At 48.6% G+C, this 121,896-nt stretch overlaps 11 protein-coding genes across 21 annotated transcripts in view; 5 read left to right on the top strand and 6 right to left on the bottom strand.

Annotated features, from left to right (window-relative positions):
• Nucleotides 1–727: 727 nt before the first annotated feature.
• HINFP (histone H4 transcription factor) lies at nt 728–10,067 on the bottom strand. The gene is made up of 11 exons (XM_052652647.1): nt 9,796–10,067; nt 8,698–8,741; nt 6,750–6,934; nt 4,497–4,726; nt 4,126–4,237; nt 3,774–3,926; nt 3,158–3,235; nt 2,952–3,072; nt 2,728–2,866; nt 2,511–2,635; nt 728–1,699 (listed from the first exon to the last, which is right to left on the bottom strand). The coding sequence occupies exons 1-11, from the start codon at nt 9,985–9,987 to the stop codon at nt 1,282–1,284; spliced, it is 1,797 nt and encodes a 598-aa protein (XP_052508607.1). The 5' UTR covers nt 9,988–10,067; the 3' UTR covers nt 728–1,281.
• Nucleotides 10,068–14,904: 4,837 nt separating this feature from the next.
• Nucleotides 14,905–24,845, bottom strand: C2CD2L (C2CD2 like). 2 transcript variants are annotated; one of them, XM_052652592.1, is made up of 14 exons: nt 24,133–24,845; nt 22,055–22,150; nt 21,367–21,486; nt 21,093–21,203; nt 20,889–21,005; nt 20,680–20,791; nt 20,429–20,537; nt 19,458–19,522; nt 19,237–19,364; nt 18,973–19,147; nt 17,950–18,051; nt 17,669–17,805; nt 17,276–17,561; nt 14,905–15,978 (listed from the first exon to the last, which is right to left on the bottom strand). In XM_052652592.1, exons 1-14 carry the CDS (start codon nt 24,484–24,486, stop codon nt 15,767–15,769), a joined length of 2,124 nt encoding a protein of 707 aa, XP_052508552.1. In that variant the 5' UTR covers nt 24,487–24,845; the 3' UTR covers nt 14,905–15,766. The 2 variants fall into 2 exon arrangements, with proteins under 2 accessions (XP_052508552.1, XP_052508553.1); XM_052652593.1 differs by having other exon boundaries at nt 17,669–17,802.
• Nucleotides 24,846–29,385: 4,540 nt separating this feature from the next.
• On the top strand, nt 29,386–34,502 carry DPAGT1 (dolichyl-phosphate N-acetylglucosaminephosphotransferase 1). Of its 2 annotated transcripts, XR_008200656.1 has the most exons (10): nt 29,386–29,690; nt 29,991–30,111; nt 30,277–30,490; nt 30,725–30,871; nt 32,000–32,084; nt 32,634–32,822; nt 33,137–33,224; nt 33,391–33,546; nt 33,630–34,062; nt 34,482–34,502. XR_008200656.1 is itself a non-coding variant. In XM_052652921.1 (9 exons), exons 1-9 carry the CDS (start codon nt 29,530–29,532, stop codon nt 33,693–33,695), a joined length of 1,227 nt encoding a protein of 408 aa, XP_052508881.1. In that variant the 5' UTR covers nt 29,386–29,529; the 3' UTR covers nt 33,696–34,114. The 2 variants fall into 2 exon arrangements, 1 of the variants encoding a protein (XP_052508881.1); XM_052652921.1 differs by lacking the exon at nt 34,482–34,502 and having other exon boundaries at nt 33,630–34,114.
• Nucleotides 34,503–34,952: 450 nt separating this feature from the next.
• On the top strand, nt 34,953–36,161 carry LOC128060434 (histone H2AX). Its single transcript, XM_052652837.1, has 2 exons — nt 34,953–35,632; nt 35,726–36,161. Exon 1 carries the CDS (start codon nt 34,979–34,981, stop codon nt 35,408–35,410), a length of 432 nt encoding a protein of 143 aa, XP_052508797.1. The 5' UTR covers nt 34,953–34,978; the 3' UTR covers nt 35,411–35,632; nt 35,726–36,161.
• A 358-nt stretch (nt 36,162–36,519) lies between these two features.
• On the bottom strand, nt 36,520–43,747 carry HMBS (hydroxymethylbilane synthase). The gene is made up of 14 exons (XM_052652740.1): nt 43,587–43,747; nt 41,169–41,222; nt 40,746–40,818; nt 40,330–40,379; nt 40,185–40,240; nt 39,725–39,802; nt 39,446–39,523; nt 39,256–39,331; nt 38,039–38,152; nt 37,763–37,801; nt 37,520–37,639; nt 37,239–37,292; nt 37,021–37,107; nt 36,520–36,935 (listed from the first exon to the last, which is right to left on the bottom strand). The coding sequence occupies exons 1-14, from the start codon at nt 43,617–43,619 to the stop codon at nt 36,762–36,764; spliced, it is 1,086 nt and encodes a 361-aa protein (XP_052508700.1). The 5' UTR covers nt 43,620–43,747; the 3' UTR covers nt 36,520–36,761.
• Nucleotides 43,748–46,209: 2,462 nt separating this feature from the next.
• On the bottom strand, nt 46,210–57,455 carry VPS11 (VPS11 core subunit of CORVET and HOPS complexes). The gene is made up of 16 exons (XM_052652394.1): nt 57,259–57,455; nt 56,087–56,235; nt 55,854–55,989; nt 55,370–55,533; nt 54,531–54,778; nt 53,589–53,790; nt 53,039–53,190; nt 51,704–51,890; nt 50,904–51,050; nt 50,423–50,611; nt 50,156–50,317; nt 49,600–49,739; nt 49,305–49,507; nt 49,006–49,177; nt 47,538–47,760; nt 46,210–47,416 (listed from the first exon to the last, which is right to left on the bottom strand). The coding sequence occupies exons 1-16, from the start codon at nt 57,443–57,445 to the stop codon at nt 47,252–47,254; spliced, it is 2,826 nt and encodes a 941-aa protein (XP_052508354.1). The 5' UTR covers nt 57,446–57,455; the 3' UTR covers nt 46,210–47,251.
• A 9,105-nt stretch (nt 57,456–66,560) lies between these two features.
• HYOU1 (hypoxia up-regulated 1) lies at nt 66,561–78,142 on the top strand. 7 transcript variants are annotated; one of them, XM_052652722.1, is made up of 26 exons: nt 66,561–66,589; nt 67,564–67,660; nt 67,900–67,993; nt 68,183–68,261; nt 68,413–68,567; nt 68,689–68,765; nt 69,203–69,384; nt 69,624–69,739; nt 70,819–71,011; nt 71,229–71,363; nt 71,518–71,600; nt 71,693–71,825; nt 71,975–72,162; nt 72,435–72,573; nt 73,098–73,158; nt 73,274–73,353; nt 73,865–74,050; nt 74,196–74,368; nt 74,451–74,538; nt 74,661–74,783; nt 74,915–75,048; nt 75,129–75,213; nt 75,843–76,083; nt 76,176–76,223; nt 76,497–76,550; nt 76,664–78,142. In XM_052652722.1, the coding sequence occupies exons 2-26, from the start codon at nt 67,570–67,572 to the stop codon at nt 76,732–76,734; spliced, it is 3,009 nt and encodes a 1,002-aa protein (XP_052508682.1). In that variant the 5' UTR covers nt 66,561–66,589; nt 67,564–67,569; the 3' UTR covers nt 76,735–78,142. The 7 variants fall into 7 exon arrangements, 6 of the variants coding, with proteins under 6 accessions (XP_052508682.1, XP_052508685.1, XP_052508683.1 ...); XR_008200653.1 differs by lacking the exon at nt 66,561–66,589 and adding an exon at nt 66,596–66,723 and having other exon boundaries at nt 75,843–75,950; nt 76,084–76,223; nt 76,500–76,550; nt 76,664–76,684; XM_052652725.1 differs by lacking the exon at nt 66,561–66,589 and adding an exon at nt 66,596–66,723 and having other exon boundaries at nt 76,500–76,550; nt 76,667–78,142.
• Nucleotides 78,143–108,557: 30,415 nt separating this feature from the next.
• Nucleotides 108,558–115,303, top strand: SLC37A4 (solute carrier family 37 member 4). Of its 2 annotated transcripts, none has more exons than XM_052652507.1 (10): nt 108,558–108,595; nt 109,789–110,129; nt 110,941–111,173; nt 111,484–111,727; nt 112,476–112,634; nt 112,879–112,964; nt 113,441–113,554; nt 113,740–113,805; nt 114,163–114,301; nt 114,409–115,303. In XM_052652507.1, the coding sequence occupies exons 2-10, from the start codon at nt 109,982–109,984 to the stop codon at nt 114,573–114,575; spliced, it is 1,356 nt and encodes a 451-aa protein (XP_052508467.1). In that variant the 5' UTR covers nt 108,558–108,595; nt 109,789–109,981; the 3' UTR covers nt 114,576–115,303. The 2 variants fall into 2 exon arrangements, with proteins under 2 accessions (XP_052508467.1, XP_052508468.1); XM_052652508.1 differs by lacking the exon at nt 108,558–108,595 and adding an exon at nt 109,643–109,702.
• Nucleotides 115,304–115,767: 464 nt separating this feature from the next.
• On the bottom strand, nt 115,768–119,300 carry TRAPPC4 (trafficking protein particle complex subunit 4). Its single transcript, XM_052652245.1, has 5 exons — nt 118,897–119,300; nt 118,538–118,712; nt 117,122–117,225; nt 116,380–116,506; nt 115,768–116,103 (listed from the first exon to the last, which is right to left on the bottom strand). Exons 1-5 carry the CDS (start codon nt 119,069–119,071, stop codon nt 116,025–116,027), a joined length of 660 nt encoding a protein of 219 aa, XP_052508205.1. The 5' UTR covers nt 119,072–119,300; the 3' UTR covers nt 115,768–116,024.
• Nucleotides 119,301–119,434: 134 nt separating this feature from the next.
• Nucleotides 119,435–121,404, top strand: RPS25 (ribosomal protein S25). 2 transcript variants are annotated; one of them, XM_052652247.1, is made up of 5 exons: nt 119,435–119,575; nt 119,813–119,908; nt 120,435–120,618; nt 121,183–121,281; nt 121,386–121,404. In XM_052652247.1, exons 1-4 carry the CDS (start codon nt 119,573–119,575, stop codon nt 121,275–121,277), a joined length of 378 nt encoding a protein of 125 aa, XP_052508207.1. In that variant the 5' UTR covers nt 119,435–119,572; the 3' UTR covers nt 121,278–121,281; nt 121,386–121,404. The 2 variants fall into 2 exon arrangements, with proteins under 2 accessions (XP_052508207.1, XP_052508206.1); XM_052652246.1 differs by lacking the exon at nt 121,386–121,404 and having other exon boundaries at nt 121,183–121,340.
• Nucleotides 121,405–121,408: 4 nt separating this feature from the next.
• CENATAC (centrosomal AT-AC splicing factor) overlaps nt 121,409–121,896 on the bottom strand; it is a 7,768-nt gene continuing 7,280 nt past the window's right edge. The window contains exons 10-11 of the mRNA XM_052652244.1: nt 121,694–121,826; nt 121,409–121,608 (exon numbers count right to left, since the gene is read on the bottom strand). Of these exons, the coding sequence (XP_052508204.1) occupies nt 121,533–121,608; nt 121,694–121,826 (209 nt within the window). The 3' untranslated portion in view covers nt 121,409–121,532. The remainder of the gene's footprint in view (nt 121,609–121,693; nt 121,827–121,896) is intronic.

Here is a 121,896-nt window from a genome sequence, read left to right as displayed (position 1 = left end):
TGGAGTGGGTTGCCATTTCCTTCTCTGATGCATGAAAGTGGAAAGTGAAAAGTGAATGTGAAGTCACTCGGTCATGTCCAACTCCTAGTGACCCCATGGACTGCAGCCTTCCAGGCTCCTCCATCCATGGGTTTTCCAGGCAAGAGTACTGAAGTGGGGTGCCACTGCCTTCTCCGAAGATGTGACTAGACAGGCCTAAAAAAATGGTTCATATTTTGAGTTTCCAACCCCTTTAAGAATCTACTGAAAAAACAAGACCCTTTTCTTCAGGAAAACACACTTTCAGACACATACCTTTCTAACTTGGTTCTGGGACTCCAAGTACCCATTCTTCCCTATGGCCATTCACACCCACCCCTCCCCAGCCGCCTCTGTAGAAGCCCTACCCTGGAAGCGCCGGGCTCTACCCAGCACCAGAGCCCCGAGAACGGTCACAGTCGGGTGCTCGTCTCCCTGGTGCGCTCCACTCGTCCATTCCAGCGCTCTACTGCCCACTGCTGGCCTATGCCTGGGACCTCCATCTCGGTGGATGTTCCGAGAGGAAGTGGAGAATTTCACCAAAGGTGGGGTGAGGGGGAGGGAGGCAGGGAACAAAAGGACAGTTAAAAACAAAACCAACCCCAGTCACTAAAAAGGGAAACAAGCCTAATTATTCTGCTCCACTTCTGGGCAGCCGCATCTCCTCATTGCCTAGTTAATCCACCAAACATAAGGAAGAAGAAATGAGTAACAGCCCACACGTTTCTTTTATTACCAAAAACAATTGTTATGCACAAACTCAGTGCCTCTAATCCCATCCCTGAGGATAACCATGAAAGTCCTTGGGGCTATAAGAGGAACCATTCAGAGGGAAATGCCTTGGCTGGTTTTGAGGAAAGGGCCCTTGGAGGGATCAGTTACTTGGCATCCCTGGGCCCAAGGACCCCTACAGATAGGAATGGATGTGAGCTGACTATGGATTTTCATCCCTGTTCTAGCATGTCTAGGGGATTAGGGTTTTAAGCCTGACATTAGTCCTCTCTACAGGAACACACACACAACCAGGGTGCCCCCCCCCTCAAAGAATCAAAACTCTTCAGGATCACCAAAGAATGTGGACTGGCTGAAAAAGGACGCCCCTTAGCCCGCTGAGTGACGCAAGCTGGCTCCAGAGTGGACCACGCTACTCTCAGCATCACTCCTAAAGGCATCCGTTGACAAGGACTGCCCACTAGAGGTGCTGCCACCAGCCTGGCTCAGACTCCAGGGCCTGGAGGTAGCAAGGGTCAAGGCCTGCAGCCTTCACACCATCTGGACTTCTGGCTCTTCAGCTGCTCCCTGAAGCTCTCCCATGACGCCCCCCGAGGGGGGCTCAGAGGTGGGTGGGGGCTCTCCTGGGGCTTCGAACAGCACGTAATAGACGACCTCCCGCTCGCCCTGGGCGTTGGTCTGGTTCACCACGTGGATGATAGGGCTGGACGTGTCCTGAGAGGCCGGGAGGGCTATGCCCTCACCGCCCCCACCTTCCTCTTCAGCTTCCTCCTGGGGTCCTGGCTCCCCGGGCACTGTTTCCAGAATGATGTCCTGCAGGCTGCTCTCATTCAGGGATGCTCCCAGGCCCGATCCCTCTTGTGGCTGCCGCAGCAGTTGCTGGGTCAGCTCTACACTCTCATAGCGAACCAGCTGCAGCCTCATGTAGCCATCCTCATGCTCCTTGTACCTGGTGAAGGAGGAGCACGGAGGGTACAGCAAGCAGGGGCAGGGGGAACGGCGGGGACGGGGGGCAGACACAGGCTGTAGACTGGCAAGGTAAGGGATAATAGGAGGGAAAAAGCCCTGGGATTCTAAGTGATGGGTGTTAAAGACAAAAAAAGAAGTCTTTATTGTATAATATTTAGAAGAAAAGGCAAGAAAGCTCATTACTCAGAAAGGAAAGGGAGGGACTTCCTTGGTGGTCCAGTGGTTAAGAACCTACCTTCCAATGCAGGGGATGGGGGTTCAATCCCTGGTGGGGGAACCAAGAACCCATATGCCACAGAGCAACTAAGCCTATGTGCCTCAACTAGAGAGCCCACACGTCGCAACTAGAGAGCAGCCTGCACTTCTCTCTAGAAGCCTTCACAGTAGGGCTGCAATGAAGATCATGTGTGCTGCAACCAAGACCTGATGCAGCCAATATTTTTTTAAAGAAAGAGGAAAGGGAGGGGAGGGAAGAGAGAGGAACTGTTTGTGTTGGACAGTAGAGCTGTCAAAGGATTTATAGAAGGTCATGAAGCTACTGATTAGGACCCTTGGCTCTGGGCTCTGGTTCTGGCTGCAGGGCTTTGGGGATCATTTATTGGGTTTGGTATTGTTTCCTGGATTCAAAAATTAGAAAAATACTCTTTGCCCCACCAATACTTTGGAGGTTCCTCGAGGCTAAGTGGAGATAGTGGACATCAGAGCACCATCAAATTCAAGGTTTTTAAATTGCTGAAAAGTATGAAGAAAAAAATGCAGAAATCCGGGTATGGGGGGAGATTGAGACATACCGAAAGCGGGGGTGCCCTGAGGGCCACTTGAACTGGTGCTTCTTGCGAAGGTGCACAGTGAGGTTGTTGCCCCTTGTGAAGCATTTGTCACACACGTGGCATCTGTACCTCGGCTCTGAGTCTCCCTGGTGGGGAGGGGAGAGTGAGGCCAGCTTCTCCCCACCCCAGGCACCCCCCACCCTTCTGTTGGCCCCTCCCTACCATCAGCCCCACTCACTTCATGCACTTTTCGGTAATGCGACTTGATAGAGTACAGCGACCGGGCAGTAAAGGTGCAGTTCTCGAAATCACAACTATAGGCTGGCTCCTTGCTATGGGTATCTAGGTGCTTCCGGAGGTCAATCAGATTCTTGCAGCTGCCAAGAAAGGTCAGGAGGGATCAGAAAGCATGGGGGATCCTGGAACCCAGGTTTTGTGATTTCCCACCCCGTTTCCTCTTACCTGTAGTCACAACAGTCACATTTAAAGGGACGGGCCTCGCTGTGGCGGAAGCGCATATGGTTTCGGAGGGAGGAGGGCAGCGGGCAAGTCATGTCACACAGAGGGCACTTGTAGTGGTTCACTGAGGGGCAGAGAGGAGGCTGTGGCCGCAAAGCTCGCGGAAGCCTGGAGGGCAGGCCCGGAGGATGGTGTAGCCGGCTACTCACCATGGTTGCGCATGTGGTCCCGCAGCAGCCGCTCTGTGGCAAATCTCTTGGAACAGTGAGAGCACTGGAAGTGCTGCTCTGCAGGGGGTCAGGCAGAAGACAGGTGGGGGGGGTGGCACAGAGGAGGAGAGCATGCTGGGAGAGAGGAACCCCCCCCCCCCCCCCCCCCCCCCCCCCGGGCAGAGGGAAACCACCCAAGAAGAGGGGAGCTTGAGGAACTATAGATGGACCTAGTATCATGGAACGAGCGTGGGACTTGGAGCGGAGAACCTGAATTAGAATTCTAGCTTGCCCACTTACTAGCAGTGTGATCTTAGGTAAGTGATTTAATCTGAGCCTCAGTTTTCTCATCTGCAAAAACGGGGGATAAGAAGCCTACCTCATAGGGCCGCTGTGAGGATTCGCTGAGATAAGAGCCGTGGCACAGAGTAAGCATGGAGTGACAACGTCTAATGAATCCCCATCAGCAGAGACTGTGCCAGGTGACTGAGCCCTCAAGATAGATGTAGCTAACCTGCAGACACCTTGAGGGGCCTCCTCTCCTGAGAACGTGCCCCCAGCCACCACCCCAAGTAGGACAGCCTGCACCTATGCCCCTTCTTCTTCAACTGCTTACGATCCAACGAGGACTGGCGACGGATATGATCTAAGAACTTGGTGTTGTTGGCGAACATGCCCCCACAGGTGGGACAGGCCACCACCTTCTCCTGGGTATGGCTGCGGAGGTGCTCTCGAAGCTTAAAGCGGTCCTTGAAGGTGCAGGTACAGCCTGGGAAGGAAGGCCCGGTTAGGTCCAGCCACAAACCCCCAGAGTAGGGTCTGGTACCCCCAAGTCTCTCCAGCCACCCCCAAGTCTCTCCAGCCAGCAGCCAACCCTGCCCTGCAGGACTGGTCCTGCCCCTAGCTGCCCTGGTCCCTTAGCAACCCCAAACTTTCTTTAGAAGCCAGAAATTAAGGAGTGGCCCTACCTTTCCAGCCACAGAGCACCACATTGTTGTCCTTGCCGACTACTTGGTATTCACAACACAGGCTGTGCGCTTCCACGTGCCGGTAAAACCACTCGGGATTGTCGAAGGAGTTCTGTGCCAGGAGCAACTTGGGGTAAGGACTGAGGATGGGTGGAGGGACTCCTACTCCCAGGTGTCCAGAGGGGGGCTTCTTGGTTCTCTCCCAAATTAATTGGTGGGGATAGGGAAGTTTGAGCAAGGGGCTACCCAGAAGTGAAGGAAAGCTACTAGCAGGAACTTTAGGAACATAGCGTATCCCAGAAAGGATTAAGGAGTCTTGAGTTAAGATCCCCAACCCCTCTCCATCCCTACTCCTGGCTCTGTCTGCTGACCTCACAGTGCTCCCACAGACACAAGAAGTGGTCGGGGATGTCAGGGATGAGGTTGCGGCTCTGGAAGTCCAGGATGCAGGGGCTGAGGTCAGCCTGGCTCTGCAGGGCCTGCAGTCCCCACTGTTTCAGCTTGGTGTGGTAGCAGTGGAAGTAGACGTGGCGGATGAGATCAGCAGAATTGTCCGGAGAACAGAAGCCACACTCCCGCCACAAGCAGGAGAATTCTTCCTCTGCAAAAAGGGGTTTAGAAGGAAGCGACTGATACCTTTCCAAAGCTCTCCTTCCACTTAGCAGCAAGGGACCAGGCTGGGATGACCTGGTACACCAGGATTTCATCTAGCAAATGCTAGCATTTAATGACTACTACTTGTATGCCAGGCACTGGGAATACAACAACAAGTACAAAAAGAGTCCCAGTCCTTACCCTTGCACAGCTTTCAGTCAGGAAGAAAAACACATCAAAATAATCATGTGCATAAATATAAAACTACAACCAGGTGGAGAGGAAGCATGGTCTAGGCAGGGAGACAGTGTGTCCACAGCCCAGTGCCAGTGACTCAGACACAGCAGGTGTGGCTGGCATTTGCTACTGTGGCTTGGAGTTTCTGCTGTTCCCTGAGGAACCTGGGATGCCTCCCACTCCTTCCTGTCAAACCATAGGTCTTTCTTTCCCCCATATTCTGCCCAAGATCAGCCTTCTCCAGGAAGGCCTATCAGCTATTCCTGTCTACTTCCTATCTCTCTAAGCACCAATTTTTCAGTGCTCTATAGAGGTTTACTTGTTTTGAAAAGTAGGTACTTTTAAAAATATAATAATCACCTAATTTCCCTTCTGTATAAATATCACTTGACTTTTGAAGCTATTAGTTATAGGCTACAGTCACTAGATTCAAATGGAATTTGAGGTGGGGAAAGGAGAGCTGTCTCTATACCTTCCGTAGAAGTTTTTTTCAAACTGTGTTATGACCCATTAGTGGGTAGTGAAATCAATTTAGAGGACTGCAAATCACAATTTCTTTTTAATTAGAGAATAAAATAGAACAATTCAGAGAAAATTTAATCAAGGCAAGGATTGTTTTCAGTATTTAACTTCTCTATACAGGGTTGTGACATAAAATGCATTCCTAACTGGTGGTCACTGTTAAATAAATACATAAAAACACTGCCAGAGAGTGAAAAAAGCAGACTACTGAGAGGGTAACAGGCAGGAAGGCCAGGGGTCTCCAAACGGAGGAAATAGCCTGCAAGTGTCATTTTTCTCTCTCTTAAGCGGCAAGAGGAAACAAACTGGCGATATTTTTTCCTTCTCTATACAAATTTAAAAGGAGGTTTCTCTCAAAATTCTGTGTTGCCATAATGACATCTGGTTTCACCTGAAGTTAACCAATGCCTTTTTCTTATGGAAATGTTTACCTTAAGCTATGCTAACGTACCATGCATTTACCCCAAACTCTGTTTTCAAGTCGGTTCCGCCGTTTGGGCTCAGAACCTACTTGGTAAACCAGTGTGTTATGCCCCGGTATCGCTCCTCTAACCTGTGTAAATGAGACTGTTTGTATGGTGCTCTGCTCTTCAAGATTCAAGTTAATCCTTTTGTGGCCCAAGATGAACCATTTGGTGCCAAGATTATCCCAAAATACATCTTATGGGTGAGGGGCCTGGTGCCATTCTGAGTTTTGAGACATTTCTTTCATTAACAGGCTGCTTGTGACTATATAGCATCCAGCTGAAGACTAGCAGGGGGGTACTCTTTCTGCCCCCTTTTGATGCCTATGTCAGAAGCTTTCTCTATCTCCTTTATACTTTAATAAAACTTTATTACACAAAAGCTCTGAGCGATCAAGCCTCGTCTCTGGCCCCGGATTGAATTCTTCTCCTCCGGGGGCCAAGAATCCTGGCGTCGTGATTCAACAACCTTTCACTACCAACAGCTTGTACCATATGATCCTTTAAAAAAAATAAAATCCTATCAAATTTATATATATACATGCAGAGAGAGGTCAAAAAGAATGTTCACTAAGGTACTGTCAGTTAATTGACTTTTAATGGCAAGAGGAAAGGTTCATTCCACATATCCTTGCTGAATGAGTTTTCCAGAATGAGTCTACAATGTTTTTATAAACAAATTAAAAAAGCACAATTAGGAAAATAAACCACCACTCTCACTGGTTGCCTTCTCCCTCTGTGGCAAAGAGAGTCAGATTTTCCACCATCCCTTGAACTCTTTCCCCTTCCTGTGTCCTGCTTCCTTACCAAGCAGGTCCTCCTCCTCCTCTTCTTCCTCCCCAGAGCCCTGCAGGTGCTGCTGCAGGTGCTGAGTGACATGTTCGCAGAACTCCTCCATGGCCGAGCACACAAAGGAACAGGACCCCCACTCACACTGCAGCCCCAGGTTCTCCTTTCGGGGAACTTTCCCAGGCGGCGGCATGGCCTTCACCCTAGAGAAGGAAGAAATCAGCACCTGTAAGGATTCCACCCAAGGGCTGCTGGGGGTTAACACGGGACAGCCAGCCAGCCTAGAGCCAAGAGCCAAGAGATGTTTTTCAGTGACCTGTGAGAAATGCTGTGCTTTTTCAGTAAGGACAGAGTAGCAGTTCTTCAAACCCCTGGAAGCTGTTTGGTGTTCTTGGGAATGGAGAATACAAACTGACATTATTGAGCATGTGCCAGGCTCTGAGCTAAGAACTTTAACAGACACTTTTTCAAGGAGCTCCAGAGCAACCCATCAAGAAGGAATTACTCCTACAAAAGGCAGAACAACGCTCAGGTTCAAAAAGATGGCTTTGAAGACCCAGAGCTCAGATTCAGACTCCTTTGTCCACCACCTACTTAGCTGTGTGACCCTGGCCAAGTGAGCTTAACCCTTCTATTCCTGAACACCCTTATTTTCAGAATGCGGATAACAAACCCTTCTGCTTTTAATCTGCTATACGCCAAGCACCTACTAAGCACATTGTGTCATCTAATTACCAACACCATCCTATGAGGGAAGTACTGGTTTTAATTTCATTTGTAGATAAGGGCATAAGGCCCAGAAAGGTTAACTGGTTTGCTCAAGATCACACACCAGAGGGTAGGGTTAGGTCAGGCTGACTCCAAAGTCCACATTTTTCCTGTGCACACAGATGAGCCTAGAAGCTCTTTATTTCTCATTGGATCACATCCTAAGTACTCCATCAGACTTATGAAGTGCCACACACACTCCTTTTGCCTATCTGGTGCTTTATTTCACCACTGCCCTAATATCCTCCGAACAAAAATGTCAATTCTATTTCACATAAGAGGCAGTGTCTGTCCAGTTTATACTGGGTATACACAGTGTTAGGCACACTTAGGTGGGTAATAAACATTCGTTGAAGAAAGCTGAATAAAAAACAAAAGGTTCTCAACCTTTAATATGCACACAAATGCAGAGGTTTCCAGCTCCTGCCCTAGTGATTCAGATTTGGGAAGGCTGGGGTTAGGCCTAGAAATCTGCCCTTTAACTCAGCAGCCCAGTTGTGATGGGGCCTCCAGAAGCAGAGTCTGAGGAACAATAAAAGGACAGTTTCCCTCATTAAAACAAAACACAGAATGACAGGTGACACTGCACACAAAAATCTCTGGGGGAAGAAAAGACACTAAGAGGCCCTGACTCTGTCCCCTGAGCATCACCTCCTTGAGGATTCTCACCAACTCTCACTGTGGTACCCAGGAAGGGAGTGCGGTATTGCTCCTTCTGGCCTTTCAGAGAGGCGGGAACTCTGAAAAAGAACTTTAGTATACAATGAAAGGGGAAAACCCTAGAAAATTCAAAATGCATAAAATCTTTCATACTTACAAGTACAAGAACCTACTATATCTAACTGGTTACCAAAGGAACCCCTCCCCTTTTTTTTGTCCACACCTCATGGCATGTGGGATCTTAGCTCTCTGACCAGGGACTAAAAAGGTAACCCCTGCCTTGGAAGCATGGAGTCTTAACCACTGGACAACCAGGGAAGTACCAAAAACCCCTTTCTAAGGACGCCTTGAGGAAATGGCAACCTATTCCAGTATTCTTGCCTGGACAATTCCACAGACAGAGGAGCCTGGTAGGCTGCAGTCCATGGGTTCTCAAAGAATTGGACATGACTGAGCAACTAAGCGCAGCACACAGCAGCACAGAGGGTATAAGAAACCTGGGCTTCCCTGGAGGCTCAGTGGTACAGAATCCACCTACCAATGCAGGAGATGCAGGTTTGATCTCCAGATTGGGAAGATCCCCTGGAAAAGGAAATGGCAACCCACTTCAGTATCCTTGCCTAGAAAATTCCATGGAGAGAGGAGACTGGAGAGCTACAGTCCATGGGGTGGCAAAGAGTCAGACACGACTAAGCATGCATGCAAGCATATGCCAAGCGCTGTTCTAAGTGTCTTATATTTATAAAAACTCATTAGTACAACAATCCTATTGAAGTAGGCAGCCTGATTATCCCACTTTACAGATGAGGCAATGGCCCAGATAGGTTAAGTAATTTACCCAAGATCACAAAGCTAGGAAGTGATGGCAACAGAATTCAAAGCCAGGGAGCATGGCTCTGTTCTCCTCCTCCATCTGCCTGTCTTACCTTTTTATGTTTGATTCCCTCCTCACCAAAGACATCATATCCATATACACAATACCCAAAGCATGCTTTACTGAGTAGCTATTTTGTAAGTTTCCTCCAATAAGCTGTGAGCTCCTAGAAAGCCTGGTCTGTGCTCTCTTCAGTTCTAACTGCAGAGCCAGCACACACCTACTAAGAGCTCTTTTAATGTTCAAGTAAATCTATAACATTATTTTACTTTTGGACAAATCACCTAGCTTCTCTGAACCTGTTTCCTTAAATGTAAAACAGGATATTAATATCACAGCAGTGGATAAGGGAATCGATTGTTATGATTAGAAAGCTCTAACATTTACTAGCCCTGTGATCTCAGGCAAGTCACTTAAGCCCGGGTTTCTCACGTATTATTAATACGAGAATAATCATGCCTGTTTCACTGAACTGATTTATGGATTAAAACACATAATGGATATTAAAATGCTTAGCCGAACTCAACAAGTGTTGGCTCTTCGTATCCTTGCTTCTAAGAATTAGATGATCCAAGAACAAATGCTACAAAAATGCTACAAAAGGAAAACCCGAAGGACCTAACCCTTCCTTTAATAGGGAATCATGGTAAGAAGCAACGAGCAAATACTTGAGTATAAATTGCAACGCAAGGCACCGAGAATGAACCCTGAATGGTATGCAAGAAAAGAGGGACCAAGGTCTGGAACCTTCTAAGGACTCACAGTTTGGCCGAAGAGATGAGATTCTGACGTGTTTAAACAACCACCAAAACAAAGCGCCCGTTGAGGGGAGCTGGACAGGGAGCTGGACAGGGAGCTGGACAGGCGGCAGGCTAAGCAGGAAATGTTGCCCTTAGCGGTGGGGACTGGGCCTCTGGAGCACAGGTAGAATTCGGAGAGAAGGAAGGAGACCATTCGGGCAGGGAAACCTCCCCCTTTCAGCCCCGCTGGCTTCCCCCTAAGGCGTGGCGGCGATCGTGCTTCAGCTGCAAGGAAGCCCCAGACTGGAAAGTCGGGGTTGGGGGCTGGGGGCGCTGCAGGCGCCAGGCAGACAGCGTGGCCGAGCAGCAAGGGAGCGCCTCGCCGAAGAGACCGGAAAAGTGCCTGGCTTCGGCAGCCGGCCCAAAAGACAGACCGATGCTACCCCGCCATCCCCGGCATGCCCTGCTTACCTCCCGTCAGTCAGCTCCCGGGTCTCTCCAGCTCCCCTCCCACCTCGCACCGTGTCCGGGAGGGGAGCTGGAGTGACGGCCAACGACAGCCAATCGTCGCTCTCAAATCCCTCTAACAGCCAATCGCCGCTGCTACTGACGGAACCCGTGCGCGACCAAAACACGGAAGGGGCGGGAGTGAGCGGCAGCGGGCCGCGCGGGAAGGTAGCGCTGTGGACGCCGCGGGTCTGCAGGCTAAGTGCAGGCAGGCTTCCCTTGGGCCCGAATTTCCCCGTCTGCGCAGGCTCGGCGCACGGCACCCACTGGGCATGCGCCGAGCTCGGGCTGTGAGCCGAGAGGGGTCTCCCTCCTCCTGTTGGTTACAGCTCCAGCTGGCCGTGTGGGCGTTGAGACAGAGGAAGAGGCGGAGGAAGAGGCGTCGGAGGCTCGGTGCCCAGAACAACGAACCCTGCTCGGCCCAAACTGGGGGTCCTTCACCTTCTTAATCTTGCTGTTTCTTAAATATCAGTATTCCTTATGCCATCTTCTCTTCCTCCCACAACTCTGCCTCCTTTGTTACCAGTCTCAGTGAACGACTCCTGAAACCTGGCAGTCATGTCTGATTCCTCCCTCACACGTCATATCCATTCCATTGCCAATTCCTATAAATTCTGCCCCCTTAACACAGGCTCTCTCAAGCTTCCCCCCCACCACCACCCTTTCTTGAGCTTCGCAGTCCCATCTCTTGACCATTAGCTACGTCCATCCCGGATGTCTACACTGACCCAACTGGTTCCCTGCGGTCACTCCTGCTTCCCTCCAAACCATTCTCGACGGAACTCTCAAAGTGACCTTTGCAGAGAGCAAATCTGATCAAACCACGACGCTGCTTTAAATGCTCAAACCCCCAAAGCCCCAAACCATACGAGGCTCTCTGGACCCTTCAGCATCTGGGTCCTGCATACTTCTCCCCATCGTATCTTGAGTACTTCTCGACCGCACTCTCTGCTCCCCAGCTCCGCATTTCTTTCAGCTTCCCCACCACACCTAGCCGCCTTTCCTCTGCTGCCTTGTACTTAATGTTTCCTCTGCCTGGAACAATCTTCTGAAACTGATGGGAACTAATTCCTACTCATTCTTCTGGTCTCAAAGAAGAAGCTTTTTTTTTTTTCCTGGAAATCTTCCTGGACATCCTTTTTCTGTTTCCCTATTACAGATCTATCACACTTCCCAGGTGGCGCTACTGGTAAAGAATCCTGCCAATGCAGGAGAGGCAAGAGAGGAGGGTTGGATCCCTGGATGGGGAAGATCCCCTGGAGGAGAAAGTGGTGACACACTCCAGTATTCTTGCCTGGAAAAATTTCCTGGACAGAGGAGCCTGGCAGGCTACAGTTCATGGGGCCACAAAGAGTCAGACATGACTGAGCACACATTGTATTGTATTCTCCTATTTAACTTGTCTGCATTCTGCACTGACTCACTCAGTTCAGTGAGGGAGGACAGGGAGTGTGTGTATGTGTGTGACTTTCTACAACCCCATTGCTTAGCCTAGTAACTGAAACTCAGTAAGCATCCAAGACATATTTGTTTAAAAATTATGTACCCTGCTGCTGCTAACTCTGTTTAGTCGTGTCTGACTCTGTGCGACCCCAGAGACGGCTGCACACCAGGCTCCCCTGTCCCTGGGATTCTCCAGGCAAGAACACTGGAGTGGTTTGCCATTTGTTCATTAGGACTGATATTATATTTTCTAGCCTAAATATAAGCCTATATAGTTTACAAAATCAGAAAACCCATTAAATGTTCAATATAAATAAAATGAACTTAAAGATGCCATAAAAAGTAGAAGTCACAAGAAAATCAGAAATTTGTGCATGAAATTTTTTTACCAACAGTGATTAACTTTTGTCCCTATTTTAAAATAAGAGTTTTAAAATATAATTCGAGTAACAAAAATGTTTTATCAACTTTATCCATTCAAAATCACATAGCTTTAGTAATACTTCACAAATTGCCAACCATGTTTTAATTCAGAATTAAACCACCATAGATGGCTCTTGGCTTTAATTTAATAATTCCTGAAGAAAAATTCATTCACAGAGCTGTGTAGACTCAATTTTTACAGAGAAAAAATTTCAGGATATCTCTGAAATGCACACGTTTCCAAAACTTGAGACAGTGCTTTGCTGTCTAGCATAGTTTACTTCCATCTCAATCTGCTTCTCTTGAAAACAGGCCACAACTTTGGCTGGATAATTCAAGACACATCCTGAGATTTGTTCTTTAAAAGCTGCCACAAAACCTTGAAGCATAATTCATACTCATCAAAAACTCTGGATCTCTCCTGAAAGTAGAAAATGGATAAGCTGAATTATGTTTTGTGTTTCCTCTGCGTTCATTTTTTAAATCTCTATTTTTGAAAAGTGATGAGACTCTTCTTCACTACAAAATAGGTGACTGCACCGGGCAGCTCAGCACTGGAAACTAAGTTTTCCAGTCATCAACAACTCAATCCACAGATCCAGGAGGAACCTGAATACCTGGCCTCTCATAAAAAAAAATTTCATCTGAAATTCTGAGTTCAGTGTGTTGGCTGTCTTGTCATGTTGATAAACAAACTGCTCCTCTGTGAACAAATAAGAGTTTCATTTCTTAGATCAGCTTGACAAATCTCTTTGAGTTTTGATGACTAGAATTTGGCATATTTCTCATACAAATTGGGCTTCCCTGGTAGCTCAGCTGGTAAAGAATCTGCCTGAAATGCAGGAAACCCTGGTTTGATTCCTGGGTCGGGAAGATCCACTGGAGAGGGATAGGCTACCCACTCCCGTATTCTGGGGCTTCCCTGGTGGTTCAGCTGGTAAAGACTCCACCTACAATAGGGGAAACTTGGATTTGATCCCTGGGTTGGAAAGATCCCCTGAAGATGGGAACAGCTACACAGTATTCTGGCCTGGAAAATTCCATAGACTGTATAGTCCAGTCAGTCAGTTCAGTCTCTCAGTCATATCCAACTCTTTGCAACCCCATGGACTGCACCATGCCAGGCTTCCCTGTCCATCACCAACTCCCGGAGCTTATTCAAACTCATGTCCATCGAATTGGTGATGCCATTCAACCATCTCATCCTCTGTCATCCTCTCTCCTGCTGCCTTCAATCTTTCCCAGCATCAGGGGCTTTTCCAATGAGTCAGTTCTTTTCCAATGAGTCAGTGGCCAAAGTATTGGAGTTTCAGTTTCAGCATCAGTCCTTCCAATGAATATTCAGGACTGATTTCCTTCAGGATTGACTGGTTGGATCTCCTTGCAGTCCAAGGGACTTTCAAGAGTCTTGTCCAACACCACAGTTCAAAAGCATCAGTTCTTCCATGCTCAGCTTTCTTTATAGTCCCAACTCTCACATCCATACATGACTCCTGGAAAATCCATAGCTTTGACTAGATGGACCTTTGTCGGCAAAGTAATGTCTCTGCTTTTTAATATGCTGTTTAGATTGGTCACAGCTTTTCTTCCAAGGAGCAAGTGTCTTTTGATTTCATGGTTGCAGGCACCACCTGCAGTTATGTTGAAGCCCAAGAAAATAAAGTATAGTATAGTCCACGGGGTCACAAAGAGTTGGACACGACTGAGCAACTTTCACTTTCACTCTGTACAAATGAACCAAATATCCATATTCTGCCACCCTTTCAAAATGTTCTGTATTCTCTGGCTAGTATGGACAGGAACATGGGGAAATATTAACAACTCCAAGCTGACTCACCAAAGGCAGGTACCCTTAAAGCCTCTGTGATATAGGTTAGTCAGAATGTCAAGGCTGGAGTGACCTGGAAGATTATCTCAGCCACTCTTCATTTTAGAGATGAGGAAGTTGAGGTCCAGAAAGGAGAAGTGGACTTCTCAAGGTCACTTGCAGGGTCTGTGGTAAACCCAGGTTTTCTGTCCCTGGTTCAGTGCTCTGTCTGACATCCTGCAGCAGCTTATTTGCTTCAAGTCCTGAGTAAGGTCTGGGAGAACAGGAACCAGGATCCTCGAATTTACTAGTGTCATAATCCCCTGAAACTTGCCCTCACTTGGGAGTGAAAGACTTTTTATTATGATGAAACCCTTACGAGACTTCCCCCTTCCAATCTGTCTCTTCTGAGGCAACAGCTCACCCTTATTGAGTGCTGACTATATGCCAGCGGAGTTCTAAGTGCTTTACTCACTTACTTCTCACCCACACCAAACAATAGCTACTATTAATCACAGTCCCCACTCTACAGATGGGAAAACTGAGGCACTCTTAGGTTACATAATTTCCCCAAGGTCACGCAGATAATTATGTGTGGACCTGGGACTCAGATCCAGGCTAGATCCAGAGCCTCTACTCCAGACTTTCCTATATTCTAGGAGGAGCAGCCTGTTCAAGGAAGGGGAATGAAGATGCTTGTACTAGCTGAAAGGCTTTTTTTCTTCCTGATTGAAATTATCACTACAACTTGACCTTCCAAAGACACTGTGCTCCCATTCTCTCTCCACATGTCCCTCCCTCTGTGCAAGAATTTCACAGACCCAATGTATGTGTCACCTCCCCCACCTGGGTCCCTGTCTCTGATCCTCCTACTCGATTGACACCACAGCCTCACTACCCATTTGCCTTTCAAAGGATGACCATTTATTCAGTTTATAAACTCCAGTTTGACTTTAATAAATTAAATTCCAAGCCATCACACAGCAATGGACATCATCATCTCCCACTATACAGAGGGGCAACCCTACTCTTGCTCCATCATCACCCAGTCTGTAAATAAGACTCCTAAAGCCATCTCTCTGGGGAAGGCTTCCCAGCAGGCTCCTGGCTCCCTCCTTCCAACAGAGCCACTGGTCACAGAGAAGGCATCAAGTACAAAAACGGTAATAAAGGGGGAGGGAGGGATGAGGAGCAGAAGGGGAGGCAGGGAATGGGGAGTACCTGCCCCCCATCCTGGGCACCAGCCCAGCATTCTATGAGCTGCCAATGTCCTCAGAGGCAGACACTGGTGCTGGTCGGGGTGGGGACCTGAGGGAGGTGTGGGAGCCCCATCCCAAAGGGAATTGCCAACCCTCCTCAGACAGGAGAGAAGGGTCACCTGGGAGAGATGCCCTCTATCCACTGTTCACTGAGGGGCCGGGACCACACGTATAAATAGAAAAGAGAATAAATAAGGGAGAAAGGATCATCTGAGGAGCTGAGCACCCTGGGACTCCTCTGAGGGGGTGGGTGTCAACAGCAGGCAAACGGGCCTGAGGAATGCCCACGGGTGTCAGGACAGAGCCTCCTCTTGCTCCCAGCCACCCACTCCCTCTTCTATGTCCTTGGCAACGGGTGTCCACTTCTCACACGCTTCCCGTTGCAAGTACCCTTCCAGCTGGCCCCACAGCCCAGGGTGGATAGGGCTTCCTGGAACTCGGGGGGCTTCCCTGGCCCAGGCTGTTGGGAATCCAGGGAGGGGAATGGAAGGGAATGTGGGGAAAGGGCTGAGAGGATTCCCGCTCTCTCCTGGCTCAGAGGGTGAACAGGGCCCTCAGAGCTGAGGGCTGGGGTTGCCATTGGCCTTGGGTTTAGATTTGAAGGAAAAGCGCTTGATAAGACGCCGAGAAAAGCTGCCAGCCTTCTTTCGGACGCTGGGTGTGGTCGCCGTGTTGGAGAGGTCATCGTGTGATTGGCTCAGACCAGCTTCCTTCTGACGTGGCCTCCGGCGGAAGATGAGCTTCGTGCCGCTGCGCAGAAAGCTCACTGTAGGGGGAGAGGGGAGGCTGAGGGGCGAGGTGGGGAGCAGAGCGTGGAAGAGTATGAAGGGGTCCAAGGCATGGAACAGAAAAAACATGCCCTTTCTGCGAAAAACATGGCGGCGCTCATGGGGTTCTATGTGCACTCCTGAGGAGGAATGTCCCAGGGCTGGCTACTCTGTGAGGACAGACCGACAGTTGGGCCTCTTTACTATAGAAAGAAAAAAGCTGAGCAGAGGTGTTCCTAAAAGCCTATAAAATCACAAAGGGACAAAGTGGGTTGACCTTGATTGTTGATTAGATTCCAGGATGTGAGCAAAGAGCAGTATGTCTGGAAAACTTTAAAGGGGTAAATTCAAGACCAATATAATGAGAAAGGTGCTTACACAGCAGGCTTTGGACTTAGGACCCTCATTATCCCAAGAAGTGATGCAGGCTTAAATCATAAATAGTTAAAGACATAAATCATAAATAGTTAAAATAGTTAAAGACGCACTGGCAGAGGGAGGAGGATATTTGGGGCAAGTCTTACAACCTTATAAAGTAGAACTACCACGGGTATGCACCAACTGTGTCACTGCTACAGTCACACTCCTAGGGTTGGCCTAGGGAAGGATTTCTTATAGCGGAGAGAGTACAGAATGAAAGGAAAGAGAGAAGAAAAGAATAAGGGAAGGAAGATATGCCCTTAGATCCGGGAAGACAGAAAAACAGAGGTTTTTTAAAAAAGGGAAATATTTTTGAGTCTCTTCTTATTACCCGTGCCTGTAAGATCCAAGCCAAGACCCAAGGCAGCAAGACCCCAGTCTTTACTCTGGCGTGGCTGAAACAGGCTGGGAACTCTGATGATCCCTTGGAGGAGGGAGGAGGAGACTGGCCCGAGGCTCCCATGTCCCTAAGTGTCCAGTAGGACCCAGGTGATGAAACTGGGCATCAAAGAGGGGTGGGGGTGGAACAATGGTAGCACAATAGTTAAGAATTCGCTTGCCAATGCAAGGGACATGAGTTCGATCCCTGGTTGAGGAAGATTCCACATGCCTTGGAGCAACTAAGCCTGTGTACCACAACCACTGAGCCGGAGCTCTAGCTCCTGGGAGCCACAGCTACTGAAGCCTGCATGCCTAGAGCCTGTGCTGCACAACAAGAGAAGCCAGCACAATGAGAAGGCCACACACTGCAACAAGGAGTAGCCTCCACTCTCTGAAAATAGAGAAAGCCTGCACGCAGGAACCAAGACCCAGCATAACCCCACAATAAATAAGTACATTTTTTTTAAAAAGGAAGGGCTGCCAATATCACCCCACCTTTGTGATCCTTGAGACTGCGGGTTTCCAGGGCACCAGTAGACCCTGTTTCTGACTCAACATCATCCACGGAGGGCCTCTCAGAAATGTCCGAACGTGTTGTCTCATCTGCTTCCTGGACACTCGTGGGACTGGAGAGGGCATCTACGGGTCCTGGGGACATGGCTGGGGGGTCTGAGGGAGGTGAGGAGGGACCTCCGCTGGGCCCTGCATCATCCTGTATTGAGGCGTCCAAGGATGCCGCATAGCCCAGGGACAGTGCCAACTCATCCTGAGCGATGGGCACCTGGCAGGAAGGACAAGTTTTAACGGGCAACAGTGACCCATGAGGGCTTTCTCCCGAGCCCCCCTCCTTTCCCCCGAGCCCCCCTCCTTTCCCCGGAGCCCTGTTACCTTGGAAACACCCGAGATGATAAGTGTGCTACGCTTGGTGGGTGTCTTCTTGGCTGCCCGCCCACTGGGTTCAGTCAGCTGGCGAATGGCTGTCTCTGCTACAGGGTCCAGGCCGTTGGAAAGGTGGCTCTCCCCTGCTGGATGACGGATACAGAAGACGGGCAACCTGACTCCTCTCCAGCTCCTTCTTGGACTTGAACTCCTGTGCCCCATCCAAAGTGGTTTTGGACTCCGGGACTCCGGTGTCAACCACCACTCACACTTCCCAATTCCCTACTCACGGCTGCTGCTGTGGGACGTGCTGCTGGGGCCACCACTCTCACTCAGCACCGTCGTCGTCTTCTCGGTCACCTCAACCTTGGACGGGGAGCGGGAGGGGGAGTCTGGTGGGTGGGGGAGGGTCAGTGAGCTGGGAGGTGCTTTAGAGTGGCCCCCACCCCCTACTGTCTTTATTGAGAGGCAGACTTTGTCTGACTCATGATTAAGGCATGAATAATCACAGGGGTGACTAAGAAGATGCCATGGGGACAAAAAGATACCACAGGAACCAATAGGAGTGTGGGAAAGAGCCAGGGGGCCCACCAAGGGCATGAAAATACTGAGAGTGTGCAGAGATGGCATAGGGGTCCAGTGGAAGGAGGGGTAATGCCATGGGACCCGTAGAGCTGGGAGAAATGTCATGGAGAGGCCCTGGAGTAGAATTGCCACTGAGGTCACTGGGTTTGTTGGAGGGTCCCAAGGGCTGCTAGAGGTTGAGGGGTGAGAGAGGGGCAATTAGGCAGCTGGGGCTGGGAAAAGGGAAGATAGACGTGTGAAAAGACAGAGGGGAACTTGGGGAGGTGGAAGTATGAGTACTGTTGTGGGGGCTGGTAGGTCCGGGCTTAAAGGGGAGAGGGCTAGTTAGGGAAATGGACAGATGTACAGGAAAGTTTAGGGCTTCCCTGGGGGCTCAGATGGTAAAGCATCTGCCTGCAATGTGGGAGACCTGGGTTCTATCCCTGGGGCAGGAAGATCCCCTGGAGAAGGAAATGGCAACCCACTCCAGTATTCTTGCCTGGAAAATTCCATGGACTGAGGAGCCTGTAGGCTACAGTCCATGGGGTGGCAAAGAGTCAGACACGACTGAGCGACGCGACTTTCACTTTCAAGGGAAAGTTTGAGAGAGGCATAGGCAATATGGAAGATGTGGTCAGAAAACAGGAGGAGTTGGAATTAGGGCTTTCTTTGCCCCCTCCCTGTCCTGCCACAGATCTGTAGTCCAGGGCCCCTGGCTAGAGCTGGACTCCCAGGCTCCTCCTCTTTACCTAATTTGCCATCTACCCGGGGCCGGGACTGGACAGTGGTGACTGTGGTGACAATGGTGCCATCCGGCATGATGGTCCGGTCCAGCTCAATCTTCTTGGTAGGTGTGATGCTGGGGCGTGGAGTCGAGGGGGTGGAAGTGCCCAGGTTCCGGGGGGAACCCTCCTCATACTGAAGCTGCCAAGGCAGAAAAAGGAAAGAGCCAGGGCCTCAGGACTGGCCTTCCCCTGGGTCTTCCCGTTTCCCCACCGTGGGCAACTTCTCACCTCTATTGCCATGGTGGCTGCCTGCCCCAGGGCTTTCCCTGGCCCAGGGGTGAGTGGGCACACCTGTCTTCGGGACAGTGGTCTGGAAGGGGAGGCCACAGACAGTGTGGCCTGGCCCAAGAGTTCAGCTGGGGAAAGGGGTGGCACTGTGAGTTGGGTCCATGACCAGGCAGCCCCACTCAGCACCCACCCAGAGGTGCTCCTTCCTGCCCCATACTCACTGTCTCCACAGCCGCTACTCCTCAGCACTTTGAGGATCAGCTCCCGGCTCTGGGGGCCCAGATCCCTGTGGCCAACAAGAGGTGGGGCAGGGAGGGGGAAGATTAGCAAACTGAATCCACCCTTGAATTGATCACAGGCCAGAGGCAGAGAGTGCGTGCATGTATGCTCAGTTGTGTTTGACTCTTTGTGACCCCATGGAGTAAAGCCCACCAGGCTCCTCTGTCCACGGGATTTCCCAGGCAAGAAAACCAGTGAGTTGCCATTCCCTCCTCCAGGGGAGCTTCGAAACCTAGGGATCAAACCTGCATCTCCTGCATTGGCAGGCAGATTCTTTACCACTGAGCCACCTGGGAAGCCCAGAGGCAGAGAGAGATGGATGTAAATAAGATGGAACAAGTGCTCCAATATGCTTCTAAATACAGACTCTTCCTTAGAAAATGGGACGGGCTGGGCAGGGACCATACTCCTCAGCTGGGCATTCAGAAATTCCAGGTTCCTGCCTTTCCAGTCTCTATGTTGAATCACCTTCTTTTTCTTTTACTCAAGTTGTTCCCTCTGCCGTGAACCCTTGGTCTCTCACACTCTGTTGAAATCCTACTTTTGTTCAAAGGTGTGGTTTAAATGCCACTTCTTCCATGAAGCCTACTCTGATCTTTATTTTTGTGGAATTAAGCTCCCTCACCTAAGCACGCCCGTGGCACTTTTTATAAACCTGGACTGGAGCACTTATACCATCTTCTTGACGCACATCTGTCTCTGCTTTGAGCTGGTGATCAACTCAGGGTTGAGGTAGGTGCATCTTGATCATGTCTGTAGCCCTTGGGACTAGGCCAGGGCCTGGCATACAATAGAGGCTCACAGCAAAAATTAAGAGCTGAAAACAGCTGATTCATGTCAGGGCTCCGCTGGAAGGACTTGATCTCAGTCCACGCATGGGAGCAGGGGTGGGGGCTGGGGAGTCACTCCTTACAATGTCAAGTCCTCGCTCCACTCCACCTCAGGCCCAGCCCTCGTGGGCTTGGTCCACTTCTGTTGCATGGGGTTGTCAAGCTCAGCTACACAGCACACTTCCCCAGTGCCTGTGAGGAACCACAAACGTAAAAATGCTCATATCCAAGCTGAGAGGCCATTGAGTAGTAGAAAGGTCATACCCTGGGCAGAGGGGCCAGGAATGCCTGCAGCCACAGCCTTGGTAGCCCACCAGAAGCTTCTGGCTCTCACCTTCCAGCTCACCTCCCAGGTGAGATGCTCGAAGCTGCCTTAGGAATAACCGGATAGGTCTGGGGATGGATGGCTGGGCCTGGGGCGCCATGGGTGGCTTCTCACTGGGAACCTAAGAGCAGGAGGAGGTAAAAAGAGCTGCAAGAATCCCAACACAGTACACTGGAGACAACATGCACGCAAACTATTTGCTTTGAGTGCCTACTCACCAGGCCCCCAGGGGCAGAGCAAGCCCTGAGGTTGACCATCATAGCTGGCTGGGTGCTGACTATGGCATCCTCAATCAGCTCCTCAATAGTAGAGAGCTCTACTTGCTCCTCACCTCTCTGCAGGGAGGGGAACAAGGAGGTGAGGCCCTCAGCTCTGCCTCCCCCTCCCTGTTCTGTCTCTTCTCTCCAGCCCTTCCCCCTTACCTCCCTGGCTTGCAGCTTGGGAAGCACCGTCAGGCTGAGATCTGGGCGATCAGTGAAGGCCCAGGATACAAGCAGGCCTTCGCCAAGGATTTCCTCCAGGTTGACTTCCAACTGGGGACAAGGGATAAAGGGACTGGGTTGACTTGCCCGACTCCTCCAACCCCTTAGGACCCTCTCTTCCCAAATTCCATCTTAGAGAGGAACCAAACCAAAAAGGCAGAGGTAACTGAACCTCCCGCCCCCTGCCCAAATCCATTTCCCACACCCCCTCCACCTGTGTTGGTGGCAGTGTCAGAGTGACGTGGTAGGTCTCCATGGAGACGGCAGCGGGGGACTGCTGGGTCACAGAGACTGGGAACATCACCTCCTCAGCAGAGAGCTGGCAGTGCAGCACCTGAGACAGCCAAGGCACGGAGGCAAGGTCAGGCATGGAGGAAGATGCTCAGCTCGGTCCTGCCCTGTCCTGCTTGGGAGTGGGTCAGCAGACCCCTCTCCAGTTTCCCTTGGGAATCACCTTTTGGGGGGTCCAGCTCTTTTGCAACTCCTTTGTGACCCCAAGGACTGTAACTCGCCAGGCCCCTCTGTCCATAGCACTTCCCAGGCAAGAACACTAGAGTGGGTTGCCATTTCCTTCTCTGAGGGGATCTTCCCGACCCAGGGATGAAACCTGAGTCTCCTGCGTTACAGGCGTATTCTTTACCACTGAGCCACCAGAGAAGCCCTTGGAATGGTCATAAATTCATAAAAGAATGATAAAATTCAGACTTCTCCAGAAAAATGCAGATATGCACACAAGTACTACATTTTGCCTCTAACTTCAATGGGATTCTCCGACCTCCTGAAGCCAATTCTGGGATTCCTAAGGCATTCACAGACTTCAGGTTAGAACCCTCAGAGTAAAGAGAACTCAGGATCAGCCCCCACCCCAGTCCTAAAGACGGCAGTACCCATCAGACCCTTACCATGGTGCGCTCTGATTGGTCTATGCAGGTCACATGACTGATGCTGGCTTTGGGTGGGAGTTGGGGCACCTCCTCAAAGGCGATTTGGATGGAGCTCTGGGGGAGTAATGTGGGCATAGGGTCAGGTCTCTGGAGCTGCCCCTGCAGGGCTGACCTACTCAGTTGCTGGCTAGGCCCTGGCACTGCAGATGCCTCAGCTGCAGGCTGGCTTCTGGCCCCTCCTTGGCACAGGGCTTTAGGACAGGAAGTGTTTCTTTTGAATCACACCTCTTCAGGGGTCTGCAGGTGTGAGGCAGACCTGGGGAGCTAGACCACCTCAGAGACCAAATCACCTTGAGCTGAAGACCCTAGATTCCTCCTTGAATGCCAGGAGCCTTCCTCCTCCCCCCACCTTCTTCCCTACCCCTGAAGAAAGGTGTGCATAGAAAAAATAATAATAAAGGTGTTGGTGCCACCTATATATCCTAGCTGGGCAGGGAGAGACACGGCTGAGCCAAGGGTGAAAGCAGTAGAGCCACTTATTCAAGACAAGAACTAAGCCTTCTTCCAGCTAAATGGGGTGTGGAGGCACAAGAGTATGACTCTACCCATATTCTTCGAGAGGAAAGCTAGCTCAGCATGGGGAACTTTACCAGAGGAACTGGGAAGAAAAGCAAGCTCCGAGGGCTCAGCAGCCAGGGACCTGGCTAATTCCTCAAGGCAGAGAGCAAGGTGGCATTAGGGAGCAGAAAGCTGCTTAGCTTAGGTGTTGTAAGAGCTCCCTAATTCTTCCACGGTAGTGGAAGCAAGCTGCTGCAGCCCCATCCAGGGAGCAGGATGGGAAGAACTGAGGAGGGGGCACAGACAGAAACAAATCCACAGGGCTCATTTGCCTGGCAAACTGGGGAAAGCCAACTTCTCTGTTACTGTAGCAGTCTTGTCCGAAGGTCAGGCCAAGGGAGATGGGTGGTTAGAACCCCAATCTTCCCACCCCCTCCAAGGGAGGCTAATGTCCAGCTGAGTCAGCTGTCTTGGGGAGTCAGCTGTCTTGGGGAGTCGGTTGTCTTGGGGAGTCAGTCCTGACAGAGGAACAAGGTACAGGGAGAGCTGGGTGAAGACTGAGTTCATGGTGCAGACTGACAGATGCCGTCTGGCTTTCTGGTCAGCTGGGTGAAGAAGGAAGAGCACTTTCTTGTGTGTCTACTTCTGTTTCCAGGCATCTGGGCAGCTAGTTGAGTGAAGCCCTCCAACTAGTGGTGGCTGGAAATGGAGAACCTTCTGAGCGAGGCGGTTCACAGGCTGTGAAGGCCAAGAAGAGTGGGGACCCCAAGACAAGGAGGTCTCACTTCCCACTCCCACCTCAGTCTTATGACCATGCTTCCTGCCCCACTTCCTAGGAGGCCAGCTGCTGGTGGCGCAATGGGAGGAAGTAGGCTGGGCTGGTTTGTGACTGACCCTCAAGGGACTGCTCTAGGCTCATATGCTGGGATGGCCATGGATTGTCAGTCTCCTTTCCACCTGAACACCTTTCCTTCCACACAGACATGGCAGGGAGCATGAAGAAGGATGTGTTAGACTGGAGCAGTGAAATTACTGAGGGATGGGGTGAAGGGTGGGATTCAGGCTTTTCAGGGACCTGCCTGGTCACACCAGGGATCTAGGGCATGAAGTGCTGACTGGGTGTGGTGGCAAGAGGACCAGGCAGATTCTTTCACAGGTGCACCTGTCTCTTTTCTATGCCTGCCAGCCCTGCTCTCCCCCCACTGCGCCCCCCCCCCCCCCACACAACCAGCACCTAGGCTAGGCGGAAGTGCCCTGGGGCACAAGGATTAGTGTTGCTATGAGAACAGCAAGTTGTGCACCGGTTTAGAGCCAGAGTACCTAGACCACAGGAATAGAAAATTTGGGATATAGCTGGATTTCCACAACGCCCAGTCACACCTGCACCCTTCTCTCTGATCCCAGAGGGGAAGAGATGCCATGGGGTACCTCAGTTGATCCCCACCCCCATACGATCCTCCTGGCCTGAGCAGTCCTTCCTCTAAAAAAAAAAAAAAAAGGCAGAGTGGGGGGGACCATCTAGGTCCTGTCCAACTCACCCCATCCCTGCAGGCCTGCTCGTTCAGCGCTCGCACCCAAGCCCGCTGCCAGTTCTCCCGGAAAGACTTGAAGGCGAAGAGAGATGCCAGAAGGCCCCGGACGCCTGGCTCCTCGGGTGCGCCGGCCCGAGTCGCCCTTAGCCTCAGCAGCGAGCGCCACACGCCCAGCTCCCGCAGGGAGACGGCGGGCTCGGCAGCGAAGGCGGGTCCCTGGCCCCGGCCACCGCGGGCCCGCGCCAGCCACAAGCCCCGGGCATACTGCAGCAGCCAGCCCAACACCGTGAGCAGTGAGGCGGCGAAGAGGATCAGCAGGGCTGCCCAGCCCACGTCCCGCTGCCCCCAACCCGGATCCATGCTCCGCGTGGGTTCCGGTCCCGGTTCCAGCTCAGGCTCAGCCGCTGCCCCGGGGGAGCATGGCCCGGGCGGGCCGCGGGGCGGGGGCGGGCTCCCCCGGGGCTGGGCGCGCGGGATTGGGGGCTCTCCGGGGCTGGGTGCCCGGGACTAGGGGGTGCCACAGATCGAGAAGAGGAGGTTCCTGGGGGGTCGCGAAGCCGGGGTCCCTCTCTCCGTAGTCCGGGGCCCTCCTCGGTTGATCCGCCAGTGCGACCCGGGTTAGTCGCCGGCCAGCGCCCGACTCCTCCCACGGCGGGCGCCCCGCCGGACCCGGGCGGAGACTCGTCTGCAGAGACGCTGTGGCTCACGGGCCGGCACCGGCTCCCGGAGGGCTGCGTGCGCAGAGCTGACACTGACAACACGGCCGGCCCCCCGCCCCCACCCTGCCTTAAAGGAGCCGCACCCGCGGGGGCGGGGCTTAGGGAGCCGGGAACTCCAGCTCTGGACGACTGTGGCAGGAGGAGCGGAACGGGGAGGAGGTTCCTGGGTGGGAAATAGGCGGGATCTTTAACTACCCCGCCCCATCCTGGAATCGGGGGTACTCCTGCTCCCCTGAGCTCAAGGTAAGAGTAAGCAAGAGTAACTGCGCTCAAAGAGATGCTTTCCCCTACGCTCCTCAGCTTTCCATAGTTTGGACGCCTGTGGGGTTAAAAAGGAGGTACCCCCTGTGGATAGCATCAACCCCTTATCCCAACACTCCCAGGTTCCGTAGCTTCTTGGTTCGTAGCCGAAGCTAGGCTCTGGGTGTGTAGCTGCAGAGCATCTGTCCTAAACAGAAGTGCCTGGCAGAGGTCCAGCTGATACCCACCTGAGAGAGGTTGAGAACATGGAATATTGACACCCCTCATCCTAAGAGACAGCCTATTAACCTCCTTGCTCGTGTGGGTTTGTTCTGGAGATACTTCCCAAGCCTGGGGCTGCTTCTGTTTTTAAAAATAATGTATTTCCATAGTAACAGCTTCTGCCTAAGGAGCACGTGTAGAGGGGTTGGTAATGAGAAGGGAGCTGGCACTGCAGCACTGGACTATCAATAGATTCAGCCAGAGGACTGAAATATATGATATCTCAGCACGCATCCAAAAATGTTATAGGTACACTCTGGCCTCAGAATCCATCCCTTTTCCTAGATGTAAGGGGATGGATTCCATTCCTATAGGACAGAGGCTTGTCATTGCTTTCTGGAGGCAGGGGAAGGAAAATTCTACAAAAAGATTCAGAAGAATCTCCATTCCCCAAGAGGCCCTTTTTCTCTACATATATATGGCAGGCCTTCCTTAGAGAGGTACACAGGAAGGTGTTAAGTATCTCTCTCCCAAATCCAGTCATTAGTCTGAGCAATGAGCACATGGAAGTAAACAATGTCCTCTTAAAGTGTGGGGCTGCAGAGCTAAGCAGAACCTGCCAGGTTAGCGACAGGGTGCCTGAGCCATGGGAGGTGTAGGAAAGCCTGGGGCATCCCCAGATTTCACTCTAAGGAATGGGGTGTGGGTGACCTTGCTGTGGCCCTGCCCATGCATCATCATTGGATCCCTCAAACTATAGGTTTTCCTTGTAGCTCAGTAAAGAACGTGCCTGCAATGCAGGAGACCAGGGTTCGATTCCTGGGTCGGGAAGATCCCCTGGAGAAGGAAATGGAAACCCATTCCAATATTCTTGCTTGGAGAATCCCATGGACAGAGGAACCTGGTGGGCTACAGTCAGTCGATCGGATCGCAAGAGTCAGATGTGACTTAGCAACAAAACCACAAACTACAGAAGTCCTAGAGTGTGGATTTTAGAGGGCAAAAAAAGTGGGGACCCTGTATTAACTCATCTCTCTTCCCGCATATTCAGTCAGGATACTTTAATATAATGAAGTCAACTCCTTCAGGAAAACAATCATGTTTATTTCAGTTTGTGTCCCTACAGTACTTAAAAGTTTCCCAAGCACAAATTCTTGGTAATTTTAAGAAGTCTAACAGAGGGACTTCCCTGGTGGTCCAGTGGCTGGGACTCTCTGTGCTCCCAATGCAGGACCCCCGATTTTGGTATCTGGTCAGAGAATTGGATCCCACGTGCCACAACTAGGAGTTTGCATGTCACAACAAAGATCGAAGGTCCTGCATGACGTGGCTGGGACCCAGCACAGCCAAATAAATATAAAGAAGCCTAACAGAAAATATTCCAATATACATGTAAACACTGAGATATTCTATACTGTTTCCATCTTTTGAAAATCTATTTGTATCATCCAAGGGGAATGGGAGATCTTGGGGCTTGCTGATAAAGGAGAGGCAGGAAGAAGTGGAAAAAAGTAACTCAGCTGCCTGGAAAAAGCCACAGATATGGTCCTGTAAGTGTCATAGATCCAAACCCTCCAAAGCTGTCTCATAATGACTTGTTCAGCACTGTAAAACATTTCTAGGACAGTCTTTTCAGGCAATCGGACTTAATAATGCATTGGCTTTGCTTACTGGAAGGCACTCAGGGCTCCCTAGCAGGAGATGTGCATCTCAGACCTTGCCTGCTCAGCCCAAGAAACCAGCTGAAACCATTGACAACCCACCTGATCCATGGATCCTAGGATGAGCATCAGCATATAGGCAGATGCTTTGAACTTGTATCAGGACAGGCACAAAATTTCAAGTGTGCCCAATCATGTGTTTGTTTCTTCTTGTGAGTCTGATAATCAATTGGGCATTTACCATCATGGGAACAAAAATATTCCAATTATATAACAAGTATCCAAGTAACCATGTTCTGATAGTAACAGGTATGCATGTTACTATCCATGAATCCCCAGTGTCTTGTTTTTGAACAAGTCCCCTACCCTCTTCCAGTGGAGGTTGTGGGGGAGGGCTAACTATCTCTGGAGAAGAAAGAGACAAAGGTTCCCAATGCCAAGATGGGAAGCTTTATTAGGATTGGCCTCCTAATAAAACAGGAAATAGATACAGACTATTCCTCAGACCTCTAGGGAGTCTCAGCCTGCTCCTGATCAACCAGATATCTGAATGCTGCCTCCTCTGGGGCTCTCACAAGCTCCTCCTTTCCACCTGCTCCTGGTGTCTCACTTTCCCTGTTTGAAAGGCCCTTCCACTCTTGTCACATACTGAAATCTTTGGAGATATTACTCTTCCTCAAGGTCCTCTCACTTCCCCTGGTCACAACTAACTGTTCTCTCCTATTGCCCTCTGTACCTGTTTCAGATGGAGACTCATTATATGTGTTGATGCCTTCTATACAGATATCTGTGTGCTTAGCCCCAGGGGGACACCCTGTGGAACAGAAAACACTTTGCCTCTAGGGAATTACAGATGCACACTCATGTACCCATGTGCAGCTAGCTGCACACTCACACACAGAAAAACAATACCAGTGGGATAATAAGTACTGAAAAACTGGTGGAATACAACTATCAATAATTACTGGCTTGATATATATATATATATATAAGCCGTATATATGGCTTTATGTTGTTAATCAGAGCCACCTTCAGATGGCTCAGAGGTTAAAGCGTCTGCCTGCAATGCGGGAGACCTGGGTTCGATCCCTGGGTAGGGAAGATCCCCTGGAGAAGGAAATGGCAACCCACTCCAGTACTCTTGCCTGGAGAATCCCATGGACGGAGGAGCCTGGTGGGCTACAGTCCACGGGGTCGCAAAGAGTCGGACACGACTGAGCGACTTCACTTTCAAGTAGAAAGGACATTTGAGAGACAAGAGGGACTACCTTTGGCCTAAAAAGAGTCAACCTGACTCCGACTTTTATTTCAAAGAATGAAGAAACTATCAGCATACTTGAGTTCTCTCCTCAACTTCCTCGTGATGATTTCTTCCCTGAGGACTGGAAATCATTTGCCACCTAAGAACCTGTGAATGCGTGAACAAGGGAAACAGGTGCCAAGCAAAAGGCACCTGACCTGGAGGGAGAAACCTGCCTGGGAACTCCTCAGGTTTACAAGAAGCCAGCCACTTTGGGGTCTGGTTCTCCTACTTAGTTCTTTCAAAAGCCTCGGCCTCACCTCCTCGGATTGGAAGGCTGCCACAGTCTAATGATCCCCCACGAAGGAAAGTCAAGTACTGGGTTAAATCCAAGACCTGAGAGCACTCCCAGCCCCATCAGTTCTGAAGTGCGCCGCTATGTTGCCCGGCAACTAACTGCTACTGCGGGGGTAGAAGGTGGGTGGGATGATGAAGGAAAAGTACCTGAATCAAGGACACCGGAAAACATGAAGTGGGAGGGGCTTTTCAAGTGTCGGCGCTTAAAATTTACATCATCTTCCAAACTGTAGCTGAGTTTCGGGGAACTGAGTTGTGTTTAGCTTGGCTTCCTTCTCAACGTTGACTACCTTGGCGACAGGTTTTCTACAAGGAGCAGGTGCTGCTCCACATCCTTATCCCGCCTGCCCTCCCCCTGCCCCTCCTGCTTCCTGTAGCCGTCTTCCCGGTTCCAGAGGCGTCCCAGAGTAAACGCCAGGCATTGGCTCTTTTAGCGTGACCAGCAGAGGCCGACGGAGCTAAACCTGACGTGGAACCAAAAATAAGCCGCGTCAGACACGTGGTACAAGGAGGCGTTCATCTTGGAACCGGGCAAGGAGTTTTTCCGCTTTGGGCTGTACATCTCTAATATGATGTTGCGAAAGAATCTGCTTTTGTTTGTCCTTCTTTAATTGCTTTTCCAGATCCCTGGTGATGATTCATCTCTCGAATCAGGGGTTTGGTTTAAAATCACACTTCTGTCCCCACTATTATGCCCGTATTAAAAATGGCCGCCTCCTTCCAGTGATAGTTGCTCTGCGAACTAGATCCGGGCGGAAACAGTGGGTAAGCAGAGGCAGAGCGGCAGAGCCAAGGTTGCTTCATAGAGGCTCGCGGGAGTCCCGAAGGCGGCTCAGGTCAGAGTTGTTGGGTTTTGCTCAGGCTGCTGTAGGAAGAACCAGCCTGTGGGGAGCGGCTACATCTTACTGCTGGAGCTTGCCCATTAGCTAAGAAGGCGGCCGAGTGGGCCCCCTGGCAGGTCACCATGTGGGCCTTCCCGGAGTTGCCTATGCCGCTGTTGGTGAATTTGATCGGCTCGCTGATGGGATTTGTGGCCACACTCACCCTTATCCCTGCTTTCCGAAGCCACTTCATCGCCGCGCGCCTCTGTGGCCAGGACCTCAACAAATCCAGCCGGCAGCAAATGTGAGGGGCCGGGCAGCGTGGGGGAAGGGGTGGGCAGAGGCGGGGACTGGAATGCTTGACTGCGCGCTAGACAAAGCGCTAACCTAGCAGCCAGCCCGGGATTCTGGGAGGTGGAGGGCAGATCTGGTTAGTATTGGGGAAGGGATGGAGGCGGAAAGGTGGGACCCTTGGGTGTATCTGGGATTCCAGTGGTGGTGCCCTTCCCCGCCAAATTAGGTGACGGTACTGCTTGTATTAGTGAGTGACCACGCCCCCTTCCCTCTTTTTCCCCCCTTCACCTGACTTGCTGCTGGGCCACAGCCCAGAGTCCCAGGGAGTGATCAGCGGTGCTGTTTTCCTTATCATACTCTTCTGCTTCATCCCTTTTCCTTTCCTGAACTGCTTTGTGGAGCAGCAGTGTAAAGCCTTCCCCCACCATGAAGTAAGTGGGTTAGTGCGGGCGGCCGCCTGGGGCTAGGGCTAGGAGTTAGTGAAGTTATTTGGGTTTGCGGGGAGGAGCTGAGAACGGACGAAAAGACGGGTCTTCTTGAAAGGAATGGTGAAGTGGGAGTAGGCTGGAGCCATGACATGCCCGAGCCTCCCCCAGTTTGTGGCCCTGATAGGTGCGCTCCTTGCCATCTGCTGCATGATTTTCCTGGGCTTCGCGGATGATGTGCTGAATTTGCGCTGGCGCCATAAGCTGCTGCTGCCCACAGCTGCCTCACTACCTCTCCTCATGGTCTATTTCACCAACTTTGGCAACACGACCATTGTGGTACCCAAGCCCTTACGCCCGATCCTTGGCCTGCATCTGGACTTGGGTGAGTAGCACTGCCACTTCTGCCCCTATGACCCCTACTTCAGGGCACCCTTGCCTTCCGTGAGATATCCTTCCGAGCATCCCCCTCCACCCCCACCCCCGCCCCCCGTGTCTTCTTAGATCCTTTTGTTGACCTTTCATCCCACACTTGGTCCTCACCACTTTTGTCAGAAGAATATCCTTAAATCCTCATTCCACAGGCGGCATTACTTTTCTTACTGTCTTCTTCCCGCAGGGATCCTGTACTATGTCTACATGGGGCTGCTGGCAGTGTTCTGTACCAATGCCATTAATATTCTAGCAGGAATTAATGGCCTTGAGGCTGGCCAGTCACTCGTCATTTCTGCTTCCATCATTGTCTTCAACTTGGTGGAGCTGGATGGTAGGTGGGATTGGAATAGGGAGAGAAGTCTGAGTGTTAAGGAAGCGGCCTGATCTCTGGCTTTGGGGAATTCAGAAAAAATGTGATATGTGAGTAATTACGGAAAATAAGGGGAGCTATTTACTTATTAATAGTAAGTTACAAATAGTAACTAAGATTTGTTAAATGTGAGAAAGAAAGCCTAGCATTTATAAAGGGTTTGTCACTAATAGGTAGGCCATAGCCTTCTCCTGTTGAACATAAACAATTTTATAAAACCCCAAATCAGATAGGGTAACTCTATCTGTGACCAAAACCAGACCCTCTCTATAGCTGTGTCTGAGAATAGACAAAACCACAGGAACACAGTACATCTCACAATGACCAAGATCCCCTGCTGGCTAAAGTGAATGGTTGCTGCTTCCTTCTGATAACAGTTCAGTTCTTCTCACTTCTTGGATAAAAATTATTAAGCTTCTCAATCATGGCACTAACCCTGCCGACAGCACCCAGTCCAGGGCAAAACTCTGTTTCCTTGCATCCTCTGCAGAATTACTTAAAACAAATCCTATAATAAGTCCTCCTAACACCTCCTTGCTGAGGCATCCTAAGGTTCCCCACAGTGTGTGGGTTCCAAAGTGTCCCTTGTTACACCTCAGTAAACCTAGCTTTGCCTCCAGGCATGTTTCTAGTGGTCTTTGGCTGAAGGACCTCCATAAGGGCTTATTAAAGTTAAGCACTTTAAAAATGTAATCTCACTTTAAATTCTGTAGCAGCTCTATGTGGCAGGTATTTTTTATCAACTTTTTTCACAGATGAGAAACTGAGACTCGGAGAAGTTAAACGTGTCATGATAGGTTAAATGTGTCATGATCAAGCTCACTCAGGAAGTAAAGCTGATATTCAAACCAGGGTGTGCATGGTCTGAACCAAATGTAAGACAGTAACTAGTTTAGGAGGGGTTCATAAAAGAGGTGAAGTATTGGAAATTGCCTGGGCGATATACAAGGGGTAGTGAGTCCTTGAGACTTTAGAGAGGTGGACTGTATAGCTTGGGAAAGAACTTAGAGACAGAGGAAGATAGGACCATGATGTGCAGGGGAAGTGGACATCAACTTTTCCTTCTTTCTTTTCCCCCTTCTTCCAAAGGTGATTATCGAGATGATCACATCTTTTCCCTCTACTTCATGATACCCTTTTTTTTCACCACCTTGGGACTGCTCTACCATAACTGGTAAGTAGGCCTGTGGACGGGGGGGCAGCTCTTTAGAGATGTGGCAGGTATTGTCGTGATTGTGACCCATCTCCTGATACAGAGGCTAAACCTGCACATCTTTATATTTTCTCTGGGTCTTTAGTTGGTTATATTCTTAAGTCCTGGGCTTCCCCAGTGGCTCAGTGCTAAAGAATCCACCTTCAACATAGGAGACCTGGTTCAATCCCTGGGACAGGAAGATTCCCTGGAGCAGGACATGGCAACCCACCCCAGTATTCTTCCCTGGGAAATTCCATGGCAGGCTACAGTTCATGGGGTCACAAAGAGTCAGACATGACTGAGGGACTTAGCATGCACACATTTGTAAATCAGTCACTGGGGCAGATGCTGTGGAGCCCCCAGGAATAGAAGGAATCAGGGCCTTGGTTCCTGGAGAGTTGCTGGGAGAGCGGGTACCCTCTCTGAGCCAGATCTAGCCAGGGCTAGCCCAGTGCCCAGGATGTGTAATGTGAGATAAAGGATTGCTAACACCTCTTGCTGCTGGCTCAGATCCTCTCCCCCACGCAGGTACCCATCACGGGTGTTTGTGGGAGATACCTTCTGTTACTTTGCTGGCATGACCTTTGCCGTGGTGGGCATCTTGGGACACTTCAGCAAGACCATGCTCCTCTTCTTCATGCCCCAGGTGTTCAACTTCCTCTACTCACTGCCTCAGCTCCTGCATATCATCCCCTGTCCTCGCCACCGTATGCCCAGGTAGCTTTGGGGCTTGAAAGGGACATCATAGCTTTGTCACTTGGGATGCCTTAGACATTTGCTGTGCAAAGGGAGTGGGCCCAAAGAAGGGCTTTCTCCACACAGTTAGCCCTTTATACATTACAAAGCACATTTAGTTACATGATCTCATTTAATGTTCACAGCAGCACTGATCACACAGAAGTATGCAGCAGAACCAGAAATAGATCTCAGGGTGTTTGACTCTATATTCAGTGCTCTTTCTATGAGTTAACCACAGTGCGGAGAGTTCTTTGTGTAGTGGCCCAGTCACATGAAGCTCTCTTCCCCTGCAGACTCAATACCAAGACAGGCAAACTGGAGATGAGCTATTCCAAGTTCAAGACCAAGAGCCTCTCTTTCTTGGGCACCTTTATTCTAAAGGTAACAGGGTAACAAGGAGGTAAGGCTCTAGGCTGCCATTCTGAATTCAGGGAATGGGAAAACCTAGGCCTACATCAGACCCAAGGGGAGTTTGCAAGCATTCAGCAGATCCCATTCCTGAAGCATAAGTATTAGCAAAAGTTCTCTCCACCTTTGGCCTCTCCAGGTAGCAGAGAACCTTGGGCTACTGACGGTGCGCCACAGTGAGAATGAGGATGGTGCCTTCACTGAATGTAACAACATGACCCTCATCAACTTGCTACTTAAAGTCTTTGGGCCCATGCATGAGAGAAACCTCACCCTCTTCCTGCTGCTGCTACAGGTGCAATGCTATTGGGGGCATGGTTTACACTTCCTTGTCTCCCTCTCTCCGGGGTTCTTACTATAGTTCGTTTCTCCTTGCAGGTCGTCGGTAGTGCTGTCACCTTCTCCATTCGGTACCAGCTTGTCCGACTCTTCTATGATGTCTGAGCCCCCGATCCATTGCCCTTTGCTTCACAGCCTCCGGGGTTCCTGACTCAGGCCAACATCTCCTGGACCAAGACTGCCAACTAGCCCAGGCCTCTCCCACCCTTTATTTTCCTCCAGATTTTGTTCTCAGCATTTCCTTTCCCCTGTGATTATTGACACATGGGCCTGTCTTGCTCTCTAATGACTGGTGATTGGACTTCGCCTATGGCTTTCTTCAGCTTGCCACTCTCCCTCTCCATCCCATCTTTGCTGCCTCCTAAGTTGGGGTACTGTAGCTTTTATGCAGTTGCCCACAACTCTGACACTCAAGGAAAATGCTGGACTTGGGGACAGAACCCTGGCTGGGGATAGAGACACAGGATCAAAGGTGACTTGACATTTGACTATAAATTAAGTATTCTGATGATTAAGAGCAGACCGGGGGCCAGGTGCTCCCAGTGGTGACAATAAAGTATTGTCTTTTTCTTGTTGTTCCTATAGGTATATTTCCTATGTGGGCATTGTAGTGTGGATGGGGAAGGTTGAAGGAGGTATTTCCTCAGAGAGGATGTCTATCTCTGTCCCATCCTTTTTTCTTTCTTTTTTTTTTAAGCACATCAGGCGCCTCCTAGCAAGAAGTGATCAGACAGAACATGTTGAATAAATGTGAAATCCTGCTGCTTGGGTGGCATAAAGGGCCATAAGATTGGGGTTATCTGTTCTCTGGGGTAGGGTTGGACTTTAAGCGGGGGGAGGGGGGGGGGGGGTCTCATTCCTTCCCTTTTTCACTCTTCTTTTGCCAGGTAGGAGGAGGGAGTGACCAGACCTAGGACGGGAGGCAGAGGTAGTTGTGTTGACTCTTTTCCTTTAAAAATCTTAGGCCTGCCTTGCGCAGACTTCCCAGACGCTCTTGAGGTGGCTTCCGATTCTACCCTTCTTGTCTTCCGGTTCTGGTCTCGGGCTGTAGCGTTTAAATCTGGCGCGCTTCACTTGGATTGGCTACAGCCGAGACTGGCTGGCTGTCGGGTAGTCTCTGCGCCTCCTCCCGTGTTCCCCGGGCAAAGGGTTTTCAAATTCGACCAATCGGCGGACGCGTTCCCTCAACTGAGGCGCGTCACCGAAGAGTTAACCTCAGCCAACCAGAGGCGGGTATTCGAGAAAAGAGCCAATCAGAAGGGCGCGGGGGTGTGCCCTGAGGGGCTTATAAGGGCAGCCCTTGGTCGCGCGCGGAAGCGTTAGACTGCGGCGGGTGGCTGTTCCTGTGTTTTGTTAGCCGTCCTCACCGCTCCTCTACCTCATACAGCATGTCTGGCCGCGGCAAGACCGGCGGCAAGGCCCGCGCCAAGGCCAAGTCGCGCTCTTCGCGAGCAGGCCTCCAGTTTCCCGTGGGCCGCGTGCACCGGCTGCTGCGGAAGGGCCACTACGCCGAGAGGGTGGGCGCCGGCGCGCCGGTCTACCTGGCGGCGGTACTCGAGTATCTCACCGCTGAGATCCTGGAGCTGGCGGGCAACGCGGCTCGCGACAACAAGAAGACGCGGATAATCCCCCGCCACCTGCAGCTGGCCATCCGCAACGACGAGGAGCTCAACAAGCTGCTGGGCGGCGTGACGATCGCCCAGGGAGGCGTCCTGCCCAACATCCAGGCCGTGCTGCTGCCTAAGAAGACCAGCGCCACCGTGGGGCCGAAGGCGCCAGCGGGCGGCAAGAAGGCCACCCAGGCCTCTCAGGAGTACTGAGGGCGCCCGTGCCGCCACCGCCCAGCCCTCCCCTCTACACCACAAAGGCCCTTTTAAGGGCCATCACAGCACTCACAGAAAGAGCTGGGCCACTTCGGGCTCCCGGCCGGGCGGCCGCGCTCTCGCCCCTTCCCGGCCCGCCCCTCCCCCCCGCGGCTGGCTCCCGCCGAAGCCCGGCGGAGGGCGCGCGTTCGAACGCCGCTCGGCCCCGGGAGCGAGCTCGTGACTCGGCCGGCTTGGCCCCAGAATGCCGATGGGCTGCGGGGAGGCCGCGGCACCTTCCGGAAAGCAGGGCCGGGGAGTGCGGGGAGGAAGGTGAGTCGGTGCGGACGGTCGCCGGCGAGGCCGTGCGCTCTGCTTCAGCTCGGTGCTTAGGACAGGACTCGATTGTCGCCGCCGGCGGAGTCAATCGGTTGCTTCATTTCGTCCCGGGACCCCTTTTGTTGCCGGATCTCGGGCCTCGCACGGCCGCGTTCCCTCCATCTTCATTCGCAGGCCTGTGCGCGTCCTGGAAGAAACCCTTCGCGGCGTGACCGTCTCCAACACTAGCGGGTCCTGGCGGCGTGGGGTCTGCGGGAGCCCTGCCCCCGGGCCCGCCCCTCCTCCCCGCTCCCTTCCCGTCGGGTCCATTCCGCCTGCCAAGCACCTAGATACCAGCACAAGTCCGTTAATCCCCGTCTGGACTGAGCCGCCTTTGGCTTCGGAACTGGAATTTTGCAGCTAACCCATCCAAAACTAGTACTTTAGGTATTGGGGGGAGTTTCAGATGGACTAATTTTATTAAAGGGTTGTTTTTTCCTAAAGAAAAGTGAGGTGTCTTCATTTTGCGAAAGGGTTGTAGAGTCGACTCTGTAGATACCTAAAGGTAGTGGGGGAGGGGAACTGATATAAGGCTTTACTGTTAACTGGAGCGACAAATTGTAGATTATTAAGATGATGGCTTTCTTGGCGTTCCCTGGGAGACACTCGATTCTGTCAAAAAATGGGAACTACTGACAAGGCGTTTTTCAGGAGAACTTTGAAAGGGTCCTAGCCTCAGAGATCAGGCATAAAGAGTTTTGAGTTTGTCCTTCCTTTTCTGCAGCTCCACCCAAAACAAAAACCACCTTTAAATTTGGTTTATTAGTAGAACTGGTTACATTCAAAGGCTGTGGCTTATTAAAGATTTTTTTTTTCTCTAGAGAGGAAGCCCCCACCTACTGGGGAGGCAAGGCCCCTCGGTGAGACAAGTCTCTGGAAGTCTCTGCCCCTGCAGTTCAATCCTGTGGGGGTAGCCACTCCTCAGGTAGCAGAGGGCTGGGATGTAGGCACTGGACACCAGCAAGGCAGGCACCTGTGCCCCACAGACCAATTAGTGGGCTTCATTGAGCTGCCGTGCAACATCCAAGATGTTCTTGGCTCCTTTGTTCAGCAACAAGGTGGCCAGGCTGATGCCCAGGTTCTCAGCAGCCAGCTGGGGTTGTCGTGGAATGTTCCGGGCAGTGATGCCCACCAGCTGTGGATCATCTTCAGGGCCATCTTCATGCTGGGCAAAGGAAGAAGGGTTGGATTTGATGAGAAGGAGGGGAGGTAACAAAGATGTGTTTCCCCCCTCCCTGCAGCCTTGGCACCTGGACAGGGACATGGATGGTGGTTTGCATGGTGTCTTGCATGGTCTCTGCGCCATTCAGACTCCAGACTCCTCCAGTCAGGTACAGCTGGGAAAGAAAATGGCTGCCTCATTAAACTGTAAGAACTGCTTAGAAACCTGTGCTTTTCATGCTGGTGGATACACAGGGGAAATGCCAGAGTTCCTTCCCTGCCCTCCCATCCATCTCCCCCTGCTTACTTGCCCATCCTTAATAGCTGTATGCACTGCCACTGGCACACTGCAGCCTCCTTCCTGCAACAAGTTCTCCCTGTTAGCTTAAGACCCTTATCACCACCCTGTAACCAGAGCCCACAGAGACAGACAGACCCCTGCCAAGGATATAACGGAAAATGAGGCAGGGGCCCAGACCTGGGTCCTGTCCATTCTTAAAAGAATGAGTTAGGACTAAATACACAGCAGGAGAAATCCCCCCATTACCCTTCCTAATATCCACCCCTCCACAGGCGCACAGGTCCTACCAGGTGCCTCAGGAAGGATCGTTCAGCAATGCAGCGAAGCAGAGTCTCAGGATCGTGCAACACACCCACCAGATCCAAGATATCCTGGTCTTTGGCTCGAACTTCCACACCCAGAGCCCCCTGATGGGAAAATAGCCTAAGATACCAGTACCAATCTTTCCCCAGCCAATGGAGCTAAGGGACAGTACTTGGTTGAAAACAAAAGGAGGAGACACAATACATGGCTTCCCTGATCAAGCATACCTGACCCACAGCATACATGCACTCCTCAGGGTGCAGGATCTGTGGGGGCAGAAGAGGCAGTCAGAAGGGTGGAGGTAGGGGTGCCTAGAAGCACACAGCACTGAGTTGGGGTTTCCCTACCTACAGAATGCCTGGATAAGCAAAAGTGGGAGTCCAACCTTTGAACCTTGCTAACCTGGGTCTCATTTCCAGCTTGCACGGGTTAGAGATGGGTATTCAGAAAGAATATAGGCAGGAAGAAGATGAAGATAACTAGAGACGGGAGAGGGAACCTACCTGCCCCACCCGGTTCTGCCAGCCCATGCGCTGCAGGCCAGCTGCGGCCAGGATGATGGCACTGAACTCCTGCAGCTCATCCAGCTTACGCAGCCGTGTGTTGAGGTTTCCCCGCTGTGGAGAGACACTAAGGACCACAGCTTTGGGCAGGCTGGAGCCTGATGCTGTTCCCTCTGCCTGAGTCTTTCTAGCTGCTAACTTCTCTCAGCTTGGTGACAACTGCTAACACTTACTCATACTTGCTATATGCCACACACTGTCCTGAAGTGCTTTATATACATCAATTCATTGAATTTTCACTACACCCCTAGGGTGCAAAGAGTAGGCAGTAGTATTACATCTCCATTTTACAGATGAGGAAATGATACAGAGAGGTTTTTAAGTTATTATGTTTAACCTTACCCAAGGTTACAACACCTCTAAGAAGCCTTCCTTGACCCTCAAGTCTGTGTTTAGATGTTCCAGCTAGAAGCCTCCAGAGAATTCTCTACTTTCCACATTGAAGGACTTAGCAAATATTACTTTGAAAATCAGCTTTACAAACAGAACTGTAAAAATCAAAACAATATGATGGAATATAAAATAAAAATGGATTTATGGTTACCAAAAGGGAAAGTAGTAGGGTAGGGATAAATCAGGAGTTTGAGATAAGCTGATACAAACTACTACATACAAAACAAATAAACAGCAAGATCCCACGGTATAGCACAGGGAACTATGTCCAATATCTTGTAATAAACCACAATGGAAAATAATATGAAAAGGAATATGTATATATATATGTATAACTGAATCACCAAATTACCAGAAATTAACATGACATTGTAAATCAACTATACTTCAATTAAAAAGTTTAATTAAAATGGAAGCAACTGCCAATCCCACTGCCTCCATGTAATCATTATTCAGTATCACTCTGTATTGTCAATTCCTGGTTGTCTGTCTCCAGAACTAAAATGTAAACTATGTTAGGAGGGACAATGCTGATCTTGCTCACCATATCCCCAGTGCCAGGCACTTGCTTGGGGCTAAGAAACCATGAAAGGATTATGAATGGATGGATGGATAGATGGGTGGGTGGATGAATGGAACAACATGCAGTCCACTGCATTCACAGTGCACTTCCTCTGGAAGTCCTTCCCCCTCACAACTCCCAGGGCCCTCTGGACTTTGTCTTCCTCCTTGGCTGCTGCCTCCTCCCTTCTCTGAAAGGATACAATATTCCTGAACTCCAGGTGTGGGAACTTTCTCTGCAGCTGGGCTGCTCTCCGCAGGGAGCTAGTTCCTACCACACTGTGCAGAGAGATGGTTTAAAATGAGATTTAACTCTAAGCAGGAACTGTTCTGAAATCTCCTCCTTCCACCCCTCCATGTGCTGTACATATCCCAAGATGCCTGTCCACTTACCTCTTCTCTGGCAAGGTTTCTAGAGTCTTGCCAACAAATTTTGGGTGAAAGACAACAGCATCATAGGGGCTCTCCCGCCTGGAGATGGACAGGTGATAGAATGAGGGAGAGATCTCAGTTCAGGTCATTTCCAGTCTTTCTCAATAGTGTCAACTAACTAGCCTTTTCTGCCATGCACGACATTCCTCAGGTTAGGGGAGACAGCCTAGAGACAGAAGGGCAAGTCCCAAAGGGAAAAGTCAAGGTTAATGTGATTTCCCTGACTGGCAGAGCTCTTACTTGCAGACAGCTCCAATGGTGAAGCCAGGAGGAAGCACCGTGGGCAGGTCCTTCAGCGAGTGAACAACCAGGTCCACTCTAGGGAGATGGGAGAGAAGCAAGAAGAAGGGGTCTGAGCAGCAGGCCCCAGCCCTTCTCCGCTCACTCTTGCCTGTATGTCACTGGTGGAGCCTAGAGCAGTCCAGGAAGCGGGCATTTCTGAGAACTTGGGTCCCTGAGACTTGCTCCCCCTCTTCTCTTCCCTCTCACCCACCTCCCCCAGCCAGTCCAGCACCCTAGGCAGCCAGATAGCTCAGATCCAGGACTCTCTCCTTTTCTGAGGCCTAAAAAACTCACATATGAGCCCCTCTCTAGCCTATCCAAGCGTTTAAGCCTAACAGTCTAGCTGACACCCAGATGTGATGTGCACTGGGGTCCTAGTGAGAGCTTGGGAGGGCTTCATGCTCCCGATTTCACTTACTCATTCCTCTCCAAGGCATGCTCAAGCTCCTTGGTAAACAGGCTCTTCTCTCCAATCTGCCAGGCAAGAAAGAACTTCAAGGTGAATCTTTGAGGGAAAGGAAAGAGGACCAGGGAGGAAAGGGTTGGATGAAAAATGGTGTTACCTTAGAGAGCGCAGTATCAAGAATCTTGTCCCCTGTGGTGGACATAGCAACTGAAGAGAAAGTCAACCAATTAGATGCTCATGGAACAGCATTTATTGAGCCCCTCCTAAGCCCAGCACTTGTGCTAAGATTGGCAGTGGATACTAAGGCAGAAAAGCGCCAGATCCTATCCCCTGAGAAAGTACAAAGAGGAAGACCAGACGCAATCATAAAAAGACCCAAAGCAGAAGATGTTAAAATGCTAGGCTAGCCCAGGTAAGCTCAAAGCTGGAGGTGTTCGGAGGAGGAATGGGCCCTCCAAACTGGGGACAGCCAACAACTCTCAGAGGCAATGGGACCAGGCTCTGGTCAAAGAAAGCCCCCTCCAGGGGGGTAAAAGCTTCCAAACAGCTTCCATTCCTGTCCAGAAAACTCACTTATTTCAAACTGCAGGCCTGGGTATAAAGCTTTCAGCGTTGCCACCACACTGTCCGTCTGTATGCGAGCCAGCTGGGGGGGAGAAATTTAGGTTAGCCCTGTAGTCTGGCCACTGCCCTAGGCTCAAATCCTCACAGGGTCATGGAGATCCTGAAGGGATTGGAATTCAGAGAGGGCATTGAATGGCTACCTAGGAAGGGGAAGGGTCTGGACTGGGAGTCCTCTGTATCCCAATAACTTCCCCAGCCTAGGGACTATCTCTTTACAGAATGCCATCTGTCATTCTGCATGGGATTTAATGCTCAGTCACCCCATTTCCTCCATCTCCAGGCTGCTGAGAACCCTCTGGGCCCCCCAACTTATAATACTATGAACACAGAACTCTTCTGACAAACCTCCTCCACCCCGGTACCTGCACTAACCTGGCTCTTGCGGGTACCCACTCGAATCACTCTCATCTTTGGGGTGTCTTCTTCCTGCAAAAAAAGTCCCCAGGTTACAGTCCCCGCTGCTGTTCGAGGTCCTCAAAACCTTGTCCAAGAACCAGACTCACTGGCTTGGAATAAAGGAACCTCAGCCCCTTCCCTGTGGCCACGTGAGCCTCAGAGTGGGGAAAGACTCTCCAAGACAGTCCTTTTACCTTCCCTAATACCTTCTGCCTCCTCACGGATCCAGAGAAGCAGAGACCAGAGAGAAGCGATAGTAGGACCTGCTGTTGCTGTAATGACAAGGACACTAAGTCGAAGCTCATCTAAGCAAAGGCACCAGGAATGCTGCACTCAACCAGGTGGACAGAGAGATAAGGCCCATCAGCCTGGCCCCAGAGAGGGTGGGCCTGCAGCAGGCAGGGGCAGGGCAGCTGGGGCCACACAGGGGAACTTGCGCTGAGTCACTGAGGACAAGTTCAGCATCCCCAACAGAGCAGCACTCAAGAAAGCTTCAGTGCTACCTAGACCTACCCCATAGCTGCCACACTATGGATCCCGTAATCTGGTTGGCATGCACATGTAAAGGACTGGGGCCAATAGATCTGACATATAGTCCTGCTCAGCTTCTTGGCAGGGTGACCTTAAATTCACCATCTTGTTTTTCATCTATAAAGTTACTTTTTCATCTATAAAATGAAGTTTGCAGTCAATTATCTTCTGCTTTTGATATTCTATAAGACTGAGAGGATAAGCTGTCTAATGTCCCTTCACCTAGAATGTGGCCTCTGATTTCACCAAGGAAATATTAGGATGTCATAGACCAAGCCAAGAACTCAATGGGACATACCTCTTCCTCTTGTCAGTGTATCTTGGACAAACGTATTCAGTGCCAACCAGGGAGAACAGAGTTCTCCAGTCTGAGGTCCTATTTCTTTCCAGATCAGACCTTAGCCCCTACAGACACTATCAACTTTCCCTATTCTGGAATATTCATCCGATGGAGTTCTTCTGCAGCCAGGTATCTTTGGCCTCTGTCACTAGAGGAGGTAACAACTAGCTGCTCTCAGACTCTAGTCTGCTCCACAGCTATCACTTCTCCAATAAATAAACCCTAGGGTACCCTGAGCAAATTAGACTAAGCTCAAAATGCCAAACATGGCCACTAAAACTCTGGGCCACAAGGAGCCCACAGAAACATCCTATAAACTGCTATGTTCAAACAATCCCTTAATTTTATTGATTCTGCACAGCATATTCAAGTCAAACTCTTCCAGTAAAAAGATCCTTATCAAGTACATATATACTAGAGCTATTGCTATTAATCTTCATAACAACTTAGCAGGTAGAGAGGAACCATGTTACAAAAGCAAAGGCTGGCTGTGAAGAGCAAAGCAACTTGACCAGGGCCACAGGTTAAATCACATGGGTGCATGCATGTGTAGGCTCAGTCGTGTCTGACTCTTTGTGACCTCATGGATTGTAGCCCACCAGGTTCCTCTGTCCATGAAATCTTCTCAGCAAGAATGCTGGAGCAGGTTACCATTTCCTACTCCAGGCGATCTTCCCGACCCAGGGACTGAACCTGTGTTTCCTGTGTCTCCTGCATTGGCAGGCAAATTCTTTACCACTGAGAGCTGGAATCACATCTTTACTCCTAGTCCAGCGCTCAGGTATGTCAACAATGGCAAAGAATCCCACTCCTTACCAGCAGGTAGTTCCGGAAGAGATAAACTGCTGCCTCCCTCCTTTCTTATCTCAGGCTGACTTTGGCCTCACCAGCTCTGCACTTTGCATCTGCACAAGCCCAAAGCTAGGACCCCAGGCTAAGAATAGGAAGGCTCGAGGGCGCTCCCCACCCACAAAGGTAGTAACTCAACGGTGCCTCAGCTGGGGAATTTTGAGTGTAGGTTGGGGCTAGGTGGCCGTTAAAAGGAAAAAAGGGGAGAAGGTGCACTTCCAAAACGTTTGTGTGTAGTTCAGAGACTTAGAGGTATGCTCTCCTCTCTCGATCCTAATTGCCTCAGGCCGGTCTCGAGTGAAGGGATCCCATGGAATAGCACCCTGTCTCGTGTACATGAATTTTCCTGGGTTGGGTCACTAAATCTAGAGCCGTGGACTCCAGGCCTCATTATGCCAGATCCCCGCAGCAACGAGGTTCCCGTTCCAGACAAATCTTCTGCTCTTAAGTCTGTCCCCACTGTTCACAGATTCCCCCAGGGCAACACGGATTTTAAGGGCAACCCAGCTACTGGCCCTTTAAAAACTCTTCGGGCCAAAGCGGGGGGTGGGGTGGGGGGTGGAGACAGATCATCGTCCCGACCAATAGGCGACGGAGAGTGGCAACTTGGGGCCAATCGTTGCACCGCTAGTGCGGAAGACTGAGGTTGAGAGGGTCACCGGCTCTGGACTCACCGCCGTTGCGGCCGCGTTGCCATTACCAGACATGGCTGTGTTCGGCAGGTAGGCCGGGGGCTGCCGCCAATGTCCTCCGGTGTCTGGGAAGCCGAAGGCCCCTGCCGGCCGGACACTGGGCTCGCGCAGGTCTCCAGCTTCTCCAGCAGCCACACACTCCCGGCTCCGCTAAGGGACTGCGTCACTTCCGGCGCCGCCAGACAGGGCGGGACTTCCCCTGGGCGGGAATTAGAACGTTCGCGACAGCGAAGACCTTACCCTGGGTTACCATCGCTACTGATATGGCAACCTTGCTTATTTAACTTAATGCAGAGTACATCTTGCGAAATCCCGGACTGGATGAAGCACAAGCTGGAATCAAGATGGCCAGGAGAATGATCAATAACCTCAGATATGCAGATAACACCACCCTTGTGGCAGAAAGCGAAGAACTAAAGAGCCTCTTGATGGAAGTGAAAGAGGAGAGTGAAAAAGCTGGATTAAAATTCAATATTCAGAAAACTTAAGATCATGGCATCTGGTCCCATCACTTCATGGCAAATAGATGGGGAAACAATGGAAACAGTGACAGACTTTATTTTCTTGGGCTCCAAATCACTGCAGATGATGGCTGCAGCCATGAAATTAAAAGATGCTTGCTCCTTGGAAGGAAAGCTATGACAGACCTAGACAGCATATTAAAAAGCAGAGACACTACTTTACTGACAAAGGTCTGTCTAGTCAAAGCTATGGTTTTTCCAGTAGTCATGTAAAGATGTGAGAGTGGAACTATAAAGAAAGCTGAGCTCCGAAGAACTGATGCTTTTGAACTGTGGTGTTGGAGAAGACTCTTGGGAGTCCCTGGACTGCAAGGAGATCCAACCAGTCCATCCTAAAGGAACTCAGTCCTGAATATTCATTGCTAGGACTGATGCTGAAGCTGAGGCTCCAATACTTTGGCCACCTAATGCAAAGAACTGAGTCATTGGAAAAGATCCTGATGCTCGGGAAGATTGAAGGAAGGAGAACGGGACGACAGAGAATGAGATGGTTGGATGACATCACCAACTAGATGGACATGAGTTTGAGTACGCTCTGGGATTTGGTGATGGACAGGGAAACCTGGTGTGCTGCACTCCATGGGGTCACAAAGAGTCAGACATGACTGAGCGACTGAACTGACTGAGCGCCTCTACTCCCCAAGGCTGGCTCTGGTCTTCATTGTTTGAGACCCAGGCCCAACTGTTCATTTTATTTTTACCTAGCCAGGAGTACTGATGTCCTGTGGCTAAAATACACTCCCCAGATTTAGCCACAAAATAAGCTGTTGTCCCTACTGCCCCCCAAAAGTAAGTCAATAAGCCAAAAGTGGGAGTCCCCGAGAGGAAAAGGATATTAAGCCCTACTATGCAGGGTTGTGGACTTCCCAGGTGGCGCAGTGGTAAAGAACCTGCCTGCCAATACAGGAGACACAGGAGATTTGGGTTGGATCCCTGGGTCCAGAAGATCCCCTGGAGGAGGAAATGGCAAGCTACTACAGTATTCTTGCCTGAAGAATCCCATGGACAGAGGAGGCTGGTAGGCTACAGTCCAGGGCGTCTCAAAGAGTCCAACATGACTGAGCACCCATACGCCTAAGAAGGGTTGGGAGTAAGGCTAATTGAGCAATTTACCATGCCCCCAGGCTGGATTCAAAGTCTACAAATGAAAAGGCCTGCTCTGGAAAGTTAATCATCCAGAATTCTACAGCTTTATCTCCTTAGTTGTGTCACAAGCAATTAGTGCAGCTTATGCAGTGCTTCTGCTACAACCCTGAAGTAGGCAACATTTTAATTTCTATTTATGTTTAAAATGTTTTATTTTTGGCAGGGCTGGGTCTTCATTGCTGTGTGGGGTTTTCTCTAGTTGCAGTGAGCCAGGGCATTTCTATTTTTAAAATGAGTCAAAACTGGCTCAGAGATCAAAGGTCATGACTAAAGACAAATAACTGTGAAAAGGGAGTGCCAAGACATTATTAGTGTTAGCCAAGAAAGGACCAGTTAGTAACGCTTTACCTATTAACAGCGCTAATAACCATGTATTAACCACTTCCACAAATCTGGACACCTGTCATCCATACCAGCCCGAGGGCTAAAAGTGTCCAAACTTGACTTACCTGTGTGTGTTTCAAAAGCACCTAGTATTTGACAGAGATGTTTTGCAGCTGAACTTTAAGAGAGATTGGGTCAACAGCCCCAAACCAGCCCCAAAGCAGATGAGACCTGGTGGTGTCCCAAAGCTACCTTTTCTTCATCACCATGCCAAGATCCCTGCCCAAGGGGGCTATCTGTACACTAGGCACAATTCCTGCTGTGTGCAAAGAAGCATGGAAGACTGTCATGCCCAGGCTGCCCCCCAAAATCTCTGCCCCTTTCCTAGTCTGACCTGTCAACTCCTATCTTTTGAATTCCCTTACTCCCCTCCTTGCAGGGAGGTGTCTTTAGAGCATGTGCTCTCTCTTCTCCATTCCTTCATCAGTGAATAAAGTTTCTGCTCTGCTACACCAAACTTGATTTCTACTGGCATTTGCAACTTCAAGCAAAGGATCCATTGAGGAGTTACCAACTTGCTGGGGACCAATAACACAATAACAACCATACCAGAAAGATGTTTTAATTCCTTACGCATAGACGAAGACCTGAGGTTCAGAGAATGTTCAGAATTGCCCTAAGTGAAACTAGGATTCAAGCTTTGGACAGCTGATCCAAAGTCTGTATTCTCAGCTGCTACCAATGTAGTGCACTCCACCTCTTCTAAATACTGCCTAAACCACAATGTCCAAGTTACTTCTTTTAAGCAAACAGACCCATAGGAGCAATTTTCCAACGGGAAGTGTAATCCAAATGACACACAGACACCTATAACAACACGAACTTCAGCTGACAACTTTCAAGAGAGAGAAAAGTGTTTCATAAATGCCCTTTTTATCCTGCTTATCATCTGGTACTGAATACAGCAAGACACAAACCCACCCATTAAGAAGCTTCAGTCCAAGGCCCCTCACCAGAATCTGCCTCCTGCCTGAATACCTAGTCCACACTAGAGCCACAGAGACCAGCCACAGTCCAGGCTGCTCTTGGGTCTCAGGCCTTAGCCTTTGCAGACGTTCTTCAGTAAACTGAACTGTGCTAAATGCCAGAGGCCCGACTCGTTACTGGCGTGAAGTCTCGTTAACATCATCTTTAAGGAACTCTATAGGAAGGGAAAGGACGCTCTAGGAGCACAGAGGGAAAGAAGTACAGTTTGCAGTTAAGAATCACCAGGAAGTCTCCACAATACTTCCTTCAACCATGCAATCCTTATATGCTTTTATTTATAGACTCTGGGAGCCAGGACCCAAGCACAGCCTGGTGCTCTTGGATACAGAATAAAGCAGCTATTGTCCAGACTCTGAGGTTACTGAGGTACCCTCCCCCACTGGTCTGGTATGATCTACACTGCTCAGAAAGGCAACAGGAGGAACGGTGGATTGGCCAGCCAAAGGAGGAGGCAGGAGGAGAAAGTCCCCTTAAGTCCTGAGGGCAATGGCATCAGATGAGAGGGGGTGCCTGGGCAGGTCTCCCCGACTCCTATGCAACAGCTCTGTCTCTGTCCCCCTGTGTCCCTGCTGCTGGGCCTCTACCATCATACCCCTTCCCACTAGCCGCTTAAGTGCCCCTCCTGGCGTGCATGAGTAAGTCCCGCTGCAGCCCGGCCTCCGGGCTTGCAGTCAGTCGGGCTGTGGGCGGGTCGGTCAGCAGAGTCAATTTGTTGAAAACACCTCGGCCAAAGTAGTCAGCAATCACAGAGAAGCTGTCGTTGGAGCACTTGAGCTGAGGAAAGAGAAAAGGTCGGAGTCAGAACTCAGAGGCGGAGGAAAAAAAACAGTAGCCCTCCAGCACTCCCCGCCTCCCAGTAGGTGGGGCAGTCATGTGGCCACGCCTCCCTCCCTACCTGGTGCTGAAACTGATCGTGGAGATCTCGCTTCTGTTCCTGGGCCCGGATCATATCCATGACCTTGCGGTTTTCAGGGAGGCAGGTGGGGCAGTCAGCGTCACTTTCCGAGTAACTCTCAAAGCAGTGTTGGTGGAAGGAGTGGCCGCAGAGAAAGTGTACTGAGGGCAGCTCCAAGGCACTGTTACAGATGCTGCACTTGGTCTTCTGGAAAATCTTTGGACTAAAGGCAAGGGAGACCAGAAGAGTGGCAAAGAATGAGGGCAGGGCCAGGAGCCATGTGGAAAAAGGAGACAGCTCAACGAAACAAGGAGACGTCCCCATTAAGGAATGACAAGGGACTCCCTTGAAGGTCCAGTGGTTAAGAATCTCCTTGCTAATGCAGGGGACACAGGTTCAATCCATAGTCTGGGGCAACTAACCCTGTGCCCTCCAATTACTTAGCCCATGCTCTAGGGCCCACAAGGCGCCAACTACAGAAGCCCACACACCCTAAAGTCCATTCTCATCAACAAGAGATGCCACCACAATGAGAAGCTCAAGCCCTGCAACTAGAGTAGCCCCTGCTCACCACAACTAGATAAAGTCAGTGTGCAGCAACAAAGACCCAGAGCAGCCATGAATGAATGAATGAATGAATAGGAACTACAAGCCCTGCTCTTCCTACCACCTAAAGGAGGTCACAGGAGGACCCCATGCTGGGCTTTCAGGGAGTCTCAGCACGCCCCCAGCATGTCCATCCAATCCACTGGGGGGATTGCTATCTCTCTTGCAATTTCCACTATTGCCACTAAATTATCTTTCAGGTCTTAATTGCATATGACCCTTTCCCTTTCAACAAGACCTTTCCTGGCCACTTGATCAATTACAACACACCTAACCCCTCACCCTATTCCTCTTCCTCAATTTTCTCCTTAGAACTTAGTACCATCGAACACACTACAATAGTTTGCTTATTTAACACATTTACTGTCTGTCTCTACCTCCACAACATAAGCTCTGTGAAGGCAGGGCTTTTTCTATGTGTTAAGAATGAGGCTTGGGACAAAACGGACTCAGTAAATATTGATGGAATGAAGAAACTGGACATGACTTAGTGACTAAATAACAATAACAAATATTTTATAAAGCTAATGGCAAAGTTAAGGGTTAATGTCTACTATAAATACTTGTAAACTGTCCACTTTTTTGTCAACGTTTTTTACTTCCAAGGGCTTCCCACCACAACTTAGATGTGTGTTTAGGAAAGGTAAAATACAGGCACATCTAGAGAGAAAATTACCTGCTACAAGATAACAAAACCCAATAAATCATGTTCTAGGTAATAAATCATTCTTTGGAATTCCCCCATTAAAACAGATCTTCAAGAATGAAATGTTGAAACTGATTCCATATAATCCTCTGTATGTAAAAAATGACACCCTGTGAAGAACAAGCTTATCCCTCTACACTCCTGGATGCCAAGTACCTTGCCTTCAGCTCCTGGATCTCCTGGCGGATGCGGGTAGTCTCCTCTCGGTAGCGCCGCACCCGGAGCTCGTCCTGGGCGATCTGCTGGCTCTGTTTCTGCAGTTTTTGGACCAGGTAGTCCCGGATGACAGACAGAGTGGCCGTGGAGTTATGGGCCAGGGTCTGCACCACTGAGATGGGAGGAAGCAAAACCATGAAGCATGCAGCTTTCTGGACAAAGCTGAAGGACCCCTACCCCGGAGCCCGACCGCCAGCAGCCTGCACCCACCTAGCCACCCAGCCCACCCGTCGGAATACCTAGAAGGGGCGGCATGAGGTTCTTGCTCTCGATGTGCTTGAGCACAGCCGCCACGTACTCCTTGCAGTCCTCCTCCTTGCGGGCAAAGTAGCTGAGCGCCTGCTCCCACAGGGAGGGCTCCTGCTCCCCGTGGCGCTCGCACACGGCGACCACCTGCCGGTACTGCTCGTGCTGCATGTGGTAGTGCATGATCTGCTGGAACCTGTGCCGGGCGGGGTGGGCGTCAGCGGCCGACCCTCACTCAGGCGAGTGCCTCAGCTCTGCCCCCTCCCCTGAGGACCCCCTGACTCTTACAGTTTGCCCTGCTCATAGAGGTAAAGGACTCCATCCTGGAAGTCGTGCATCTGGCAGAGGACCAGGGCCTTGTCAAAGACATCACAGAAGCGGCCACTCTTCAGTAGGGAGATGGCCTCTGCGTGAAGCTTCTCTTTGACCTAGAAGAGGAGGGTGGAGCTGCCGGACATTAGGGGAAAAGTGACCCCTCAGCAAGTCAACTACTCTTCCCCTCACTCCAATTTCCTCTATTTCTTCCCAGTATTTATTTATTTAGGCTGCGCTGGCTCTTAGTTATGGCATGTGGGATCTAGTTCCCCGACTAGGGTTTGAACGCAGGCCCACACATTGGGAGTGAAGTCTTTGCCTGCCTAAAACTCCGGATTTAGACCAGCAGTGAAAGTGACTCAGTGGTGTCTGACTCCTTGCAAGAAAGTCTTCAATTTCCTTTTCATGAGGAACCATTTATCCCCTCAGGGTGAGGTGTTATTGATCTAAAGCGAGCAAGTGACAACCAGAGAAGAAATGGAAGTGCTGTCTTTTTCTCAACACCTCTGGCGGCTCTGCCAGGCCTCACCTGCGGATCCTCCTCGTGGGCCCAGTTCTGGAGTCGCAGCTCAAGCAGCGTGTCGTAGATGCCCTGCGGGGAGTCAGGCTGCACCTCGCTCATGTGCTCTAGGAACGCTTTCAGCTCTCGAGGGTTGTTGGCAAAGATGGGGATGAACTCCTCCGAGTTGGCCTAGGATGGCAAGGGATGAGAGAGGAGGCCAAGTGAGTGGGCCTGCTACCCATGCCCCTGAGATGACCCCCGTATGTTCAAAAGCCATTCTCCCTGAGGCCTCACCCTGCAGCCTGGAGCCTCCCTATCACCTCGGCCTTCAAGGCTAGGCCGATAGTCGGTACAGAGTCCCTTCAGCAGCTGGGTCGTCTGCTCTGGTATATGGTGCATGAGGATCTTGCCATAGCGTTTCATGTTGCTCTCAGCCTGCTCAAAAGGCAGCTTGCCGATATACCGGAGGGCTTCCTGATAATTCTGTGGGGACAAAAAGGGCAGCAGAATTGCAGGCTCCTGCCTCACCCATCAAGACTATTTTCTTTTTTGGGCTCTCTGTGCGGATTCTCCAGTTGTGGCGCATGTGGGTTCAGTGGCTCCATAGCATGTGGGATCTTAGTTCCCTGACCAAGGACTGAACCCATGTTCACTGCACTGGAAGGCAGACTCTTTAACCACTGGACCCCCAGGGAAGTCCCAGGAGGTACTTTCAGCATCCCAGGGATATCCCAGAAAAAGAACACAGCCTACCCGAGTCAGGAGGCTCACCTACCTTGATGTCCTCTAGCTGGATCTTCAAGTACCACTCATGATGAGCGTGGTTCTCAGCCAAATAGAGGGCATGAGAATAGTAGCCAGCCTGCCGGAGGACCTTGATGGCTGTCTCCACATCAAAGTGGACTTCACTCTCACTCTTTGTCTGTCAGGAAGACATTAGACAAAATCATTCACAGGTTGCGGCTGGGCAAGGGAAAGGAAATATGCATCTCATTCTAAGACCAGATTCTTAAGGTAATAGTAAAGTGGATTTTTTTTTTTTTTTGGCCACACCGAGTAGCATGTGGAAACTTAGCTGCCCCACACAAGGGAGTGAACCCCGTGCTGCCTGCAGTGGAAGCAAAGTCTTAACCACTGGACTGCCAGGGAAGTCCCAAAGATGATTCTTTTAAAAGACAGTTATCCTGCCTCTCTGTGTTTCCCTGCCTATACTGTTAGAGGGATGCCTCGGGCGACACTGGGCTTCCTGGGGCTTAGATACCACGAGAAGTTCTGGCATCAAGAAGCAAGAGCAGGGGAATTCCCTGGAGGTCCAGTGGTTGGGACTCTACGCCTTCACTGCTGGGTCCCAGGTTCGATCCCTGGTCGGGGAATGAAGATCCCACAAGCCGCACAGCACAGCAAAGAAAAAAAAAGAGGGGAGACAGGAGAGAACTCAAAGAAAGGCTATTTCTCTTCCTTGCCTACAGACCACAGGACCAGAGGATTCTGGTCCCTAAATACAGGCAGCTCTTCCCTCTCCCTGCAGTCCTGATGAAGCCCCTCAAAGAACCCTCTGCCAGCACCACCCTGCACCTTGATGAACTCCTCCAGCTTCGAGCTGTCCTTGAGCTTGGTGTAGCAGTTGAGCAGCAGGGTGGTGTGGTCGGCATTGGCCAAGGACTGCCGGTGCAGGGTCTGCAGGTAGGCTGTCAGGTTATGGATGCGCTGGGCATCGAGGAACTTGCGGATCACGTACGATGGCTCCAACTTTCCAATGGTTCTAGGGAGACACGGGTGTCAAAGAGCATCAGGGTCACCATACTTCTCAAACTTTCATGTGCGTAGGAATCGCTTGCAGGTTTCAAAATGCAAATTCTGTTTCAGCAGGTCTGGGGTGAGGAATGAGATCCTGCAATTCTCACAAGATCCCAGGTGGTATCGATGCTACTAGACTGTGGGCCACAGGAGCATCGAGGCTCCAGAATACTGGTTTTTAGACTTGACTGAAAACAAGAATTCTAGAGAGGTTGGCAAAGAAGCTAGACAGGGTTTTAGAATTCCTCACTAAGTCAGAAACTAATTAGTACCAAGGAAAGAAACTGTGGAAACAAGAAATGAATACCCTTTTCCCTTTAAAGAATTTGATCAAAATGGGTATTAACAAAGGCCAAGCTAACATTTCGGAGAAGGTGATGGCACCCCACTCTAGCACTCTTGCCTGGAAAATCCCATGGACAGAGGAGCCTGGTAGGCTGCGGCCCATGGGGTCGCGAAGAGTCTGACACGACTGAGCGACTTCCCTCTCACTCTTCACTTTCATGCATTGGAGAAGGAAATGGCAACCCACTCCAATGTTCTTGCCTGGAGAACCCCAGGGACGAGGGAGCCTGGTGGGCTGCCGTCTATGGAGTCACACAGAGTCGGACACGACTGAAGTGACTTAGCAGTAGCAGCAGCAAGCTAACATTTAAAATAACAGGTACTTTTCAGCTCAACTTCCTTGAGAGCTTTCCTGGAAGCTCAGACAGTAAAGAATCCGCCCGCAATGCAGGAGATCTGGTTTCAGTCCCTGGGTTGGGAAGACCTCCTGGAGAAGGCTACCCACTCCAGTATTCTTGCTTGAAGAACTCCTTGGACAGAGGAGCTTGGTGGGCTACAGTCCATGGGGTCGCAAAGAATCAAACACAACTAGTGACTAGCACTTTCACTTATCATCAGCTCAAATGCACACTGATCATGTAGCATCTGACCCTAAATATTCCCTTTCTAATAAGGTATACTGTCTCCTCATTTGAGGCATCGCAATTTATGTAGGAAAAAAGAACAGTTCATGATGGAGTCCACTGCCTGCCCCAGTCCCCAAGTGCAGGTTTCAGTCTAGCTGGCTCTCTGTTCCCCAGGTATATCCTAAAGCGCCTCCAGACTGACCGGATATACTGCTGGACAGCACCATCATGGTTGCCCTTGCTGTAGAGGTGGTCCCCATACTGCATGAAGATCTGAGCCAACCCATCGCTGTCCAGATGCTGGCTCTTGGCCAGGTTAATTGCCATCTCAAATAGGTTCTTCTTAAATAGCATCTGGAAAGGAATAGAGATTAGAAAACTGGAAGAAGTAGGCCTGAGAAGACACCTTCCCAGAATGCATCCACAACACACAAGCAGACGGTTATGAAATTCCAATCAGCCTAGATCTTAGGGTGAAACCCCCAGACACCCCCAAGACTAACATCAGCTCACCTCACCAGGTTCTCTGCAGGCAGGCAGAGTGGACCCTGAGAGTGGGCTCAGGCCCCCAGCCATTGCTTCCCTCTAAGGCCACATCCCAGGCCACTGACCTTGGAATCTTACCCTAAAGAGGCTGAGTAAGGCTGTGACCCAAAGGGAAGGAAACACCCTGGCCAAGGCGACTTGGGGAGTCTGTTCCTAGAGCCGTGTCTGGGTGCCCATAGCCAGCTCTGGGAACCTGGTGGCCTTGCCTCCAGTTTGGTCTGTGTGTCCTTCTCCTGCAGTGCGTGGACCCGCCCATCCCGCGTCAGCACGTACAGGGAGCCCCACTCAGCAAGCACATCCACTACATCTTCAAAGACGGCGCTATAGGCTATAAACTTGTTGCACAGGTCATAGATGTTGAGAATCTGTTTGTCAGAGCTCTGGGAGTCCCGGCTGGTAAACTCTGACCTGTGTGGGAAAGAAAAAAGCACCGGATATTTATCTGTACCACCTTAGTCTCAGCTCCCCTCTATTTCCTTTCCCCTGACAACTCTGGTGCTACCTACTCCTCCCAGAACAAATCACTGCTAGCAGCTCATCCTGCAATACACAGCGTGGTGGTAGCAGTTGTGGGAAGAGTATGTGTAGACCTGGTCTTACCTTTAAGGATCCTATAATTAATACAGGCAACAGACTGAAAACTTAAGTACACTCCAACATCCAAGATTTAACAAATAATTAATGCCTGGTATATGGAGTCCACTAGGCCTGGTACTGAATGAAAACTAGTATCTGACAAGGATCACCTGCATCACGCTGAAGAGTCTGTCCCACTTTCTGATGACTCAGGGAAAAAAAAAACAAACCACCCTGTGTTGCATCTCCCAGCACTTTCCAATCTCTCCACTACTCAATCCCTTGTTCCTCTACCCAACTCATTTCACCCAAGTAACTAAAAACCCAATGCCAAGTCCCAAATTCCCTGGAGCATTCTAGTGCAAAAGGATTGCTCAGCAAATGTCTGCAGCAAAAGCACACTTTTCAGCCAAAAAAAACACAAAAGTTATAACTGAGTCTAGGTGTAAACACCTGTACAAAAAGTAGAAAGTAGGGGGTTGACAGGATGTAGGCATTAGGAGTTTGAAATCAGGTTAATTCTAAGGAACAAGCCCAGCCCACTCCCTTTTGCTTCTCCATAGAATCCTTACTTGGGAGAAACCTTCCGGTCACGGGAGACAATGACAAGATAGCCTCTAAACCAGTGAGCGATGAGTTTATGGCCCTCAAAGGCAAAGCAGGGCCCACGTTCATCAGGCTGGTACAGATAGACACATTCATCCCCTGCCACTATGAACTGCAGGTCCTGAGAAGGGTCGCTGAGGGCTGAGCAGCGCAGGCCACAACCATGGGTGTCCAATTCCACACGAGGATAGTCCTTTCCAGAAACTATGTAGGACTGTGAGAAGTAAGAGAGGGGTTAACAGGCTCCCTCTGAGGAGGTAGCGTCTAAATGTTCCCAACGGTATCCCCACCTCCATACTGGTGCTCTTAATTCTTAGCACCCAAGACTACCTGGATGTTTGCCTTCTCCCTTAAATGGGCCATTACCATCAGCCATCTACTAAATATATAAGCAGAACCCACATTTTCTTCCTCTGTATACACTATCACTACTTATTTGGCAAGTAAGAGAATTTTACTGCTTTATCAGAAAACTCTGGCTGAAAAGAAAACAAAACTATTGGTGTGAGTAAGCTGTTACATTAGAAGCACAAGAACCAAAGAAATAATTTGTCCAGTGTCACTTAAGCCTATTTGAAGAAAAACTTATGTCTTCTGCTACAAACCCAAGAGTTCTCTTCCTAGCTCTAAATCTTCCCAGTCTCCTAAGTAAAGAAATAAAATATTAAGTTAGGCAAATGATTCAAGGCTGTATGATTAAAAATATAAGAACCTCTTTTGTCAGTTCCTTACCCTAGCCCACTGAGCAATTAAAAAAACCTTTCCTACTTGCCCCAACAGTCATACCAGGAGGCGCTGGTCATACCTGAACATTCTCAGTTGTCACAACAAACAAGTGAGTGGTCTTTCCCGCTTGGCGAAAGGCCAGTCCAGTAACAGGATAGTTGCCCTTGTGCAAAATCTGGGTCTTGCTATGTCGGTCCCGAGTGATGTCCCCTTTGTTCAATGTAACACTGCCATCTGTGAAACCTGTAGGAGAGCAAGGAACAGTATTTTATTGAGGCTGTAAAGGTACGGAAGCAGAAAAAGACCATTAGAGGCACTTTTTAGAAGTGACTATCTTTCTCCTCATACCCAACCTCTCCAGTGGTTACCATGAGGATTAGAACTCACGGACTCATTTTCAAAGAACAAAATGAAATGCTTTCCCATCCCAAACTTTAAAATCTCAAAAGTCCTCACTTCAGTACAAAATGGTCTCATGAAAAGTGAAAATGAGCTGTAGAAGCAACTCTGAAGGAAATCTATAAAGAATCATAGGGTGTTAGCTTTGCCTTCTTTCTTCTTACCAATGGCCATAAAGTTGAGATTTTCATGGACAGTCAAACAAGATACAACAGTCGGTTCTGTCCCTGGGATGGCAGGGAAGATTCGAGTGCAGAGTGGATTGCCACCATCTCTCTTCTCCAGGTTCCAGATCTTTACCTGGGGACAGATCTCAGATGTGTGAATGGTAGTCACCCTCCAACAAATAATCATTCCCAGGCCTCTGGGTCTTTCCTGTTTCCTTTCTAGGACTCACCAGGGGGTTGATGCCCTCTTCATCCTCACCAACAGAGGCCAGAATATTGTGCTGCTTCAGTTGGTACAGGTGTGTCACCCGTAGTTTGTAGGCTTGGAAACCCATAAGCTGTAGGGAGCGGGGCAAGAACCAGATCTGGCCTTCCATATGTGCAGAGCAGTCAAGGAGCCTCCTTTCCAAGGGGAGATTCTTACATTTAGGCCAGAACGGAAATAACAACTACCCCCAGGGCTTCCCTGGTGGCTCAGATGGCGAAGAATCCACCTGCAATTCGGGAGACCTGGGTTCGATCCCTGGGTTGGGAAGATCCCCTGGAGGAGGGCATGGCAACCCACTCCAGTATTCTTGCCTGGAGAATCCCCATAGACAGAGGAGCCTGGCCGACTACAGTACATGGGGTCCCAAAGAGTCAGACACAACTGAACACAGCACAGCACCCCAGTGGCTCGGCTAGTAAACAACCCACCTGCCAATGCAGGAGACGCAAGAGACGGGGGTTTAAACCCTGGGTCAGGAAGGTGCCCTGGAGAAGGAAATGGCAACCCGCTCCAGTATTCTTGCCTGGGAAATTCCATGGACAGAGAAGCCTGCATGGGCTGCAGTTCATGGAGTTGCAACGAACTGGGCATGACTAAGCACACATGCACAATAAAAACAAAACCTATACAACTGTTTAAATTTTTCAAGGGTTTTTCCACATATCATCTCTGGAAACGCCCCATTTTCAAAACAGTAGAAAGGCCAGAGTTTAGGGGCAGCATTATACAAAACAAAGCAAAAGAAATCGTGGTTTCATTTAACTCTTCCCCCACAATATGGGCTGGGGAGATAATGACACCTTACATATTCATCTTTTAAAATCAACTTGCATCTGTTCTTTTGATCGACCTTGAAAACAAAAACCTTGCCCAACTGTTATTTTACGCCCCTTTTGCAGATAAGGAAATTGAAGTCCAGAGAGGTTAAACGACTTGCCCAGGATTGTTCACTCATTTGGCAACAAGTTAAAGAGAACGGACTTCCTCCTTTCTTCCCTCAGACCACAGAAGGAACACCGAGCGCCCATCTAAAGGAAACTGGCACGTAACACGAACCCTTCTGACGGACAGATTTCATCTCAGCTGGATCTCTTCAGGGATTCGAGGAGGAAAGGGACAGCTCCAGAAGGATATCTCCAAAGACTAGGCTCCCTCGGCCTGAGTCGCAGACTGTGATGCCAGGAGGGAGGCAAAGGAACTTGGAAGCAGCGGGTCCAGAAGCAGGCGCGGCCCCGGGAGCAGCCCCATCATTGCCCTGTGGCTCCTTCACCAGCTCCTTGTCGAAGAAAACGAAGCGCCGCCACTGCAGGTAGGTCGCCATCTTGGCCGAAGGTCCCCGCCTCCGGGGAAGAGGTCACATGACAGGAGCCGGCGTATCACATGACCCCTCGACGTCCTGGAGTCTGGGTGCACCTGCGCTGTCCTCTCGAAGTGACGGTTTCCCGCTGCTGGGACAGTGGGCGCGGCCGCTTGAGGCAGGGTTCACCACCCGCAGCTCGCTCCGCAGTTTTCGGTTTTGCCGGCTCTGTAAGTGCCTTGGCTGAAATGCTTCTTAAGAGCTAGACCTTCACCTCTCTGGGCATCAGTTTCCTCTTTAATTAAATTGGCGGGCAGTGAGGGATGAAGATGAGGGATGACACGCGGTTTGTGAATTGTGACCCGCTGTGCCTAGATGAATTACCTTCTGCATCACAGGACTGTTTTGAGGCCTAAGTGAATCGGTGTATATGAAACTGGTTTTTCGGCTGTAGGAAAGGAGAAATAATATTAGAGGTTTGTGTCTGCCACCAGGTACAGATTGTAACTACAGTCAGTGTGGTTTGGGGTCCCTCTGTCAGAGGCGTGGTGTTTATTGGGCACCTAAAACATGTTTCTTAAGGAAGCTGGGAAATACTTCTGGGGCACAAATTCCAATAACCTGGCCTTTCTCTCCTTGCCATAATGACAGGGTATAAGCAGAGTATAGCAAAGAGCCTTGAAGCCGCAGCACTGGGCACTGCGTGATTTTACAGGTGACAAGGGTCAAAGACACTTCATGGTACCCACGGGTCCCAACTTGGGCTAAACCAGCTGTCTCTGTGGAAAACTGCAAGTGTACTGTTTTTGCGCCACTGGTAGCTACAAATGGGAGTGACAGTCATTTGAGACAGTATGCAATATGAAAAAGTGGCCATATGATTAGTATTTGTGAAGTTTATTTTTGCATCCCTGTCCCCCACAGCCTATTTTCAGAACATGTTAGGCTTTATTCCCTCCCCAGATTCTCAGCAAGCAGGGCCTGTGTGTTGCTTACCGAGAACCAGGTCTAACAGCCTAGTAGATGCTCCAAGTGGATTGAAGCAATGAATGTAGATGATTTTCCTCTTACCCTCTCCTTGATCTAGTTGATGGAAAAAGTTGTGTCTATTTGTCTAAAGAAATAAATGAGGGGAGAGCACACAGATTTCCTGATTTACAGCCCAGATTTCTTTCTTCTTTGTCACGCCGGTATTAGTACCATTTTGAATCTCAGTCTCTGAGCAGAAGCACAAGTAGGGTCTAGATGGGACCCGATTTCACCTTTGAGTTATGTCCGTTATTAAGGCTATGGATAATACTTGTTAAAGGAAGCAAAGTGAAAGCAAAGAGAGATGTGAACAGCAGAATGACATCTTTGCTGTTGTTGTGTTTGCTCCCCCTACTGTCCAGTGGTAGAGGCTCTGATGTCTAAGCCACTGGATCTTCTGTTGGTACATAAAATCTTCTGTTGGTCCTCCAGAGGACCCATGCACCTCTTCAGACTTGCTGCCTTCCTTCCTTTCCTCTTTTTGACAAATATGTCTTTGGTATTCCTGAAATTGTACTAAATGCCCAGCAGATATACATGAAATAGACATGGTGCCTGCTCTTCAGGGAGTTTGACCACCACCATAGGAAACAGACATAAACAGGACTGACAGTAATGAGCCTTTAAATTTCTTTTTTCTTAAATTGAAGTAAGTTGATTTAAAAATAAATAAATAAATTGAAGTAAGTTGATTTACATTGTTTCAGGTGTACATCAAGGTGATTCAGTCATATATATACGTATATACATACACACACACACACACACACATATATTCTTTTTCAGATTATTTTCCATTATAGGTTATTACAAGGTATAGAGTATAGTTCCCTGTGCTATACAGTAGGTTCTTGCTGTTTATCTATTTTATATAGATATGTGTATCTGTTAACTCCAAATTCCCAATTTATCCCTCCCTTCCCTTCCTGTTTGGTAACCATAAGTTTGTTTTCTATGTCTGTAGTCTAGTCCTGCTTTTTAAATGTTCATTTGTTCATACTGTTTTAGATTTCACATATAAGTGATGTCATGTGATACTCATCTTTAACTTACTTCATTTAGCATTATAATCTCTATGTCCATCTAGGTTTCTGCAAAGGGCATTATTTCATTCTTTTTATGGCTGATATTATTAATATACACCACATCTTTATCCATTCGTCTGTCAAAGGACATTTAGGTTGCTTCTATGTCTTGGTATTGTGAATTGTACTGCTATGAATATTGGGGTACATGTGTCTTTTCAAATTAGAGTTTTCATCTTTTCCGGATACCAGCCCTAAATTTCATGTAGCGAATTATACCTAATGGGGTACTTTCCCTCTCCATTGACTCTTCATAGCAACCACCTGCAGAAGTATCATTATCTCTGATGAGAAACAGTCTCAAAGAGGTTCAGGAATTCTTCAGTTCCCTAACCTTTAATTAAATAACTTGCCGGGGGTGTGAAGCTAGGCTACACTTGTCAGAACATACACCAGGATTTGTCTTTTAGGTATGCTTGTCTGAATCCAGGCACTTCAGTATAGTGAGGATGTAAGAAGGCAAACTACACAGAAAGTGATTGTGTGTATAAAATCACTTCCAGTTCTGCACACTGAGAACTGGAGTTCTGAAGGGACTAAAGGTAAAGAAGCAACTCAAGTCTTTAGCTTGAAATTAAAGAGATCATGAGTCAGAATCAAGAATTACCTAGCAATGCCCTCTCTTTTGCCCTTCAGCAAACTGCTGCCCATGATGTACAACAGTCATATCCACTACAGCAAAATAGGAACACTTCTTGTTCCAGCTGCAAAATTTTATTTTCTATCATCCCCTCCCCCCATCTGGCTCTCTGAATAGAAACTATTTTCTTAACTACTGAAAAATCTGTTTTTTTTTTCTCTTAGCCCCTAAAAAGGCTAGCAGCAGTTTCCACTTTAGGAACAAAAAGGTCAATCTAATAAACTCAGAGGTCTTATAGTATAAGAGAGCACAAGGCTTCAAGGCAACCATAAAACAGGAGAAAGGAGCAATTAGCTGATTATTGATTGTTGAAAATCTGGCCTGCAAGAGGGAACTTCGTCATGAATTTGGTAAAGCACTTAACCAAGCTTTTAGCACTGCAGTAGTGCATATCTTTTAGTTTTATTTCTCTAGACTGAATTTTAAAAAAAGCTAATGTATATTGGGTCCTTAGGATTCCCTAGCACTGTGTGAAGCACTTTACCCCCTTCTTTAATTTTGACACCAACCCTGTGATGCTGAAAGCTCAGCTTCCCTGCACACAGCTGCTGAATCAAATCTCAGAGGTTTGAGTGAAGTGGAAAAGGATAGCTTTATTAGTTTGCCAAGCAAAGGGGGCCACAGTGGGCTAATGCCCTCAAAGTTGTGTGTCTCCACTTGAAGAAGATAGTGAGTTTTATACTAATTGTTCAAAGAGGGCGTGATCAGCTTGTGGACATTCTTCTGATAGGTTCATGGTGATGCAAGTAGAAATTAGCATAATTAATCTTCAGGTCAACTAATCTGAGGTCTACATGCTTGTGGGCAGTATACCATCATTAACCATGTCAACTTCTCTCACCTGGAAGGGGTTTCAGTATGTGCAAAATGACTCAAAGATATTGTTGATGGGGAAACAGGACCTTGCCCCAAGACTGCTCTTGACAGTTTGTTTCTCCCTGGTCTCGCATCCCCTCCCTTCCCTAGTTAACAACTGCTTGAATCTGCCTACCGGAACTCAGGGCAAGTGATGGAGGCTGAATGAAGGCTGTTTCCTACAATCAAAGAAATGGGGACACAAAGCCCTTGTGCCCAGGAGCCCCACAGGCCCTTTTTGGTATGACCTGTGAGGCATGTACCTGCATGCCTCTTTGAAAGATATTGAAACTGAGGTTTCAACTGAGCTACACAACAGACATTTCTTCTGTAATTCTAAAAATATTGCTATAAAAGTAGGAAAAAAAAAACTTACCCTAGTGCTTCTCCTGCCTAAAGTTACAGTAGACAAACCATCGAGTCTTTCGTGTGACACATACAAAGTAATTTCTGAAATTATTATTGAAGTGTAACATACAAACAGATTAAATATACATACTACAATCCATTGAATTTTCACAAAAGCCATTGCAACCAGCATCCCCAAAGCCAGCCTTATGCCCTCTTCTTACGTGAAAGGGTAAGTACCATCCCAACTTCTATGACTAGAATTTAATTTTGCCTGTTTTTAAACTTTATCCAAGTGAAGTCATAAACTGTGTGCTCTCTGGTTTCTGTCTGCTTTCACTGAATACTGTTTGTGGGATTTATTTAAGCAGTTGAATGTAAGAGACCAGTTGCTCTGTAGAATTCCATTGTGTGAGTGTACCACTATTTATTTGATCCAACTTTTTAACAACTTCACGTGGCACTCAGGATCTTAGTTCCCCCAAGGGATCGAACTTGTGGCCCCACCAGTGACAGCACCAAGGCCTAACCCACTGGACTGCCAGGGAATTCCCTATCTATACAGTTATTGCTGGGCATTGGAGCAGTATTCCATTTCAGTGCATTTTGAATTAAGCTATTACAAAGTCTCAGTGAACAAAGTCTCTTTGTGAATATGTTCAAATAGATATATACCTAAGAATGGGGTAACTGGGTGACAACACTTTTTAAATTCTCCTGGACCAGGATGTTCACCATAATTGACACTGGCCTCAGCCCATGACATGGTTATATAATGTATGCATGGTTTATAATGTATGCATGTGCTCTGACGTAGGTGTTCATTTTATTCATGTTCTGTGAGATGGCAGCTTTCTCCCCTGGGCTTCTGCACAGTGTAGGGGAGGGGAGGTAGTCCTCAAACGTTATTACAGGTTGTTCTGGAGCAGAGCTAGTGGATTCAGCTGTCTTGTGCTGTGCTGTGCTTAGTCACTCAGTCGTGTCCGACTCTTTGTGACCCAGTGGACTGTAGCCCGCCAGGCTCCTCTGTCCATGGGGATTTTCCAGGCAAGAATACTGGAGTGGGTTGTCATGCCCGCCTCCAGGGGATCTTCCCAACCCAGGGATCGAACCTAGGTCTCCTGCATTGCAGGCGGATGCTTTACGGTCTGAGCCACCAGGGAAGCAGCTGTCTTGTTTCATCTAAGTCAGATGTTCTACATTAAAATTTTCCTACTGTTTTACACCTTGCTCTTGTGAAACTCCCATCTGGTCAGAGAACAAAACAGGTGACTCCCCAGAGCAATTGCACCTGCTGCCCCTCCCAGGGGGACAGACACCCAGGTTCAGAAGCATAGCTGCTGCAGACTGTGCTCCCACCAAGGATATTCTGGGAGTGGGAGCTCACATAAGGACCAGGGCAGACTGACTTTCTTACTCTCCCAATAAAGCCATTCAGTGATCACAAAAATCTGTGGAAAATTCTTAAACAGATGGGAATACCAGACCACCTTACCTGCCTTCTGAGAAATCTGTATGCAGGTCAAGAAGCAACAGTTAGAACCAGATATGGAACAATGGATTGGTCCCATATTGGGAAAGGAGTACATCAAGGCTGTATATTGTCACCTTGCTTGTTTAACTTATATGCAGAGCACATCATGCGAAATGCCGGGCTGGATGAAGCACAAGATGGAGTCAAGATTGTTGGGAGAAAGAAGTAAAATAAAGTGAAAGTTGCTCAGTCATGTCCGACTCTTTGTGACCCCATGGTCTATACAGTCCATGGAATTCTCCAGGCCAGAATACTGAAGTGGGCAGCTTTTCCCTTCTCCAGGGGATCTTCCCAACCCAGGGATCGAACCTAGGTCTCCTGCATTGCAGGTCGATTCTTTACTAGCTGAGCTACAAGGTAAGCCCACCCAGAGAGAGATCAATAAACTCAGATATGCAGATGATACCACCCTTACGGCAGAAAGCAAAGAACTGAAGAGCCTCTTTATGAGAGTGAAAAAACTGGCTTAAAACTCAGCATTCAAGAAACAAGATCATGGCATCCAGTCCCATCACTTCATGGCAAATAGATGGGGTAACAATGGAAACTGATAGACTTTATTTTGGGGGGCTCCAAAATCACTGCAGATGGTGACTGCAGCCATGAAATTAAAAGATGCTTGCTCCTTGGAAGACAAGTTATGACCAACCTAGACAACATATTAAAAAGCAGAGACATTACTCTACCAACAAAGATCCATCTAGTCAAAGCTATGGTTCTTCTGGTAGATTTGAGAGTTGGACTATAAAAGAAAGCTGACCGCTGAAGAATTGGTGCTTTTGAACTGTGGTTTGGAGAAGACTTGAGAGTCCCTTGGACTGCAAAGAGATCCAACCAGTCAATCCTATGGGAAGTTTGTTCTGAATATTCATTAGAAAGACATGCTCCAGCTGAAGCTCCAACACTTTGGCCACCTGATGTGAAGAACTGACTCACTGGAAAAGACCCTGATGCTGGGAAACTTTGAAGGCAGGAGAAGGGGACAACAGAGGATGAGATGGTTGGATGGCATCACTGACTCAATGGATGAGTTTGAGCAATCTCCGGGAATTGGTGATTGACAGGGAAGCCTGGCGTGCTGCAGTCCGTGGGATTGCAAAGAGTTGGACACAACTGAGCAACTGAACTGAAAGTCATTCAGTAGGTTTTTAATAAGTGTGCAAAACTGGGAACATACCTGTTTCCCAACAGATTGACCTTTGAAGGAAAGGATAGGTCATCCCCATCTCTGGAATCCCAACACTTAGCACAATGCTTGCATGCAACACAGGGCCAATAAATGTTAAAGTGCACATTCTGTTTGAAAGAATCTACCCTACTGAATTGGAGAAGGAAATGGCAGCCCACTCCAGTACTGTTGCCTGGAAAATCCCATGGACGGAGGAGCCTGGTAGGCTGCAGTCCATGGGGTCACAAAGAGTCGGAGGACACAACCGAGCGACTTCACTTTCACCCCACTGAATAGGTGGTCAAAAGTAGAGTCAGTTATTGAGAAACAAAATCTTGGGGACTTTGCTGGTGGCCCAGTGGTTAGGAATCTGCCTTCCAATGCAGAGGACACAGGTTCAGTCCCTGCTTGGGGAACTAAATCCCACATGCCACTGAGCAACTAAGCCTGCGCACCACAACAGGCTTAGAAAATAAGCAAAATCTTTCTCTGTGGCATTGAAATGACAACTTCTATGTTCATCAGTATGACTAAACAACTCCCATGCTATAGAATGTTCTATAGCAGTAAACAAGGTGAATCTGTACACTGGTATGGAAAATACACCAGGATTTATTTTAACCAAAGAAGAAAAAAGCAAGTTGCAAACAAGCTAATTATATAACATTTTATCATTTAAAAAAGACAGCAGCTACATATTTCAAGAGGCATACATGTATGTAAATAGAGGAAAAGGCCTAGAATGTTACACATCTAATAACAGCAGATAACTCTAGAGATTGTGGATATTATCAGAGAGATTTAACTTTATCTGGCATATCAGAACTTTTTACAAGATTACATTTGTATATTATTTGTGTAATTAAACTGTATTAGTTTCAAGCGAATTTGTTTCTACCAATTTCTCTACTACCTGAAGACTGAATTATTCTAAAAAGGAAGGAAAATAGACCTCCTCTTGATACTGCCAGTAGGTTGATCGTCTAAGCATAGACACCAGACTCAAATCTGAACCCAGCTGGATCTGTTTACTTTAACCTTTGCTTTTTGTCGCTTTTAGTCACTAAAAGGATGCTGTCTACAACTGTACATATATATAATGACCTGGCTAGGGGAACCTGCCCCCCTGCCTGAATGTTAAAGTGCCTTTATTCAGCTCCTAGGGATACACTCTGACCCTGCCCAACTGTGAATGGTTACAGAAAAGAAGAAATTAACACATCCTTTCCCTGATGCTTATTTTGCAGGATTTATGGCCTTTTTACTTGACTTCCACACCACCTCCTCCTCTCTGTTCTATAAAAGAAACTGACATCCAGACCCCAATCAGATGGTACTCTAGGGTGCAAGACTGCCATTTTCTTGGTTGCCAGGTTTTCCGAATAAAGTCTCTAGTCTTTGCCTCAACACTTTGTCGTCCAACTATTGGCTATTAGACAGAGTTTGAATTCTGTAACAGCCCTAAGCATTATTTAAAAATGTAGGAAAAGGACCAGATAAGATTTCCTTAACCAAGCCTGGGCTGTCATAGCCAGGGCCTTCACAAGAACCTTCTGTAAAGGGAGGCCAGGCAACGATTTCATGAGAGGAAGCAGTGATACCATATTTAAGAAAAGTGCGCTGATGTCAATAAAACTGGAAAAAGAAAGTGTGCTCTCTCAGGACCATGCAGATTTCTATGGGCTTGTGAAGTACAGAGAGGGGAGTTAAGAGCGCCAGAAACCTTTCCGAGGTGCTTTAATTCAGAAAGAAAGTGCACAGGCATAATGGAAGAGAAATAGGAGGTGGTGCATCTGTGCTTAACCAATTAACAGCCTCACAAAAGCGGCTTTCGTGTCAGGCATTTGCAGTTCGGAATGTTCTTTCACAAACTGGAGTAGAGTCCAGGCCAACTTCTGCCACTAATACAAGCGTTATCTCCGACTCATCAGCGAACATCTCTCTTGGTGGCTTTAGTTTCCGCAAAGAGAAAAAGCGGGGGTTAAGGTGGACTAAGCAGTCGTTCTGATTTCCAGCCAAAGCCTAGGGCAGTTCAATACCGACCAGCAAGCTAGCACCTCTTCCGCGTGGTTGCCTCGGGGATGCAAGGATGCCTGCTCCTCGGACGGGTCTCCCAGATGACCAGAAGAGGCCCGAGTGCTGAACTACCCGTTTGCCGACTCGCTCCAGGCACCAGCCACTCCAGACCCGAGCAATCAGACCTTCAGCGCCGCGGCCGGAAAGGTCCCTCGAGCGCACCGGGATGGACGCTGGGCCGCGCGTGACGTGGACCAATCGGCGGCCGGGATCGGCGGTTTTCCTCCAACTGATTGACTGGCCTCTCCTTTGCCTTCGCGGCGGCGGCCGGAGACGGAGGAGGGGGGGGTGGGCCTAGGACGTGGCCCAATGGGGACGCGCGCCGCGGCGGTGGGGGGCGGGGCCAGGCCCGCGGCGCAGGGCCGGGCGGCGGAGGCTCCAATGAGCGCACGCCGCGTCCGGGGCCGGCTGGTGCGCGAGACGCCGCTGAGAGGTTGGTGGCTAATGTAACAGTTTGCAAGCAGAGGGGAGTTGTGGAGGGCGCAGGTTTGGGGGGCGCGCTGCTGGCCTCGTGGGTTCGGAGCTGCGTTTGTCCCAGAGCTGGGGTCACGGGAGCGGAGGCAAGAGGTAGCGGGGGTGGGGATGGCGAAGGAAACCGGCCAGCCCTTAGAGGAGGCAACGTGCTAGCTCCGGGGGCGGGTCAGTAGCGGGAGTGAGGGCCGCACGGACGCCGGTGCGCTTGGCCCCGCAGCTCGGTCTCCGGGGTGTTCTCATGCCTTAGAGGTGGGCTGGGACCAGTTTCCGGGAGTGGGAGCCGCCGTCTTTGGCAGGTGAGGCTTAGGTGAATTCGGAATACTAGCTGCCTTCTCGGCGCGGAACCTTATCGTTCCAGGCACAGCGGCTGTGTGTAGGCAGCGGGGCCGGGATGGGATGGAGAAGGGGAGCGGGCGGAACAACCCGAAGGGATGCTGAGGACGAGGCGTGCCCTTCTTCCATCCCTGCCTCGTCCAGCGTCACTATCTCTCAGTTCCCGTCCAGGCCCGGCCAGGCTTTCCGCGCCAGCGGGGGAGCTCCAGGTGTAGGGAGGTAGTCTAGTCTTGAGCGGGGATCCCTGGCGGTACCCCAGGTGTGTGACAGCAGGGACAGTGCTGGGGTGCGCCCGTCGAGCTGCCTGTGCAGTGGGCGGAAGGCCTTGGTCTCCGTCCTCCTGGCCTGTTACCATCACTGTTTAGGGATGTGGCCAAAGGCTTGGATCCCCGGTGTTTCACCTGGGCCTTCCTGTGGTCACTTCTGAAGATGGTGAGAGTGCTTGGTTCTCATTAGAAGGGAGGGGAGGGGATGTAGCCTATCCTGCCTTGGATGAAGATGGAGTAAGTATGAATTTTAAAGCTTCTCTGTTCTGGATGAGGTTCTGCCTCCTTCACTCAGGGAATCCAGTTACAAGTGTTGTTTTTCTCCTCTCCTAAGGACACAATGGCAGCCACAGTCCGAAGGCAGAGGCCGAGGAGGATAGCCTGTTGGGCCTTGATGACTGTGCTCTTGGCAGACCTGTTGGCATTGAGTGGTATGTGCCCCAGCAGAGGCGTCGAAATATGAATGAGTGAATGATGGATGATATGTGGCGGGCAGGGGTAATGAGGCTGGTGAATGGGAAACCTTTCGGCTCTTAGGTTGCCAGACCCAGACATTTTTGTTTGTCTGCTGCTGTCTTACCTTCTCCATGGAAAACAGTATGCTTTGATTAGTGGGGCCTCAGGAAGGCAGGGAAAGAGGGGCTAATTGACAGATTTGTTTCCCCTTCAGACACACTGGCAGTGATGTCTGTGGACCTGGGCAGCGAGTCTATGAAGGTGGCCATCGTCAAACCTGGAGTACCCATGGAGATTGTCTTGAACAAGTGAGGGCGGCCCCAGGGTCGGGTGGGGAAAAGAGGGTCCGCACCCCAGGCCCAAGTGTGTTCTTGGTAGTGGCCTCAACAGACTTTGTGTCTGCATGATTGTGGGGTGTTGTATGTACGTGGGTGTGTTGAGGCTCCTGAGAACACGCCGTGCCATAGGCACATGGCCCCAGTGTGTCTTTTCCTCAGGGAGTCCCGGAGGAAAACCCCAGTGACTGTGACCCTGAAAGAAAATGAACGGTTCTTTGGCGACAGTGCGGCCAGCATGGTGAGCTCGCAGCCCACCCCCTTCCCAGAAGCAGTGGGCAGGAGAGGCGATGGCAGACTCCAGAGCCTACTCCCTGATCGATCTCCAGGGTGGGTAGGTGATGGCAGGTTTGGGAATCTTAACACTCTGCTCTTTCTTTACCTCTTCTCAGGCCATCAAGAACCCAAAAGCAACGCTGCGTTACTTCCAGTACCTCCTGGGGAAGCAGGAGAATAACCCCCATGTAGCCCTGTACAAAGCTCGTTTCCCCGAGCATGAGCTGGGCTTTGACCCGCAGAGGCGGACTGTGTACTTCCAAATCAGCCCGTGAGTGCCCTGCTGGGGAAGGTGGGCTCAGGGGGCCTGGTGAGATCCCTGTCAACGTGTTCACCACTGTCCTTACGTGGATGCTGGGCTTTCCTCTCCGCTAACCATCCCCCTCCCCCAGGCAGCTGCAGTTCTCGCCGGAGGAGGTCCTCAGCATGCTTCTCAACTACTCCCGGTCTCTGGCTGAAGATTTTGCAGGTGGGTGGCCAAGGTGGAGCCAGTGGCAGCCACGTTCCCTGGAGACTAAAATGAAGGCAGGTCTGAGTCCCCAGGAACACTTAGTAACATCTGATGACATTTTTGGTTGTCACAACTAGGGAGCTGCAGCCACTGTCATCTACCGAGTAGAAGCCAGGGGTGCTGCCAGAATTCCTAGACTGCACACCTCTGGCCCCCAAAACAAAGAATTATCTGGCCCAGGGACTTTCCTGGTGGTTTAGTGGTTAAAACCCTGAGCTTCCATTGCAGGGGACACAGATTCAATCCCTGGTTGGGGAATGAAGATCCCACGTGTTATGTGGTGCGGCCGAGAAAAAAAAATACTATCTAGCCCAAAATGTCAGCTGTGCTGAGACTGAGAAACTCCCATCTAAGGTGTGGAGCTGGTGGGAACCCTGTTCTCTTGTCCCTTGTAGAGCAGCCCATCAAGGATGCAGTGATCACTGTGCCAGCCTTCTTCAATCAGGCTGAGCGCCGAGCCGTGCTGCAGGCTGCGCGAATGGCTGGCCTCAAGGTGCTGCAGCTCATCAATGACAACACCGCCACTGCCCTCAGCTACGGTGTCTTCCGCAGGAAAGATATCAACAGCACTGCCCAGGTGAGCCAGGGAGGAGCTGCCGACTGGCCTGGCAGGGTGGCTGAGTCTGATGATGGAAACCACTTGGCTTGATTTGCATCTTATTTGCATTCTGGCCCTTGACAAATGTGGCCACAGCCCCCTCTCAGCTCCTTTTGGAGCTGTTTGGCTTTCATTCAGTGCAGCCCTTTGGAGGCAGGCAGGCAGGCACCCTGGAGTTGTGTTCGGTTCTTGTGACAGTGGCCTTGATGTCTCTGCAGAATATCATGTTCTATGACATGGGCTCAGGCAGCACTGTGTGCACCATCGTGACCTACCAGACAGTGAAGACTAAGGATGCGGGGATGCAGCCACAGCTGCAGATCCGGGGCGTGGGGTAAGTGGGTACTGCGAGGCGGGCTGCTTGCTGAGCTACCCTTGGGTCCGGGTTTCTTCTTGGAGAGTCAGCTGCCTCCCTTTCCTGCTCCCTGCAGGAGTACTCTCCTGGCTAAAGCATCAACCTTTGTAGGATACATCTCCCAAAGAGCACGAGGTAGATGGAGATACGGAGAGACAGTTTGGGAAGGTTGAGGGCAATGAATGTCCCAAGCTGCTTCTGAGGAAATCCATCAGGCCATAGGCCCTATGAGGAGTGTGAGCTTCAACTATGTCTTTGTTCTTGGCATCTTTGGTTTCCTTATTGCTGATATGATGTTATTTCATGAACCCATTCTTTACTGTCCACCTTTTCTGCTTCCACATGAGTCTGAACTCCTGCCGCCTCTCACCTGCAGAAGAGCAGATCTCACTGCTGCCGGTGTGGCCTTCCTCCAGTTCTTTTTCCACATTTCAGCCAGAGGGTTCTTTTCAAACCTGTCTGTATCTCATTTCTTTAGAAACGCTTCAGTGGCTCCGCACCTTTGTCTTGGCTTATAAAGCCACCTGTATGTGCCCTGACAACTCCAGCTTGGCTCTGACCCTGAGCTCCAGCCGTCTTTGCCCTCCACTGAACTGGCACACTCTTGTTCTCTCACACCTCACCCTCTGCCTAGAATGTTCTTTCCTCTCTTCTTCACCTCGTTAACTCCAGCTCACCTTCAAGTTTCAGCTCCAGCATCACTTCTTCACCGAACTTTCCCAGACATCTCTAAATAGCTGAAATTTCCCTTATGTATGTTCTAGTGGCATCATCTGTCTCTCTGTTATAACACAGGGGATTGCTAAAATTTCACAGTGTGGTTGATGGCTTAAACTATAAACTGTTTGATAGCAGGGACCCTGTCTTTTATTTTCCTTCTTACAGTTGTATTTCCAGAGACAAATACCTAATTTGATGCATAGTAGTTACAGTTGAATAAATGGCCAGATGGACTGTCACTGAGAGGTGTTAGCCGTGTGGGTGAGAGCCAGGTTCCTGTGTGGATGAAGGGACCCCGTGTGTTCCTCACACTTGTCCTTCTTCCCTTTCCTGCACAGGTTTGACCGTACCCTGGGGGGCCTGGAGATGGAGCTCCGCCTGCGTGAGCACCTGGCTGGGCTTTTCAACGAGCAGCGCAAGGGTCAGAGAGCAAACGACGTGCGAGAGAACCCTCGTGCCATGGCCAAGCTGCTGCGTGAGGCCAATCGACTGAAGACCGTTCTGAGCGCCAATGCTGACCACGTGGCCCAGGTGCTCACACGTGGCTGCTTGAGGGCAAAGATTCCTTGCCCCGCCCCCTCCCAGAGGGTGGAGGACCCTGCCACCCTGAGCTCAATTTCGGGATGGCCCATCCCTTGTTCCCATGCTTCCTGCCTGCCTCCCAGCATCCTGTTCCCTTGGTGTCTCACCCACCCACCCAGAGAGCAGGACCCGGGTGAGTGCTCTGACCTTCCTGTTCCTTTCCCAGATCGAGGGCCTGATGGATGATGTGGATTTCAAGGCAAAGGTGACTCGAGCCGAGTTTGAAGAGTTGTGTGCAGACTTGTTTGAGCGGGTCCCTGGGCCCGTGCAGCAAGCGCTGCAGAGTGCAGAGATGAAACTGGTGAGGCAGGGTCATCGAGGTGGGCGTGACGGGGAGACAGATGGGATGGAAAGTGAAGAGGTGGCAGGGAGGAGGGAAGAAGTCAGAGAAGAGTCTGTGCTGAGGAGGAGGGTGACCTCGGAATTGATCCGTCCTCCACTTTCTCCCCGTGCAGGATGAGATTGAGCAGGTGATCCTGGTGGGCGGGGCCACTCGCGTCCCCAAAGTGCAGGAGGTGCTGCTGAAGGCTGTGGGCAAGTGAGTGTGGGGCCCGAGCAGCAGGAGGGCTGAGGGGAGGTGGGCCAGGCCAGGCTGCAGATGGACGGTCCTGAGCCTTGGGACGTTCACAGGGAAGAGCTGGGGAAGAACATCAATGCCGATGAAGCCGCCGCCATGGGGGCTGTGTACCAGGCGGCCGCGCTCAGTAAAGCCTTCAAGGTGAAGCCTTTTGTCGTCCGAGATGCGGTGATCTACCCCATCCTGGTGAGTAAGCCTGTGTGCTGGGGTGGAAGGCTTCCCATACCTCTCCCAGGGCCATCTCGAGCCTGTCCCTCTGTCTTCCTGCCATCGGCATTCCCCATCCCAGACCCTGCTCTGCTTCTCCACTGGGCCTCCCCTCTCCTGCCATGTAGGTGGAGTTCACGAGGGAGGTGGAGGAGGAGACTGGGGTCCGCAGCCTGAAGCACAATAAGCGCGTCCTCTTCTCTCGCATGGGACCCTACCCTCAGCGCAAAGTCATTACCTTTAACCGCTACAGCCATGACTTCAACTTCCACATCAACTACGGTGACCTGGGCTTCCTGGGGCCTGAGGATCTTCGGTGAGGGGGTGGGGCCAGATGGGGACTCGGGGGAGGGAGTGGTGGGGTCTGCGAGTGACACCAGGGAAGCAGCCTGTGGGCTTGGGCTTGGGTTTGGGCTGAGTTTCTCCTCTGGGGGTGCTTCCATCCCGAGGGTGTCCTGGGGGAGGGCCCCCTGTCTCATACCCGGAGGCTATGTAGACTAGAGCTTGGAGGCAGGCTTGTGGGGGCCTCCCCTGAACGGCTTTCTTTTTTCTTTTTTTCCCCTGAACGGCTTTCTCCTCCCCACCCAGGGTATTTGGCTCCCAGAATCTGACCACAGTGAAGCTAAAAGGTGTGGGCGAGAGCTTTAAGAAGTATCCCGACTACGAGTCTAAGGGCATCAAGGCTCACTTCAACCTGGACGAGAGCGGCGTGCTCAGCCTGGACAGGGTGAGAGCAGGAGGCCCCATGTGCCAGGCGGGGCCCAGGCGCTACCAGCCGCTTCCACAGCAGCTCCATGTATTTATTCAAACATGGTCAATAAAATGGGTTTGGGAGTTGGATAAATCTTGAGCTAAACAAGGGATCTGGTGTGGGCCATCTCAGAGCCTGTGAGTGCTCATGGACGTTGTAATTTTCAGGGTCTAGGATGGCTGAGAAACCTGCTTATTAACAACAGTTCAGGGGATTTGTATCTTTTAGAACATACTGTGGGCAGCCATGGCCTATTCTGTTGAGTGGAGGAGTGTGAGGGTGAGGAGGGGGAAGCTCCAGTCTCCTCCTCAGAGGGCTTGTAATCAACTGGGGTGGAGGAGACTCCATCCAGGAGCCCTTGGGGGAGGCAGGGGAGAGGACAGGCTAGCACAGCTGGAAGTCACATGGTTGTGCCTCAACAGGAACCCGCCAGGCAGGATGTTTGTGGAGAAAAGGTGGGTTAGCATGTGCTTGTCTTCACCTCGGATCCCTGTTTTCAGGTGGAGTCTGTGTTTGAGACGTTGGTGGAGGACAGCCCAGAAGAGGAATCTACTCTGACCAGTAAGATGAGCAAGTGCACGCGTGTGAGAGAGTGTCCTTGTGTGCCTTCCCGTAGGGTTGGGGGTGGAGTCACTTCTGTGGTGCTTTTTAAGTCTTTGGGTTTTCCTCTTTCTAGAACTTGGCAACACCATCTCCAGCCTGTTTGGAGGTGGCAGCACACCAGATACTAAAGAAAATGGTACTGACACAGTCCAGGTAAGGCCAGGATGGAGTCAGGGGAGCACGGAGGACGGTGCATGGGACCAGGCAGCAGCAGCAGAGACTGGGGGTAGGGTGTTGACCCCAGCTTCTCAGGATGTGATAGGCCCCGCCTCCTCTTAGCCTGCGGAGAAGGGTATGGCAACCCACTCTAGTATTCTTGCCTGAAGAACTCCATGGACAGAGGAGCCTGGTTTCTACAGTCCATGGGGTCACAGAGAGTTGGACACGACTGAGACTTTCTTTCTTTCTTTCCTCTTAGCCCAAGCTGGGTTCACCACACCCTTCTCTGGACTCTGAGCCATCCCAAGGCTCACCGTCACCTTCAGACACTTTTCCTCTCTCCAGCTAGACTGCCTCAGTCCAGACGCCCATTGCCCATTTCCACACAGTGGTCCTCTGTCTCCCCCAAGCTGTGCCATAGGCAGTGAGCCCTTCAAAGCAGAGCCAGTCCTGATCCACGGGCCCTGCTGATGACTCCTCAGAGGGTGTGTCTGCTTGTTTCCAGGAGGAGGAGGAAGGGCCTGTTGAGGGGAGCAAGGACGAGCCTGGAGAGCAAGCGGAGCTCAAGGAGGAAGCTGAGGCCCCAGCGGAGGACACCTCTTCGCCCCCACCCCCTGAGGCTAAGGGGGCTGCAGCGCCTGAGGGAGAAAAGGCCACAGAGAAAGATGGCGGGGACAAGCCCGAGGCCCAGGTGAGCTCTCGGCAGAGTGAAGTTGGCCTGGACCCTGAGGCTGATGGGACAGGCGCCTGCCTTGCTTCTGTCCCTAGAGCCATCCCCGCCTGTGGAGGTCAGGAGGGCTGATGCTTTCCCTGACAGCCTCATCTCTTCTCCACAGAAGCCAAGTGAGAAAGGGGAGGCGGGGTCTGAGGGTGCCCCTCCAGCCCCGGAGGAAGAAAAGAAGCAGAAACCAGCCCGGAAGCAGAGGATGGTGGATGAGATCGGGGTGGAGCTGGTCGTCCTGGACCTGCCTGACTTGCCTGAGGACCAGCTGGCCCGCTCGGCCCAGAAGTGAGTAAAGGCTGTGAGCGTGCAGAGGGTGGGCACAGGGTGTGGAGTGGCACCCCTCACGCCTGCTGCCCCTCGGCCACAGACTCCAGGACCTGACACTCCGGGACCTGCAGAAGCAGGAACGGGAGAAAGCAGCCAACAGTTTGGAAGCCTTCATCTTTGAGACCCAGGTGGGTGGGCTGGGACACAGGCCTGCCTCAGGACAAGGGACGGAGTTGGGGAGGAGGGTCCCGCCCCAAGAGCCTTGCCCCAAGGGCCTGCTGCACGCTTGCGCTCTGGTGTACCTCCCCAGGACAAGCTGTACCAGCCTGAGTACCAGGAAGTGTCAACCGAGGAGCAGCGTGAGGACATCTCTGGGAAGCTCAGTGCCACGTCCACTTGGCTGGAGGATGAGGGCTTTGGGGCCACCACAGCGGTGAGAGGGCTCCCAGGACGTGGTGGGCAGGATGGGGAAAGGAAAGAGAGCTGGAATGTGAGGTCATAGAGCAGGATGCAGGGCTGTCATCCCCTAACCCCTCTGCCCTCTCCCACCCCCACGTCTGTCAGATGTTGAAGGAGAAGCTGGCTGAGCTACGGAAGCTGTGCCACGGGCTGTTTTTTCGAGTGGAAGAGCGCAAGAAGTGGCCCGAACGGCTGTCTGCCCTGGATAATCTCCTCAATCATTCCAGCATGTTCCTCAAGTGAGCGGCCTCTTTGCTCTTCTTCCCCACTCAGTCCCACCCCGTCCCTCCTGGGCTGACTGTCTCCTCTCTGACTGCAGAGGGGCCCGGCTCATCCCAGAGATGGACCAGATCTTCACTGAAGTGGAGATGACAACATTAGAGAAAATCATCAATGAGACCTGGGTAATCCCCATATAAATACTTAATTGGAGGCTTACCTGGCAAGTTGGGCCGTCCTTGGCAGTGGGGGAGATGCAGTGAAATGGAGACTCAGCAGTCGTTGCCTTCTCACTTGGCAGCTCATTGGAAAGGCAAAAGATGGCTGCATTTGAGATCACGTCTGATCAGTCCCAGACCAGGTCATAGGCATGAGTCGTCGATTAGAGGGGTAGTGGAGCCCATCCCTGCGGGGTCAGAGAGAGCTGCTCTGAGGAGCTGGGCCTTGAACTGCATGCAGAAATTGGGGCAGGGTTTGGGGAGGTGAGAATGACTTGTCGTGAGATTGAGAAGCTGTTCTGGATGTGGGGGCTGTTTGTTTAACCAGAGCACCAAAGTGGTTGAAATAAGGAGGAAAATAAGAGGTTCAACTGTGGTTAGTCCATAGAAATAGGATGGAAGCCAGAAATAGGCAGTTTGGCAGTCCCTTGTGGAGAGCCTCAAAGGCCATCCTGAGGTATCTGTTTGCTTCTGGGGCTGACAGTGACGGGCAGTGATTTGAGGTCTGAGGGAAAGAGCCAGAGGTTGGTTGGGGTGTGTTTCGTCTGGGACAGAGGCATCTGCTGGCTCTGAGCCTGTCCTGACCTCGCCCACAGGCCTGGAAGAACGCAACCGTGGCCGAGCAGGCCAAGCTTTCCGCCACAGAGAAGCCCGTGTTGCTCTCGAAAGACATCGAGGCCAAGATGGCGGCCCTGGACCGCGAGGTGCAGTATCTGCTCAATAAGGCCAAGTTCGCCAAGCCCCGGCCCCGGCCCCGGGACAAGAACGGGACCCGGGCAGAGGCTCCCCTCAATGCCAGTGCCAGTGACCAGAGTGAGAAGGTCATCCCTCCCCCAGGTGAGGCCAGGGGACTGGTTCAGGCATCACTGGGCAGGAGGAAGCATTCCCTTCCCTCCGGAGACTACCTTTTCCTCCTGGTTTCCCTCCAGGCCAGACTGAAGACACGAAGCCCATCCCAGAACCTGAGAAGGAGACTGGTGAGCTGGGGAAGCGGATGGGGAACATGGACATCACTTAGCCCAAGGGGTCGGCAGACTAGCAGGACAGCCTCTCTCTCGACAGCCCTGGAGCTTTGAATAGCCTTTATATCTTGTAGATGGTTATTTCCCAAAACAGAATAGACCCAAGTGTGGCCCACAGATCCTAAAATACTGACATTCACTGTCTGGCTCTTGCCGGAAAAAGTTTGCCAACCCCTGCGTTAGCCCCTTCCTCCCTCTTGCAGACACTAACCTGTTCTTTCTGCAAAGCAGGACCTGAAGCAGCAGACTCTGAGCCTCTGGAGTTAGGGGGTCCCGCAGCAGGTGAGGGTGGAGGTGGCGGGCTGTGCTGGGGGGCAGTGCCTGCCCTGAGCTGGGCCTGTTCTCTCCGTCTCACCTCCCTCCATCCTTTGCTCTCTTCCCCCAATTCCTCCCAGAAGCTGAACAGAAGGAACACTCGGAACAGCCAACAGGACAGAAGGGAACTTTGAAGAATGATGAACTATAACCTCCCAGTTCCCCACTCATCCCTGCCCCCTTCTCTCACCACCTCTATTTATTAAACACCAAGGACTGGGGGAGGGTTGGTTCCCCATCACCCCAGAGGCTTCAGTTCCTCTTCTCTCACCTGCGACTGGAGGTGCGGAGAAGGGGATGGAAGGGACGGCTTACTGGTTCCTTCTGGAATAGTTCTGTGGTTCAAATCGAAATCGTTCTGTTCCCCAGCCCCACCCACTGGTTCCCTACCCATCCAGGTCCTAGTTTGGGAAAAATCACTATTATGTCTTAATTCTTCGCCTGCGGGTAGGTGAGAGCGTGGCCATCAGTGGTTGGCTGACAGGCCTGCTAGTGGGAAGGGTGTCCTGGGTGGTTAGAGGGTCTCCAGGCTTTTCTGGTTGTCCTTCCCTCCCTTTTCCACCACAAGATCTATGCCACACAGGCCAGTGTCTGAAAAACCTTGCTTTTCCGGTTTGGTTTCTGAGCTACTGTCTGTACTTTTGCCTCCTCCAAGGTTTTTTCCCCTAAAAATCCCCACTCCCATGCCTCCCTACTGTGGGTCTCCTTGCCTTCCTCTTGCAAGTTGGACAGTCCTCTGCCTCTTGGCCAGAGCCCATCCATCTGGACTGCCTAAGTCACTCAAGGTCGACCCCCACCCACACGTACAACCCGAGTGGCCAGAGTAGGCAGGGAGAAAGTGAAGAAGAGAATCCAGCCGCCTCTCGAGGGAGTGAGATGTGTAAGAGCGCTGTAGCTCCCCAGCCTGTGGACTCTGGGCCAGGAAGGGCGTGTGAGTGGCTGGCGCAGGGTGCCAGCACTCTGCAAGCGGCTGTTGGAATCTGCATCTTCGGTAGCCTGGTACTCCATGGCCCTCAGACTTCTGCCCCCCTTCTCTCCCTGTTGTTCTGCCCTCTCAGAGCCTTTCCCTCACCCCCTGGCCCCCTGGGCTGACCAAAATGTGCTTTCTACTGTGAGCCCCTTGTCCCAAGACCCTGGGGGCAGGAGAGTGGCATGAATGTAGAACTGCCGTCTCACTCTCTTGAAGGCAGGCCTTGTGGGCAAAGGAGGGTACAGGCTGGCCTTTCTGTAGTACATTGGTCTGCTGGGATGGGGGCCCTTTACCCACCACATGGATGTCGGGCAGCCTACCTGCCAGGGTTCCATCTGTAGCAGGAGCCAGGGCTGCCACCCCCACTCCCAGGGCATGGGGGAGCCTGGTTGTATCTGTCTCGTCTTTTTTTTCTTTTTCTCTCTTTTTTTTTTTTTTTTTGCCACATTGGCAGAAATGTGCCCTAAGGGTCCTATCCTGTCCTTTATGTTTGAATTGTTTCACTAGCAGTTGAGGCTGGTTGGACAGATTTGAGTCAAATTGTACTTTGCTCCATTGTTAATTGAGAAACTGTTTCAATAAAATATTCTTTTCTACAGTTTTTGTGCCATGATTTTTTTTCTTTTAATGTGTTTATTTCTAGGACTTCCCTGGTAGTCCAGTGGTTAAGATTCTGTGCTTCGCGCGCTGGGGGCATGGGTTCAGTGCCTAGTTGGGCAAGTTCCACATGCCACATGGAATGGCCAAAAGATAATATGCATATAAATAATGCATGTTTATTATGACAAATTTAGAAGGTAAAAATTGAATAACAAAATTACCTATAATACTACCACCAAAACATCGTTAACATTTTTGAACTTAGTTGAGATTCATGCATGTAATTTTTCTTTATGAAAACAAAATTGTTTTATTTTTCCTCTGACATCATTTTGACCAGGTATTTTTGATAATATTTGAAGTATTTTTAGACAATAACCATTTTTAAGGTAACAGTCTCATTTTACAAATAAGAAATAGCAGCAGTTCAAAGAGGTTGAAAGATCCAAGGAATCAGAGGTATTGAGAGGCTCAGCTAAGTTTGAATGTAATGCTGACCCTATAACCCTTCTCTTGTTATCCTGACAGGAATGTGTTGCTACAGCTTCGTCATATGTAGAACACTTGATTTGGTGGTTCATTGGTTGTGATGAAGCCATGTTTCACCAAAGGAAAGTCACTGTAGTCAATCATTTACGTGTCTAAGCAGTTGAATAAGAAATGACCATGAAGGTTGTGTTTTTCTATAAAGCTTGAACAAGTCAGACAAGTTTTGAGCCTGAACCTGTTTTTTTCCCCAACAGACTTTTTAAGGGCAGTTACGTTCACCGCAAAATTAAGCAGAAAGTACACAGAGTTCCCATATACCCTCTGGCCCCATATGTGCACAGCCAACCCCAGTATCAACATCCCACACCGGAGCAGGTGGTTTGTTATGCTCTATGAACTATTATAATAACTATTATGATCTGTGATCTATCATATTGCATCATTGCATATAGAGTACTCACCATCCTAAAAATCCTCTGTGCCCTGCGGATTCATCCCTCCCTTCCCTTTATAACTCCTGGCAACCACAGATCTTTTTACTGTTTCCATAGTTTTGCCCTTTCCAAAATGTCATGTCGTTGGGATTCCTACAGTATGTAGTGTTGTTTTCAGGTTGGTTCCTTTCACTTAGTAATATGCATTAAGTTTCCTCATTGTCTTTTCGTGGCTTGACAGTGTCTTTTTAGCACTGACTAGTATTGCACTGTCCAGATGTATCATAATTTAAACATTCACCTACTAACGGACATCTGGGTTGCTTTTTCAAATTTTGGCAATTATGAATAAAGCTGCTTTAAACATCTGTGTTCAGGTTTTAAGTTTTCCATTCATTTGAGTATGTAATTATGTATATATTTAAAGTTAACATCATAACCATGTTATTAGCAATTTGTAATATATTCTAATTTTTAAAATAATTTTATTTACTTACTTTTGGCTGCACTGAGTTTTAGTTGCTCTGTGTGGACTTTCTCTAGTTGCAGTGTGCAAGCTTCCCATTGTGGTGGCTTCTCTTGTGGAGCACAGGCTCTAGGTACATGGGTTTCAGTAGTTGCTGTACGTGGGTTCCGTAGTTGTGGCAAATAGGCTTAGTTGTTCTGTGGCATGTGAAATCTTGGACCAGGGATGAAACGTGTCCCTTTCGTTGGCAGGTGGATTCTTATCCTCTGTGCCACCAGGCAAGTCCAGTTCTCAGTTTTTAAATAGCCATTTTTCTACAGGGTTGATTTTTTCCCTCTAGTTTCCATCATCAGGTAGGCATCAATAACAACTTTGCAGTCCACTGACTAGATATACCATGGTGTATGTAATCTTATCCTCTATTATTGCACACCTAGAGTGTTTCAGCTTTTCAGGATTATAGACAACAGGATCCAGACATAAGGTTGTATTCATGATCTCTTAGGTTACATTAAAAAGGCAGGAATATTTAAGGCAATGGTTATCAGGAGTTGGGCCAGGGGGCTGTTGGTAATGTCTGAAGGTACTTTGGGCTATTGTAACTGGGGAGAGGAGCAAGGATTTCTAATGAAAAGATGTCAAGGATGCTGCTAAAACATCCTGCAATGCACAGAACAGCCCCCCACTACAAAGAATTATCCAGTCCTGGGGAATTCTCTGGTGGTCCAGTGGTAAAGAATCCACCATGCAATGCAGGGGACACATCCCTGTAAGGGAACTAAAATCTCAGACCTCAGAGCAACTAAGCCTGTACACTGCAGGTACAGAGTCCGTGCCCTTCGTGGAAAGACCCCAAGTGCTGAAACTAAGACCAGATGCAGCCAAATAAATAAACAGAAAAGAAAGAATTACCCAGCCCCAAAAGTCAATAAGGGCTTCCCAGGTAGCTCAGTGGTAAAGAATCAGCTTGCCAATGCAGAAGACGCAGCTTCAATCCCTGGGTTGGGAAGATTCCCTGCAGGAGAAAATGGCAATCCACTCCAGTATTCTTGCCTGGAGAATCCCATGGACCAAGCAACCTAGTGGGCTATAGTCTGTGGGTTCCCAAAAAGTGAGACGTGACTGAGCGCACATGCATGCAAATGTCAATAGTGCTGACACTGAGCAGCCCTGATATAAATTCTCATAGTATTTTCTTTCAATTCTTTGCTAATGTGTGTGGGAAGCAGCACTGTTCACTGATTAAGAAAATGTGTTCTTGGAACTGGGCTCCTGGCCATTCCCGAGACAAATCTTTTGGCTAGGGTATTTCTTCCCTTTTTAAAGGAAGATGAGACCCAGGCTTGAATGATTTCTAGAAACCAACACAGCATTCAGTTCAGCTCAGCTCAGTTGCTCAGTCGTGTCTGACTCTTTGTGACCCCATGAACCGCAGCACGCCAGGCCTCCCTGTCCATCACCAACTCCCGGAGTCCACCCAGACCCATGTTCGAGTCGATGATGCCACCCAACCATCTCATCCTCTGTCATCCCCTTCTCCTCCTGCCCTCAATCTTTCCCAGCATCAGGGTCTTTTCTAATGAGTCAGCTCTTCACATCAGGTGGCCACACTATTGGAGTTTCAGCCTCAACATGAGTCCTTCCAATGAACACCCAGGACTGGTCTCCTTTAGAATGGACTGGTTGGATCTCCTTGCAGTCCAAGGGACTCTCAAGAGTCTTCTCCAACACCACAGTTCAAAAGCATCAATTCTTCGGCCCTCAGCTTTCTTCACAGTCCAACTCTCACATCCATACACGACCACTGGAAAAACCATAGCCTTGACTAGACAGACCCTTGTTGGCAAAGTAATGTCCCTGCTTCTTAATATGCCATCTAGGTTGGTCATAACTTTCCTTCCAAGGAGTAAGCGTCATTTAATTTCATTCCTGCAATCGCCATCTACAGTCATTTTGGAGCCCAGAAAAATAAAGTCAGCCACTGTTTCCAGTTTCCCCATGTATCTGCCATGGGTGATGGGGCCGGATGCCATGATCTTAGTTTTCTGAATGTTGAGCTTTAAGCCAACTTTTTCACTCTCCTCTTTCACTTTCATCAAGAAGCTCTTTAGCTCCTCTTCACTTTCTGCCATAAGGGTGGTGTCATCTGCATATCTGAGGTTATTGATATTTCTCCAGGCAATCTTGATTCCAGCTTGTGCTTCTTCCAGCCTAGCGTTTCTCATGATGTACTCTGCATAGAAGTTAAATAAGCAGGGTGACAGTATATAGCCTTGACATACTCCTTTCCCTATTTGGAACCAGTCTGTTGTTCCACGTCCAGTTCTAGCAGTTGCTTCCTGACCTGCATATAGGTTTCTCAAGAGGCAGGTCAGGTGGTCTGGTATTCCCATCTCTTCCAGAATTTTCCAGTTTATTGTGATTCACACAGTCAAAGGCTTTGGCATAGTCAATAAAGCAGAAATAGATGTTTTTCTGGAACTCTCTTGCTTTTTCCATGATCCAGCAGAGGCTGGCAATTCGATCTCTGGTTCCTCTGCCTTTTCTAAAACCAGCTTGAACATCAGAAAGTTCACGGTTCATATATTGCTGAAGCCTGGCTTGGAAAATTTTGAGCATTACTTTACTAGCGTGTGAGATGAGTGCAATTGTGTGGTAGTTTGAGCATTCTTTGGCATTGCCTTTCTTTGGGATTGGAATGAAAACTGACCTTTTCCAGTCCTGTGGCCACTGCTGAGTTTTCCAAATTTGCTGGCATATTGAGTGCAGCACTTTCACAGCATCATCTTTCAGGATTTGAAACAGCTCAACTGGAATTCTGTCACCTCCACTAGCTTTGTTCGTAGTGATGCTTCCTAAGGCCCACTTGACTTCACATTCCAGGATGTCTGGCTCTAGGTAAGTGATCACACCATCGTGATTATCTGGGTTGTGAAGATCTTTTTTGTACAGTTCTTCTGTGTTTTCTTGCCACCTCTTCTTAATATCTTCTGCTTCTCTTAGGTCCATAACTTTCTGTCCTTTATCGAGCCCATCTTTGCATGAAATATTCCCTTGGTATCTCTGATTTTCTTGACGAGATCTCTAGTCTTTCCCATTCTATTGTTTTCCTCTATTTCTTTGAATTGATTGCTGAGGAAGGCTTTCTTATCTCACCTTGCTATTCTTTGGAACTCTGCATTCAAATGGGTATATCTTTCCTTTTCTCCTTTGCTTTCACTTCCCGTCTTTTCACAGCTGTTTGTAACGCCTCCTCAGACAGCCATTTTGCTTTTTTGCATTTCTTTTTCTTGGGGATGTTCTTGATTCCTGTCTCCTGTACAATGTCACGAACCTCATTCCATAGTTCATCAGGCACTCTGTCTATCAGATCTAGTCCCTTAAATCTAGTTCTCACTTCCCCTGTATAGTCATAAGGGGTTTGATTTAGGTCATACCTGAATGGTCCAGTGGTTTTCTCCACTTTCTTCAATTTCAGTCTGAATTTGGGAAACACCACATTAATACTATAATTTTGCCAACGTGATAGATGAAAAGTGGCATCAATTTTATTTCATGATTGAGATTGAGCATCTAATTGAAGAACCATTTATATTCCTCTTCTTAGTGACATTTGTTCTCTAACATTTGTGCATTTTCCCACTAGGTTGTTGGTCTTAATGATTTTTAAGAATTTTCTATCTATGAAAAATCAATCCCTTGTCCACCACTTGTAAATGTAATGACTTCCCTGGTGATCCAGTGACTAAGACTGCCCTTCCAATGCAGGGGTCCTGGGTTTGATCCCTGGTCAGGGAACTAGATCCCACATGCCACAGCTAGAGATCCTGGGTGCTGCAACTAAGACCCGGTGCAGCCAAATAAATAAATACAGAAATATTTTTTTTAAACCTATAAAAATTAAACCTGTACATTACTGGCATATAAGAAACATTATTATTAGCCAGTTACTAAGAATTCTGAAACAAAAATACGGGTGAAAACAACATGGGGATGATAAGCAGAGAAATTAAGAAGAAGGAATTTGTTTGTTAAGAGGATGATATCAATTTTGAACAGCTTAAGGCACTGATGGAAAAATCAGCATGACTATGGATCTTAATAATTGATGATATGCTTACAAAAGACTCACTTTAAAGAGACAAACAGGTTGAAAATGAAAATACTGAAAATGATATTTCATGCAAATAGTAACCAAAAGACAGCTGGATTATTTTATTATTATTATTGAATACCAATTTAAACTTTAAAACAGACATTAAAGGGGACTTCCTTTGTGGTCCAGTGGCTAAGAATCTGCCTTGCAATGCAGGGGATGTGAGTTCCATCCCTGATCCAGAAAGAGCCTGCATGCCAGCAGAAAAACTAAGCCCATGGCCACAACTAGAGAGACCCTGTACGACCATGAGAGACCCCACATAATGCAGTGGAGAGCCCCTGTGCCCCAACTAAGACCAGATGCAGCCAAATAAATAAATAGTAAAAAATAAAATTAAACAAAAATAGACATTACAGGACTTCCCTGCTGGTCCAGTGGCTAAGACTCTGTGCCCCTAATGCAGGGGGTCCAGGGTCGGGGAACTATGTCATACATGCTACAAATAACAGCTGGTGCGGCCAAATAAATAAATACATATTAAAAAATAAAACAGTGAATTTTGTGCTATATGAATTATATCTGAATTTTAAAAATATGTGTAGTTAGTGTTATTATTTTTCAATTTGCTCTGTTAGCAGTCATATTATAAAAAGGATATAAAGAGAGAGAAAATTTTGTAGGGCAGAGTAGTGACTTATTTCTATTTTTTCTTGATCAGTATCTTCAGAGTATTCTCTGTTTTTAGTTTTTCAAAGAGTCTAGCTTTGAGACACTGTATTATAGTTTGTTTTTTGTTTCATTAATTTCTGCTGTTATTGCTGATTCCTTTTATTTTCTTTGAATTTATTTTATTTAAAAACAATCTTAGGGCTTCCCTGGTGGCTCAGTGGTGAAGAATCCACCTGGCAATGCAGGAGACATGAGTTTGATCTCTGGTCCAGGAAGATCCCACCTGCCACAGAGCAAGTAAGCCCGTGTGCCACAACTACTGATCCCGTGCTCTAGAGCCCAGGAACTGAAACTACTGAACCCATGTGCCACAACTACTGAAGCCTGCATGCTCAGAGCCTGGGTTAGGCAAGAGAAGCTACATCAATGAGAAGCACGTTCACTGCAACAAAGGGCAACCTTCGCTCATCGCAGCTAGAGAAAGCCCTTGCAAAGCAACGAAGACCCAGTGCAGCCAAAAATAAAATAAATAAATAAATATATATATAGTTTTTTTTAAGAACTGTAGATAATTTTATGTTTTTGATGATGTTATCTTCCTTCAGAGAGGAATTTCTTTTGAATATTGTAGGTAGTATAGGGGAAAATCGCCTATTTTTTTTCCTAAAATTGTATTCCCCAGTTTTATTGAAGTATATCTGTCAAATAAAATTGTATTACATTTAAACTGTATTACAAATAAAAGTGTAATATTATTTAAAGTGTAAAAGTGATGATTTGATATATGTACGTATTATGAAATGATTCCCAAATCAAGTTAATTAAGATCTACTCTCTTAGCAAGTTTCAAGTACAAAACACAGTGTTATTAACTATAGTCACCATGCAGTACATCATTAGATTCTCAGAACTTGTTCATCTTATATCCTTCGACCATCCTCTCCCCATTTCCCCTACCTCGTAGCCTCTGACAGCCACCACTTTGAGTTCAACCTTATACTTTCGTGCTGTGCCAGGTCTTAACTGCACCATTCAGATGCTCTAGTTGTGGTGCTTGGGCTTAATTGCCCTGCAGCATATGGGATCTTCGTTCCCCGACCAGGGATTGAACCCGAGTCCCCTGCATTGGAAGTGGTTTCTTAACCACTGGACCGCCAGAGAACTCCCCTTTGTCCATTTTTAAATTGGGATATTTGGGGGGTTTTTGCTATTGACTTGGAAAAGTTTCCTTATATATTTTGAAGGTTAATCCTTATTGGTTTGCAAATATTTTCTCTCATTCTGTACATTGTCTTTTCATTTTTTTGGTGGGGGCGGGGGGCGGCGGGGGGTTGTTTCCTTTGCCATGTAGAAGCTTTTTAGTTTGATGTAAGGTCCGTCTAGTCAAGGCTATGTTTCTCCCAGTAGTCATGTATGGATGTGAAAGTTGGACTGTGAAGAAAGCTGAGCACCAAAGAATTGATGCTTTTGAACTGTGGTGTTGGAGAAGACTCTTGAGAGTCCCTTGGACTGCAAGGAGATCCAACCAGTCCATCCTAAAGGAGATCAGCCCTGGGAGTTCTTTGGAAGGAATGATGCTAAAGCTGAAACTCCAGTACTTTGGCCACCTCATGCGAATTGACTCATTGGAAAAGACTCTGATGCTGGGAGGGATTGGGGGCAGGAGGAGCAGGAGACGACTGAGGATAAGATGGCTGGATGGCATCACCTACTTGATGGACATGAGTTTGGGTGAACTCTGGGAGTTTGTGATGGACAGGGAGGCCTGGCGTGCTGTGGTTCATGGGGTCGCATAGAGTCGGACATGACTGAGAAACTGAACTGAACTGAACTGAATCTCATTTTTTTATTTTTGCTTCAGTTGCCTGTGTTTTTGGTGTCAAATGAAAATGAAAAAAAAAAAAAACCTTGCCACGACCAATGTCAAGGAGCTTTTCCGTGTTTTGTTCTAGAAGTACTATATCTTTAGCTTTTATGCTTAATTCTTTAATCCTTTTTGAGTGGACTTTTGTGTATGGTGTAAGATAGAAGTCCAATTTTAGATTTTTGTATGTGGATATCTCATTTCCCAAATGCCATTTATTGAAGAGATTTCTCCCATTGTGCATTTTTGACATCGTCATCAAAAATTAGTTGACTGTTTGCATGCGCGTGTGCTCAGTTACGTCGGTTGTGTCTGACTCTTTGTGACCCCATGGAGTGTAGCCCGCCAAATTCCTCTGTCCATGGGATTCTCCAGGCAAGAATATTGGATTGGTTCCCAAGATCCTCCAGGGGATCTTCCTGATCCAGGGATCGAACCCAAGTCTCCTGTGTCTCCTGCATTGCAGGCAGATTCTTTATTGCGGAGCCACCGGAGAAACCCCAGTTGACTGCATATATGTGGGTTAATTTCTGGGTTCTCTATACTGTTTCATTGATTTATGTGTCTATTTTTAATGCCAGTATCATACAGTCTGATTATCCTAGCTTTGTAATACAATTTAAAATCAGAAAGTGTGGTACTTCCAGACTTGCTCTTCTTGCTAAAGACTATTTTAGCTACTTGGGATCTTTTGTGGTTCCATATGAATTTTGGAATTGTTTGGAATTGTTTTTCTATTTCTGTTTCTATAATGCCATTGGAATTTTTATAGAGATTGCCCTGAATTTGCAGCTAGCTTTGGTAATATGAACATTTTAAGCATTATTAATTCTTTCAATCCATAGACACAGAATATCTTCCCATTTGTGTCCTCAATGTTTTTCAAAAATGTTTTATAGTTTTCAATAAACAGATATTTCACCTCCTCAGTTAAATTTATTCCTAAGTATTATATTCTTTTTGATGCTACTGTAAATGGGATTGTTAATCTCTTTTTAGCCTTTTTAAAAAATTATTTTTGACTGGGTTGGGTCTTTGTGCTATGCATGGGCTTTCTCCAGCTGCGGTGAGTGGAGGCTACTCTCTAGTTGTGTTGTACAGGCTTCTCATTGAAGCGGCTTCTCTTGTTGTGGAGCATGGGCTCTAGAAGAAGTGGGTTTTGTAGTTGTGTCATGCAGGTTTAGTTGCGTTGTGGCAGGTGGAATCTTCCCTGACCAGGGATCAAACCTGTGTCCCCTGCAGTTGAGGGCAGATTCATAACCACTGGCCCACTAGAAAGAAAGTGAAGTCGCTCAGTCGTGTCCCATTCTTTGCAACCCCATGGACTGTAGCCCACCAGGCTTCACTGTCCATGGGATTCTCCAGGCAAGAATACTGGAGTGGGTTGCCATTTCCTACTCCAGGGGATCTTCCCAACCCAGCGATCGAGCCTGGGTCTCCCGAATTGCAGGCAGATTCTTTACCTTCTAAGCCACGGGGGGAGGTCCTTAATTTCTTTTTTGGAGCCCATCCAGCAGTCAGGCAGGTCTGCCTCTTGCTTCAACAGTAGTTGGTCAGAACAGAGCAGGGGCTTTCCTTCCAGCCTCTGACCATCCTGTAACCTCCTCTCCAGTCACCACCTCCAGGACTATCTTCTCGGCCGCCCTCTACCTCCAGGACCAGCCAACAGGGTTTTGTGTGGTGGCTCCTTACTGTCATCAACCATGAGCTCCCAGATTTGTCAGACTTATTCCACTGACAGGGAGACTGCGGCCCACCATCCAGTCAACCAGCATCTGGGAGTCTCTGGCCTTCTACACTTACCTCCCTGGGCTTCTACCTCAACTGCAACAACATGGCTCTGGAGGATGTGGGCTGCTTCTTTCTGCCAGTTGATCAAGAACTGTCAGGGCTCCAAGCATCTTTAGAAGATCAAAACCAGTTCACCTGCTCTGACCTCTTCCAGGACTCAGAGAAGGTGGCCCAGTTAGGGGTGAGGCAAGACCTGGAGGCTATGGAAACCACCATGGCCCTGGAGAAGACCCTGAACCAGGCTCTTCTGCATTTGCGTGCCCTGGGTTCTGCCCACACATACCTGAACGACAGCTTCCTAGAGGTGAGACAGGCTGGGACTCAGGCCTGGGACCCTAGAGTGCAGTGCTTGCACCTGGACAACTGACTATATCTCTGCAGCAACAGAATACAAAGAAACTATAAGGGACTAAAAGCAACTCCGTACATGCACAACTGGGGCAAACGGCAACCCACTCCAGTGTTCTTGCCTGGAGAATCCCAGGGACGGTGGAGCCTGATGGGCTGCCGTCTGTGGGGTCGCACAGAGTCGGACACAACTGAAGCGACTTAGCAGCAGCAGCAGGAATAATTTAGGAGAAGGCAGTGGCACCCCATTCCAGTACTCTTGCCTGGAAAATCCCATGGACAAAGGAGTCTGGTGGGCTGCAGTCCATGGGGTCGCTAAGAGTCTGACATGACTGAGCAACTTCACTTTCACTTTTCACTTTCATGAATTGGAGAAGGGAATGGCAACCCATTCCAGTGTTCTTGCCTGGAGAATCCCAGGGACGGGGGAGCCTGGTGGCTACCGTCTATGGGGTCTCACAGAGTCGGACACGACTGAAGCGACTTAGCAGTAGCAGGAACAAGATACAAAAAAGATCAAAACCCAACTGCCACTTCTGAGATGTCAGACTCTGCACACAGTGTAACCAAGGGGTTGGGCAGATCACCCAAGCCACCCCTCCACCTGGACCCAGGGGACCCATCCCTCTCCTCCCCCGTATATATTTTTTAATGGCCAAATGGCAAATGCATTGGATCCTGGTTTCAGACTTTTTAAAAACTTTTATTTATTTATGTATTTTTGGCTGTGTTGGATCTTCATCGCTTCTCTGACTTTTCTGTAGTTGTGTGCAGGTTCTCACTGCAGTGGCTTCTCTTGTTTCGGAGTACCGACTCTAAGGCACTCAGGTTTCAGTAGCTGCATGTGGGCTCAATAGTTGTGGTGCATGAGCCTAGTTGCTCAGCAACATGTGGGATCAAACCCATGTCTCCTTCACTGACAGGCAGATTCTTTACCACTGAGAAACCAGGGAAGCCCTCTCCTCCCCCATTTAAGGGACCAGCTTACACCTCCTGCCCGCCTCTGCCCTCCACCCCGACCCCACCGCAGGGAGTGAGCAAGGGCACTGGTTACTTGTTCTCGCTCCCTCCTGCTGTAGTCCCAGTAAAGCCTTGCTGAATTTTTTTCCTGGCCTCGTATCAATTTCTACGGATTAAAGATTTCACGAACTCTGGTCTGTAACAGAGAAAGAGGTGAAAGTCATCAGGAAGACGGTGGCCACATGACTAATCTCAGCAAGGCTGGCAGCCCCTGGGCTGAGATGGGCAGAGAATCCTTTCCAAAGGTCCCATGAGTAGCCCCCCAAAGCTCAGTAGCCCTTGAGGGGCTCCTCTGCATCTCCCCGGTATAAGGGCTTCTGCCTGAGCCTCTCCCTGCAACCTCCAGACAGGTTTTTAACCACCCTGGAGCCCACCAAATGGAAACAATAAAGCTTTTTGAAGAAAATACAACCTCTTTCCAGATAATTCTTGTTAGTGTATAGAAACTGGCTTTGAGTATTAATTTCATATCCTGCAACTTTACAGAATTCATTGAGATAACAGATTTGGGGTTTTTTGGTGGAGTCTTTAGAGTTTTCTCTATATAAAATCATGTCACTTGAAAACAGATAATTTTAAGGGTGGAGGAAGATCATAATGCAGCGATCTCAGGACCATTTTACCTTCTTTTCTTTTTCTATTTTTTAAGCATGTATTTGACTCTCACATGTGAGACAGACTGAGTAAAAATATGTGATGTAAACGTCAGGTTTTTATTTCTTCCTACATGCCAAAGACAAGTAGAAAATAACACAAATTATCCTTTCGAGCCGATAAAATTCCTATAAAAATAATAAGTTCAGCTGTCAAAGCTAAATCAAATTGTCTCTAAATATAGTAGCAACCCAAATGTGGTGAGGCCAAGAAACATCACAGCCACAAAACTAAGGTTAACTGAGGAAATGGCTTGTTCATTTTGCCTTCTTAGAAATGATCCAAAAAACTGATAAGAACAGACACTACACTTGATCTTAGTCGAAAGACTTTACACTAACATATGTAAAATAGATAGCCAGTGGGAATTTGCTGTTTGACTCGGGAAACTGGAACCTGGGCTCTGTGACAACCTAGAGAGGTGGGATGGGGTGGGAGGTGCGAGGGAAGCTCAAAAGGGAGGAGACATATGTATTCCTATGGCTGATCCACGGTGATGTATAGCAGAAACCAACACAATATTGTAATTATCCTTCAATTAAAAATAAATAAATAAAAGAGATTTTAAAATAAGTTAAATCTGGAACAGAAAAAAAAAAAGCGCTTGCCATACCAGGATATCCTTACCTTCTGCAGAGAGAGCTAGGGCAAAGTGCTGGGGTTGGAGAGTGTCATCCACTGCACAGACAGGGAGTTCTGCTAGAGGACAGCCAGGCTGCCCTTCTGCAGCCGCCCCAACCCACACCAGCTGCCCCGCTCCTGCCAAGATTTAGCGCTGAGCCCAGTGATTGGAAGCCCACCCCCAATGTCCCACAGAGCAGTGCTGGAGGCCCAGGTGTGCCCAGTCCTCTGTTCAGGTGCTTTCTAGACTGCTGTCAGAGAAAGTGCTAGCAAGGACATGGGGAGAAGGAGGGGGAGTTGCCTCCCAAGTAAAAAGTAAAAACTTATCAAGGACTCCAAAAAGCTGTTATGTATGTGGATTATCTCTTTCTGTATTTTTCATATTACAAGATTAAAACAGAGACAATTTAATGACTATTTAATTATGAATACATTTTAAATAACAGTAGGGCTTTCCTGGTGGTCCAGAGATTAGCAACCGCCTTGCAGGGGACACGGGTTCCATTCCTGCTCCAGGAGGATCCCACATGCTGCAGGGCAACTAAGCCCGGGCACCACAAGGGCTGAAATCAGTGTGCTCTAGGGCCGGTCCTCCCCCACAAGAGAAGCCGCCACAGTGAGAAGCCTAGGCACCAGGCACCGCAACTAGAGTTGGCCCCGCTAGCCACAACCAGAGAGGGCCTGTGAGCCCCAGTGATGACCCAGCACAGTCAATAACACATAAATATTATTAAACAGTAAATATTATATAAATTTATATTAAAACAACACTAGTAAACCTACTACCACAGGTCAATGCAAATAACATATTCTTATGAAAAACAATTATATTTTCAGAATTGTGAGGGAACTCCCTGGTGAACCAGTGTTTAGAAAATTGTGCTTTCACTGCTGAGGACCCAAGTTTCAACTCCTAGTTGGGAAACCAAAAAAAAAAGGAAGAAAGAATTTTGAGAACAGCAGGGTTGTTTTGCACCATGTTTGTGAATCTGTTTGATGTGTGGTTTGAAATCCTCACACCTGCTTCAGCATTCAGCTGCCACCCCTGCTATTTTGGTTGAAATATAGGAAGAACCTCCAGCCTCATACAGATATGTAGTTGGAAAAGGAGAAGTTGTTTAATAATAGCCTTTTCAGACAATTGTGAATATTCTTTTTTTGGTCTACACTAAATTAGACAAGTGGCAGTTTCTTAAAGATTAGTTGCAATGTGGAATCAGAAACCAACTCAGGAACTTTTCATATCTTATTCAGTTAAAAACCTACTGACCTATTTTGCACTTTGAAGAGATTTTTTTACCCCTGCATGATTTTTTTTTTAATATCATGCATTGGTAATTTGGAAAGTGTTGGTTCACTGAATTACACAAATCTTCAAATGCTAGCGCATTTCATGACACGATACCAAAAAATGATTCTGATAATACACCACCGACCTTATCAGAAACATGTTAAGATGGTGGGAAGTTGTCAAGCTCAAGCTTTATTGTTGGCCACAAATACTATCAGTTGTTTTCCTTGAAGTGATGATAGCTTACAGTGAACAGCGTCGGATTCGTGATCTCCTGGAGAAAAAGAAGATTTAGCTTTGGGACTAGGGACCAGGCTTGATCACTCATGAGCTTTTGTGTAGCAGTTTTATTAAAGTATGAAAAGGGAGAAAGCTTCTGACATAGACATCAGAAGGGGAACGGAGAGTGCCTCCCTGCTAGTCTTTAGCAAGGGAATTATATACTTTTTAAATGTTATTACAATAAATCAAAAGAATGTCTCAAGGTTGTGAAAAATTTACCAGACCCACTCCCACGATTTACATTTTAGGATAACAGGATTAGAACTTAAAAATAGAAAGATCCTATCAGACCCACTCCCATAATATACATTCTAAAATGTCAGGATTCAGTTCAGTTCGGTTCAGTTGCTTGGTCATGTCCAACTCTTTGCGACCCCATGAATGCCAGCATGCCAGGCTTCCCTGTCCATCACAAACTCCCAGAGTTCACTCAAACTCACGTCCATCGAGTCGGTGATGCCATCCAGCCATCTCATCCTCTGTCGTCCCCTTCTCCTCCTGCCCCCAATCCCTCCCAGCATTAGAGTCTTTTCCAATGAGTCAACTCTTCGCATGAGGTGGCCAAAGTACTGGAGTTTCAGCTTTAGCATCAGTCCTTCCAATGAACACCCAGGACTGATCTCCTTCAGAATGGACTGGTTGGATCTCCTTGCAATCCAAGGGACTCTCAAGAGTCTTCTCCAATACCACAGTTCAAAAGCATTAGTTCTTCGGTGCTCAGCTTTCTTCACAGTCCAACTCTCACATACATGACTACTGGAAAAACCATAGCCTTGACTAGACAGACCTTTGTTGGCAAAGTAATGTCTCTGCTTTTGAATAGGCTATCTAAGTTGGCCATAACTTTTCTTCCAAGGAGTAAGCGTCTTTTAATTTCATGGCTGCACTCAGACCATCTGCAGTGATTTTGGAGCTGAAGAAAATAAAGTCTGACACTGTTTCCGCTGTTGGAAACAATGGAAAATATCAGGATTAGTCAGAAGTTTTTCAGGAAGGAGAAACTGTCTTCAAGCAGGATACCCTGTTGTTATATAATCCCTAGTACAGAGTTTATACTGAGTTGTTTGTTGTGTAATCATCAGTTCCCGGCTTAAAGAAAAAAAACGTTTTTTGTGACTAAGACTAAGGAATGTAGAGGGAAAAAAAAAAGAGTTTGTCCTTTCCTCCTCCTAGAGAATCCCAGACTCCCCTCTCCTCAGGGACCCCCGGACTTCTTATCAACCTGCCTAGGAATTGACTCAGTGACCGGGTTACTTTGTTCATTTTGGAGAAAATGTCTGCCAAATGCCCGAAGTCTAGATAACCATAGCTCCTCTCTCACTTGTTCTTTCAGGTAAAAAGCATGTTTCTTTGAATAAGAGGGTAATTCAGCTCACAACTCAAACAACTGCAAAGAAATGCACCAAGGAAATACATCCTTGGACAACCATGGTACTCCCAGAGGCAGCAGAAGTGTTTTAGGCATACTTCACGTTTCATCACACAAAACATTAAAAAGATGTGTATTCAGGAGTTCAAAATTAATAAAATTAACGAGTTTTCCTGCTTCATCAAGGACAGTCTGAAGTGAAACTGACTTTTGTCTCTTCTTTTTTTAAACTTTGTGCAGTGGTGAAGAAAACAATGATTACTAGTGTGGTTTGATGTCACTGCCTGATTCATGCCAGGGGGCAGCAGCTTAATTTCCCATTGCTTTTGTACCATCAGTACAGATATTAATATGGTTAAAAAAAGGGCAAATTACATCTCATTATTATTATAAAGATAGTTTTGACCTCCCTACCTCAAAAGACCTTGAAGAGTCCAAAGGTAATACTTTGAAAAACACTGTCTTAGTCCAACCAGGATTTGAGCTGATTTGACAGGACTTTAATTTTTAATTAATTATTAATCTATGTTTATTAAATTAATAATTTACTTTTTCATTTTTTAATTTGGCCATGGCAGGTGGCTTGCAGGATATCAGCTCCCATGACCAGGGATTGAACCCTGGCCATGGCAATGAAAGCCCAGAATCCTAACCACTGGGCCACCAGGGAACGCCCAATTATACTGTTGTCTTTGTGAAGGTTGCGGTATTTCATGTTGATCCTTATTCCCAGAATGTGATCCATCAGGTGCCCCCAGGTTAATGCCTGGGCAGGTTTTCAGGCTGCCTTCTCCTTGATGGCCTTGAACTTCAATTCTTGTCCCCCAAATCTTCGACTTTCAAGAGCAGGGATGAGCTTCCCTCCCTCTCCACAGTGTCTCTTGGATTGCAAAAGCCTTTGTGAGACAAACAGCAGCAAATGTTGGGTTCACTTCTTTGGGCTTCTCTTCACCCTGGGATCTTGACCTCTGTGGCAGATCGATTAGAAGAAATGACTCTAGTTCTTCACCTGCAACTTTTCGTTTATTTCTTTGGCTGCATCGGGTATTTAGCTGTGGCACGTGGGATCTTCGTTGCTGCACGTGGCATCTTTGGTCGCGGTGCACAGACTCTCTAGTGGTGGCACAGGGGATCCAGAGCAGGGGGGTTCGGTAGCTTCGAGGCATGTGGGATCTTAGTTCTCTGACCAGGGGATCAAACCCTGGTCCCCTGCACTTCAAGGCAGATTCTTAACCACTGGAACACTGAGGAAGTCCCTATCTACAACTTTTGCAATGTGATTTTGCAACTCCTTTCATCAAGAGGTGGAGACTTTCCCTATCCCTTGAATTTTGGGTGGTGTTATAGTCTGCTTTGGCCAATAGAAGATGACAGAAGCAATACTGTGCCATTTCTGGAACTAAGCCTCTTTAAGAGGCTGGCATGCTTCAGTTCAGCCTCAGACCCTGCTGCAAGAATTGCCATGAGAACAAACCAAAGCTACTCTGCTGGGATATGCAAGACCACGTGGAATAGAAAGAGACTGTCTCACCTGAGTCCATCTTAAATCCAGACACCAGCCAAGTCACCTCCTGACTGCAGACATGTCCCCTGAGCCTAACCTGGATCAGCAGAACTGTCCAGGTGTCCAACTACCCCTTGGACTTGTGAGCCATAATAGAATTCTTATTATTGCTTTAAACAACTAAGTTTTGGGGTGATTTTGTTCTATAATAATAGCTAACTGCAAAAGCTAATTGATACCTTGCCCCTTTGGTAGTTCTCTGAGACCTTCAAACACCTATTAATATTTTATATTTTGAGCAGCTTTTCTATTTGTTATTGGTGGGAAGATTGGTGTGAAATAAGCTAGTCTGACATTACTCAAAGCAAAACATCCTTGATAACTTCTTGCTTTTCCTCATACTTTCATGAGACTGCTTTATCTTTTTTGGAATATTTAATATGTTGATTTTAGCTTCTTGGCCCACCAGTCTGCCTTGTCTCTTATGTGCGTGCTAAGCTGCTTCAGTCGTGTCTGACTCTTTGTGACTCCATGGACTGTAGCCCACCAGGCTCCTCTGTCCATGGGATTCTCCAGGCAAGAGTACTGGAGTTGGTTGTCTCTTATAGGCTGTTCAATTTATCTTATATATTTTTGAAGTCTTTATTGAATTTGTTACAATATTGCTTCTGTTTTATGGGGGTTTTTTTTTGGCCTGGAGGCATGTGGGATCTTAGCTCCCCAACCAGGGATCCAACCCACACCCGTGCCACCCGTATTGGAAAGGAAAGTCTTAACCACTTGTCCACCAGGAAAGTCCCTCAATTTGCTTCATCTATGTTTTTGCATTTATTAATTTCTTTTTGGCTGTGCTAGGTCTTCATGCTGCACAGGCTTTTCTCTAGTTTCAGGAAGGGGGTGCTACTCCCTAGTTGCAGTGTGTGGGCTTCCCATTGCGGTGCTTCTTGGTGCAGAGCACAGGCTCTAGAGCACAGGCTCAGCAACTGCGGCACACGGGCTTAGTTGCCCCACAGCACGTTCCTGGATCAGGGACTGAACTTGTGTCTCCTGCTTTGACAGCCAGATTCTTTACCATTGAGCCACCAGGGAGGCCCTGTTTTACCTAAATTTAAAAAAAAAAAATTTATTCTTACGGTGGTTTCTTCCCTAGAGTTTGCCCCCTTGAACTCATATTCCCCTAGGGATATTTGCTACTTTGGTGCGTGACTCATGAGAAAGGGCAAGCATTCTGGTTGCTAGCACAGGCCCCTCCTGGTGAAGCAGGCTTGTATTTGGAGGAGGGTATGAGATGTGAAGGAGAGACATTAAAATTATCCAGGGCAGTACAACTGCCTTTTGATGAGTTCTTTTCCTCACTTAGAATCATTCAGATTTTGAGGTGGTGAATTAAATGCTGCTGCTGCTGCTGCTGCTGCTGCTATGTCGCTTCAGTCGTGTCCGACTCTGTGCAACCCTAGAGACGGCAGCCCACCAGGCTCCCCTGTCCCTGGGATTCTCCAGGCAAGAATACTGGAGTGGATTGCCATTTCCTTCTCCAGGGATCTTCCTGACCCACAGATTGAAACAGGGTCTCCTGCATTGCAGGCAGATTCTTTACCATCTGAGCTATAGGGAAGTCCATTTCTTCAATGGCACTGTTTATCTGGGGTTTATTCTGTGTGGGGTTTGCAACAGATATCTAAATGGATTTTTTTCCTAAATAACTAAACAATAATCTTACACCATTAATTAATTAATTACCTCCCCCCAGTTGATTTATCATGGTTTAAATTATACATGTGAAGGCTGCTAGTACATCTTGTTCCTTTTTACTGTCTGGCTAGTGACTTCATTGGTGGTCCAGTGGTTAAGAATCCGCCTTCCAATGCAGAGGATGCTGGTTCAAACCCTGGTGGAGGAACTAAGATCCCACATGCCGCGGGGCAGCTAAGCCAGAGTGCCACAACTACTGAGCCCACAAGTAGGGAGAAGCCCGTGCACTGCAGTGAAGATCGCTGCATACCACAACTAGGAGCTGGCACGGCCAAATTAAAAAAAAAAAGGCCTGGCTATGCTCTACACCACAAAATTACCATATCCTTATAATTGCTAATGTTTGGCAGTGGAAATTCTCCTCTTTACTCTTTTTAATTTGTCAAGTTTCTTACTCTGATTTTTTTATTCTCCCAGGTGATCTCTAAAATAATTTTGCCCAGTTTCCAAGAAGTTTTACTGGGCATTTTGATTGGATTGAAATCACTTTTAAAACCTCAAATGAAGGGGAGTCTCTGATTGTGTAGCAGTTGGGACTTCGTACTTTCACTACTTGCATTCATTCCCTGGTCAGGAAACTAAGATCTTGCAAGCAGAATGGCCCCCCAAAAAGGAAACAAACAAACAAAAAAAACTCCAAATGAATACAGAAAGGATTGATATTTTTGCTGTATCAAAATCAGGTTATTTTTTAGGCATATAGTATGATTTGCACTTATTCACACTAGGTTTTAGTATCTAGAGTTGGACTGTGAAGAAAGCTGAGCGCTGAACAATTTATGCTTTTGAACTGTGGTGTTGGAGAAGACTCTTGAGAGTCCCTTGGACTGCAAGGAGATCCAACCAGTCCATTCTAAAGGAGATCAGTCTTGGGTGTTCTTTGGAAGGACTGATGCTAAAGCTGAAACTCCAATACTTTGGCCACCTCATGCGAAGAGTTGACTCATTGGAAAAGACTGATGCTGGGAGGGATCGGGGGCAGGAGGAGAAGAGGATGACAGAGGATGAGATGGCTGGATGGCATCACCGACTCAATGGACGTGAGTTTGCGTGAACTCCGGGAGTTGGTGATGGACAGGGAGGCCTGGCGTGCTGCAATTCAAGGGGTTGCAAAGAGTCGGACACGACTGAGTGACTGAACTGAACTGAAAACCTGCTTACTTTGGGGGGATGTCATCTTCTTATTTCCTTTCCTGACTTTCCTTGGGCTTCTCTTGTTGCAGAGCATGGGCTCTAGAGTACACAGGCTTAGTAGCTGTGGCACTTGGGCTGGGTTTCCTCTTGGCATGTGCAAGAGGTCTTAGTTCCCTCATCAGAAATCCAACCCAGATCCCCTGCATTAGCAAGGAGGATTCTTAACTACTGGACCACCAGGGAATCCCCACAAGCTGATTCTTAGTTTTTTGTGTTTCACTCCACTCAGCTCAAAATTCTTAACTCTATAGAACATATTTATAATAGGAAAAAAAATCAAGATATAAAAGTATTTAGATGGTGTGGGCAACTGTTCATCTAGCAATTTACAGATTATGACAGTAGTGTTTTATATCAAATACTATCTGGGCACTGTGGTGAAGGGGCCATCGTCCATACTCAGGGAATTTATTTAGTTGGGGAGGCTAACAAGTAAATGGGCAATTTCAACTCAATAGGGAAAATTATAGGATTATATTTATATATGCTAAGGTATATATATGTATGTATATAGAAAAGAGTAAAAATAGAAACACTCAATTTTACATGACAATCATCAGCTAGTGTTTAAAACTTCTTTTTGGTGTTTTCCAAATTTGCTGTAAAGATAATGTATAACATGAAAAAAATTGAAAAGTTAAAAAGAAATGGGGCTCCCTCTGGCCAAATGTGGGACAATTTGACCATTAATAAAAATAATGGTGGACTTCCCCAGTGGCTCAGCAGTAAAGAATCTACCTACAGTGCAGGAGTCATAGGAAACATGGGTTCGATCCCTGGGTTGGGAAGATCCCCTTCAGGAGGGCATGGCAACCCACTTCAGTATTCTTGCCTGGAGAATCCCATGGACAGAGAAGCCTGGTGGGCTACAGTCCATGGGGTCCCAAAGAGTCAGATAAGACTAAAGTGACTTGGCACCACATGGCATGACATAGATAATGGTAGCATGGAATATAATACAGCAAATACAAAAACCTGGGAATCCACATTGATCCTAATCTTTTCAAGGTTGGAGGAGGGGGACAAGGTCTTCACAGGAGACTGCTGCTGCTGCTGCTGCTAAGTTGCTTCAGTCGTGTCTGACTCTGTGCGACCCCAGAGATGGCAGCCCACCAGGCTCCCCCGTCCCTGGGATTCTCCAGGCAAGAACACTGGAGTGGGTACTAACTCATAAATACAAAAAGAATGATAGAATGAGAAAACCTCCAATTTGCAACCACCCATCACTGCAGATGGTGACTGCAGCCATGAAATTAAAAGACACTTACTCCTTGGAAGAAAAGTTATGACCAACCTAGATGATAGTATATTCGAAAGCAGAGATATTACTTTGCCAACTAAGGTCCGTCTAGTCAGGGCTATGGTTTTTCCAGTAGTCATGTATGGATGTGAGAGTTGGACTGTGAAGAAGGCTGAGCGCCAAAGAATTGATGCTTTTGAACTGTGGTGTTGGAGAAGACTCTTGAGAGTCCCTTGGACTGCAAGGAGATCCAACCAGTCCATTCTGAAGGAGATCAGCCCTGGGATTTCTTTGGAAGGAATGATGCTAAAGCTGAAACTCCAGTACTTTGGCCACCTCATGCGAAGAGTTGACTCATTGGAAAAGACTCTGATGCTGGGAGGGATTGGGGGCAGGAGGAGAAGGGGACGACCGAGGATGAGATGGCTGGATGGCATCACTGACTCGATGGACGTGAGTCTGAGTGAACTCCGGGAGTTGGTGATGGACAGGGAGGCCTGGCGTGCTGCGATTCATGGGGTCACAAAGAGTCGGATACGACTGCGCGACTGAAAAAAAAAATGTTAATAAATGATTCAGGCAAGAATCATCAATGGATACTGAAACTACTGGGTGGAAAATTGTTGAAACAGGAGGATACATCTGTAGTATCAAAGTATGGTCCCATAGATGACTAATTACAAAGAGGAAAAGTTTCCTACAGTATAGAAATCAGGTGGGTGTCATCTTAACTATAAATGACCAAATTTATCACATGCCTCCTGATGTGTGGTCCACTGAGGACACATCACCATCTATACAGTACTTCTGCCAAAATTATTTAACATGGTCCATATTGCAAAAACAAGCAGACAAATTCATAAGAGGGACATTCTTGCAAAACAACTGACCTAGACTTTTGAAAAATATTAAAGTCATGAAAATTTCTTTTTCTTTTTTTAAAAAACATGTTTATTATATCTCCTTTTAGAAGTGGCATCTACATCCTGAACCTAAACTCAAATGGACTGAAACAGGTAATAAAGTGTTTTGAAACACTGGTTTTGTGTGCTTGCTTAGTCTGACTCTTTGTGACACCATGGCCTGCAGCCCACTAGTCTTCCCTGTCCATGGAATTTTCCAAGCAAGAATACCGGAGTGGGTTGCCATTTCCTACTCCATCTTTCTTTCCTTCTCTTCCTTTTCTTTCTTTAATGGGAAACTGATTTCTTTTTATTTAGGCCTTAGGAAGAAAGTTAAATTTGGTCACTAATATTATTTTTTTAAATATCCAGTTTTGGACTGCAGCACGCCAAGCTTCCCTGTCCTTCACTATTTCCCAGATTTTGCTTAAACTCATGTCCACTGAATCAGTGATGCCATCCAACCACCTTATCCTTTTAAATATCTAGTTTGGGGAAGAAAATTAAATTTGATCACTAATATTACTTTTAAAAATATCTAGTTTGGGGAGGTCTAGTGATTAGGATTCCAGGCTTTCACTGCTGTGGCCTGGGTTCAATTCCTGTTAGAGGAACTAAGATCCCTCAAGCTCTGCAGCACAGCCAATATGAAAAAGAAAAAAAAAAGCTAGTTTTACATAGATAGGACCAAAGTATCAGAGAAATAATTTCTTATGTAAAAATTGGCCAAATTTTATAAAACATCTAACATACAATATAATTCAAATTATATAAAGCCTGCTTGGGATCATATCATTCTGAACATATGACAGTTGCAATGCCGTTCTATTAGCTGTGAAAATACTTGCTCTCCTGTGGCTTCGGTTCAAAAGACTAGAGTTGAATCTGCAAGAATAAACTTAATATCTATGGATGAAGAATGTTGTATCAGTAAACAAAGGATGTTGAAGTCATCAACCCCTCAGCCACTGCAGCCACCCCCAACTGTGCACCCTGAGAGAATTTTGTTGTTGTTCAGTTGCTCAGCTGTGTCCAACTCTTTGCAACCCCATGGACTGCAGCACGCCAAGCTTCCCTGTCCTTCACTGTTTCCCGGAGTTTGCTTAAACTCATGTCCACTGAATGAGTGATGCCATCCAACCACCTTATCCTCTGTCAACCTTTCTCCTTCTGCCTTCAATCTTTCCAAGCATCAGGGTCTTATCCAATGAGTCGGTTCTTTGCATCAGGTGGCCAAAGTATTGGAGCTTCAGCTTCAGCATCAGTTCTTCCAATGAATATTCAAGGTTGATTTCCTTTAGAATTGACTGGTTTGATCTCTTGCTGTCTAAGGGGATTTAGGGTGGAGTAAAATAGGATACTGGCCCAAATAGTTAATGTGCATAGGAAAGAAACGATTTCAATGAGCCCAGACTCTTCTCACAACTTCCCATACATAAGGAAGTGCTAAATTCATTAACTTGAGATATCTGTTTTTTCTTTAATTAACAGTAATCTTTTGATGTTCTGGACTACCTGTTTTTATTGCAAAGAACTCCTATATCGCCTGACTCCTTCTTCATCTCTTTGGGGCAGCCTCTCAGAGCTCCTCTGAGAGACTGTCTTCCAGGATTAAATCTTCAGCAAAGTTGGCCAAATGAAGCACAATTCTCAGCTTTTAGGTTGTGCTTTTATTTTCTCAGTCGACATAGTCAATCTTTTGCCAGCATTAATTTAGACTGTTATTAGTAGCAGAAACATCCATGATGAATAATTCTACTATAACAAAATATTAAAAAAGAATATTTATCATGAAGACAGCACAGTATCAGATAAACTTTTAAAAATAATTTATTTTATTTGGTTTCTCCGGGTCTTTGTTGCAGTATATGAAATCAAGTTTCCTGACCAGGGATTGAACCCAGGCCCCCTGCATTGGGAGATCAGACTCTCAGCCACTGGACCACCAGGGAAGTCCCAGATGAACTTTTTATAAGAGAAAAGTATGAAGGAACAAAAAAATATAAAACAGCTTCTACAAACAAAAAATTAGTGTCTTCCCCCAAACTCCATAACTCTATATGAAGGGATAGAAAAGTGCGATTGATGATGCTAATAAGAAAGGAAACTGAGTATTGTACTTATTTCTTATTTTGTGCAATGCTTACTCTTTACAACAGTGTTTACAGTCACACCCATAACAGTGTGACCAATGGCATCTGAAAGAAAAGTCTTTATAGTTATTTTAAAAGGACTTTTAAAATTAGAATACAAAGCTCTCTGCTTTTTGAGCAGTCTTCCACTGTGCATTGTAATGGTAAGGCTTACTTTTATTTATTTTTAAAAACTCATTTATTTTCGCTGGATCTTTGGGCTTCCCTGGTGGATCAGTTGGTAAGGAATTCGACTGCAATGCAGGAGACCCCGGTTCGATTCCTAGGTCAGGAAGATCCCCTGGAGAAGGGATAGACTACCCACTCCAGTATTCTTGGGTTTCCCTTGTGGCTTAGCTAGTAAAGAATTCGCCTGCAATCCAGGAGACCTGGGTTCAATCCCTCGGTTAGGAAAATCCTCTGGAGAAGGGAAAGGCTACTCACTCCAGTATTCTGGCCTGGAGAATTCCATGGACTGTATAGGCTATAGGGTTGCAAAGAGTCGGACACAAATGAGCGACGTTCACTTTCTGGATCTTCGTTGCTGCACACGGGCTTTCTCTAGTTGCAGTGTGCATGCTTCCCAGTGCAGTGCCTTCTCTTACGCAAGGGGCCTTAGCGCTTGCAGGCTTCAGTAGTTTTGGTGCATGAGCCTAGTTGCCCCTCAGCATGTGGAATCCTCCCAAACTAGGACATGAACCTGTGTCCTCTGCATTGGCAGGCAGACTCTACCACTGGACCAACAGGGAAGTCCTACTTTTAATACAAAGACTAAGTGTTTGGGAGTTTTGAATGACTGAATTTAACAAACATCATTTTATAGTTGCTTTAAGCATCTCTTTTGTTTTGAGGATTCTTCATTTCATGGAGGCTATCAGTAGCTTGGAGTTCTTCACCACATTCTTGTTTCTCTGACTGTGAGTCACTTTCAGAAGCATCTGGACTTTCACAGTCAGAAGAATCCTCCTCATCATCATCACCACCATTATCTCCAGCCACATTGCCTTCTCCATCATGATTTTCTACTTCACTGTGGAAGGCAAGTCCACAATGTTGTTGATATCTTCCAGATAATTTACTGTCCATACTTCGCTAATACTAAGACTCCAGTCAGTCAATTCAGTTGCTCAGTCATGTCTGAATCTTTGCGACCCCATGGACTGCAGCACGCAAGGCTTTCCTGTCCATTACCAACTCCTGGAGCTTGGTCAAACTCATGTCCATAGAATCAGTGATGCCATCCAACCATCTCAACCTCTGTCATCCCCTTCTCCTCCTGCTTTCACTCTTTCCCAGCATCAGGGTCTTTTCCAATGAGTCAGTTCTTTGCATCAGGTGGCCAAAGTACTGGAGTTTCAGCTTCAGTATCAGTCCTTCCGGTGAATATTCAGGACTGATTTCCTTTAGGATGGACTGGTTTGATCTCCTGGCTGTCCAAGGGGCTCTCAAGAGTCTTCTCCAACACCACAGTTAGAAAGCATTAATTCTTTGGTACTCAACTTTCTTTATGGTCCAACCCTTATATCCATACATGACTACTGGAAAAACCATAGCTTTGACTAGATGGATGTTTACTGGCAAAGTAATATCTCTGCTTTTGAATGTACTATCTAGGTTGGTCATAGCTTTTCTTCCAAGGAGCAAGCATCTTTTAATTTCATGGTTGCAGTCACCATCTGCAGTGATTTTGGAGACCCCCAAGATGAAGTCTGTCACTGTTTCCCCATCTATTTGCCATGGACTGATGGGACCGGATGCCATGATCTTAGTTTTCTGAATGTTGAGTTTTAAGCCAGTTTTTTCACTCTCCTCTTTCACTTTCATCAAGAGGCTGTTTAGTTCCTCTTCATTTTCTGCCATAAGGGTGGTAATACCTGCATATCTCAGACTGCTGATATTTCTCCCAGCAATATTGACTTCAGCTTGTGCTTCATCCAGTCTGGAATTTTGCATGATACTCCTTGACATACTCCTTTCCCAACTTGGAACCAGTTCATTGTTCCATGCCCAGTTCTAACTGTTGCTTCTTGACCTACATATAGACTTCTCAGGAGGCAGGTCAGGTGGTCTGCTATTCCCATCTCTTGAAGAATTTTCCACAGTTTATTATGATCCACACAGACAAAGGCTTTAGCGCAGTCAATGAAGCAGAAGTAGATGTTTTTCTGGAATTCTCTTGCTTATAATGGATGTTGGCAATTTGATCTCTGGTTCCTCTGCCTTTTCTAAATCCAGCTTGAACATCTGGAAGTTCTCAATTCACATACTGTTGAAGCCTGGCTTGGAGAATTTTGAGCATTATTTTGCTAGCATGTGAGATGAGTGCAATTGGGTGGTAATTTGAACATTCTTTGGCATTGCCTTTCTTTGGGATTGGAATGAAAACTGACCTTTTCCAGTCCTGTGGCCACTGCTGAGTTTTCCAAATTTGCTGGTATATTGAGTGCAGCACTTTCACAGCATCATCTTTTAGGATTTGAAATAGCTCAACTGGAATTCCATCACCTCCACTAGCTTTGTTCATAGTGATGCTTCCTAAGGCCCGCTTGACTTCACATTCCAGGATGTCTGGCTCTAGGTGAGTGATCACACTATTGTGGTTATCTGGGTCATTAAGATCTTTTTTGTACAGTTCTTCTGTGTGCCTTGCCACCTCTTCTTACTATCTTCTGCTTCTATTGGTCCATACCATTTCTGTCCTTTATTGTACCCATCTTTGTATGAAATGTTCCTTTGGGATCTGTAATTTTCTTGAAGAGGTCTCTAGTCTTTCCCATTCTATTGTTTTCCTCTATTCTTTGCATTGATCACTTAGGAAGGCTTTCTTATCTCTCCTTGCTATTCAAAGCTAGTGGAGGTGATGGAATTCCAGTTGAGCTATTTCAAATCCTAAAAGATGATGCTCTGACAGTGCTGCACTCAATATGTCAGTAAATTTGGAAAACTCAGCAGTGGCCAAAGAACTGGAAAAGGTCAGTCTTCATTCCAATCGCGAAGAAAGGCAATGCCAAAGAATGCTCAAACTACCGCACAATTGCACTCATCTCACATGCTAGCAAAATAATGCTCAAAATTCTCCAAACCAGGCTTCAACAGTATGTGAACCGTGAACTTCCAGATGTTTAAGTTGGATTTAGAAAAGGCAGAGGAACCAGAGATCAAATTGCCAACATCTGTTAGATCATCAAAAAAGCAAGAGAGTTCCAGAGAAACATCTACTTCTGCTTTATTGACTATGCCAAAGCCTTTGTGCGGATCACAACAAACTGGAAAATTCTTCAAGAGATGGGAATAGCAGACCACCTGACATGCCTCCTGAGAAATCTGTATGCAGGTCAAGAAGCACAGTTAGAACTGGAGATGAAACAACAGACTGGTTCCAAATCGGGAAAGGAGTATGTCAAGGTTGTATATTGTCACCCTGCTTATTTAACTTATATGCAGAGTACATCATGCAAAATCCCAGCCTGGATGAAGCACAAGCTGGAATCAAGATTGCTGGGAGAAATATCAATAATCTCAGATATGCAGATGACACCACCCTTACGGCAGAAAGCAAAGAACTGAAGAGCCTCCTGATGAAAGTGAAAGACTGGAGTGAAAAAGTTGGGTTAAAACTCAACATTCAGAAAACTAAGATCATGGCATCCGGTCCCATCAGTTCATGGCAAATAGATGGGGAAACAGTAACAGGCTTCATTTTAGGGGGCTCCAAAATCACTGCTGATGGTGACTAAAGCCATGAAATTAAAAGATGATTACTCCTTGGAAGAAAAGCTATGATCAACCTAGACAGCATATTAAAAAGCAGAGACATTATTTTGGCAACAAAAGTCTGTGTAGTCAAAGCTATGGTTTTTCCAGTAGTCATGTATGGATGTGAGAGTTGGACTGTAAAAAAAGATGAGTGCTGAAGAATTAATGCTTTCAAACTGTGGTGTTGGAGAAGACTCTTGAGAGCCCCTTGGACAGCCAGGAGATCAAACCAGTCCATCCTAAAGGAAATCAGTCCTGAATATTCATTGGAAGGACTGATGCTGAAGCTGAAACTCCAGTACTTTGGCCACCTGATGCTAAGAATTGACTTATTGGAAAAGACCCTGATGCTGGGAAAGACTGAAAGCAGGAGGAGAAGGGGATGAAAGAGGATGAGATGGTTGGACGGCATCACCAATTCAATGGACATGAGTTTGAGTAAACTCTGGAAGTTGGTGATGGACAGGGAGGCCTGGCGTGCTCCAGTCCATAGGATTGAAAAGAGTCAGACATGACTGAGTGACTGGACTGACTGACTGACATGCAACAATATAATCCTTGATTGGATTCTGGATTTTAAAAAAGCTCTAAAAGACATTAAATATGGACTATATATTAACAAAAACTTTTTTTTGAATGTGAGAATTATAGTTAGTTATATAGGAGAATGCTCTTGTTCTTAGGGCAATACAGGCTAAAATATAGAGGGGGTGAAAGTTCACAATGCCTTCAACTAACTTTCAAATGATTCAACAACAAACACATGTATAGTTATACAGAGATTTTCAAAACATAGCAAAAAATTTAACATTTGAGAGGTGAAGGGTATTCTTGCAATTTTTCTATTGGTTTGAACATTTCCAAAATAAAGTGATAGGAAAGTTAACTTAATCTAAGCAGTAGTTATAAGGGCATTAACGTATGTTTTTAAAAAACAAAACATTGAGCTGTACACTTGAGATTTGCACTTTTTTTTCATACCTTTTGTATTTTATACCTTAACAATAAGTGAGGGGGGAACAATGGCTCCCTGTCTTCTAGGTGAAATACGGATTCTGATATGGCTTGGTTTTGGAGAGAATCATTTTCCTGGCCCCGGGCTCTACCTCATGAAAGCACAGTGCCTGATACACACTAGGCTCTGGCTCAGTAGATATCTGTTCAGTTAATCAAGTTCAGCCACCAGTTGTCCTATCTTATCTTGCCTCTCCTCCCTTTCCTGATCATTTTTCTGCTGTTAAAAAACAAAATTCAACTGAGTAAATTCTAAAGATCTTATTGATTTCATTCAACAATTTATAAATCAGGACACATCCAGTCTAGCACTTGGAAAGGCACTCTGAGGAGCTGTAAAAAATGAAAGGCTTTTATAGGTAGAAGGAACAAGAAATTAAACTAGGCAAAAGGCAGATTGGTTATTACCAGGTTACTTTCCTTTAGGGAACGGTAGAGGATCTGTCAGGTAGATGACATAACTAGTACTGATTAGGCAACTCCTGATTAACTTATTTAAGATCCCATTTCTGGGAGAGGCAAAACTGTAATGAAGTCTCCCTTTGGTGATGTGGGGCTTAGCTAAGCAACTCAATTTTGGACCTGCTGCTGTGTTTTTAACATCACTCTAAAAGAGCTTTACTCTTGGGACTTCCCTAGTGGTCCAGTGGTTAAGAATCCACCTGCCAGTGCAGGGGACACGGATTCGACCCCTGGTCCAGGCAGATCCCACATGTCATGGAGCAACCTGTGTGCGCCACAACTACTGAATCCATGCACCCTAGAGCCCATGCTTAGCAACAAGCAAAGCCACGGCAATGAGAAGCGGCACACCAAAATGAGAGAGCAGACCCCGCTCACCACAACTAGAGAAAGCCCACAGCAACTGAAGACCCAGAGCAGCCAAAAAATAGATAATAGATTAAAAAAAAAAAAAAAAACACAGCTTTACTCTCAACTTTGAAGCACTTAAAATAATTTCAGCAATTCTTTTATATACTCGGTGAAAGCAATTATCTAAATTTTCGGAGTTCTAAATCTGTTCAACCCTCACAATCACCCTATGAGGTTGGTAAGAAACTGGGGCTCATACAGATTATTAATTACCCAGGGACACGCTGATCCAAGTAGTGGGTCCGGAATTCGAATTTAAGCTTTACTCAGGGTCCACACTTTAAACACTCCAGCTATTTTAACTATGTCCCCAACAATCTGACCACAAGATAAATCTTCAAATTGTGCTTACTGAGGCCTGCACTAATTTTTACAGAAAACACAAGACATCTCCCAGACTGTGAAAACAGTGACTGGTAGCCGGAGGCACTTACTAAAAAATGGTTTCTCGAAGCCGATCAGTTAAGAAGGGAACATACGTCTCCAGCCCCTAAGCGGCGCTGTCCTCATCCGAGGACCAGGGTGACCCGCAAGATTAAACCTAAACCATTAGAGCAGGATCGACTCTTACGACTGCAACTCGCAGGCGGAGGCCCCGCCCCATTCAGGGCGCGCGCATGCGCCCGACAGGCCCGGCCGGCCCCGCCCCTTGCTACTCCTGTTCCCAGCTCCGTTCAGGTAGGGGGCGGTGTGCGGGCGAGGGGCGTCTCCTGAGGGCGGGACTGGAGCGCGAGTCTCAGGTGTTGCGGCTCTTTCGTCGGAGGCCCAGCTTTCTACCCCGCCCGGAGCTGTTTTTGCGGCTGCCGGTTCAGGGGTGGGGGCACTCGCTGGGTCGAGGGGCCGCCAAAGCTCTGTCTGGGACCAGTCCGCGCCCGCTCCTTTGTGTTACACGAGTCCTGGGGTTCCCGCACCACTCCAGCCCCTGCACTCGGGCCCTCGTCCATTCCCAGCCGGAGTCGGGTGTCCTGGGTAGCTTGAGGACACGGGGCTGGGCAGGTGCCGAGAGCACGCCGCCTCTCTCCCTCCTTCCCCTTCTTACCGCTCGGTTCCACCCGGTCAGGCCGAGCCACTCGGCCCCCGAAGCGAGGGGCCTCTGGGGCCTCCGAGCGGCCAACTGCTCCGCTTGCGCCCACGCCTTCTGCTCCGGTTGCTTTCCCCACCGAGCCGAAAAGCCGGGGACGTATTGCCGGGGCCCTGGGAAGCGGGGCGCTTGGGCACTGCGCCGGCAGTCCGCCGCTGCACCTTCCCGCCCACGGGCTGTCCAGTCACGGTCCCTGAAGCCCCAGCCTGCCAGACCGGAGCCCATACTGACGTCAAGGGTAAAGGCGATCAGACCTCAGCCCCTAGCAGGGCTTTCGATGTGACACTGTGTGTCTTGAGCTGGGGAGTTTCTCCTGCCTCCCCTTGCTTACAGTTCTGCAACTATCAATAAACAGTTACGCCCCACCGTGTGCCAAGAAGTATCGGGAGTTAAGGGCTTGAAGTCAGCTGTGGAAGACTTGGAAGAGAGGTTGTTTGGAGTTCGTGTCTGATTGAATGTGTATGTGTAGAAACTAACCCAGCACCTAGTGCAGTGCCTCGCAACCAGTAATCCCTCAATAAACTTTCCCTGAATGAATGAGGTAAGTGGCTGAGGAAGCCGGCTGGATCAGCCCACCGCTCCCTCCCCTGGGCGCAAGGAGACAAAAGTAATTAGGAAAAGTCTTTAATCACCGCTGGTCTCATAGGCTCGCGGAGGCGGAAGCGCCGTGAAAGAAATCCTGGGGACACCGGGTGCTGGCCCAGGTCAGGGACACTGCCTTCCCTCCTGAACCCCCTCCAGCCCCCACAGCTTGGGCGTCAGTAATCTCCTATTTTCTTGTCTCCCTCAGGACACCGGGTTCCCTAGGAGCCGCCCCAGGCTTAATGATTGTCCAGAAGGAGGCTATAAAGGGAGCCGGGGAGGCTGGGTGGAGGAGGGAACAGAAAAAGCCTAACTCAGCAGACTTGGCACTGAGAGCCCGCCAGCCCCAGCCGTGGTCAGAGACTCTGTGTCCCAGCCAGTAGGGCCTGCTCCTTGCCACCATGGCAGCCCGAGGCTACGGCTATTACCGAACCGTGATCTTCTCGGCCATGTTTGGAGGCTACAGCCTGTACTACTTCAACCGCAAGACCTTCTCCTTTGTCATGCCATCGTTGGTGGAGGAGATCCCTCTGGACAAAGATGACTTGGGTGAGTCCTGGCAGGGCAGGGTGATGGGCTCAGGAACACAGGACCAGCAGGACAAGCTGAGTGTCTGTGCAGTGTGGTGGGTATAGGCACGGAACGTGTGTGGATTGTCTGCACAGCTGAGGCCAAGGGACAGTGCATGTGCAGGATGAGGAAGCTCTGAGATCCATGTCAGTGGGCACAGGTAAAGGACAGTGGGTATGGTCTGTGCATGTCTGACGGCTGCATTTCTCATGTGTGTGTGCATGTGTGCCTGTGACCAACAGGTGTCCCAGAGACACTGTGTGTCAAGGGGATTCTGAGCAGTTTCTGCATCTCTGTGGGTGCAGGCTTAGACCACAGGGTGAGTGCTGGCTGCTGACATTGTGAGCACTGGAAACCAGGGAGTTGGCACAATGACTCCATGTGGTCTAGCAGGCTATCCCTTCAGGAGGAATAAGGTCCTTGACTCCGATTCTAAGCCTTTGCCCTATGTTCAGAGATGGGGCAACAGAACTGCCAGAGGCCCTGAGGGGGAAATCAGGTATATGAGAATCACAGGGAGGAGGGCTGGCCTGCCCTCTGACAGCTGCTGCTAGGACTCTCCAAGAGGCTGAAAAGTCATGGGTCAGCCTGGGGCTAATGCTAATAGAGAGACAGAAGGAACAGCCTGGCACCATGAATGAATGTCAGGAATCCTTCCTCTTGGAAGGAACCCGTCTCACCCTGCCAGGCACCTCTGCACACCTGACCCCATGACGTCCTCCACCCTCCTGTGCCTTTGGCCCACCCCTAACCCCCCAGATGTCCTGCTCCCCGCTCTCCTCCTCTGCAGGGCTCATCACGAGCAGCCAGTCCGCTGCCTACGCCATCAGCAAGTTTGTGAGCGGGGTGCTTTCTGACCAGATGAGTGCTCGCTGGCTCTTCTCTTCTGGGCTCCTCCTGGTCGGCCTGGTCAACGTAGTCTTTTCCTGGAGCTCCACAGTGCCTGTCTTCGCTGCTCTCTGGTTCCTCAATGGCCTGGCACAGGGGCTGGGCTGGCCCCCATGTGGCAAGGTTCTGCGGAAGGTGAGTGTCTGCTTCCGAGGAGCCGGTTCAGATTGGCAGAGAGGACACCTAAAGACCACACGGGCGCGCTGGCACCTCCACCCCAGAGCAGGTTCCTCAGGAGTTTCAGCCCAGCTCCTGTTGCTTGTCAAGATATTTTAGGAGGCCGAACGTGGTGGGATCAGGTGGCAGATGAGGGAATTGGCCTTGCCGAGTAGAAGCGCCCTCTCCCTCCTTCCTGTAATGTGAGCTCCTGGGTCTGTCCCACCTGACCCCACCTTCTGAATTGACTGGGGTCTGGGCACCTACTCTGTTCCTCTCTGCCCCACAGTGGTTTGAGCCATCTCAGTTCGGCACTTGGTGGGCCATCCTATCAACCAGCATGAACCTCGCTGGAGGGCTGGGCCCCATCCTGGCAACCATCCTTGCCCGGAGTTACAGCTGGCGCACCGCGCTGGCCCTGTCTGGGGCACTGTGTGTAGCCGTCTCTTTCCTCTGTCTCCTGCTCATCCGCAATGAACCTGCTGATGTTGGCCTCCAAAACCTGGACCCCACCCCCTCCAAGGGCAAGAAGGGTGAGTACCCACCGAAGCCAACCTCTGGGAACCTGTATCATTCACCTGGCAGACTCTCACTGAAGATGGCTGTATGCTTGGCCCTGTGCTAGCCAATGGATGTCAGGGGAGGGATGGTGATGGAGTGGGTGCTGCTGCCACTAAGTCGCTTCAGTCGTATCCGACTCTATGCGACCCCATAGACTGGACGATGCAGCCCACCAGGCTCCGCCGTCCCTGGGATTCTCCAGGCAAGAACACTGGAGTGGGTTGCCATTTCCTTCTCCAATACATGAAAGTGAAAAGTGAAAGTGAAGTCGCTCAGTCGTGTCCAACTCTTAGTGACCCCATGGACTGCAGCGCACCAGGCTCCTCCATCCATGAGATTTTCCAGGCAGGAGTACTGGGGAGTAAAACTCTATCCTGAGAGACAGCAGTACCAGCCAAGTGGCAGAGCCAACAAATGCTATGACTCATGTTATAGCCTGGTCCTTCCTGGTAACAAAGCCAGTTCCTTGTGTGGACAGCATCCTAAGCTTAAGTGTCTTGGGTACCTCCTCCATCCTCACTGGTTCTCACATTCTCGTTCATTGGTTGAGACTTGCAGTGGAGGGGAGAGGGCAGAACGGTAGGTGAGGGGGTACCTTTGTGCTGATCCTTGTCTATGTGGATGGACTCTGTCCCTGTGGCTAGTTAATGAGTGGTGGGGGCTTGAGGGGGGCAGGGCAGCTGGAGCAGAGTCTGAGGCCTGGCCTCCTCCCACCCCCAGGCTCCTCGAAGGAGGAGAGTACCTTACAGGAGCTGCTGCTGACCCCTTACCTGTGGGTGCTCTCCACCGGCTACCTTGTGGTGTTTGGAGTAAAGACGTGCTGTACTGACTGGGGCCAGTTCTTCCTCATCCAGGAGAGAGGACAGTCTGCCCTCGTGGGTGAGATGAGTGTTGGGATGGGGCAGGCCTAGGGAGCAGGAGCCAGTGCAGCGGATGGGAAATTCAGGCCCAGTTCCCTTTATCCCCCCGCCTGTCCTGAGGCCAGAGACTACTCAGGCAGCTGTAGTCAGTCACTCCTGGGGACCCTGTGCCTCTCTGGGTTTAAGCCAGTCTGGGACAACCCCAAGGTGTAACACCCTTCCACCCTTCCTTTCCCTCTTCCCACTGCAACTCCTCACTGCAGGTAGCTCCTACATGAGTGCCCTGGAGGTTGGGGGCCTTGTAGGCAGCATCGCAGCTGGCTACCTGTCAGACCGGGCCATGGCCAAGGTGAGTGGGCAGAAGGGACAGGAAGGAGGAGGGTCCCTTTAAATCTTCCCAGCATGACTGGGACACCAGAAGTGGGAGCCCTGGGGCACATGCAGCTTGGCATGTGCTGGTTTAGGCTGGCTGAGGTGGGAATGTTTCCAGGATATTTTTTCTTCGTTAAGAATGTGGAGATGAAGCTAACTGATGTCAAGGAGAGCCAGCATTTCTCTCCACCTAGCTTCTCCACAGCCCCAGGAAAACTGGGTGCAGCCTGCCAGCCCATGTCCTCAAGCCTGCCCCAGGTGGAGGAAGGGATGTTGTGGAGTTTGGCCTCAGAACATAATAAGCAGGTCCCAGGACCTCCCAGAGCTGCCCTGGGCCAAGAACTGCAGTGGGATTGCCAAAGACCAGTCAGCAGAGGCCTGCTGTGTCAGAGTCCAGGGGTGGGGGTTCTCCGCTGCTCCTGGGGCCTGACGTTGCCAGGACTGTGCCCACAGGCAGGGCTGTCCATCTACGGGAATCCCCGCCATGGCCTGCTGCTGTTCATGATGGCTGGCATGACGGCGTCCATGTACCTCTTCCGGGCCACTGTGACCAGTGACTCCCCCAAGGTAAATAAAGAGGGCCTGGCTCACAGCAGGGACAAGGATGAGAAAGCAAGGGCCACTGTCTTCCTCTCCCTGGCCTTTCTCGGACTGTCCTTTTCAGCTGTTCATACCTCAGTTCCCCTCTTCTGTGCTCTGGTGCCCCTCCTTGACTCTGGGCCTGGTTTCTTCTCCTCTCTGTGCTCCTCTAGGATATTGCTTTCTGGACTCCGGCTCTTCACCCTCTTGCTGAGCTCACAGGCTTTACAGAGAACGAGGTGCTCCATGTTTATCTCTGGTTTTCCTCTTGGTGTATCTCACCTTTACCCTACCTCGCTCTGCCTCGTCCCTAGCCAATCTGGCTTGCACAAATCTTGAGAGGGGACAGCATCTAACTCAAGAGGGATGGCTTCTGTACCTCCCTCACCTACCCACACAGCCCCCCAGGTTGGTTCAGTGTGGCCCCTGCTCCTCCAGTCCTGTAGTCAGTTGTACTGGGAAGTGGTCTGTGTGTGGGAGCCACTCTCCTTGTTACAACTGTTTGATCCTAGGGCCAAGCACTCTCTCCTGTGGCAGGGGCAGGTAGGTAGCAGTCTTTCTCAGACTCTAATTGCCACCCTGCGCTGCCCTTACAGCTCTGGATCCTGGTGTTGGGAGCTGTGTTTGGTTTCTCCTCTTATGGTCCCATTGCCTTGTTTGGAGTTATAGCCAATGAGTGCGCCCCTCCCAACTTGTGTGGCACCTCCCATGCCATTGTGGGACTCATGGCCAACGGTAAGTGATACCCCCATTGATGCCTTGCACTCAGGCCAGCGAGGGGCTGGATTAAGCCTCTCTGGCTCTAGCCTCACAGTGACACGGGCTCTTCTCCTCCCTGACAGTGGGCGGCTTTCTGGCTGGGTTGCCCTTCAGCACCATTGCCAAACATTACAGTTGGAGCACAGCCTTCTGGGTGGCTGAGGTGATCTGTGCAGCCAGCACAGGTGCCTTCTTCCTTCTACGAAACATCCGCACCAAGATGGGCCGAGTGCCCAAGAAGGCTGAGTGAAGACAGCACAGGCTCGGAGCATCCTGTCGTACTTGGGGCCTTTCCCCTCCATGGGGGTAGGGAGGAAAAGGAGGGAGGGGGCCGTCTTGACTAACACCTTTGACTTTCCCTTTCTGCTCCTTTTTCCTTATCTACGTGGCACTAGAAGTTATCAGTAGTTAATGAGGTCCCAGCTCATCTCATCTCTATTTAAAGGACCACCTTTGTTCTTGGACTCCATTAGCTCCTATTTCCTGCCTTCAAATAGGAAGCCCCTGCACTTAGGGTGTCTCCTATACTCTTCTCCCTCTCCTGAACCCCATCCTGTCTCCATCTCACCCTCCTCACCTGAGGTGAGGCATCTCCTGCCTGCAGCGGCTGGGCAGCCATGGCCCAAGACTTCTGCCAGAAGGCCTCAGCAGGGGGGCAACTGGTCCTGCCAATACCTTGGACTCCAGGGCCAAAGGGTCACTCTCACCAATACAAAGGGTACAATAGGTGGGAGGGTAGAAAGATTTGTTATAGAGAATTAAAACTACATTTGATACTAACCTTGTCAGTGAATCATTTTTTCAAAAGGCGTAATACAAGCCAGAGATAGCTTTCCTTTGGGAAATAACCTGCATTCTCTACCCCACGAGAGACTTCACTCCCCTGGAATGGGAAAGCTGAAGGGTAAATGGACTCCTTTAAGCTCCTGCCTCTTCTGCCTTCAACTTCATACTGCAGAATTCAATAAACATTTTAGAGATGATGCTACTGGGTGTCAGGCAGTTTAAATAACTTGCTGGAAGGAGGCAACAGTATAGTCAGAAAGTCTAGGTTCAAGGTCTGCTAGTAACTAGCTTTGAGACTTCAAAGCAGAGAGTTTGTACTTTGCTAAATCTCATCTGTAACACAAACAGGATGAACATCCTGAGCTAAGGGAGAGAATGCAGTGAGATAAAGCAGGAAAACCTGGCTGTGAGCCCTTGATAAATGTTCCATCATTGTTTTCATTATCATCATCACTACACCACCCAGGAAGTCAGTGGCAATCCAAGGCTCCTGCTTCAAAGTCCCATGTTCATTCATTCACTTAATGAATATATATTTGTTTTGTTTTCTACTGGAACACACTATCTCAGCTTCCTTCAATTCCCTTATCATTCCTGTTTCCCCTTCTGAGGCTTTCTCCCCCAAACCATCAATTAGGATAGCAAACACTGAACTCAAAGGAATGTTTATTACAACATTTATGGGCCTACCTCCTATAAATAATTTGTATAGAGTTGGGAAGTAGGACCATGATAGATATAGGAGGAAAGAGAGAATGGTATTAAGGCTCGGGATCAGAACACGTCATCAGGCTCAGCATCCTCCCATTTTCAAGTGCAATAACAATGCTGCCGGGATCTCCATCAAAGTGGCAACCGCAGGATTCCTGCTGTAGGATCTCAAGAATTTGGTGGGGTCCACTGCAGGTTCAGCCTAAGACCCAGGTCCAAAGGTTCCAGCCTTCTCTGCCACCTCCAGGGCTAACTTCAGGTTCTGGTCAAACAGTTCACACCTAGGCCAGGCCCAGGAGGCACAAGTAAGGACAAAGTGTTAGGCCTGGCTCTCTCCCCACCGTGAGTACAGAGGCAGAGCCAGTGGAAACTCTGCTTGAAGGCCATGAACCTCAGGGAAACTCCTTGCTTTCTCAAAGAATAAATAAGTGAAAGGCTAGTTACTTTTGTTTTATTTTTAAATAATTCTATTACACTTCAAAATGACATTGGGGAAGAAAATACAGGGAGAGGAAACAAGGAGGCTTGACTAGAATCTACAGACTGGGACCGCTTACCTGATGGGCATTTCCAGGGAGTAAAATGGATTCTTCAGGGCAAAATCTGAATAAATCTCATAAATTTTTCGGAGAAGAGAATCTATCCCAGCCTGCCTAGGATCCGCCAGCACCACAAACTTTATCCCTGGAGAGGGACCGGGAATGATTACCAAAGGGTAGAGAATCAGCAAATAATATTGTCCTGTTTGTACAGCACTTTATATGCTCATTTTTACTTTATCCTTATTGCCTCATAAAGCATGAAAAGCAAGACTTTGAATCTACAGGTGAGAGCAGAGAAGTGAGATGACTTTATAGCACCACCCAGCTGACTGAGTGACTAGGCTTTGGGTTCTAGCTCTGGCCTGGGTGCCCCTCAGCAGAAAGCGCCAGGCAGGGAACAAACTCAGGCAGTTTTCAGTGCTCTGCCTTCACGAAGTGAGGACATGCCACTCAGGATCCAAAGGCCATTTTCAACTGGCATTCCAGTTTCATTTTGGAACAACACTTACACCTTCCAAAATGTGTGCAACATGAGAGAACACTAAGGTGAGTTTATCTGCGCACAGGATGACGAGGGCTGAACATGGACAAAACTGGCGGCAAGATTAAATATTGGCTTTAGATTCACAAAACAAATAACTGCACTTGTCCCAGAAAAGGTTAACCACCACCCCCTTGGTTACCAGAGCCAACTTTGGTCAATGCCTTCCTCCAACCAGACCCATCACATGCCTTTGGCCTGTCTGGAAGTGCGTACCTGTCAGTGTCTGGAAGCAGTGCAGTTTGAATGTATCTGTCTCCAGCATCTCAATGCCTGAGCTGCCCTGTTCAGGAGACAGCTGGGAGCCGATTGCGAACAGCCTATTTGCAAGAAAGGCAAAGTTGGGAATGCACCTCAATGCTATAAGGGAAGAGTGCTTCTCAAACTTTTCCACCAAGGTGACCCTTATGTTCTGAACACTTAAATTACAGCTTGAAATAGAAGCAGCAGTATCAAAATTTCATAAGAATCCATTTGAATTCTGCATGTATTTCACATTCACACTGTGCTACAAAACATAGTACGTTGAAAACTTTGGGTAAAATTAACACTCTGGGATTACGTGCCATGTTTACCCACCAGCTGGGTATGCATATCCAACCCATCTTGTAATACAACTGACAGCAGGAAAGGATCTTAAAGATCATTTAATCACCTTACTTTAAAGATGAACACATTAAAATTCAGGAAGGAGAAGGTGACTTAGGCAAATAAAATCACACCACTGGCCAGCATTACCTAAAGCCTAGTCATACTGGATCAATTCTTTACATGACACAGAACTGACGATTTAGGAGGAGGCAGAGAAGGCTGATGGGACCCTACACTCACAGCAAGAATAGAAGACATTGGAGGTGGACAACTTGCCCAAAATCCTTGACACGACTTGTACAATCATTTATAATATTTTCTTGACTTCGTGAATCTTGGCACACAAATCAAATGTTTTTCTATCATAGGCATGATCCTATGCTAGTTCAATCCAATTGTTGGGTTTGTGACCAATTATCTATGTCTAGTAGTTCTGGGTTACCTTGGTGGATTTCTCCCCTCAAATGCTCTAACTGGCTGGCCCTGAGAAAATTTACAGAAAAATTATAGTTATGTTCAGATCACTCTTGGTATGACTAGATGGACTCCCCTCACCTGGCCAATTGATAAGGATTGCTCTAACCCTGGTCATAAATAGGAATTTTCTTCTACTACTCAAGCTCAATCAGAAAAACAAGCAAAGGTTTAGCCAAGGAATAAAATCTCCCACAATTATGGAATGGATTTATGTAGATGGGGGGGGGGCGTCCCTGGTGGCTCAAATAAATGGTAAAGAATCCATTTGCAATGCAGGAGACCCAGGTTCCATCCCTGGGTGGGGAACATCCTCTGGAGAGAATGGCTACCCATTCCAATATTCTTGTCTGGAGAACTCCACGGACAGAGGAGTCTGGTGGGCTATAGTCCATGGCGGGTTGGGGGGTCACAAAGAGTGGGACACAGCTGAGGGACTATGTTACTTTTTTAGAGAAAGGTAAGCACCGCCAGTCAGCAAGTCTCTGAGCGCAGAACTACACTAATCCAGTCAGCCTATGAGCCAAGAGTAGACGGACAGAATCTAGGAAGAGTTGTGCGACTTACGAGTGGAACATCGAGGCCAGCATGAGCTTCTCATTGGAGGTGAGGCGAGGCCGGCCGAATCGAATGGACACAGGGTAGTTAGCAGGGTTGCCCAGGTACTCGAGCACCTCTTTCCCATCGGCCGTATACTTGCCATTCACGTCCACACCATTGATAGCCAGCACTGCGTGGCCCACTGCAATGGCGAAGCTAACCGTCAACCAAGGCTCAGACTGCGGATCCCGCCAACGGTACAAATGACCTGGCTCCTAACTTCATCCGTCCCCCGGCCCAGAGACAGCAGCCCACCAAGGCAGCACCCGGCCCCGCCTCCCCATCCCTCCACCTCCCCTCGCGGCCCGGGACCGAGCCTAACCTACCCCGGATGCCGTCTCGCTGGCCGAAAGCTACCAGCACACGCTCGTCGTGCAGCTTAAGCAGCAGATCCAACGGGTAACTGAACGTTTTCTCAGCCTCGGCCCGTGGGGCGTAGCTGTCCAACTGGTAAATAAGGCCGCCAGCTTTGTTCACCACATAAACACTGAAAATTGCCATAGCTGCCGCCGGAGGTGCCGGACTAGGATACGGCCTCTTCCTCCCGGCCCCGCCCCGGAAGCGCAGCAAGAGGCCCGCCCTCGGGGCTCCAGGCCTCGCTTCCCTTCCCGCTGAGGCGCTTGCGCACTTGGAGTACGCCTGGGTGTCACTAAAACAGGGACTTTAGTTGCCGGGACCTATACAATTGTTCTCCTTTCCTTTTTACCGGATCTTAGCGCCAGGAAAGTGTAAAACGTGACTGCCTCTCAACTGGCCGCAAAATCTAAAAGCCAGGGATAACGCCAAGAGCGTGACGTTGCGGAGGCGGACCCTGATTCCGGCAGCCAGTCCGGCGCCTGAGCCCGACCTGCGCCTCCGGACTTCCTCCGCGCGGCCCCGCCCCTTGTCCCGGAAGCAATCGCTGCGGCCGGAGGTTTCTGGGCTTGCTCGCGGGGCGCATTTCCTTTTTGTCCGACATCTTAGCGAGGCGGCAGTGGTTGCAGCTGCTCTCCGGGCTTCGCTATGGTCAGCTTGGTGTAGGGGAAGCTGGCGTGGTTCTGGGAGCGGGCGGTGCCGGCGCGCTTTTGGGGCAGCATCAGAGGAGGGCTCACATAACTGCCGGGCCACGTGTGGAGATGGGAGAGCTGTAGCTTGCCCCATGTGCTCCGGTAGTGGAGTCTGGGCAGGGCTGGGGGCAAAGGAGTAGCGGGAGCGTGGAGGGCTGCCTTGTGACCTGGCCGCATTCCGGCTTTTCTCCTACAGCCGCCCAAGGACGACAAGAAGAAGAAAGATGCCGGAAAGTCGGCCAAGAAAGACAAAGATCCAGTGAACAAATCTGGGGGCAAGGCCAAAAAGAAGGTAGGAATATAGCCTCTCAAACGGTGAGGGATGTTGGGGACGTCTAGTCTCGTTTCCTTATACTGTAGTAAACGGCTTGTAAGGTTGTGGGGTTTAGAGTCAGGTTATTAAGAGTTTATACTCACATCACCGTTTTGGTTTTGACTCATACACAAAGAACGGGGGTGTATATGCTACTCGGAAATGAAAGTGTGTACTGAGCTACTCTAATTGGGCTAGTGGGGCTCAGCCAATATCCGAAAGCCTCAAAGATGGTTTGTTTTCCCCCCGAAGTAGTGTCTCCAATGCCTTCAGCAGTAACCAGTTTCTTTTACTTTGAATTTGGCTCTATAATTATTTCAACCTTAATTTGCTGAGTGTTTGCAGGTTCTCAATTTTATAGGTTTCTGCAGCCCAAGGGACAGACCCACTCTTGTATAGCTCTGCAACCGTGTAACAATTCTTTGAGTCAGGTTTTTCCAGAGAACGGAAGTACTGGTTCTTCAGAGAGCACTGATTTTTTTTTTTTTCTTTTTTTGGTGAGCAGAAGTGGTCCAAAGGCAAAGTTCGGGACAAGCTCAATAACCTAGTCTTGTTTGACAAAGCAACATATGACAAACTCTGTAAAGAAGTTCCCAACTATAAGCTTATAACTCCAGCTGTGGTCTCTGAGAGACTGAAGATTCGTGGTTCCCTGGCCAGAGCAGCCCTTCAGGAACTCCTTAGTAAAGGTGAGAGGATGGAGTGTTGTACTGGTTTGTAGGCTTTTTGCACCTTAGTTTGGGCTGACCATGTTAGCCATTTTAAGTGCAGTAGGTGGACTTCCCTGGTGGCGCAGACGGTAAAGCATCTGTCTACAATGCGGGAGACCTGGGTTCGATCCCTACCTTGGAGAAGGAAATGGCAATCCACTCCAGTACTATTGCTTGGAAAATCCCATGGACAGAGGAGCCTGGTAGGCTACAGTCCATGGGGTTGCAGAGTCGGACAAAACTGGGTGACTTCACTTCAGTTGGAGGTTAGCAATACAATTCTAGCATGTAATCTAGGCTATTGGTAGTGCCTAACAGTGGAAACAGTGATTTTCAGATTACAGTAAAGTGTTGTGAGGATAGCCATCCCAAGAGTAGGTAACTCACCCCTTAAAGTAGTCCCTTCTTTTTAAGGGGTGAGTCAGATTAGATTATCACCAAGAAATGGAGGCAGGTCTCCTAAAGTCATGTTTAAATTAAGCATTTCTAGTTTGTTGAGTTTTTATAGTACTATTGTGTGAAAATTTTATCCTCTCTTCCTAGGACTTATTAAACTGGTTTCAAAGCACAGAGCTCAAGTGATTTACACCAGAAACACCAAGGGTGGAGATGCCCCAGCTGCTGGTGAAGATGCATGAACAGGTGAGCTGGTGAAGATTCGTGAACCTGGGCCTCCTATACGAAGTACACATCCCCTTCACAAGGGTCTATAGTTCTGATTTTTTTTTTTTTCTTTTTCTAAACAGGTCCCACCAGCTGTACATTTTGAAAAATAAAACTTTATTAAATCAAATAACTGGGTTTGTCTGGTTCCTAAGAAAGGCAGTTACAGGATAATAGCTTATAGCAGATTTGTTGCCTTGGCTTTGAGCCTTATGGTGGTTGGAAGTACATCAGGAAGCCATTAGTGTTTTTCCTTTATGTGACTGCTGTTTGTTTCTTGCTGCAGCTTCCGTTTTGAATTGATGCCTGAAAAGAAATGAAAGCTTAACAGCACAAAGAGTGCAATCTCCACAGCGGGGAGCACGTTGAGGTCCTGACTCTGGGCTGGTACCTGGATTGCCAGCGGCGTCCATTATTCCAGACCCGGCCAAAAGAGGGCAGCCAGCCGGCACTGGTGCTGGAGCTGTGGTCAAAGTTGGCCCCAACTCTGTCTGGTGGGAGTTTCTTCAGTTTCTGTTTTTCCTCTACAATGAGCAGTTTTATTTGAGTAGGAAGAGTTACAGAGTAGGAAGCCTCCATCACCATTCCTGTATT

Source organism: Budorcas taxicolor, chromosome 15 (assembly GCF_023091745.1).
Source record: "Budorcas taxicolor isolate Tak-1 chromosome 15, Takin1.1, whole genome shotgun sequence".
NCBI classification, from domain to species: domain Eukaryota; kingdom Metazoa; phylum Chordata; class Mammalia; order Artiodactyla; family Bovidae; genus Budorcas; species Budorcas taxicolor.
This window is presented reverse-complemented; position numbering and strand designations above follow the sequence as displayed.

Bases quoted from the DNA above. Each gene is read 5' to 3' on its own strand.
- TRAPPC4 (XM_052652245.1), bottom strand. From the start codon at position 119,071: ATGGCAATTTTCAGTGTTTATGTGGTGAACAAAGCTGGCGGCCTTATT. The intron at 116,507-117,121 runs GTACGCACTTCC...GTCCCTCTCCAG, and splicing joins CTGCTTCCAGACACTGACAG to GGATAAAGTTTGTGGTGCTG. The intron at 116,104-116,379 runs GTAAGCGGTCCC...GGCCTGGCCTAG, and splicing joins TCCCTGGAAATGCCCATCAG to GTGTGAACTGTTTGACCAGA.
- LOC128060434 (XM_052652837.1), top strand. From the start codon at position 34,979: ATGTCTGGCCGCGGCAAGACCGGCGGCAAGGCCCGCGCCAAGGCCAAG.
- SLC37A4 (XM_052652507.1), top strand. From the start codon at position 109,982: ATGGCAGCCCGAGGCTACGGCTATTACCGAACCGTGATCTTCTCGGCC. The intron at 110,130-110,940 runs GTGAGTCCTGGC...CCTCCTCTGCAG, and splicing joins TCTGGACAAAGATGACTTGG to GGCTCATCACGAGCAGCCAG. The intron at 112,635-112,878 runs GTGAGATGAGTG...TCCTCACTGCAG, and splicing joins AGGACAGTCTGCCCTCGTGG to GTAGCTCCTACATGAGTGCC.
- VPS11 (XM_052652394.1), bottom strand. From the start codon at position 57,445: ATGGCGACCTACCTGCAGTGGCGGCGCTTCGTTTTCTTCGACAAGGAG. The intron at 50,612-50,903 runs GTAGGTGAGCCT...TTGTCCCCACAG, and splicing joins TCCAGCTAGAGGACATCAAG to AATTATCAGGAAGCCCTCCG. The intron at 47,761-49,005 runs GTACTTGGCATC...CCTTGCCTTTAG, and splicing joins ATCCAGGAGCTGAAGGCAAG to TCCAAAGATTTTCCAGAAGA.
- DPAGT1 (XM_052652921.1), top strand. From the start codon at position 29,530: ATGTGGGCCTTCCCGGAGTTGCCTATGCCGCTGTTGGTGAATTTGATC. The intron at 30,491-30,724 runs GTGAGTAGCACT...TTCTTCCCGCAG, and splicing joins TGGCCTGCATCTGGACTTGG to GGATCCTGTACTATGTCTAC. The intron at 32,823-33,136 runs GTAGCTTTGGGG...CTTCCCCTGCAG, and splicing joins CCTCGCCACCGTATGCCCAG to ACTCAATACCAAGACAGGCA.
- HYOU1 (XM_052652722.1), top strand. From the start codon at position 67,570: ATGGCAGCCACAGTCCGAAGGCAGAGGCCGAGGAGGATAGCCTGTTGG. The intron at 67,661-67,899 runs GTATGTGCCCCA...TTTCCCCTTCAG, and splicing joins AGACCTGTTGGCATTGAGTG to ACACACTGGCAGTGATGTCT. The intron at 71,364-71,517 runs GTGAGGCAGGGT...CTCCCCGTGCAG, and splicing joins AGAGTGCAGAGATGAAACTG to GATGAGATTGAGCAGGTGAT.
- HMBS (XM_052652740.1), bottom strand. From the start codon at position 43,619: ATGTCTGGTAATGGCAACGCGGCCGCAACGGCG. The intron at 37,802-38,038 runs GTAGGTTCCCTC...CTGCCCCCACAG, and splicing joins GGCAGAACCGGGTGGGGCAG to ATCCTGCACCCTGAGGAGTG. The intron at 37,108-37,238 runs GTAAGCAGGGGG...TTTCTTTCCCAG, and splicing joins CAGCTATTAAGGATGGGCAA to CTGTACCTGACTGGAGGAGT.
- RPS25 (XM_052652247.1), top strand. The intron at 119,909-120,434 runs GTAGGAATATAG...TTTGGTGAGCAG, and splicing joins GGGGCAAGGCCAAAAAGAAG to AAGTGGTCCAAAGGCAAAGT. The intron at 120,619-121,182 runs GTGAGAGGATGG...CTCTCTTCCTAG, and splicing joins TCAGGAACTCCTTAGTAAAG to GACTTATTAAACTGGTTTCA.
- HINFP (XM_052652647.1), bottom strand. From the start codon at position 9,987: ATGGTCTCCTTCCTTCTCTCCGAATTCTACCTGTGCTCCAGAGGCCCA. The intron at 4,727-6,749 runs GTAAGGAAGCAG...CCCTTTTTGCAG, and splicing joins GGAGGAGGAGGACCTGCTTG to AGGAAGAATTCTCCTGCTTG. The intron at 3,073-3,157 runs GTGAGTAGCCGG...TCTGCCCCTCAG, and splicing joins GGACCACATGCGCAACCATG to TGAACCACTACAAGTGCCCT.
- C2CD2L (XM_052652592.1), bottom strand. From the start codon at position 24,486: ATGGATCCGGGTTGGGGGCAGCGGGACGTGGGCTGGGCAGCCCTGCTG. The intron at 20,538-20,679 runs GTGAGAGCCAGA...GGTTCCTCACAG, and splicing joins CCTGGGAGGTGAGCTGGAAG to GCACTGGGGAAGTGTGCTGT. The intron at 17,562-17,668 runs GTAACAGGGCTC...CCTTCCTGCCAG, and splicing joins TCATCTCGGGTGTTTCCAAG to GTGCCCATCGCTCAGGATGA.